Source organism: Pongo abelii, chromosome 17, assembly GCF_028885655.2.
Source record: "Pongo abelii isolate AG06213 chromosome 17, NHGRI_mPonAbe1-v2.0_pri, whole genome shotgun sequence".
In the NCBI taxonomy this organism is placed as follows: domain Eukaryota; kingdom Metazoa; phylum Chordata; class Mammalia; order Primates; family Hominidae; genus Pongo; species Pongo abelii.
Window position 1 is genome coordinate 89583364 of NC_072002.2, and position 144179 is coordinate 89727542.

Consider the following 144179-nt stretch of genomic DNA (forward strand, 5'->3'; position numbering starts at 1 on the left):
AGCACAGATGGCCGCACTGTGTGCTGTGCGGTTCTGCCAGGCGGGCACCAGACCCAAAGGCAGCCATCAGCACGTGGGATTGGGCCAGTGGCTCTGGTGGCCTGGAGAGAGCCTGGAGTGAGCATCCTGCCCAGGTGGGGAAGTTTAGTTCTAATGATAACTTGCTAAATGAATCACACGCTATCTTTTGAGAAATTTCAACCTGAGATGTGGAAAACAAAGTATCCAAGTAGAAACTGGAAGCAGAATGACAGACAGCAGGGAACAAAGGCCGGGTGGTGTGGACGCCTCGGCAGCTGCCGGTCATCAGAGTGGGGCTAGCCATCCCGTGGTGTGGGCACCTCGGCAGCTGCCGGTCATCAGAGTGGGGCTGGCCATCCCGTGATGTGGGCACCTCGGCAGCTGCCGGTCATCAGAGGGGGGCTGGCCATTCCGTGGTGTGGGCACCTCGACAGCTGCCAGTCATCAGAGGGGGCTGACCATCCCATGGTGTGGACGCCTCTGCAGCTGTAGGTCATCAGAGGGGAGCTGGCCATCCCGTGGTGTGGATGCCTCTGCAGCTGCAGGTCATCAGAGGGGGGCTGGCCATCCTACGCAGTGTGCTCTCCCAGTTCACCGTGAGAAGCTCTTCCCTGGTAAGCCCCGGTAGCCTTAGCAACCTGTGTGCTACTCTGTTCCTGGCTGCTTGAAAGTCTAACCCAGGGAGGTTCAGGAAATACGTTAGGCCTGGTCCCGACCCTAAAGGAGCCTGTCCTGCAGTAAAGGCTGGGTGGGTGAGTGGGGTGGGGGACAAGACTAAAGATCAACAGAGAGCAAGGAAGAAGCTGCCTTACCCTCCCCAACCTGCTTTCAATCTCATTCTCAAAGCATCTTCCTGGGCTAGGAATTGGAAAACACACGGTTATTTGTTAGGTATAAAAGTTACTACCTGCGGGGTGTTGTACTGTCCCACATGTACAAGCCATTATTCTAGAGAAACAGATTCTGGGCAGAGAGCACATTCCCACTTTCTGTGCTCATAAATGCTCTCTGCAGGGACACACAACTTACTAGGTGGGGGACTGTGGCAGGATGAAGTGAAGCAGGAATCCAGGGGTCACTTGGTCCCTGCAGTCCTTCGTCTATCCTGTTGCTGTCACTTAGGCCAGAACTCGTACCCCCTGCAGCTGGGGACACACAAACTGAAAAGACACCAGCTGTCCATAGACAGCAGCACTGGCATCAGCCATGAGCTTCACATCAATCTGGGGCAGAGGGGAAAGCAGGAGGTGAGGAGAGGGACATGAATTCTAACTACGACTAAGGTCCCATGGGAACTAAGAAAATTCACTGGAGTGGGTGCCTCCATCTGGAAAGGATTCTATTAGTTTTTACGTCAGATAGACCTGGGTCTTTGAGATAACAATCAAGTATAGTTATAAAAAAATTAAATAGTGTTTTGCAGATAAAGCATTGGGGCTTAAATTCTCTAATACACATAAGGCGCTTCTGCAGCACCCCGCATGCAGCAGGAGCATAGCCAGGCAAGTGGGTATTCTGTCTCCCACCCATACAGTAGGATGGACTGGTGGTGAGTGACGGGAGGGACGCACTGGACTAGCACACTGGGTGCCGCAGCTGAAACACAAGGAGAGAAAGGCCCAGAGGATGGCAGCTGTGCAAATAAGAGAAGTGTTTGAATGTGGAAGCCATTTCAGATGAAAATCATGTAAGTCATATTTAAATAAGTATAGATCTGTCCTGGGTTGAATAGTGTCTCCACAAAAGTCATGCCCACCTGGAATACATGAATGTGGCTTATTTGGAAATAGGGTTGTCGCAGATGCCTTACAGTTAAGAGAGGTCAGGCCAGGCGCGGTGGCTCACGCCTGCAGTCTGGCACTTTAGGAAGCTGAGGTGGGAGGATCACTTGAGCCCAGGAGTTTGAGACCAGCCTGAGCAACATAGGCAGACCCTGTCTCTACCAAAAAAAAAAAAAAAAAAAAAAATTATTTTAAAAAGTTAAAAGGGGTTGGGCGCGGTGACTCACGCCTATAATCCCAACACTTTGGGAGGCTGAGGTGGGCAGATCACTTGAGGTCAGGAGTTCCAGACCAGCCTGGGCAACATGGTGAAACCACTCGGCTAAAAATACAAAAACCAGCCAGGCATGGTGGTGGGTGCCTGTAGTCCCAGCTACTCAGGAGGCCAAGGCAGGAGAATCACTTGAACTCGGGAGACGGAGGTTGCAGTGAACTGAGATCATACCATTGCCCTCCAGCCTGGGTGACGGAGCGAGACTTGTCTCAAAAGAAAAAAGTGAAAGGAGGTCCCCCGGATTAGGATGGGCCCTATCCAATGACTGGTGTCCTTCTTACTAGGCCATAGACACAGACATACACAGAGGGAAGATGGCTGATATGGTTTGAGCCTGTGTCCCCACACAAATCTCATCTGGAACTGCAATCCCCATGTATCAGGCGAGCGGCCTGGTGTGAGGTGATTGGATCACGGGGGCGGACATCCCTGTTGCTGTTCTGGTAACGTTGAGTGTGTTCTCACGAGATGTGGTGGTGTGAAAGTGTGTGGCACTCCCCTTTTCTCTCTCTCTCTCCTGCTCCACCATGGTAAGATGTGCTTGCTTCCCCTTCACCTTCCACCATGTTTCCTGAGGCCTCCCCAGTCTTGTGGAACTTGAGTCAATTAAACCTCTTTTCTTTGTAAATTACTCAGTCTCAGGTAGTTCTTTACAGCAGTGTGAGAACAGACTTACACAATGGCCATGTCCAGATGGAGGCAGAGACTGGAGTGAGGCAGCTACAAGCCAGCAGACACCAAGGATTGCTGGCACAGCCCAGAAAGGAGAGAAAACAATGAAACAGGCCCTCCCTCAGAGCCCTCAAGCCCCAGAAGGAGCCAACTGAGGACAGACACTTTGATTCTAGACTTCCGGCCTCCTGAACTGTGAGAGGATAAGCGGCTGTCGTTTGGGGCCACCTGACTTATGGCACCTTGTATGGCAGCTCTAAGTTAATGAGCAGAATCCACAATGAGAAAGCCGACCGTTCCTCAGGTGACGTGAGTTCTGGGTCAGACCTGTTAAATTCGAAAGGAAGTGATGTCCTGAAAGCCTATGGACCTGGGTAACTAAAGGACCTCGAAGGTGGAGGGGAGGAGGCAAATGCTGGCCTCTCAGAGGAGGACTGGGGACCCTTCGGAGAAATTAGATGGACCAGAATTAGATCCACTGGTGAAAGTGGCAAGGCACAGGACGACCTGGTGGAGGTTTGGGAGTTTGCTCTTTAACAGCTGGGCACATTCAGAAGTGACAAATCCACTGGAGAACTGGAGACAGGAGAGGGTCTGGAGAAAATGCAAAGACAATCAGTATGTCTGTGATATTGCCCTCCCAGGAAGGTTGGCTCTTCCTAGAATAATCTATATGTTCTTGAAGAATATATGAGAATCCAACCATACAGCTTTTAAATTCTTATTGAGAACTTTGCCAGATCAAAACCCCAGCTGATCTATGAGGTGTTCAGAGGACATTCCTGACTGCTTGGTCTTAGACTAGACAACTGCAACTGCCAGTCATCCTTTGATATTTAAGGGTTAATATGAGAACTAAGTGTTTAGCCAAGAAGCTGAAATTATAAACTGAGGTGTTTTTGTCAACCCAGGCTGCTATAACCGAACACCACAGCCATGGAGGGCTTAAACCACAGGCATTTTTTTCTCATAGTTCTGGAATCTGGGAAGTCTGATATCAAGGTGCTGACAAATCTGATGTTTGATGAGGGTCCACTTCTGGTTAACAGATGGCTGTTTTCTTACTGTGTCGTTAGAGGGGAGAGAGACCGAGAGACCGGGAGGGAGGGAACAAGGGAGGAGGGAGGGGAAAGAGAAAGAGGGAGGAAGGGATGTAGGGAGGGAGGGAGGAAGGGAGAGAGAAAGGTCTCTTCCTCTTCTTATAAGAACACTAATCCCGTTATGAGGATTCCACCCTGGTGAACTCATCTAAACCTAATTACTTCCCAAAGTCCCAACCTCCAAATACCATCAGATAGGATATTAGGGGTTCAACATATGACTTTTAGGGATACACAAATATTTAGTCCATGGCATGAAGCAATAAAATTTACTAAGAAAGTTAGTTCTGGAGGCATAGTCGGGACTAAGATTTATTGGCCTGGTAGCTTTTTAAAAATCAGCTTGTTAACAACAACAAAAAATCAGAAAACACACACATAACCTTCTAGACCAAGCCATTAAATGTCCTGTACTTTTATAAAAGCATAAAATAACAATATCTTTCCCTGAAAATGTAACTACTAAAAAAAACATGTTAAATAATCCATGCTACTTTTAAAAGAGGAAACGTTCTTCTACTTTATTAGTAAAATCAAAGCTTTCTTTTCTTTTTCTTTTTTTTTTTCGAGATGGAGTCTCACTTTGTCATCCAGGCTGGAGTGCAATGGTGCGATCTCGGCTCAATGCAACCTCCTCCTCCTGGGTTCAAGCAATTCTCCTCCCTCAGCCTCCTGAGTAGCTGGGATTACAGGCATGCACCACCATGCCTGGCTAATTTTTGTATTTTCAGTAGAGACAGGGTTTCACCATGTTGGTCAGGCTGGTCTCGAACTCCTGACCTCGTGATCTCCCCACCTCGGCCTCCCAAAGTGCTGGGATTACAGGCGTGAGCCACCAGCCTGGCCATCTTTTATTTCCTTTTTTGCATTTTCTGTTACAGTGGCACATTCAGAGTGTGTGCAGTGACAGTCTCTGGTGTTCTTTCTGATGACAGACTCACATATGGGAAAAGTCTCTAAATTATAAGACTAGCAATATGGTGGTTATTGTTTCTTTAAGAGTTTGCTGTCTGCATATTACAATTGCTACACAAGACATAAGAGTTCCAACTATACAGGTTAATCAGCTCACAAACCATGATGTGAAAATTAGATTTGGCATGCAACCAAAGAAATAGCAAAACAAAGGGAAGTGCACATGGGGCTTAATAATACGTATGCAAAAAAAAAAAAAAAAAAAGGCTGGGCATTGTGGCTTATGCCTGTAATCCCAGCACTTTGGGAGGCCGAGGTGGGTGGATCACCTGAGGTCAGGAGTTCGAGATCAGCCTGGCCAATATGGTGAAACCCTGTCTCTACTAAAAATACAAAACTTAGCTGGGTGTGGTGGCACGTGCCTGTAATCCCAGCTACTCAGGAGGCCAAGGCAGGAGAATTGCTTGAACTTAGGAGGCAGAGGCTGCAGTGAGCTGAGATCATAATATGCTCCAGCCTGGGTGAGACAGAGTGAGACTCTGTCTCAAAATAATAATAAATATGCACTGATATAAGACTTACAGTGGGTAACAGTCTCCTTTCCTGATCATCTGAATGAGATAACCTTAAAAATTACAAGTTTTACTGGCCTCAGAACCATGTTAAAGGTTATAGATCAGAGATTTCCAATTCTTGAATTTCTCAATTTCAAAAATTCTGAATTCAATATGTTTAAGGTGAGGTATGTTTATCATAAGAATTGTAGCAAGTTTGATCACATGGGTGGTACTTTGATGAGAAAGGATATGTGAAATGTGAAATACATTGAGATTGATTCATGATTCCCTTAGGTACTGAATAATTCCTGATATTTAAGTTTAAAATTGTATCTGTGCATGAAACATATTCAAAGATATGGGACAAGCAAAATCCACTAAGAAAACATGTATTTTCCTACTCCTGGTAGGTTTCTCAGGCTCTGCTTGCAGAATAAAGAGGGAAATTTCCAGAAAATGTAGATGGAAGTGGGTCTAGATGGATCAAGATGTGCTTAGATGCCATGTGAGGATGTCTGCATTTTATTCTGGGGCCATGGCAGCCACTGACAAGCAGAGGTCCAGTTGGGCAAAGAGAGAGGCCCAAATCTGAGCAATGGCCAAGAGGATGGAGAGAGGGAGCAAATGAAGACATCTCAGAAGTAAAGTCCAAAAGGTCCCTAACTGATTGGAAGGTTGCCAATTAAATGAAGAGCCATCGTGGGTTTGTATTGGTTTTCTATTGCTGTGTAACAAATCACCACACACTTTGCAGCTTCAAACAGCATCTGCTTCTTGTCTCTGTTTCTGTGGCTCAGAAATCTGAGCCACTCTTAGCTGGACCCTCTGTTCAGGGTCTCACAGGACTACTGAAAGTGTGGGCCAGGCTGTGTCCTCATCTGGAGGTTCGACTGGGGAAGAATCTGCTTTCAAGCTCATTTGGGTTGATGGCAGAATTCACATAACTGAGGCCCTTGCCCCCAGAGGCTGCCCATCGTACCCTGCCATGTGACCCCCTCCACAATGTGGCATTCACTCTTCAAGGCCAGAGGGAGAATATCTGCTGCAGCTGCAAATCTCTCTGACTTCTCTCATCTATGACTTCTGCACCCTCTTCCAAAGAGCTCACCTGATTGAGTCAGCCCCACCAGGGCCCAAGGGGAGGGCCGGGAATCTTAGAATTCTGCCTACCATAGGGGTGGCAGGAGGTGAGAAAAATCAAGTTTGGCTTTGGACATACTGATATTTGAAGGGCCTGGGGGATATGCCAGTCAGAGAAAATATGATCATTTGGAGCTGGAGAATTAGATTGGGTCATGCCATGGGAACGAACACAGGGCCAGAGAGACTCCTGGAGACCAACTACTGAGTGGACCAGAACTGACCAACTGCTTACAGCTAACGAAATGTGACATCTACGTGTAGTTGTTCCTTCCTAATCTCTTTGTACTCTGCTTTCTTCTTTATGCCTTCCTACTTGGCAGGGATTCTCTAACATAATTACCAACTCCTTCCCTGAATATGGGTTTCTGGAGAAGCATTATACTCTCCAAAGTGGTCTCTGTTCCCAGGAAAGTTCTCTGTTTTCCAGGGGAATGCATGCTTCCATTGTCTGTATGTTAAGTTTGGTTAAACAGGTCAGGTGTTGTGGCTCATGCCTCTAATCCCAGCATTTTGGGAGGCCAAGGTGGGCAAATACTTGAGGTCAGGAGTTTGAGACCAGTCTGGCCAACATGGTGAAACCCAGTCTCTAATAAAAATACAAAAATTAGCTGGACGTGGGAGTGCACGCCTGTAATCTTAGCTACTCAGGAGGCTGAGGCAGGAGAATCACTTGAACTTGGGAAGCAGAAGTTGCAGTGAGCTGAGATCGTGCCACTGCACTCCAGCCCTGGGCAACAGAGAGAGACTCCATCTCAAAAAAAAAAAAAAGGTTTGGTTAAACAGACATGACAGATTCTGAAGACTAAACTCCGTCTCATGCTGAGAACTACAAATTTTGGCAATTGGAAGCATGATCTAATGTTTTGTTGTTGTACCATAGCATTTTTATTAGAATAACCACATAATATTAAATTAATTTTTTATTTTGAAATAATTTTGTTTTTTGAGTGGGTCTGTTATCAACAGTGACTTTTACAATGTTTGCATTCCCTAAGTTCTGAGAACAGTCACAGCCTTTCTCTTTCTGAAGTACTTAACCTGTGGTCACTCATCCGCATACTTCTTTCTTTGTTTTCCCTCATAATGTCCCTGTTGTCCTCAAAATCAGCAGAGAGGAATAGGAACACATTTATGTAGCTCTTTAAGCTCAGATTTGTTGCCACTGATCCACCTGCAATGCACCCTTTAAGCAGCAATGGACTTGCAGGGCCACCTGCTAGAATATCAGAACTGAGCACACAGGCTCCAATACAGCTGCTTGCATTACCAGCTGTGTAAGGCAGTGGTCTTGAGACAGATGACTAAGAGCGCAAGGAGACTTAAGGACTCAGAGAGTTCTAAAGGGCATCAACCTCCAGCTGCTCAAATTTTCCAGAGGCTCTCTCCTAGAGCATGTAGGCGGTGCAACTGACCTGCTGACCTCAGCCAGGGTCTCTTGTTCCTAGGAGTCCTGGTCCCTGCACAAGGATGAGTAATTAACACTCATGAGGCACCTTCTCAGTGAGGGATTGTTCCTGATGCTGTATGTCATCAACTCTTGAAGCCTGGAATGCTCCAGACAAAGGGACAATTTGAAATGCCACATGGTATCACTGGAGGACGACTCCTTAATCAAGGACACTGATCAGGTACTGACTTAACATTGTTCCCAGGGGAATAATGACAACATATTTCCAAGTAACAGGGTTCTATATTAAGGGTAAATTTTGTGTTTTGTATTTTCTTAACACTTATTCAGATTCATAGAAGAAACATGTTCACCAACTTCTTCAACACTGAGTATTGCAAATGCATTTTCATGTTTTCACTTGGACTGAAGCATCTGATTGCTCTAAAGTTCTCAACTACTTCTTTGCTCATTATTTATTCTTACCTTTAGCCTATTAAATTTTGGTAACAGTAGTGTGTTACGGCTTCTACTCTAAATCACTTCTTTTTGCTATATATATGTGTGTGTGTGTGTTTTACCAAACCCTCTTTTCAGAAATAATCTCATTTATGGATACCTGAACGAATTTATTTAAAAGCCCAGTAAATATGATTAAAGGATGTGTCTTCCACCAATGTTTACTTTTTGCAATGTTTGCAAAATATGTAATATAGTTTTTTCTTTTTATCATTCATGTACAATAATTATTATGAGAATTTAATCCAGAAGAAAAAATTTTAATACTTAAAGCTTTTTGGTGATAGCAAAGTGTCTATGGCCATACCACCCTGAACATGCCTAATCTCATCTGGTTATAGCAAAGTAAATATTACTTTAAATTTTTATCATATTCTGTTGTAGAGAAATATGATTGGGATATGAGTAAGACTTAAGTATAAAAATGTTACATTTAACAAAATTCTATGAGGGACGTGTAATAGAAATAGAAAATAAAAGAGGAGGCGGGGGTAAGGGGGGACGGGGTGGCTCACGCCTGTAATCCCAGCACTTTAGGAGGCTCAGGCGGGTGGATCAGTAAGTCAAGAAATCGAGACCATCTTGGCCAACATGGTGAAACCCCGTCTCTACTAAAAATACAAAAATTAGCTGGGCGTGGTGGTGCTCGCCTGTAGTCCCAGCTACTCGGGAGGCTGAGGCAGAATGGCTTCAACCTGGGAGGCGGAGCTTGCAGTGAGCTGAGATTGGGCTACCGCACTCCAGCATGGCGACAGAGCAAGACTCTGTCTCAAAATAAATAAATGAATAAATAAATAAATAAATATAAAAATAAGAGGAAACGAACCATGTAAATTTTAAGGGGGGAGGCAATTTTAACATTTTACGTTATGTGGGAACGTATACATCTCTTACAACTATTAAATTCATTTAAAAAAAATAATAACCCCCGAGCCATCACTCCTTAAATAATGTGGTAGTGGTATAAGTTTAAACAAATTCTTTTGAGAACACTCTATTGGAAAAGTGAGCAGACCAGGGAATAACAATTTTACCCCCAAGAATTGTTGTAAAGATTAAAAACGAAAACGCTGTCGCAGACGCTCAAACACGGTGCTGGCTCTGCTTCCTTCATCAGTTCCTAGGGTCATGGGACACAAATACTAAAATACTTCCACTACTGGTAACGATGCTGGCGAACGCTTTGCTAATCCAGTTCAGATCGACCTCTCATTGGAGCTTGTGTGACCCGCAGGAGTCCGTGCCCGGACTCCGCCGGGACTGAAACGCAACGGGAAGTGCAGTGCTGGATGCGCAAGGGAATGGGAGCGTCGTGGGACCTCCAGAGCCTGGGAGATCAGAGGGTGGAGTCAGGGCCCCTTAGTTTTGGACTCCATTGCCGCACTGCAGGCGACTTCTCGGACCCCACCGTTGAAGCACCAGGCCCCCCGCCCACCCAGGAGCAACCAGGAAGCACAGCACAAGCCCGCAGCTCCGGACACGCGCTCCCGGGTGTCCTGCCTCCCCTGAATCCCAACCCACGAAATCTCCGCCCCTCGCCACGCCCACATCCCCGTCCACCATCGGGGAGGGGCGAGGTGACGTAAGCCCTGTGGACCAGGCCGGGATTGGTGGGCGGGGCGGAAATGGAGCTGGGAGAGGTGACGTCAGCCTTCCGCACCTGGCGCAGGGCGGAAATGGGGCGGGGAGTGAGTGACACCACCCCTCTGCCTCTGGCCAGGTTGGTGGGCGTGGCAGGGGCGTGGCGTGGCGGGGCGGGGGCGGGGAGGGGAGGGGCGTGGCGGGGGCGGGGCGATGCCTGCCCCCCGGACAAGGCGGGATTGGTGGCCAGGGGGACAGCGGGGCGGGCCCGCGCCGCGGGTCGTGGCCGGGACACGTGGTACGGAACCGGCGCCGCGCTTGCTGCTGGTAAGAGGGCCTTGCCTAGTGGGCCTTCCTTCCCAGGTGGGTCTTCCTGATGGACCTTCCTTCCCGGGTGGGCGCCCTGAGAGGGGAACGGGCTGGGCAGGGAGGACCCGGGTCAGCGGCGAGAGTCACGCCTCATTCGTGGGGGATCGTGGGGCGCCCGGCCGCAGTCAGGCGGGAACAATGGTGTTCGGGCTGTTCCGGAGCGCGCGGTCGGGGGCGGAGGCCCGTGACGGCCATGGCCCCGGGGCCTCTGGCACCTCCGGGGGCCCGGGGCCCCGCTCAACCGGGCCATTCGTGTCCCAGCAGCGCCGAGCGCGTCCCCGGTCCGCAGGGACAAGCTGGGCGGCGCACTTGGCCTGAGCCTGCGTGGCCCTCCCTGGTGGAGTCGAGTGGAACGACCCTGGTTGCAGATGGGGTTGCGGGGAGCCCAGCGCTGGTCAGGCCACACCCCTCCCCAGGGGCCTGCTGAGAACTCCAGCCTTTCTCCAACGGATCCCTTTCCTGGAGACCTGGGGTGGGGGATGTGGCGGGACAGACGCCTCCCATGTTCAAAGGGCCCCGGACAGGGTCCCTAGCTCCCGCCAGCATTTGAGGCAACGTTTAAGGCTATAGGAGGAAGCATCTGAGGGGAGACAAAATTCCCATGCCAGCTTGATGGTCTGGGGCAGGTGTCTCATTTAATTGGCTTCAGTGTCCTCATCTGTGAAATAGAGACAATATTTGGTCCGCCTGGACCAATGTCCTTGAGACCTTGGTCCTCACAGACAGGGCCACCAGACTACCCCTCCCCACCGCCTGCCAAGGTCAGATTCCGTAGATCATCCAAGCGTAGGCTACAGGAAGAGGTGGAGAACCCGGGGCCTGCTACCAATACCTTCATTGTCCCTAATGTTTGCAGGCAGGAGTGGAGAAAGAGACGTTCACATTATGTTTAGGGATCAAGTTCTAGCTTGGGCAGATTGGAGATTCTTTTATTGGTTCTTATGCAGACATGAAGGTGTGATTCTGTTATTTGTGTTATATATGCCTTCAATTATCAAGGGACAGAGACTGAGATTCTCAGAACTAGAAGACTCCTTTGTGTGTACTACTGATGGTTCCAGGTGCCACAGCAATTTCTCCTTCCCTCCACTAGTCTCAACATTTAAATCATGTTACTCCCTTGCCAGGCACGGTAGCTCATGTCTGTAACCTCGGCACTTTGGGAGACCAAGGCGGACAGATCGCTTGAGCCCAGGAGTTCGAGACCAGCCTGAGTAACACGAGGAAACCCCGTCTCTACAAAAAAATACAAAAATTAGCTGGGTGTGGTGGTGCATGCCTGTGGTCCCAGCTACTTGGGAAGCTGAGGCAGGAGGATCATTTGAGCCTGGGAGACGGAGGTTGCAGTGAGCCAAGATCGCACCAGTGCACTCTAGCCTGGGTGACAGAATGACATCCTGTCTCTAAATAAATAAATAAAGTTACTCCTTATGAACTTTAGATTTTTAGAGGGAAGTGAGGTGTCATTTAAAAGGATAATGCTTGCTTTTGCTCAATCCAGCATACTGCTTTTACCTTAGTTAGTGGTGTTCTCCAGAGCATATAAAAATGGTTCCATTTAATGGCTTTGTAACAGGGGGAGGTGAAACAGGAGTTACCCAGAAGTGTGAGTGGGAGGAGAAACTGGAAGCTGGCCCAATCTGGTTTGACTTGATGAGTGATTAACATGAGTTGCTTTTTAGCCCATCTCTGATGGTGGAACAATCTGATCCCTGTTTCCTCTCTTTTAGTGAAAGTTGTAACTTAGATAATTACAGTCATATGTTGCTTAAGGATGGGGATACATTCCGAGAAAATGCGTCGTTAGGCGATTCGCTGTTGTGTGCACATCCTGAGCTGCGCTCACACAAACCTGGATGGTACAGCCTCCTACATACCTAGGCTATATGGTGTAGCTTATTGCTCCTCGGCTACAAATCCATACATGTTCCTTTACTGGATACTGTAGGCAGTTGTAACACAGTGGTAGGTATTTGTGTTTCTAAACATATCTAGACAGAAAATGAATTTTTTAGCTCCATTATAATCTTTTGGGACCACCGCTGTTGTTGATGGAAATGTTATGTGGCATGTGACTATATTTTTGAGTGACTTTAGCTATAATGCCATTGGTTAATTTGACTACAAGAGAATGATATTAATGAGAATGTACCACAGTGAGCTTGGGATTTGTGGCATTTAATAACCAGGAACCCAAATGAAAATCACCACATGTAGCATATTGTCCTGCTAAATAGGATTTCCTTTAATGTGAACAGGTAGCTTCCCTGTGTACATTTTTGGCAACAGGTGGACGACAATTTTATTTATTAACACTGATAAACGCCTCTCCAGGGTGCTCATGGGCTCCATCTTACTCGAGGCTGCTCCAAATGAGTGCCTCAGCAGAGAGATCCGAGCTGGCTGGGAGGTATGTAACTATTCCATGCTCTGTGGCTGGTGTTTGAAGAGGAGGAAGAGGGCACTTGAGAAGGCAGCAGCTGGATCTTCCACCCATATAGAAATCACATTTGCAACTTGCAGTGCCCTGCGATTTCATCACCCTGCACAGCAACAGCCACTTTTGAACAATTGCCACGCTTGGTGTCATGGTGGATAAAGTCACCTCTCTGTTGAGAAATCACTTTGAAAGCCTATACCAAGAAACCAATGCTCTTTACCTGCAGCAGGTCAACGCACAGGCATTTGTCTGGCGTGTAGACACGAGGCTGTAGTAGGGTCCTGTCACTCCACAGCTGTGATTCTAAGGCACTTCCTGTCCCCGCAGTTTTGAATTTGCTCAGTACAGCTGTGTGCTTTCTGCTGCGGAAAGCCAATTATAAAAGTCCCAATACCAGAATCATTTTTACATTGTATTCATTCTGACTAATAAAAAGAGTCCGAGGATGTGTTTTCTCCTGTATCTGTGAGTGGGGCAGAAGTTGCTGGGTGTCACGCATGGAAGCGGGGTGAGAGCATGCGCCCTGGAGCCTGCGTGGCCTCTTGGTCAGGTGCTTGTGGAGGTTCAGCTGTTGCCCTTTGGCTGTTTCTGGACTAAGATCATCAACTTTCTTAAACTGAATCTGGTTTTCCTTGGGCTCTGTCGTCTGTGTTGTGGGTTTGTGGTGGTGGACACAGGATGTGACATTCTGGCTGGGATCCCGGAAGTGACTGTATCCTCTGGGATAACAGAAAGTGGAACTTATCTTTGTGCTTTAAGAGTGTAAAAATTTTTATTAAAGTACCAGTAAAACTAAAAGTGCCTACTTTTAGTTCCCAAAACTGGTTCCCAAAGCTTTTGCCTCTGAAGCCGCAGTCACTTCCTGGAGCGTCTCTGGCTGAGGGTGTTGCAGTGCTGGCTGGGAGGGTGGGGCAACACTTTACAATTCTGAACAAGTGCTTTCTGGGCAGGTCGCCCGTCAGTCCCCACTAGAGACAGGACTGACCATTTGCTCTTCCTTACAAGAACCTTCGAGATCTGCAGTCTGGGGTCTGGTTGAAAGATGGCAGCCCTCACTACCCTGTTTAAGTACATTGATGAAAATCAGGATCGCTACATTAAGGTAAGGGAATGTTCATTTTAGGAAACATTAAAATCTGATTTAATCCCATGTGGCCCAGAGAAGCTGTCAAGAGCTAGTATGAATTATGCCATTTAAATCCAGGGTTAGAAGATCTGCCTAGAGATCTGTTCCATTAGCTTCTTATTATGGTATAGGTTACACTTTTGGTTTTTGACAAAGTGTTAATGTACGTTTCTAAGAATAGCACATCTAATTGAAATTTTTGTTTCATCTCCATCAACAATTTCTTGTGATAGTTACAGATTAAATAGTTTGCATTAAGTATGTTCCAAGTAATTCAATAATGTTATGTATTAATCCGTTTCTTGATGTTAACTTAGAGCATTATGTTTTAAAGTTACTCTTCATACACACATTACAGATGAAATCTTTAGAATTCTCATTCTAAAATTATACTTTAGAAAATTTGGCCATTGTCAGGATGATAAATAAGCTAATTTGGACTGTGGCAACATTGGGTATTTTCTGTATCTTTCAGTTGTAATTTAGTTACATTCAGATAAAAACTTATTTATGGAACCTGGTACATTTTACATTTACTTCCTCCTTAATCTTTAAAAATAAACCATCTGACATTTTTCTTTTGTACTCTAGTTCTTGGTACAGAGTTAGTACCGTAGCAGGACGAGCCACAGACAAAACCTCTCAGACACCGAGTTGTAGAAGGAAGGGCTTTATTCAGCTGGGAGCATCGGCAAGCTACTGCCTTAAAATCCGAGCTCTCTGAGTGCACAATTTCTGTCCCTTTTAAGGGCTCACAACACTAAAGATTTCACATGAAAGGGTCGTGATTGATTTGAGTAAGCAGTGGGTATGTGACAGGGGCTGCATGCACCGGTGGTCAGAGAGAAACAGAACAGGGCAGGGAATTTCACAATGTTCTTTTATACAATGTCTGGAATCTATGAATAACGTCGGTTTTTAAGTCATGAGTTGATTTTTAACTACTAGGTTTAGGCCAGGCAGGCCCAGGTCCGGTTTTGGGCCTGGTGCCGGGCTGCCTGTCTTTGATTTCACTTCCTTGTTTTTGTTTGTTTGTTTTTAAACAGGTACTGAGTATAAAACAATATGAGAGGGTCTCTCTCTTCCCTCAGTACGAACAGTTTTTAAAATCTTAAACCCAAAGCGCACGTGATGGGTCTGTCCTATTTCCAATCAGCCTGTTCAATGCAGCAGCCACAGAGGGTGAGCCAACCATGTGTGCCTGGAACATGGCAACGTTACGGGAGCCTTTTCTCCTTCAAGGACACCTTTTCAGAATCCCTTGTTGCTTCTTGTCCACAAACAGAAACTCGCAAAATGGGTGGCTATCCAGAGTGTGTCCGCGTGGCCGGAGAAGAGAGGCGAAATCAGGAGGATGATGGAGGTTGCTGCTGCAGATGTTAAGCAGTTGGGCGGCTCTGTGGAACTGGTGGATATCGGAAAACAAAAGGTAGGAGGCAACATTCTTTGCATTGCAGGACCACAGACAGATTCTGCCTGAGGGGTTGACAAGACTCCACAAGTTCTTAAAAGATCTTTTGCTTCAAACACCCCACTCACCTTTAAAACAAAAAAGGAAGGGCCCGATTTGGATGGTAAGTTCTGTACGTGACTGCTTCAGTTGGACTGGGGCAAAGGTTTTGTGGCACTCAGCATTTTTCTCCAGGAAGGAGAACTGCTGACAGTTACTCAGGACTAAGTTAATGTAACAGTCATTCTGAGAGAATGGCTGAGATTCCCCTCCCAGCAATCCATAAGCTTTCAAACTAGGAAGTTACACTTTATTCATGTCCATTTAAAAATTATAAAGACTCCCCCCAACCCCCGGCTCCCCCCTACACACAGTGCTGCGTCCCTGAGCCTTATTTTTGTTATTTTTATTTTTTTGAGACAGAGTCTCCCTCTGTCGCCCAGGCTGGAGTGCAGTGGTGTGATCTCGGCCCACTGCAACCTCCGCCTCCCAGGTTCAAGCGATTCTCCTGCTTCAGCCTCCTGAGTAGCTGGGATTACAGGCGTGCACCACCACACCCAGCTAATTTTTATATTTTTTATAGAGACGGGGTTTTGCCATGTTGGCCAGGCTGGTCTCGAACTCCTGACCTCAGGTGATCCGCCTGCCTCGGCCTCCCAAAATGCTAGGATTACAGGTGTGAGCCACTTTTTCATAAGAGATATTTTGTGTGGGGGTCTGTTGCTTTTCAGTGCAGGATTCTGACAGGTGAGAATGGTTTGTTTTCTTCGTAAATGAACAGTCTCACTTTGTGGTACAGTAAGTACTCACGTCATCCATAGGTTCTTAGAAACTGCAACTTTAAGCAAGACAACATACAACAACAGGTCCTTGAATAAGGTAGTTTTGTTCACTTAAAGTGATAGTTTCTAAAAGCCTATCCATGAAGTTGAGTGAGGACTTACTGTGCGTGTGTATATATATATGTGTTTTTTTTGTTTTTTGTTTTTTTGTCGGGACGGGGTCTCACCATGTTTCCAGGCTGGTCTCAAACTTCTAGTCTCAAGCGATTTACCTGCCTTGGCATCCCAAATTGTCACGCCACCACGCCCGGCCTCTTGCTGTATGTTATTTCACTAGTTTATTTCAGATGATTTCAGCCTTATGTTAATTGCGTGTTTCATGGCATATATTTTCAAAGTTTGTAATATTCTTTTATATTCTTTGATCTAATGATAAGCTTTGGCTTATCTCGGTTCTCTGGTCTGATGATTTGGGTGTCAATCTGAAATCACAGCGCTGGAAGCTTGAGTGTGGCCGTTCAGTTCAGCGTGTTCATTTCATCAGAGGGAGAGAGTGGAGGCCAGGCAGCTCTGTCCACTGGGAGCCCACAGGAGGCTCATGCAGAGCAGGTTCATGCCCAGGCCTCCCGATTCCCCAGGCAGTGCTGTTCATTTGAAGTTTTCTTCTGAAAACAAATTTAATAATTGACTTAGGGTATATTATAGCTACCCACCAATTTTCCCCCCATCTTTGGGAGAATAAACCAAGTTTCTTCATGTTGTTTCTTTTTAGGGTCAGACTCACCTTGCTCCCTTTCCTTTTTTTTTTTTTTCCTAATACATTAAAAAATCTAGGTGAGGTAAATCATTTTTAGGAGTTGTTTCATTACAATAGTTATATTTACTTCATTGATCACTGACATTGCTGTGCAATTCTTAAGAAAGGGCCTTTCATAAAAAATTAAATTACTGTTATACTATTTTGAATTACATAACACTGATTTTTATCAAGGAATTGAAAGATTTCATCACTGGTGGAATCTTCTGCAGAGATGCTTGTGGTGTGGGGTGACCACACATCTCCTGTTCTCTTCCCACATGTCCGTGTGGCAGTGGTGTTCTATTTTTCAGAGTGACGATGACTTGATGCAGGGGTGAAGGTGGAGGTGGGTGTTTTCCTGCGTCAGTGCAGACGTCGGAGTATTTTCAGGCTGATGAAGGAAAGGTGATGTTGGGCGTTTCAGAACAATTTTACCTATGGGCCCAAGCAGTTTCTCAGAAAATGCTGAAGTATTTCAGAGGAGCCCTATTGAACAGGAATTTATTTAGAGAAAATCTGTGGTCATTTGAAAATCATTTTTCTGCTCAGGCAAGCTGAGGGTCAGCTGGGACTGCCAAGGCCATGGGTCCCCTGGGACCAGAGCAGGGAGATTTCAGCAACAATTTTTTGTCCCTGGTGGCTACAGGCCATCCTGATGAGAACTGAGGCACAGATACAGCCACACTGCCGCTGGGACAAGTGAGGGGCATCAGGCCACACGCCGCACACGCAGCCACACTGCCGCTGGGACAAATGAGGGGCGTCAGGCCACATGCCGTACACTGGCAGCCATCAGGTTGGGTTGCAGGAGTTACTTAAATTACTGGGAACACAAATCCTGGATCCCACAAGAATCCCAGCCACCTGCCCAGTTTCCTAAAGTGCTTGTACACTTAGAGCTGGAGGCCCTGCAGTTTGGAAGGGACACTTTTCTCAGCCCATCACCAGCACTGTCCTGATCCAGTTGTCATTTCAGTGACTGCTCATTTTACCTCTTAATTGCAAACTGTTAATTTAACTTCATTATCGATTTTGTGTGTTGTGTCTGTTAATACCTATTTTCATGAACAGTATTTTCTAGTAACTAGACTAATATATATGTATGTCATGTTTTAGTAAGAATAGTCTCTTCCTTCTACAGCTAAAACCATCTCCTGCCACTTGCTTGTGACACATTGTGATGATCGTGGGGTATTTTCCTGTTGGAATATAGGCACTGGTAGAGGAGCTACGTGGCCACAGGAGTTTTGCACAGCCTGAGTAGGCCATGGTCTAAAGTAAAAGGTGGAGACCATTGACCTGATGTGAAAATTGGAAAAGACCTAAGATTGATTTGCCTCCATTTAGATGCAGGGGCGGGCTGGGATGCCTGTCCCGTCCTCCAGTCCTGTGGGATTGTGGAACACCGGTAGTGCCTTTGGGACAAAGCTCAGAAGGCGTACCTGCTATCACTAACTTTTTAGGATGGCTAAATGTGAATTTAGGTATAAAGATTTATATATATATATATATCTTGGTTTATGGCCTTTTCCATGCATAATTGTAATCAATGTATAGAATTTCAAAAATATCTCTTCTAAGATTATAGTTGATTTTAACCATCATTTCAGAAAATAATAAACTAAGTTGCATCCCGAACTCAGCCTGCGTGTTTTGTTATATAAAAGTCAAAGAAAAATCAGCCTTTAAGAATTTACTGAATTCAGCCAGGTGCAGTGGCTCATGCTTGTAATTCTAGCACTTTGGGAAGCCGAGGCGGGTGGTTTGCCTGAGCTCAGGAATTCGAGACCACCGTGGGGGCAACAGTGAAACCCTGTCTCTACTAAAATACAAAAAATTAACCAGGCATGGTGCCTGGCACCTGTAATCCCAGCTACTTGGGCGGTTGAGACCTAAGAATTGCTTGAGCCTGGGAGGCAGAGGTTGCAGTGAGCTGGGATCACGCCACTGCACTCCAGCCTGGGTGACAGAGCAAGATTCTGTCTCAAAAAACAACAAAAAAAATTTACCAAACTGCCTGCAATTGGCAAACATGTACATGTGCTCTGGAGTACAAGAAAGTAAGAAAGTAAATCTTAATTAGTGACTCCACTGAACAGTGTGCTCTTAAACTCTACAATAGAGGTTGATTGATAAGGACAGATAAGGAAGCTCAAGGTCTTTTAATAATATCCACCTTAAGCACTGAATTTCTTAAACAAAGGCTGTCCTTGGTTCCTTTCCTCTCCATGCTCAGCTCCCTGATGGCTCGGAGATCCCGCTCCCTCCTATTCTGCTCGGCAGGCTGGGCTCTGACCCACAGAAGAAGACCGTGTGCATTTACGGGCACCTGGATGTGCAGCCTGCAGCCCTGGAGGACGGCTGGGACAGCGAGCCCTTCACCCTGGTGGAGCGAGACGGTGAGCGCCGCGTGCCTGTGTGTGCCCAGAGGAAGGGCACTGACTTTTGGAAAGTCATTGCTAGTCCGTTTTTCGGTTTCCAGTACAGACTGTTTTTATTTTATTTATTTTACTACTTTTTAAAAATCTTTTTTTGAGACAGAGTCTCACTCTGTAGCTCAGGCTGGAGTGCAATGGCAAGATCTCAATTCACTGCAACCTCCACCTCCCGGGGTTCAAGCGATTCTCCTGCCTCAGTCTCCCCAGTAGCTGGGATTACGGGTGCCCATCACCACACCCAGCTAGTTTTTTTATTTTTAGTAGAGACGGGGTTTCACCATGCTGGCCAGGCTGGTCTCAATCTCCTGACCTCGAGTGATCCCCCCACCTCAGCCTCCCAAAGTGCTGAGATTACAGGCTTGAGCCACCACGCCGGGCACAGACTGTTTTTAACGTAAGCTAGAAATGGAGGTTTCTCACAGGTGCCTCTGTCGCTGAACTTCCAGAAAGCCTGCCTTTTCGTGTGCAAATGAGTCCCCCGTGGCTGGTGTCTGCCGGGCTTCCTCTACTGCTGATGCTTTTTCTCAGAATGTACATTCAGAATCGAGGCAGGGCCATCCTGAAAAGCCTGTCCCCTCGTCCCCCTCCCCCACCCTTACCGGCAGCTGCTTCTGCTGTATATGTTAGTGGCCTCCTTCACCCGGCTGCCCCAGTGGGGGTGGCGATGTCCCTGTTATTCACCAAGTGCTTCCGTGGGCCAGGCACCTGCAGGCCTTTTGAGGCCCGTGCTGTGAGGGACCCCGCAGGCCGGCCTCTTTTCTTCCTGTTCCTTCTGGTGTAAAGGCCTTCTGCTTTCATTTCTGAATTTCCACATGTGCCTGCACGGGAGTCTTTGACCAGATGAGGAAACCTCCCACCCTCGTGCTGGGCCCCTCTGGGCTAAGTTCCAGGTTCTTCTCATTGAAGCCCTTCCAACTGGATCATTGCATCTGTGTTCAAACCTTTCCTGGCCCAGTGTCAGTTGTGTTCATTACTGTGCAAAATTGAAAATGACTTTACTTAAAGCAACATTTTTTATGAGATGTAATTCCATGTCATTGTCCTTGTCACGGTGGAATTACTAACTTGCGGTGGATTGTAGGATTAACCCTCTCTGTGCATTTGGGCGCCCCTCGAGTATCAGACCCACATGTCTGCTTGGCCATGCCCTTGAGCCTCAGACCCACGTGTCTGCTTGGCTGTGCCCTCAAGCGTCAGACTCGAATGTCTGCTTGACTGTGCCCTCACTCCTGGAACTCGCTGTCTCTGTACAGAAGTATTTGTCTTTGCTCCTTGTCCGCTACCTTACAGTCTCCGTGGATGGCACCATCTCTCTGCCACCTGCACTGGGAACTGGGTCCCCATCCCTGCCAGGCTCTCCTCTGGGACCACTGCCCTTCCCACATTGCAAGCTCCCTGTCCCCTCCCTGTCCCCTCACCCACTCCGTGGCTCCACTTCTGGGCCTTCACGGTGCCACTCCTTTTCTGGGCTGCTCCCAGAGTGACCTCAACGTGCCACTTCTCTTCTTGACTCCTCTTGGGGGACTCAGGATGGCACAGAGGGTCCCTCCCCTCGCCTGCCTTCTGCCTGCCGCTTCTCCCACCTGTACCCAGCCACACGGGACCACGTGCAGCCCGCAGGAGACTGTGCTGCTCAAAACTGCACCTGGGCACCTGCACGGGCGTCAGCCCCGTCACCGCTGCCTCGTCCCCTGTGAGGCCTGCCTCCAGCCATCCTCTTAGCCCTCCCTGTCCCAGCCTCAGTAGGCTCCTGACTGTCGAGGAACCTAGAAGAGCACCTGTACTGTGGGGAAGTTTCACTGCCAGCCGCCCGGCCTCCCTCTCCTTATCAGGGAGCCCTGGAGGGTGGGGGCAGGTCACATTTGTCGGCAGCTCTGAGCTAGCACCGTGCCAGCCACTGTAGTTGTTCAGTGTTTGTCATAGGGATGAGGATTTTTCTTAGAAAAGCTTATATTTGATCTTCAGTTTTTGTGAAAAGTTGGGTTTCATTCGTCAAAGGAAATTCCCCAGGTGGTGATGACTTTCAGCCTCATACCACCCTGGGCTGGGTCATGCTGAGACTGCGGGACCTGGGAAGCAGGCTGAGCCCCAGGAGGTCAGGAGACCGGCCAGGCAGACCCAGGCCCACGAGAAGGCCACGCCTTGAGGACGGCTCCCTCCTCTGGTTCCATGAGGCCGGGACTGCGTGGCAGAGGATGGAGGAGGGGTGGGGCCTTGTCTTCAAGTTGTCTCTTGTGTTGTCAGCTTCCCCAGAAGCCATTGTGGTGAGGGGCCACTGTGACTAATGACGCCGATTAGAAGCAGCGTCTTGTCTGCAGTTTTCAGAGTGGTAACTACAGAAAGAAAGAAGCAGAGGTTAAATAATAAACATGTTAGTTCTCTGTTTTTTATCAAATTAGGTGTCACAATTGGGTGGGGGTGAGATTATGGTTCTTTTTTGACAACGGTGCCTTGAGATTCCTAAGTGACTGGGCTTCCTGTCCCCATTGCTCCCCGCTGCTTCTGGTAAATGGGTTTTAATGAACTAAGCAGCTGGCTGAGACTTCCTGGAGTTAGACTGGAGGTCTCCACCCTGACGCAGCAGGAAGCCGTGCCCCCACCTGACCACCGTGCCACGGTGGGAGAGGAAAGGGGTTCTTGGGAGCATCCACATGGCTTTTCTCTTTGATGATGGCAAATTCTCTGACAAATTTAACGATAGTGTTGGGTGGAGACTGGGGGCTCCTGATTGGAGGGGGAAGCCTCTCTCGTGTTTGCTTGGCTAAGGGGTTATCAGATGTGCACCTGAGACACGCTGCTTCTGGGTTCCTTGTAATCATCACTTTATGAATTTGTGGATTGCTGTTCTAGGCAAGCTGTATGGGAGAGGTTCGACTGATGATAAGGGCCCGGTGGCCGGCTGGATAAACGCCCTGGAAGCGTATCAGAAAACAGACCAGGTATGCCCCCCACGCTGACTTCTGCCTGAGTCCTGGGTTCATCTGAGCCATACAAAGGCTCTCTGTTCACACAACAGCTTGTAAAGCTCACAGGAAAAGACAAGACAAGCGTCCCCCAGCCCTTATCAGCACAGATGACTTGGATGTAAAGTACAGGTTTGTTTTCCAGCTTTAGGAAACATTAAAAGTTTAATTGTTTTACAGCTGCTTAAAGGTCACAATATTGGCGGCTCAGCATGATTTTTGCCACCGCATGAAATGTGACTTTTCAGTCCCTGACTGTCTCTGTGAGTGTGGTCCCTTGCCAGAACGTAGTGCAGCTTTGTGACATCACACAGGCCCCTCACTGTCTCTGTGTGGTTTACGTCCTCCTAAAAATAAATTCTGATTTTTAAAATGTATTCTCTGGCTGGGAGTGGTGGCTCACCCCTGTAATTCCTTTGGGAGGAATTAATTTGGGAGGCTGAGGTGGGTGGATCACTTGAGGTCAGGAGTTCGAGACCAGCCTGGCCAACATGGTGAAACCCCGTCTCTACTCAAAATACAAAATTAGCCGGGCATGGTGGTGGGCACCTGTAATCCCAGCTCCTGGGAGGCTGAGGCAAGAAAATTGCTTGACCCAGGGAGGTAGAGGTTGCAGTGAGCCGAGATCATGCCACTGCACTCCAGCCTGGGTGACAGAGCGAGACTCTGTCTCAAAAAAAAAAAAAAAAAGCATTCTTCTACCTGTGAAATATCTGCTCGTTGTTCAAAGTTTGCTAAAAAACGGACAAGTAGAGAGAAAAATACTTGCCTAGAATCCAAAGACAGTTAGTATTTTGAAATTTACCAAGATTTTCTGTTGCTTTTTGCCTAGTTGTGATCATGCTGTATAGACATCTTTGCATCTTGCTTTTATCTTGTATCATGATGACATAAGAATAAGATAAGCATTTTTGTCAAAGCATGGAATGTTAGGTCTGAAAAGGGTCTCAGCCCTGCTGGTCTGGGGGATTACTTTACATGGTGGGGAGGTGACACCCAGAACCACCTGGCCTGGTGCGGCCGAGCCTGCATGCTGGGCGGGATCTAGGAAGCCTCCCCAATCTCTGGCCCCGTGGAGCCCTCAGCCTCAGCTGCTGTGGAGGCACCTCAGGCTCTGGGGCAACCGAGGGTGACAGGTGGCTGTGCCCGGGCAGAGGTCCTGTGGAAGATCTCATGTGAAGGGCAGAAGAGGAGGAGGAGGCGGGGGAGGAAGTGCAGCCATGAACAGGGCTGTCTGGGGGCAGCCTGGGTGGTCGTGAACCAGGACTCAGTAGCCTTGAGTCCTCATTTAGGCCCTGCTGTTCTTTAGCCTGCCTGGCCTTTGGCAAATCGCCAGCTTCATGCACAACCTCATCTTTCACCTTTGGGTGTGGGGGTCAGAGTCGGGAGAGCACCTGTGAAGCCACAGTGATCCAGACACACGGCAAGGTGGGCACGTTCCCATCGGGCTCCTCGGGGAGAGCAGCGCTTCTGTGCCCGGGAGCAGTGAAGGTCACACAGGAGGACCCATACCTCCTCGTGTTGGTGGCTCCGCTGGTATAATCGGGACTCGTGTGGTGTTCTAAGTGTCGTGGCCCTTATTACAGAGGGAGCAGCACAGGCTTTTCTGGAAGTTCCCCTCGGTCATGTGGGGTGGCCCCAGAGAGCCCCACCTTGCGAAACTGGACCGGTCCAAGTGGCCCGGAGCCACAGTGGCCTGGCAGCGCCTGGGGAGGGAGTGACGACAGATGCACACAGAGGCCTGTGTGGTCGGTCTGGAGAATGCCAGAGATGTGAAATATGTAATCCTGAGTGTGGTTTCTAGAAGGAAGGTTTGCAAAGCTGAACATCCACTTGTGCTGTTCCCTTCTCACAGGAGATTCCTGTCAACGTCCGATTCTGCCTCGAAGGCATGGAGGAGTCAGGCTCTGAGGGCCTAGACGAGCTGATTTTCGCCCAGAAAGACACATTCTTTAAGGATGTGGACTATGTCTGCATTTCTGACAATTACTGGCTGGGAAAGAAGAAGCCCTGCATCACCTACGGCCTCAGGGGCATTTGCTACTTTTTCATCGAGGTACAGTGCCAAGCTGTACAGTTCACTTTTTTCTAACCCCTGAGTCTCCTGGTTCTTCCAAACCCAAAGTAGGCAAGGACCCAGAAGTCAGGTGCGCAGGAAGGAGAAACACAGGGCTCACTTAGTGCCCCAATTCCCAGCTTCCATAAACCACCGTCATATACCAGGTTGGACAGCAACACTTCCGATGATCAGAAGTTAATCTCACAGCAGCATCAAGCTAGGACAGTGTGATTTGTAATGTTGCCTTGGAGTGGCTGAGAGGAGATTAAATGCTAGTTCATTTCAGAAGATGCGAACACATACAAAGCATTTTAGAAACACTTCCTCTTGAGGGTGGCAATGTTTATATGTTAGCACTTAGGCTCCTTATCCCATGAGCAAGTGACTGACTGCACGGGAAAAAGAGAAACTGAGGCCGGGCGCGGTGGCTCAGGCCTGTAATCCCAGCACTTTGGGAGGCCGAGCCAGACAGATCACTTGAGGTCAGGAGTTTGAAACCAGCCTCGCCAACATGGTGAAACCCCGTCTCCACTAAAAATACAAAAAGTTAGCCAGGTGTGGTGGCGGGTGCCTGTAATCCCAGCTACTCGGGAGGCTGAGGGAGGAGAATCGCTTGAACCCGGGAGGTGGAGGTTGCAGTGAGTGGAGATTGCACCATTGCACTCCAGCCTGAGCTACAGAGTGAGACTCCATTTCAAAAAAAAAGAGAGAAACCGAGGCAGCACCAAGAGTGAGAAGGGCCAGGCCTCCCTAGATTCTGCTGCTCACTGGCTGGTGGTCATCTCCCAATACCCCACAGGATGACTGTGGTGATTAAATTAGGTCCTGTCTGCAGACGTCATTTATAACCTGAACAGTGCTAGAAATCACTGCAGTTGCTGCCCTGAGCCCTCACTCTGAGCAAGGTACTGTTCTGGTTTTAAAAGTGGCTGCCTGTCACCCCCGGTGCTGGGAGGGGCACTGCGCCTCTTCCCATTTGCAGGCGAGGAGGCCGGGCACTCAGCAGGCAGCTGCCCTACGCTGGGTATGCAGCTGCTCAGTGCAAGGGCGAGGTCCGACCCCAGGTCTCGGGCTCCAGGCCTGTGGTGGGTCTTATTCATGTTAGGCTGCCCTCTCAGCAGAGGTGCAGGGTCTTTGTTAAACTTCTAGCAAAGGCTTTGAGTGGTAGGCAGATTGCCCTGTGGAATGCTTGTACCTGTGGCTAGTGTTACCATCTTATCTGTGGTTGGCATATGCCACAGATAAGCTGGTATTTTTTTGTTCCTGCCTAAGTCTTTAATTTGGGAAATGCTTTGCTCCCTGAGGGAGCAAATTTTGATTTGGAAAATTGTCAGGCCTTGTAAATGCTCTTTGTTGAATTCACTGTCACATGATAAAAATAAGCTCCCACTAGGCAGCCAGATACAGCAGCCTTTGTTTCCGTGCAGGTGGAGTGCAGCAACAAAGACCTCCATTCTGGGGTGTACGGGGGCTCGGTGCATGAGGCCATGACTGATCTCATTTTGCTGATGGGTAAGTGCGGGATGGGCGTTCAGTCCGCAGTTTAGGGGAAGTGGATGGGCGTGACTTCCAGGCTGTCTGTCATCAGCATTGGGTGCATTTCAGCATTCCACATGAACCAACTTCTGTCTCAGTTTCCAACTGTGCCTCTCCCTCCTTCCACTCACTTGTCCCTCTGAGAGGCCCCCTTGTTTTATTTTTGCCCCTGAAACCCTCCTGTGCCTGTCACCACCTGGTGAAACCTTGCCCTGCCTCCAGCACCCAACTCAGTCGCCCCCAGGTCCTGTCTGGCCAAGCCCCTCGAGTGCGTGGTGCTGTCCTTCCTCTGGTATGGTCATTTTCCATCTCTCACAGGGCGCGTGTTTTGGCCTCTCTTATGTATAACTGGCCCCATCCAGGTCCCTCCGCCTGATCAGCTCTTTGAGCGCAGGCATCCCATCTTGCTGTTCCCGGCGTCCTCCTGCTCTGAGGCCAAGCACAGCCCTCCCTTCCTGCACCATCCACAAGCTCTCCATTCCTCCCCGCCGATGCCAGCTGCCCGCATGACGTCCACTCTGTTATACCCACAGTTTACCCCCCTCAGCTCGGGAGCAGCTTGTTTCTTGTGGAATGCGCATTAAAAAGGCACACGGGGCAGTGCGGTGGTTGTTAGAGTGGGGCTGCGTGAAGCCAGTCTGCTGGTTTGCATCATGGTCTATGACCAAGGACAATTTCCTGTCCCCACTTGTTCCTCGGTCTCCTTACCTGAGAAATGGGAATGCCCAAGCTGCTCCCTCATTGGCTGTTTGGCTGATTACATCACTGGCTGAGCCTGAGGCCCCGGATGGTGCCTGACAGGCGATAGGTGCATGGGATGCATCTGCGCGCATCATTCTGTGGACCCTTGTGGCTGCTCTTGGCCCCTCCTCAGCCACGTGGCTGTGGGGCCTGAGCCACCTCTCTCCTGAGCCCGGCTCCCTGGGGTCAGTGCAGGAAAGAGCAGCTCGCCTTGGTGCGGCCTTCCCTGAGTGCTATAACCCTCTCCCGCTTCCCTCAGGCTCTTTGGTGGACAAGAGGGGGAACATCCTGATCCCCGGCATTAACGAGGCTGTGGCTGCCGTCACGGAAGAGGAGCACAAGCTGTACGACGACATCGACTTTGACATAGAGGAGTTTGCCAAGGACGTGGGGGCGCAGATCCTCCTGCACAGCAACAAGGTGCTGGTTCAGGGCTCGACTCTGCCACCTGCCCGGGCCACGCTGTGACACAGGTGTCCCCCGGGCCCTGTCACCTTCCCTAGGTCCAGGGGGTCTCTGAGGGAAGAGCTGGAATGTCCAGTGCACATGAGTCACTCAGAAAGCAGACTGTGACCAGGTTGCTGGTCGTTGGAATTCTTTAGTATCAAAATCCACTTTTGATTCCATCAGACCTGGAGAAGCATGCAGAGGGGACATGGGCTGGCTCCTGCTGGCAGCGGCTCTGCCGTGTTTGTGTTTATAGAGTAACCTCCTTACCGCTGGGCCCAGGGCTCATTTAAGCCGCATTAGAGCCAAGTGCTAGGTGGAAACTGTGCCGAATGTTTACCTAACCATTAGGGGAAAAGTGGGTCATGACTTTTCTCTTAATAGGCTGTAGGTTTATGCCGTACAGATCTAAGTTCCACACGCTGTAGGGTTATGCGGTATAGATGTAAGTTCTGCGGGCTATAGATTTATGTGGTATGGATGTAAGTTCTGCAGGCTGTAGGTTTATGCGGTACAGATGTAAGTTCTGCAGGCTGTAGGGTTATGCGGTATAGATGGAAGTTCTGCAGGCTGTGGGCTTCTGTGGTACAGATGTAAGTTCTGCAGGCTGTAGGGTTATGTGGTATGGATGTAAGTTCTGCAGGCTGTAGGTTTATGTGGTATGGATGTAAGTTCTGCAGGCTATAGGTTTATGTGGTATGGATGTAACTTCCGCAGGCTGTGGGTTTATGCGGTATAGATGTAAGTTCTGCAGGCTATAGGGTTATGCAGTATAGATGGAAGTTCTGTGCCATTGATTCAGCCAGCATCAGTTGAATTAAGCAACTCAGCCCCTGGGACACAAGGGAAATAAGGCCCGGCTGGGCTCTTGAGTTTTGTCTCCCAGAGACAGACAGGCAAGAACTCTGGAAGGATGTGCTGAGGGCCACGCTGGGTAGTACCAAAGGCTGTGGGCCTGCAGAAGGGGAGGGTCATGGTGCTGGGAGCGGCTGAGGCTCATCAGAGGGTCCTGTCAGCCAGCAGAGGTGCAGGGCAAGGCTGGCGTGCCCGGTCAGCAGGAGCACAGACATATCAGCTGCTTAGGGACAGATGGGCAGCGGGGTGAGGCCTGGGACTGAGACCGAAATGCAGGCCTGATGGCCTGGGCGCTGCTGTGGAGCTCCAGGTCTTCCAGGAGACGGTGAGCCCCAGCCAGGATTTGAGTTCATCGGATCTCACATTGGGAAAGATCATGGGTTGGGGTGTTGGAGCTGAGTCGGTGGAGCTAGGAGACCCATGAGGCTGTTGCAGGCACGGGAGCCTTGGCTGGCATCGGGGAGGAGCCTCTGGAATAGGAAGAGAAGGTCCCCACTGGCAGTGACTGGACAGTGATGTCATGGACCGAGGGGTTGGGCACAGGGAGCAGCGGGCCTGGGAGAAGGTGGGTCTGTTTCTCCTGCCCTGTCCCTCAGGCTCGTGTTTGCTTCTGTGTACGGTGTTTTAGGGCCTTGTCTATTCCTCCCAGATAACATTGAGCTGTTTGGTTCACAAACAGAAATCTACACATTCAGTGGCTAAGTCACTGAGGAACCTTCTGGAAGCCCCTTTGGGGGCACACCTACTCTCTTGACCCACCTTCTGCTGCTGCAGGGACGCGGGGGGCGGGGGCAGGCAGGAAGGTCATGGTGTTGATGACACACTTGGGAAACAGGAGATGAAGTCTCTCCTGGTCTGAGGAGGTGGGATCATCGGTATTCAGGGGGCCGTACCGGATGTGCTGGTCAGCCTGGCTGTCCTCTCTCAGTAGGAACGGGCTGCACGCCTATGTCCTGTGGGCCTGGGAGAGGCCTGTACACAGCCTGGGCTGCATCCCCTCTTCCTCTGGTGCCTCTGGCTCATCAAGAGCTCCAATGTCTGTGGGACCTTGACACCCCCAGTTCTACAGGTGCTCAGTGGCCAGCATGGCTCTCCTAGTTCTGCCAGGTGGATCTGAGCCACCCACGCTGCAGCAACGGGCAGTGAAATGCCTCACCTGAGGGTGTGCAGCCTGTCAGGGGCCTCCTTTGTGCTGAGTCACTTACTGCAGTCGCACCTGCACCTGGACCTCCTGCCTGTGGTTGTCAGGGTCCTGAGCCAGGCCCTGTCTCATACCACTGATTTCCCAGACAACATTCCCAGCTCCTCGGTGAGCAGACATGGCTGGCACCGAGTGCCTGAGGTGTCCCTGACCCTCTGATTTTTCTGCAGAAAGACATCCTCATGCACCGATGGCGGTACCCGTCTCTCTCCCTCCACGGCATCGAAGGTGCCTTCTCTGGGTCAGGGGCCAAGACCGTGATTCCCAGGAAGGTGGTTGGCAAGTTCTCCATCAGGCTCGTGCCGAACATGACTCCTGAAGTCGTCAGCGAGCAGGCATGTGGGGCTGGGACACGGGGTGGGGGCCAAGAGCTGCTGTGTCTGGGCAGAGACTTGGGTAATAAAGGCTCTTACTCAGCAGACACCCAGGCCATGCATGCCCCCGCTTCCTGGCTCTGGCGAAGTCAGTAATTATGACAGTCACGGTTCAGAAGCTAATCAAAGATAATGCATCACATGTAAGTGACCTTTGTTACTGATGAGGCAGGCCAAAATCTGGCCTTTGACCTCACCTCAAGGCTCCAGGCCAAACACCAATGTTGGGCCAAGCGTGTTCTGGTCAGAGTCCCGGAGCCGCCCCTTACCACGGTGCCGTGTGGAGGGGACTCTGCTGGCTGGAGGTCAGCCCAGCTTCTGACTGTCCACCTCAGCTGGGATTCATGGGGAGATGGAGTCTTCCCACTGGGAACGGGAGCCTGGGGCTCACCCTTCGTGTTGAATACTGAGGTCTTGTCACGAGGAGGTGTCCCTGGGTCAGCTCCTGGCTCTATCCTGGGTCTGGATGCAATGTAGCCTGTGGACATGTATTTTATGAAGTACCTCGGTCTGCTCAGGCTGCCACAGTAAAGACTACAGATGCGGTGGCTTACGTGGCAGAAACAATTCCTCACTGTTTCGGAGGCGGATGAGTCCAGGACCAAGGTGCCGGCAGCTGTGGCATCTGACGACGGTTCCTCCTGGCCATGGCCACTTCCCTCGCTTGTCCTCACATGGCAGAGGGCAGGCTCTCGGTATCTTCTCACCCAGGCCCACCCTTCTGGCCTCATTTAACCTTTGTCTAAATAAGGTTTAGGAAGAGAAAAAAAAATCTACTAAAGAATAAAAGCTAGACTTTTAAAGAATTCAAGTTAGTTTCATTCAGGCGTCTCACTGAGGACTGCAGACTGCGGCCTGGGGCCCAGGAGCAGCCTTCGAGAGGTTTGGCCGGGCTGCTCCGAGAGAGCGGCTCAGCCCGCAGCTCATCTGCAGGTGGAGGAGCTTTGGTGCATGCAGAATCACATCACACCTGCTCAGATGTTACATTCCAGCCGAGCCACACTGAGCCTCGGTGTAAGAGCACGTGTGGTCATAGGTCACAGAGGCGCAACCACTAATGCGGTCAGGTGCTATCTTATGTGTGGGAAAAGGTAAGGACAGGGTCATTTATCTCCTAAGGAATGCAGTGACTCGGGCAAGAGGCAGGGGTGGTGTGTGCTCCCCCGTTTTGTCTTCAAAGCATCTTTCCCGAGAGCTACAGGTAGTGGCAGGGTGGAGCCTGTGAAATAGGCCGGCAAGCAGAACGGCGCAAACACAGCTTCTCACATTTGTGACTTTGTCTTACACCTTAGTTACTTCTGTTAAGTCCCCAAATGTAGTCACAGTGGAGTTTCGGGCTTAAATATGTGAATTCTGGGGGCACGCAAACATTGTCCGTAATATAAAGCAGGTCAGGGAAGATTGTTTTTAAACTTAATTTATATAGTATCATCATTTAGAAGATCTTTGGAAAGAGTGAATTGCTTGATATTAAAACTTTGTCTTTGACTTTGAAATAACTGGGTTTTATTTTTTGATAAGAAGTCCCCTCTTTCTGGCCGGGCACAGTGGCTCACGCTTGTAATCCCAGCACTTTGGGAGGCCAAGGCGGGCGGATCACGAGGTCAGGAGATCGAGACCACGGTGAAACTCCGTCTCTACTAAAAATACAAAAATTAGCTGGGCGTGGTGGCGGGCGTCTGTAGTCCCAGCTGCTCAGAGAGGCTGAGGCAGGAGAATGGCGTGAACCCGGGAGGCGGAGCTTGCAGTGAGCCGAGAACGTGCCACTGCACTACAGCCTGGGCGACAGAGCGAGACTCCGTCTCAAAAAATAAATAAATAAATAAATAAAGAAGTCTCCTCTTTCCTTACTCTAGTTATGTAGCTCAGTATTAAGCAACAGAAAATGAGACTCATCGTAGACTCAGCATAGACCCATCACAGACCTGTCAGAGGCCGATTGTAAGCTCGCTAGACCCGTGATAGCAGACCCGTAGGTCACTAGCACTGGATCAAATGCCAAGCTTATAAAGCATTGTAGATCTCTATTCTATCTGTGGTTTAGGTCACAAGCTACCTAACTAAGAAGTTTGCTGAACTGCGCAGCCCCAACGAGTTCAAAGTGTACATGGGCCACGGCGGGAAGCCCTGGGTCTCCGACTTCAGTCACCCTCATTACGTGGCTGGGAGAAGAGCCATGAGGACAGGTTGGACACTCTCCTTGGGGATGATGCCGGGCAGGGCCCGTTGCACGTCTGATAGGACTCTGTTATATCGTGTGGGCGCATAGCTATGTCGGCGGCACTGCTGTATCACGGGGGCGCGTACTTAAGTCAGCATGAGGACAGCCAGTGTGTGCGATGAGCCTGGACCCCTGGCGGACCTCGAACACGGGTTTGCTGTCCCAGGGCCTTGCACAGGGTCTGACTGAGTGCTACTGAGTAGTGGTCTGAGACAGATCCCCAGCCTTGGGGCCCCAAAGCTCATCGTTTATTTCATTTCCCCCCAGTTTTTGGTGTTGAGCCAGACTTGACCAGGGAAGGCGGCAGCATTCCCGTGACCTTGACCTTTCAGGAGGCCACGGGCAAGAACGTCATGCTGCTGCCTGTGGGGTCGGCGGATGACGGAGCCCACTCCCAGAATGAAAAGCTCAACAGGTGAGAGTCCAGGGTGCGGCCCAGGTTGGCGTCTCCTGCACAGCGTCCCTCTTGCCCCTTCCCCTTCCCGCCATGTGCAGCTGCCAAGAGAAGCAGGTAGGGGTGATGGCCCGGTGACCTGCCCTCCTGTATTTGTGTGAAGTGGGAACTTAGATGGGAGGCAGGATGAGGCCTTGCAGGAGAGGGGTGCTAAAAACAAGGTTCATGCAGTGTTTATCTCTGCACTTCATCTACCCCTCTCTCCATTTCCTTTTTTTTCTGTTCATTTTTCTGTTTCCTTCTTGAGGAATTGCAGTGTCATTGCTAACTGCACACGTTGCTGCTTTGACACATCCCTGACTTGGGCGGACGTGTTGGGAATTCTTCCCACAACAGGGCAGATGCAGCCTCTGAGCCAGCCTTGGGAGCAGGAGGGGCCCAGCAGGCAGGGGTCTCGGGCAGTTCCGGGGGAGGCCTCTGGCCCCTAAAATTGCTGAGGAGGGCAGAAGGCAAGAATGCATCCTGGGGTAACCAAGGCAGACGATCAGGGACTAAGACAGAGGCAAAGACCCTGCAGGAAGGAGGGAGGGGGAGACAGAGACCTGGCTGCAAGGACCGGTGGGGAGGCCTGGTCTTTAGAAACAAATGGATAATGGGAGGAGCCCACGATCCAAGCTTGATGTTTACTACCGGGGCACTAGGGGACCAGGATTGGTCTCTGGGCTGGGCAGTCAGACTGCAGCTGCACTTGAGAACCGGGGTGCTGAATTCTGAAGGCAAGCAGGGCTCAGAGCCCCCAAGCTGGGATGGGGGATGCTCCCCAGGAAGAAGGCAGAGTGTGTCTGGGTTCGGGAGGAGTCACCCACACCTGGGTGTTGGCTCATGACACCAGCCAACACAATGATGTGTTCCTCTCTACTAGGCATAACTACATAGAGGGAACCAAGATGCTGGCTGCGTACCTGTATGAGGTCTCCCAGCTGAAGGACTAGGCCCAGCCGTCTGTGTGCCAACTCCGACGAGAAGGAATCCTGCCCTCACCTCACCCTTTTCCAACTTGCCCAGGGAAGTGGAGGTTCCCTCTTTCCTTTCCCTCTTGTCAGGTCATCCACGACTTTAGAGAACAGACACAAGTGTATCCAGCTGTCCACGGGTGGAGTTACCCGATGGGCTTAAGAGTGACCTGGAGTGACAGCTGAGTCACCCTGGGTAAGTTCTCAGAGTGGTCAGGATGGCTTGACCTGCAGAAGATACCCAAGGTCCAAAAGCAGAAGGTCTGCGGAAAGTTCTGGTTGTTGGCCGGGCATCACGGCTCACACCTATAATCCAGCACTTTGGGAGGCCAAGACAGGAGGATCACTTGAAGCCAGGAGTCTGAGACCAGCCTAGGCAACAAAACAAGACTCTGTCTCTACAAAAAGTTTAAGAAATGAGCCAGACATGGTGGTGTATGCCTGTAGTCCCAGCCACTCAGAAGGCTGAGGCAGGAGGATCGCTTGAGACCAAGAGTTTGAGCCTGCAGTGAGCTATGATTGCACCACGGCACTCAAGCCTGGGCAATGTAGCAAGATCCTGTCTCTACAAGAAGTTTTTTAAAAATAAGCCAAGTGTGATGGTGCATGCCTGTAGTTCCAGCTACTCAGGACACTGATGTAGGAGGGTTGCTTGAGGCTGAGAGTTGGAGGCTGCGATGAGCCATGACTGCCCCACTGCACTCCAGCCTGGGCAACAGAATGAGACCGCATATCAAAAAAATAAGTTCTGGTTGTCATTGAATTGGGATAAACAGAGAGCTTGATGCTTTCTGCCTTCTGTCTCAGATGATGCATTGCACATTTGGGATATTTGGAAAGGAAATGAGGAAAGAAATCAGGGCCTCCTCTGATCTCTCGCTATCTGCGGGTCCTGTCCTTTTCTCAAGACCTTCACCATTACTGGTGTTTTCCTGTCTTCTCTTTAGTATGATCCCTCAAAACCTCACTAACTGGTAGGATGATTTTGTCTCAGTTTGTACTCCTAAATAAAAAGTAAACATGACACCTCTAAAAGAATCGCTCCGTCTGAGTTGCTCGTGGTGTGCACACCATGCTTATTGAGTGGTGTCTGGTTGATGGTGTCAGCTCAGCAGTCAGGACCCGGAAAACAGAACCCAGGTCTTCCCAGGCGAGCACTCCCTCCCTCTTCCACACAAGTGGAGGCTTACTCATGGCCCCCTGCATGTTCCGAGAAGTGTCCCTGTCCCTGTTCCTTAATGGCTGTGGGGCCACAGGAAATCCAACTGGCTTAAACAAAGAATTGATTGGCCCACTTGACATAAAAGAACAGAGTAAACTCAATGAAAGGAAGAGGCTCCTTGAAGTGGTTGGTTCCAGGGCTGGGCAGGGAAAATGCAAGATGAGTCTGGACCCTCTCACATCGGAACGTAAGGATGCGCTCCTGAGGGCATGGGGCTGCGTCCAAGGACACAGGAGCCAGCCTGGAAGAGCTTGCAGGGGCCCAGGGGAGCAATTGGAGTGAGAAAATAGCAGTAGTGTTGGATTTTTACCATGGAATAAATAACAATCCATGAGTCCGTACTAATATAAATAAATAAAGTAACAAAGTGGGTGAGAAGGACCAGTGCCCCTTGATGAAGAATCTCCGCTCATGTGGGAGGGAGGTGGGAGATCAAAGCTGGAGCACCTGCTACTGCAGGTGAGACCCCTGACACACTCTCAAATTGGTAGGCAAAGGTTTAAAGAACGGGATATTTGCATAGCTTGAAAGCACCTCCCAAGGGGAAAACAGTAACTTCATAGTGGAGAGACCTGGCAGGTGCCAACCTCAGATCAAAATGAACCTCAGCAGTAATGACACATCCACATCAGACACCCCCGACACCACTCCCTGAGGAGGACATGCCAGTTCTGGGAACATCACACTCATTGTGAAAAAACATCAGACAAACCCAAACAGATGAAACGTGAGGAAAATCTGTAGTTGGTTTTACGCGGATGTCAATCTCTTAGTTTTGATCATTATGCTGTGGCTGCGTAAGAGGTTAGCTGGGTGAAGTGTATGTGGGGACCCTCTATGGCTTTTGCATCTTTTCTCTAAGTCTCCTGTCATTTCAAAGTAAAAACAAAAAAAGAAGACAAGGGTAGCGGCTTCAGGTACAGCTGGACCCAGCACTCAGTGCTATCTGGGCTTGTGGCCCCAACTCTCAACTCCTCCATCAGAACTGTGAGAAATGCCTTCTTTCAGCTTCTAATCCTGCAAAAGGAACTGCATGGTCTTCCCCCAGAAATCCTAAGAGTAGCTGCTGGTGTCTCATGCATGCGAGCTGCATATGGGCCCCCGTTGGTCAGGAACCCATGCTGAGAAGTGCTATGGTTTGAATGTTTGGCTCCCCGCAAACTCCTGTTGAAACTTAATAGCCATTGTAATAGTATTAAGAGGCAGGGCCTTCAAGAGCTGGTCAGGCCATGAGGGCCCTGTCCTCCTGACTGAGTGAATGCTGTTATTGTAGGAGTGGGCTCCTTACAACAGGGCTTGTTTGGCCTCCTCTTGCTCTCTCTACCCCTCTCTGAGCCCTTGTGTTGTGGGATGACACAGCCAGAAGGCCCTCGCAAGGTTCCGGCCCCTCCACCTTGGACCTCCCAGCCTCCCGAACCTTGAGCCAATACATCTCTGCTCATTGTAAATTACCTAGTCTTGGGCATTGTGTTACAGCAGCAAAAAGCAGCCTGCGGCAGTCACCCTGCTAACACCTGCAGCAGCCTGAGGCAGTCACCGTGCTAACACCTGCAGCAGCCTGAGGCAGTCACCGTGCTAACACCTGCAGCAGCCTCCGGGGCTCAGGCCAGTCAGGTCCCTCTGGAAGCAAGTGTGAGGTTGTCGCTTCTGGAAGTGCTAGGGGAGGGTGATCTCCCGGAGGAAATCAGAGTGGTGTTCTACTAGAAGGCCGATGACTCCTGGGTAAAGAGCCAGTGCTCACCTCCGTATCTGCAAGCTCAGTCCCTCGTGGAATCTCCAGGAGCACAAGGGCCATCTCGACAGCTCCATATTCCCAGCACCCGACCCAAGCCTGGCCCGTGATCAGATAAATGCCTAAGTGGGGTGGCATGGACATTTGCACACGTCCAGACTGCTTTATGTTAGAAGATGAGCTGGCATGCCACTAGCTGGTTTTGATGTAAACAACAATTTTGTAAAACCCTGGACTGAATGGGTCTGACTAACGGCTGGTTCTGTGAACTTGAGCCTCAGCGTCCTCCTGTGTCAGAAGAGCACAAACCACTTTCCCAGAGAGGTTATGAAGACAGGAATGACCCTGTGACCCCTTTGCAAAGTATGAAGAACTGTTCCCACTCATGCATGGAGCTGGATCTTCTCAAGTGGGAAACAGGCATGGTAAATAGATACTGTTGTTTCAGCCTGTGTAATCTGGGACCAGTTTATTTTTAAAGCAAGTCTAAAGTTTTTTTCACACTACTGCAATATGGTACATGATAGGAATATTGAAATTTATTAAAAACAAAAGACTTTCTCTAAGTGTCACTTCTAATTTTTATTCAAAAAGCAGATATATCTTAGGTCCTTTAGAGACAGGTGTTTCATACATCAAGAGGCATTGAAAACTGCAGTCACTTGGCCCTTTAAACATTATATTATCAAACTCTTTTATTTACTGAAAAGACAAAATGCTTTGAAAAGTGTCCATGAATCCAACGGTGGTCTGGAGATTCACAAGTGAATTATTTGAATATTTCTAGGAGAGCAACCATAGATTTATGTCCATACTATCTACTGGCCTAACAGTTGCAAGAAATTGTATTAAATGGAAAAATGTGAGAAAGTAAATATCTGCTGCCTGATACTGAAGAGGAAAATTGCTGCTATCTCACCCAAGTAAGGAGCTGCCAATTTTATGGATCATTTCCCTTTCAAAAATGATTGACAGTACCTTTAGGGGGAGTTAGAGGTCTTCCCAAAGGATTCGTTCATTACTATTTATAGAATTCATGTTACAAAGGGCTTTAAAGATGTTTGTCTAATGTTTCATTGCATCCCGGTGAAATAGGAGGCTTTGTCCCTGCGCTATAGAGGGGATAGCCCTGAGAGACCTTGTGGTGGCCCACCATCACTCAGCTCCTGGGAGGCAGCCTTGGGACCCAGGTCTTCCCCTCTTCCCCTCCCCTTGCTGGGGGACACTCATGCCCTCCCCTCCATGGCAGGAGGCCAGTTGTTCCTGGCATGCACTTGGCCGCCCGCCTTTCCCACTGAGGTCTCAGCATTTCTCCTTTCAGTTTCCCCCATGGTGATTTATCGTTGACAGCTTTGGTAAGTTACAATTCATAGACCAAACAATCCGCCTGTTTAGTGTGAACAATTCAGTGGCTTCTCGTATAGTCACAGAGTTGCACAACCATCACCAGTTGATTTCAGGACATTTTCATTGCCTCCAAAAGAAAGCCAGTTCCTGTAACCTATCACCTCCCCCACACAATCACCCTATCTCCCTCAGGCCCAAACATCCACTAATCTACTTTCTGTATCTATTGACTTTCTTTTTTCTTTTTTTTTTTTTTTTTTTGAGATGGAATCTGGCTCTGTCACCCAGGCTGGCATGCAATGGCGCAATTTCAGCTCACTGCAACTTCTGCCTCCCAGGTTCAAACGATTATCCTGCGTCAGCCTTCTGAGTAGCTGGGATTATAGGCATGCGCCACCACACCCGGCTAATTTTTGTGTTTTTTAGTAGAGGTGGGGTTTCACCATGTTGGTCACGCTAGTCTCGAACTCCCGACCTCAGGTGATCCGCCCACCTCGGCCTCCCAAAGTGCTAGGATTACAGGTGTAAGCCACTGCACCCGGCCTGGACTTTCATATAAATGGAATTATGCAATATATGGCCTTTGGTTTTTGTTTGTTTGTTTAAGAAAGAGTGTCTTGCTCTGTCACCCAGGCTGGAATGCAGTGGCACCATCTTGGCTCACTGCAGCCTCAACCTCTTGGGTTCAAGTGATCCTCCAGCCTCAGCCTCTCAAGTAGCTAGGACTACAGGGTGTGTGACCATGCCCAGCTAATTTTTAAATTTTTTGTAGAGACGGGGTCTTGCTATATTACCCAGGCTGGTCTCGAACTCCTGGCCTCAAGCAGTTCTCCCACCTCAGCCTCCCAAAGGCATGAAGCCACCATGCCTGGCCTAATACGTGGCCTTTGTGTCTGACTTCCTTCACTCAGAATAACGTTTTCAAAGTTCATCCGTGGTGTCCCGTGCGTCAGTACTTCATTCCTTCTTAGAGCTGAGTAGTGTTGATTTTAAGTGTAGACCACAGTTTGCTTATCCATCCATAAGTTGGTGGACACTTGGACTGTCTCCACTCTGGCTATTATCAATAATTCTGCTGTGAACATTCGTGTCCCAGTTTTTGTGTGGACACATCTCCTCATTTCTCTTGGGTATATGCCTAGGAGGGGAATTGCTGGGCAATATGGGAATTCCATCTTTAGCTGTTTGGGGAACTGCTAGACTGTTGTCCAAAGCGGCTGTGCCATTTTACATTCCCGCCAGCAGTGTACCAGGATTCTGATTTCTCCACACCCTCAACAACACCTATAATCTTTCTGATCGTGCCATTCTAGTGGGTGTCACATGGTATCTCAGCATTTCTCCCTAGACCCAATCAATACAAAAATGATCTCACTTCCAGATCCTGAAGGTTAGAGATAAGACTTATAGTCAAACACCTGTAGAATCCGAGAGTTGGGAGGGCAAACGTAGGGAGCAGCCATGACTCCTGGGACAGAGAGCCCGAGGAAGAGCCCCTCCTCAGGGCTAAGTCCAGACCTTGCTGGAGATAGCATGGCCCTGGCCCGGCAGAGAAGTCCCTGTGGAGAACTTGCTGGAATGTGACCCCCAGGGATGCCAGGGAAGTTGTGCACAGGGAGGTGTCTTGCTGAAGGCACTGCATGATGAGACTTCCCCAGGAGGGTGTCAAGGGAAATGTTGGCTTCCAGATGCTGCTGGCCACCATGTTTCCAAGAGCACGGGTGGCTACAGGAGCTCCTCTGCAGGAAGCTGTCCACGAGGGGCATGTTCTGCTTTGTCCCTCCAGGGCTGCAGTGCGAGGCTGCCTCATTCTGGGAATCGTCATAGGATTACCTACACATACAATCCGTGCTTTAAAATATCAGCTTAATTAATTACAGTCTGCTTTGCTGACTATTTTGACTCGTAGGTCGGAACTTGGATGGAAAAAAAAGGCGCCATTGCCCAGACCTCTCATGCCCAGCACTGACTAGAAAGGAGGGAAGAAATTGGAATACCTCTGCTCCCTGGTGCCTGTCCTGGGGTCATCCCTCAGGGTCTTCAGCAGCAGATGTTCCCCCCCTCTCCTAAGTCCTCCCTAAGCCTTGCAGCTAGTCCTCTCAGGGAGGTTTTTTTGTCCTAAAAAAAAATTTGATAGCAATCGTTTCACATGCTTGTGTAACCCAGATCTCCCTCAGGGGTCTTTGCATTCATCAACAAACAGTTCCAGGAGATGCTGCTTTGGGAGCCTTTTCCCTGTGGCCAAAAGCAAAAGCCTGTCCTGTATCAAGTTCAGGCCACAGCACGAAGTTGGCCAGTGAGAAAAACATCATAATCTTGTCTGATGTAGAAAAAGACAGAACTTGTTGTGCCACATTCTTAACCTAGAAGAGAGTCAGCTCAGTGAGCCCTTCTGACCTGAAGGAACAGTTAACTCCCCCATGTGACTTAGAGAAAGTCAAGTTCATCCTTTGCTTGTTATTTTTTGGTGTCTGGGCCAGATAAGTCATGCTAGAAATGTTCAGGATCCTTAACCAACAGTGTATTAATCAGTGAGTATAAGTCTAAGCTACTGTGACCAAACTGATCAAGGCTTCTATGGGGTGAAGGTTTACGCATTTGCTCTTCACACAGAAGTCTGAGCAGCAAGTTCAGGGCTGCTTTGGGGGATCCTCTATCATTTGGGACCTGGATTCCTTCCATTATGAGCCTCTTCCTTCCTCAGTTTTATCTCACAGGCCAAGATCTCCGCACCAGCTCCTGCTGGAGCCTCCAGTGGGAAGGAGGAAAAGAGAGGACAAGACATGATCCCCCCATTTAAAGGCACAAGCCACAATTGAAAGTTTCGACCCCTTGCCTCTACTCTCCAGAAAACAGTCAGACAGCCACATCCAACTGTATGAGAGGATGAAAATATGCCTAGCTAAAAATTCTACGTAGGAGAGAGAGAACAGATGTTGGAAAACAATAATTGGTTTTTTGCAAATTGGATGTCAACCTTTAAGTTCCTCTATTACATCAATTATACCATGACACCTGCCCCAAGGAAAACAAATAGAAAAAAAAAAAAAAAAAAAGAAAAGTCATCCAATTTGGAAAGGAAAAAGCAAAATTTTCTGTTTGCAAATGCTATGATCTTACTTATAGAAAACCCCAGAACAACTCCACCAAAATACTCTTGGAACTAATGAATAGTTCACTTACTAAATGAACTCAGTAAAGATTTTGAATACAAAATCAATACATAAAAATTAGTTGCACTCCTATACACCAAAAATAAATTACTCAAAAAGAAATTAAGAAAATGATTTTATTTACAATAGCATCAAAAAGAATAAAATACTTAGGAATAAATTTAACCAAGGAGATGAAAGATCTGTATACCAAAAACTGTAAGACATTGATGAAAAGGAAGATACAAATGTAAAGGTATCCCACGTTCATGGATTGGAAGAATTAATATTTTTACAGTATCCATAGTACCCGAGGTGATCTACAGAGTCAGTGTAATTCCTGTCAAAATATCAGTGGCATTTTTCACAGATAGAAAAAAAAATCCTAAAATTTATATAGAATCACGGAAGACCACAAATAGCAAAAGAAACCTTGAAAAAGAGAACAAAGCTGGCAGCATCACACTACCTGACTTCAAAGTGTACTATAAAACTGTAGTAACCAAAATAGGGTACTGGCATAAAAACAGACATTTACACCAATGAAACAGAATGGAAAGCCCAGAAATCAATTCAAACACTTACAGCCAGCTGATTTTCAACAAAGGTGCCAAGAACATACGGGAAAGGACAGTCTCTTCAATAAATAACAATGGGAAAACTAGATATCCATATACAGAAGAATGAAATTGGACCTTTATCGCACACCATATACAAAAATCAACTCAAAATGGATTGAAGACTTAAATATAAGATTTGAAACCATAAGACTCTTAGAACACAGAAGAAAAGTTTCATGACATTGGTCCTGGCAATGATTTTTTGGCAATGATCCCAAATGCATAGGTAACAAAAGAAAAAATAAACAATTGGGACTTCATTAAACTAAAAATTTTCTGCTCAGCAAAAGAAACAACAAAATGAGAAGGCAACCTATGGAATAGGAGAAAATATTTGCAAACCACATATCTGATAAGGGGGTTAACCTGCAAAATATATAAGGAACTCACACAACTCAGTAGCAAAAAAAACAAAACAAAACAAAACAAAAAAACAGAAACAAACAAAAGTAACTCAATTTTGAAAATGGACAAAAGACCTGAATAGACATTTTTCCAAAGAAGATATACAAATGACTAACAAGTATATTAAAAAAATACTCAATATCACTAATCATCAGAGAAATGCAAATCCAAACCACAATGAGGTATCACCTCACACCTGTTAGTATGGCAAAGACAAGAGATAATAAGTGTTGGAGATGACGTAGAGAAAAAGGAACCCTTGCACACTGTTGGTGGGAATGTAAATTAGTGCAGCCATTATAAAGATTTCTCAAAACACTAAAACTAGAACTACCATATGATCCAGCCTTGTTGCTTCTGTGTATTTATCCAAAGGAAATGAAATCAGTATGTCAAAGAAATGTCTGCACCCCCATGTTCATTGCAGCATTAGTCACAATAGCCAAGATAGGGAAACAACTAAACGTCCATCGGCAGATGAATGGATAAAGAAAATGTAGTCTATATACACAATGGACCACTATGCAGCCAGATAGAAACAAGGGAATCCTGTTATTTGTGACAACATAGATGATCTTGGAGACTTTAGGCTAAGTTAAATTAAGCCAGACACAGAAATACAATGCTGTTAAATCTCACTTCTATGTGGAATCGAAAGTCAAACTCATAGAAACAGACTAGGATGGTGGTTGTCAGAGGCTGGAGGGTGGGGGAATGAGATGGTGAGCATAAGGTACAGACTTTCAGTTACAAGATAAACAAGTGCTGGGGATTTACTGTACAGGAGCGGTGGTGATGGTGTGTTCATTCATTTGATTGGGATAATCATTACACAATGTATACATATATCAAATGATTACATTTGACACCTTGAATATATACAATCTTTATCTGTCAACTAAATTTTTTAAAGTATATATAACAGATAGAGGAAAGACTCATGGAACACACTTTGTTATCAATTTTTCAAAGCAAACTCACCATGTGCATCAGCCCCGAAGCTGTGGGAAGCATGCGGCATGGGGCGAGAAAGCAGTCCTGGTAAATGGTGCTCACGGCCCTCCTGTTCCTTTCACAATTGCACAATCAGGAGGCAACTGTGGACCCTCTCCGGCTCGCAGGGCCCCCTGGGCAGGTGGTTCCTCGTTGATGACTCTTCAGTATCATAAGACACCTGCGTGTAGTAGAATCTGTTACTACTCTACATGGTAAGGGAGTGGAGTTTTCACTCACGCAGAATTCTGTCAGTCTGAGTTTCCTCAAATGGCCTTTGATAGGAGGCTGGTTCGACAGACAGGTGCCAACTCAAAAGAAACAGTGGTTTAGTCACAGTAGAAGTTCCTCAGAACAACAGATGGTTATGACCAAACCCCACCCAAAAGGGCGCAGAGTGGGCTTTGAGTGAGATGTTCGCATGAGATGGTCCTGTGGCCTGAACCCCTGGGGTCTGGGAGACCAGCCAGGGTGAGGCTGCTGGAGCCACGCAGGAGGAGGTCAGGGCCTGGACGCCCTATGGAGTGGAAAAGACCGGGAGATCCGAAGCCCCATCCAATCCTCGGATCTTGCATCTTGCTTTCTGCTAATGGGCACCCCTTCTGAGAAGACGGGTTTCCTACTTGCCCTTGTTGCAGCCCCATCCCCACCCAGAAGCCTCCACTTCCTCTGCCTATCCCTGTTTCTCATCTGCCCATCTGAAATCGGGTGATTTCTCTGGGAGTGGGCCTCGCCGCAGGCCTTTTTTTAAGCTCCCAGGTGATTCTAGCATGCTTCCCGCTGGAGGGCCCGCCCTCTCCAGTCCCACCTGCCCTCCAGGAAGGCTCACCTCCTCCAGCTCCCCACGTCTGCCCCAGGATCTGCCCCAGCATCTGCCCAAAGCGTCCTCTTCCATGTTCAAACCCAGGACTTCTGTCCACGTGAGTGACTTAACCGTTAGCTGCATGCTGCTGGGCCATTTCATACATGTCTTGTCTCCTTGAAGGCAGGGCTTGGGCACTTGATCAACCATTGTACCCAACGCAGGGCAGCACCCAAGATGCACTCGTGAAATCTCACTGAGGTGGACAAGGCCTGGGGGAGTCTGGGGTGAGCTGGAATCATGTCAGCTCCTGTTCATTGTGCACCTACTGTGTACAGTACTGTGTACTCGGCCCTGCGACGAGTGTGATACACACTGTTGCCACTGCCCGGACAGGGCTCCCAGAGGGCAAGGTCACAGGGTGCAGCCCACACCTGGGTTTGCCACTTCTGGGAAAGCTTCCAAGAGAGAAGGAAAAGCTGGATTTCTGTGAGGTTACAGAGAGTTGAAGGGACAGACAGGAGAGTGTGTGTGGAGATTTATTTTCCCAGAACTTGAATGGAAGCTGTTACTGTCAACTGCATCTCTTAAGAGCCCTCTTGGACATGTTTTAATGTCCCAAGACAGGGCAAAAGGTCTGTTTTCATCTCTAATCATAACAATAAACAGCTTTGCCTCATTGAACCCAGAGAAGGTAGGTAACTTTCTCCTCTTTCCAGGGAAGTAAATGGGAGACTTGGAGAGGTGGTTCCCATCGGCTCTGTTTGAGTCCTGGAGTCAGGGAGGACTCTTTGCAGACCAAAGCATGGAGTTTCCAGTGCTGCAGGATTCACAGACTGATCGGCATCGTGTTGCATCATTACACAGATCCTTGGTGGCAGTAGCTTGGTCTAGATGGTTGAGGAAGAGGAGAAAATGGAAGCTGGTGAATACCGCTGAGGGAGCAGATCTTTCCCTCCCTCCTGGGAGTACAGGCTGCCTGAGGTCCATTTCTCTCTCCACAGGGTGTGACTGGAGGGCGCCACATGCTTGTGCTACACCAGATACAGAAAGATGCCACACTGCAGGGAAAAGGGCCCCAGGCATGCTCAGGAAGACTTCATGAGCCCCAACTAGCTGGGATAACGAGTTCCAACTCTGCCACTCCAGAGGTTTCTTCATTGGTAAAAAGTATTTGTCCTTTCTTTCAACAGTTACAGAGTAACTCCAGTGTGTGAATCCCTGCAACAGTTATCAAGAGAGAAATGATGCAAAAGAAGACTGCTTGTAAGTGAGTAAAGTGCCACCTGGGGAGTGATGATGCCTTATGAAAGGTATGGAAGGTGCTAGCAGATCTGGCTGAAGAATCGTGATAGGATTTTGACCAAGCGAGGTCTGTAAATGGGGCATGTCATTGGCACAGAGCTTATTTACCAGGCACAGACCTAGGATGTATTTCTCTCTGCCAACGTGGTGTACATCATACTCCGCCGACAGACGCAGGTGGTGGCCTCTGACACAGCAAAGTTAGAGGAAAAACTAGCTCCAGGCATTGCCCCTCATACTCTTCAATGGAAACCTGGGAAGCTGAAAAGCACAGCCTAGCTTAGGTTCACCTGTGTTATGAGTAGGGAACCCAGAGTAGCTTCTTGGTCTGTCTCTCTCCCTCTCTGTCTTTCCCCGTCTCTCTCTCCACCACCATCTCTCTCTCCTCTCTCCCCTCTCTTCTCTCCACTGTCTCCCAGATTTAACTGGCATTGAGATGAAGATCTGTGAAGATGAAAGACTGAGAAGGCAAAATAATTGGAATTCTTGTAGGAGCACTTTCCCCTGGACCTGTGTTTGGCTTCCGTTCTTGTTAATATCCGTTGGAGTCTTTCCTTCCTTCCTTCCAAACTATATTAGTAATAGAATCAAATGTCTTCTTTTGTAATCAACTAACAAAACATTTTTTAAACTTGTATTTATTTATTTTTAATTTTTATAAAGATGGGGACTCACTCTGTTGCCCAGGCTGGTCTCCAACTCCTGACAAGGAATCCTCCTGCCTCAGCTTCCCAAAGTGCTGGGATTCTAACAAAATATTTGAGCCAGCTCTGTTTTCCTCTTTCCTCTTTTCTAGAAAAAAAATTATTGTGAGGAACACTCATATCTCACGTATTTTCTGCAAGGAAAGAGTAAAGTGCATTTGACAGAGGCTGGGAAAGAGGAATTCTCTAATCTGAATTAGAGGCTGGGAAAGAGGAATTCTCTGATCTGAATTATGTGGGCTTTTGAAGCCCTGGGCTCGCCCCTGCGCTATGCTCTTGCCAGAGGTGACCTCGGCTGGGTAGGGGCAAGGTTTTCCACTGATGACTGCAGGCAGCAGGGCCCCCACCCTCCTAGGATCACAGCCCACACCTGGGCCCAGCCTCACCCTCTCCTTCCTTTCCAGCCCTCGGAATTCTGAGTATGATCCCAGCAACTTGGCCTTTGGGAGAAGGGCCAGGCCCACTTCCTGGGAGCCGCTGTGCTGGTCCTGGAGCTCAAGGAGCCTGGCCCGGCAAGTGTCAGGGAAAGGGTGTCAGGATGGGGAGGGGGTGCAGAGACGCAGCTGGTGGAGATGCTGCCCCTCTGCAAGGGAGAGGGGCCCGGCCCTGATAGCCACAGCTAGCCTCAACTAGCTGGGATAATGAGTTCCAACTCTGCCTTTCCAGAGGTTTCTTTGTTGGTAACAATTATTTGATTATTTGTCCTTTCATTCAGCAAACAGTTACAGAGTAACTCTCCAGTGTGCCAATCCCTGCAAGAGTTATTCAGAGAGAAATGATGTAAAAGAATCCCAGTCCCCCAGAAAAGCCCCGGGACCCCTTAACCCAAGGCTCTGGCCTGTGCCCTGCTGCCTCCTTTTCTCTACTATCCCCTGACCTTCCCACCAAAATTTATATCTTGACATCCTAACCCCCAAGACCTCAGAATGTGACCTTCTATGGAGATAGGGTCACTGCAGATCAGATTACTTATCTTTAGATAAGGTCACATGGGCATAGGGTGGACCCCTGATTACACACAACTGTGTCCTTATGAGAAGGGAAAATCTGGACACACACATACACACACAGGGAGAACGTCATAAGAAGATGAGGGCAGAGATCGGGTGATGCTTCTACAAGACAAGGGACGCCAAGGACAGCCAGCAGCCACGTGTGTTGAGGCCTGGAACATGCCCTTCCTGCTCAGCCTCAGGAGAAGCCTGCCCTGCCCACACCTTCATCTCAGACTTCTAGTCTCCAGAATTGAGACCAATTTCTGTTGCTTAAGCCACCCAGTGTAGGGTACTTTGTTAGAGCAGATGTTGGGGCTCAGAAGCCAATACCCCAAAATATGGTGCTTTGTTCAAGCTGAACTGAAGAGGAGCTTCAAGACCTCTCGGCTCCACCACCCCCACCATCTCTCCTGGAGTTCCTTAAGTGTCCTTAACTCCTTCAAGTCTGACCCACCAAAGAAGAAAGGAATGACCTCTAGTCCCTTCCCTGAGTTTTCGTTAACTGAACCTATATCTCAGGAAGGAAGGCTGACACCAAACACGCCGGACAGACTTGTCAAGACCATTGTCTGCTCTGGGGTCCAGCAGACTTGACCGAAGACCGTGGCGTGCTCTTCAAACCCACCTAATCCTCCCTCGTGAGCACTGATTGCCCTCAGCTGAAGTCCTCTTTTCTCCTCGCATAACCTGTTGCCCCAGGATCTAAGCCGCTACTCCTCGTGGAACCTCAAGAGGGTGTCTCAGCTTCCCAACCCCACTGGGGATTGGTCCTTCATTCTGAAGGCTCCCATGTCACATAAAACTAGGATCAAATCAATCTGTATGCCTTTTCTCCAATTCAACTGCCTTTTGCAAGTTGATTTTGCAGCGAACCTTCAGAGAGCGGGGAAAACTCTCCCCTCGGCCCCTACACAGCCCTAGGAAGCTAATCCTCGGCCTAACATTCCATCACAAGGACCCACAGCCACAGCGTGTGGGGGCCCGTCACGTGAGGGGGCTGTGCCACTGGCTCAGATCTGCCTGCTGGCCAGGGCCCTACTCCCTCTCAGAGATGACACACACGTGCCCCCAAAGAAGAACCCGGGGAGTCACAGGCCGGGCCAGGCTTCTGGCTTCCAGTGACATCACATGACTTTGGGGCCACTGCCTCATCCCGTATCTGCGCATATGAGATGCATTGTCTCTTCCTCTGCAGTTGAGCTGAATGAATACCTCCGAAGCTGCTTTGTTCTCCAGATGTGAATAGCTCCACTATACCAGCCTTGTCTTCCTTCTGGGGGACAACGTGTGGGTCAGGGCACAGAGAGATATTTAATGTCACCGTCTCGGGGCTTTGATGGGACTCCCTCTGCCACATTTTTTGGAGGTTATGAAAGTTGCTAGAGGCTTCAGAACTCCAGCCTAATGGATCCCAAACTCGGGAGAATGGTGAGTAGGACCTCCACCATCAGAGTCCGTGCATTGGGCGCCAGACGTCCATTTGTCCCGGGAGCACGTGTGTTAAGCCCAGGCGGGCAGGGCAGGCACCCAGTGTGGCCCCAGATGCTGCTCCTCATGGTGTTCTTAGGTGCTGTCTTGGCCGAGGAATGTGGTATTTGGAATTATATTTTATCAGTAATGCTTTTGGGTGGTTGTGTGTTCTTAACAATAATTAAATGGCATTATTGTCAAGTAGTTCATATTCAAATTGTTCATGAACTCAGTCTTCTTAAATCAATTTTTTTCTGTACTTTTTCTCTTTAAAAAAAACGAGTTTGCTTCCTGGAAGAATTTGCCTAAATAATGGTAACAGACAGTGTGCTGTTTGTCCTGGTTCCAGGTTCCTGGCTTAAGGGCTAGCTTGCAAGAACTAAATCACCGGGCTAAATCACCCCAGGCCTTTCTCAGCGAGGTTTCCATGGCTCAGGTGCAAACCTGAGTGTGGGTGTGGCAGGAAGGATTCTTTCTAGGAAAACAAGCAGGCAGGTACCTTTGGCTGTGAGGTTTTGTGGGGTTGTGTCCCAGACTACTTGGAAAGATAAAATTCATGGATCCTTTTTATTTCTATTGCAAACACACACATACACACACACAGAAATTTTCAGAATTTTGTGGAAGGTTGATACGTAGAAGACTCTCAAAAGACCCTCAAAGGACATACTGATACAAATGCATGCAAACACAAAGCTACAGACACAGTGAGAAGGCAGGCGGCGACCTGACCACAGCCGGATTCTAGAAGTGGGCTTTGCCCACCTGCAAGACCATGAGATTCCCAGACCATGCTGCAAAATCACTGCTCTGAGAGAAAGAACCTCACCCTGTGGTCTGGCTATGCTTTCCATTGCTGACTTTTTTTTTTTTTAAGCACCCATGACTGGCCAGGGCACTGGGATGGGGGTTAGAAGAGGACATTTCACTGAATACTGTCTTACTTTAAAAAATTTTAAAACTGTGTCATGATAGTATCTACTCAAAACATTAAAGTTAAAAGCAATATGAAAGAAAATAATTTCCCTGGCTGGGCATGGTGGCTTATGCCTGCAATCCTAACACTTTAGGAGGCCAAAGCAAGAGGATCACCTGAGCCCAGGAGTTCAAGACTGGCCTGGGCAACATAGTGAGACCCTGACTCTACAAACAGTTTTAAAAGTAGCCAGGCAGGGTGGAGCATGCCTGTGGTCTCAGCTACTCAGGAGACCAAGGTGGGAGGATGGCTTGAACCTGGGAGGTCGAGGCTACAGTGAGCCATGATTGCGCCACTGCACTCCAGCCTGGGAGGCAGAGTAAGACCCTGTCTCAAACAAAAAAGAAAGGAAATATTTTGTTTTGGACTCAGTAGAATACCCTTTGATACGAAAGAGAGGAAGAGATTGTAATATATATTTTCCCCTTTGCTATTCTTTTACTTTTTTTTTAACTTTTATTTTAGGTTTAGCGGTACATGTGCAGGTTTGTTACATAGGTAAATTTGTGCCATGGTGATTTGTTGCACAGATTATTTAATCACCCGGGTATTAAGCCTAGTACTCATTAGTTATTTTTGCTGATCCTCTCCCTCCTCCCATCCTCCACCCTCCAATAGGCCCCAGTGTGTGTTGTTCTCCTCTATGTGTCCATGTGTTCTCATTATTTAGCTCCCACTTACAAATGAGAACATGCAGTATCTGGTTTTCTGTTCCTGCGTTAGTTTGCTAAGGATGATGGCCTCCAGCTCCATTCATATTCCTGCAAAGGACATGATCTCATTCTTTTTTATGGCTGCATAGTATTCCCCATGGTGCAGATGTACCACATTTTCTTTACCCAGTCTGTCATTGATGGACATTTAGGCTGATTCCATGTCTTTGCTATTGTGAATAGTGCTGCAGTGAACATTCACATGCATGTGTCTTCATAGTAGAATGATTTATATTCCTCTGAGTATATAACCTAGTAATGGGATTACTGGGTCAAATGGTAGTTCTGTTTTTAGCTGTTTGAGGAATTGCCACACTGCTTTCCACAATAATTGAACTAATTTACACTCCTACCAACAACGTATAAGTTTTCCCTTTTCTCTGCAACCTCACTTGCATCTGTTATTTTTTGACTTTTTAATACAGTTGTTTGACTGATGTGAGATGGTATCTCATTGTGGTTTTGATTTGCATTTCTCTAATGATCAGTGATATTGAGCTTTTTTTCATATGCTTGTTGGCTACATGTATGTCTTCTTTTGAAAAGTGTCTGTTCATGTCCTTTGCCCAGTTTTTAATGGGATTGTTTGTTTTTTCTTGTAAATTTGTTGAAGTTCCTCGATACTGGATATTAGACCTTTGTCTGATGCATAGTTTGCAAATATTTTCTCCTATTCTGTAGGTTGTCCATTTACTCTGTTGATAGTTTCTTTTACTGTGCAGAAGCTCTTAAGTTTAATTAGATTCTATTTGTCAATTTTTGCTTTTGTTGCAATTGCTTTTGGGTCTCTGTCATGAAATCTTTGCCTGTTCCTATGTCCAGGATGGTATTGCCTAGGTTGTCTTCCAGGGTTTTTAGAATCTGGGGTTTACGTTTAAGTCCTTAATCCATCTTGAGTTGATTTTTGTATATGATGTAAGGAAGAGGTCCAGTTTCAATCTTCTGTATATGGCTAATGGCTAGCCAGTTATCCGAGCATCATTTATTGAATAGGGAGTCCTTTTCCATTGCTTGTTTTGGTCGCTATTGCTGACTTATTACCATCACTTTTTCTAATACTGAGAGAGAAAAGAAAGTCATCAATTCTATTCTTGGGATCTTGAGCCCAAGATTGGGCAAACTCTTTCTTTTACTGTGACACAGATCAAATGCCCACGAACAGCCAGGGTGGATCCCTGGCTGTGGCCCAGGGGGACTGGATAAGGTCTGGGGAGCTGGACCACAAGATGCAGTGGGGGCTCTGTGCTGCGGGCACTCACCCTTTGGATGGGGCACGTGCAATCAGCATGTGTGATGTGCCTCCTGTGTGCTCTAGTGCCCAGGCGCAGTCACTCTGGGCAAACAGTGATACCTGGGATGTGGACTCTGGGACCAGGAAGCTCCTCTTGGGAGAATGAACCAGGTCATACATCACTACACTTTGTCCACACTCCTTGTTTCTTCCACAAAAAGCGGCATTCTTGTTAAAACCATAGAGTAGAACTTCTAGCTGCTGAAGACAAAAGGCAAAGTACAATTTAGACGAAGGTGAGAAGTTACCCATCCATTACAATTTATTGCCTTTTTCACTAAATCCCAAACTCAGGTTTTTGTTTTTTTTTTCTCTCAAACTTTAGTGTGAGCAGTTTTAGGGTAGAGGCCCAGGAATCTGCACTTTAAAGCCATCGTTCAGTGGCTTTTAGTATATTCACTGACATGTGCAACCATCACCACTATCAATTTTAGAACATTTTCCTCACCTCAGAAAGAAACCCATACCCTTTAGCTATGACCCTCCTATTCGCCCCTCCCTCACCTTATCCTTAAACAACTACTAACCTGTTTTCTGTCTCTATAGATGTCCCTATTCTGGACTTTCATATGAATGGTATCATACAATATGTGGCCTCTTGTGACTGGCTTCTTTCACTTAATGTAATGTTTTCAAGGTCCATTCATGTCATAGCATATATCAGGACTGCATTCCTTTTCATGGCCAAATAATACTCCATTGTGTGATATGCCACATTTTGTATTTATCCATTTGTTTGTTGGTGGACATGTGGGTTGTATCCACCATTTGGCTGTTATGAATAATGCTGTTATAAACATTTGTGTCCCAGTTTTTGTGTGGACATGTATTTTCATTCCTCCAGGGTGTGTACCTGGGAGTGGAATTGCTGGTCGATATGGTAGCTCCGTGGATCGGTGTCTGAGGAACTGCTAGACTGCTTTCCATGCTGGCTGCACCATTTTGCATCCTCACTAGCAGTGTATGAGAGCTCCAATTTTTCCACATCCTCAAAACACTTGTTATCTGACTTTGTGATTCCCAGCATCCTCTGGGTGGGAAGTGGTGTCTGGTTGTGGTTTGATCTGCATTTCCCAATGCCTAATGATACTGAACATTTTTTCATTCAATTCTTGGCCAAAAGATCTACCACTTTAACCATGATCCTCCACCTCACCCCAGTCAAGGGATTCTGACAGAGAACCTATCGCCTTTGAGAACATTTTCAACTTCGAGTATAAAAAGTCTCACTAGATTTTCTTGGCTTTTCCAGGGTGTATCTCTTGCTCCAAGGTTCTGAACCTAAGCCCAGTTCTTATTTAATCTAGGGTTCAGCTTATTTCTAAGTAATCAATTCTGCTGTTGATTTGCACAAGGTAGGAGCTGGCATTCTCTGTCAAGCAGCCTGTTAAAGCTAAGCAGGGAGAGATTATGGCCAGAAAATACATGGGCATTCACTGCAAACACTGTCTTCCTGCAACAAGGTTTCTCTCGCCTCTCAAAAAAAAAAAAAAAAAAAAAAAAAAAAAAAAAAAAAAAGCCTTCCCTATCAGCAGGGATTTGACTAAGGAGATCTACACCTGTTTGTTCCCACCAGCTTTTAGTTCTTTATATTAATAGGCTCCCAACTTACGACGGAAGGATGCAGGCTTTTCCCAGAGCCTGGATTTCTAAGTAGGTGCGTGCTAATTTTCCGCCATCCGCTTCTCCTGCACACGGTCTCACGAAGGGTCTGAGGATGCAGGACTGCCAGGTGGGCTCTTTCCCAGCTCCCAGAGGCTTCCTCATCTCTCATCCCCAGTGCCAGCAAGTGCTGGAGGGAGCTCTCCTGAGCATGAGGCATTTGGATCCTTCCTTGGCCAGCACTGCTCATCCGCAGCCAGGGAGTTTCCCCACCTGCAGGATTCCTCCAACCAAACGCCTTGTTAGTGTTGTTGGTGCAGATGGGCCCCCAAGCACCACCACGTGCTCCTGAGCAGCAAGTGGTTCCTGGGATTAGTGGCGTGACCCCAAGTGCGGAGGCCATGAGCTCAGGTTGGCCCAGGATACTGCCTGCTTGCCAAGGCTCAGCCTGCCCCTAACCCTGCTCTCTCATTTTAATGGAAAGTTTCAAACATGCACAAACATAGACAGATGAGGATAGTGAGTCCCCATGTGCCTATCAGCCAGTTCCAACAATTACCAACACGTGGCCCATCTTGTTTCAGGAGAGCCCCTCCCAGGACCCCCACTCTCAGCATCCAGATAATCCTACAGCAAATTCCAGACATTGCATTATTGCATCTGTAGATTGTTCAGCAGATATCTTGAAGGTGAGCACATGTGTGTATATCAACAATACCATTAACACACTATAAAATAGCAATAATTCCTTTAGATCAACAAATATACAACCTACAACCTGTGGTCAACTTTATCATATTGTCCCATAAAAATATTTTTACCATTGGTCTTTCAAATCAGAATCTAAATAGGATCTACACTTTACATTTGTTTGGTATAAATCTTTTTTTTTTTTTTTTTTTTTGAGATGGAGTCTGGCTCTGTTGCCCAGGCTGGAGTGCAATGGCGTGATCTCAGCTCACTGCAACCTCCGCCTCCTGGGTTCAAGCGATTCTTCTGCCTCAGCCTCCCTTTTAGCTGGGATTACAGGTGCCCACTGCCACACTCGACTAATTTTTGTATGTTTTAATAGAGGCAGAGGTTTCACCATGTTGGCCAGGCTGGTCTCAAACTCCTGACCTCAGGTGATCCACCCGCCTCATCCTCCCAAAGTGTTGGGATTACAGGTGTGAGCCACCACATCTGGCTTCTGCCCTGAATTTCTGATCTGACCTTGAGTGCCTGGAATGGGCACCCTGCCTCAGCCTGGCCCCCTGTACATGACATAAGAGGGAATGGCAGCAGCTGTCTTGGGGAACCTCAGTGAGGATTGGAGGGCAAGTCGAGAAAGGACAGCTGTGTTTAGATGTGTGGGGGTGTAACCTACTCATCCTGGCTATGTGATCCCAGGCAGTCTCTTGACTGTGGGAGGTGTAACCTACTCATCCTGGCTGTGTGATCCCAGGCAGTCTCTTGACCCCTCTAGTGCTTCAGGTCACTTGTCTGTGAAATGGAGCCACAGTGGCTCTGCCTCACTGGATTTTCAGAGTGATTGGTGACGTCGTGGCTGTGAAGTGCTGGGCTCAGTGCCTGCCCTCCATGCGTGTGAAGACGCAATAAAGATGTAAGTGTGACCTTACTGAAAATGGACACGACTTCTGTTAATCAACCAATCACATGATGTGTGGAATCCCTAACTCACTCCAGCACTAGAGTCTGAGGAACGCTGCAAACATCAAATTTCAGATCTGGCTTCTAATGAAGTGATGCCGATTTTCTTGTATCGTGGGTGGTTTAGCACAGACTGCTACAGACATGAAATGCTAGTTCCAGACACCCACTAGCAGCGTTCTGGGAGAGCCCTGCGAGTTGTTGGGCACTGGAACACGCTTTTCTGTGGTTCACAACGGAAACTTGTAGATTCTGAAAGTGGAGGGGGAATGGGGCTGCAGTTGGGAGCCATCACCCGCTGGGGGCGCACAGTGAGTGCAGCCCCCGTCATGGGCTCTGCCGACGCACCTGGGGAAGGAGATGGGAGGCGTGCAGAGGCACCGTTTAGCTGCCACAGGAGCTGCCAGGAAAGGCGCAGCGATCAGATCCTCCCCTGAGCGTGCACTGTCTAGGGCGGCTGTCCTAGCTTCTCAGCAGGTTGTCATCTGCGGCTCACCAGAGAGAGATGCTGCCCTGGTGACTGCCACTCTGCTGGCTCGGGACCCTGGCAGGTTCAGGAGCTGATGGCATCTGGAGGGTGGGTGGCATTTGGTGGCTGGAGTTGGGAGCCAGCTCCTGGAGGAGTCACAGAAGGAGAAGGGGTGGGTGGGTCCAGCCACCATCCTGCTGGTCGCAGCACAGAGCTCCTGCCCAGGAGGAAATATGCACACGTGGTTGGTTTATGGGAGGGAGGCTGGGCGGGCTGTTACATGGTTGGTCTCACCGTCACAGGGAAGGCAGCAGCAAGGCTGGAGCAGGGGACCTGAGCCCTGAAGTCCTCCCCAGCCCCATCATCCCAGCCCTAATCAGGAGGTAGGAGCTTTCTGTCCCCAGAGCACCTCTCCGCAGGCCCCACAATGCCCCAGTGTTCCAAGTCTCAATTGCTCTTTCAAGCTGTTACAATCCCCCACTTCTTCAGAAGCACTGTGGCTGGGACAAAGGTACCTTTCATGGTACACGTGGCTCAGCTTCCGGTGCCACAGGACATAAAGTTGGGGTGCTGTCCCCTGCCGACCCCAGAAGGAATGGGGCGCATTGTGAAAGGGAGAGAAACAGTGCTAAGACAAGGCATGCACAGATGGAACTCCCCAAAGACTGCAGATGAGGAGGGGTCCCCCGCGCCTTCTAGGACCAGCTCCGGTGCCCTGGGATCCCAGAGTGCATGGTGCTCAAGGAGAAACGCGTTTGCATGTTTCAGCTTCACAGTTTGCCTGGGGCAGTCTTGTTACCCAACTCTGCACCTTGTACTGCAGGCCAGAGGTGTGCGCAGGAGCACTGCCCTGGGGCCGTCCCAGAAGCCTTGTCCCTGCTGACAGGGTGAGGTTTGCTTGTTGAGCTTCTGGTGTCAAGGCCTAAGTTATTAGTTATTATTAGCCAATTCCTGGAGGCTGAGGTTATCCAGGATACAAACATTTATGCCTTTTAAGGTGTACTGAACAGAGCTTGTGGGCTTTTAAGTGGACCCTTTTTATCTTCACCCGAATCTTGCTCTCCTCCAGTTTGGGAAAGTTTGCGCCAGGTAGTGTTCCCAGCACTGAGCCTGGCACTGGGCCAGGCTGTAGGGACATTGCGTCCCAGGAAGTGAAATCATTGTAGGGCAGTCCCAATCAAGACACAGTATGAGTTCACCCTTAAAACTCCCCATCCACTTCAAGCAAAGCAATTGCATATACTTCAGGATTTTTTTTGTTTTGTTTTGTTTTGTTTTTGAGACAAGGTCTCACTCTGTGATCCTCTCATCTCAAGCCTCCTGAGTTGCTGGGACTATAGGTATGCACCACCTTGCCTGGCTAAGTTTTAAAATCTGATTTAATTTATGTAGAGACAGAGTTTCTGTGTTGCCCAGGCTGGTTTTGAACTCCTGGGCTCAAGTGGGCCTCCTACCTTGGCTTCCCAAAATGCTGGGATTACAGGTGTGTGCCACTGGAACACTGTTTGAGAACTGTAAGCCACCAGTTTAAGACCTGGACCTGGAATGGGCATCTTAAAGCACCAGGTGGAGGCAACCATTGCATTTTAGGCAGAACTCATAACAGAGAAGGAGAATAAAATGACTATCATTCAAGTTGAGGCTGCAAGCCAAAGTTCTGAAGTGTGTAAGAAAGACATGCCTTAAGAAAAATAGCTTTTGCAATGTGTTAGGAAATGGGTTTACCAAGACTGACATACAAAGAGTAGAACATGTTTAAAATGGATGCAAACGAAGTATGTTTAAATTCTTCAAGAGACAAATGAAAGACTAACACCCATATTAAAGAATGAGAAAATACAAAACGTAAGCAGGCACCTATGAATCAGGAGCAGACAGGGGCCAGGCGTGGTGGCTCATGCCTGTAATCCCATCACTTTGGGAGGACAAGGCAGGCAGATCACTTGAACCCAGGAGTTCGAGACCAGCCTGGGCAATATGATGAGACCCCCCCCCCCCCGTTTCTACAAAAAATACAAAAATTAGCTGGATGTGGTGGCATGCACCTGTAGTCCCAGCTACTTAGGAGGCTGAGGTGGGACAATTACTTGAACCCAGGAGGTTGAGGCTGCAGTGAACCATGATCACACCACTGTACTCCAGCCTGGGCAACAGAGTGAGATCCTGTCTCAAAAAATAAAACAAAATAAATTAAAAACAGATGGGTATGAAAATCAACCAATTAGACATCCTGAAAATGTAACTAGTCATTGAAATAACTGAACAGTAAAAATTCTAGACTGGGCACAGTCAAAGTGAGAATTAATGAACTGAAAAATATTACAGAGAATATGCCCAGGAATCAGAACAGAGAGATAACAAGAAAAAAAGAGAAAAACTAAGAGATCTGGAGGATATATGATAGAAAGACTCCAATGTAGTAGGAGTTCTAGAAGAAAGCAGAGGAAATGAGGCTAGGCACTGTGGCTCACACCTGTAATACTAGCATTTTGGGAGGCCAAAGAATGAGGATCAATTGCACTCAGGAGTTCTAGACCAGCCTGGGCAACATAGTGGGACCCCATCTCTAAAAAAAATTTAAAAAATCAGTCCAGGTATGGTGGCTTGTACCTTTAGTCCCAGCTTCTCAGGAGGCTGAGGCAGGAGGGTGGCTTGAGCCTGGGAGATCCAGGCCGCAGTGAGCTATGATCACACCACTGCACTCTAGCCTGGGCAACATAGCAAGACTCTGTCTCTACAAAAAGCTTAAAAAATAAGCCGGCTTGGTGGTGCACACCTGTAGTCCCAGCCACTCAGGAGGCACAGACAGAAGAATCACTTGACACTAAGAGTTTGAGTTTGCAGTGAGCAGTGATTATGCCACTACACTCCAGCCTGGGCAACAGAGGGAGACTGTCTCAAAAAATAAATATGTAAAAATAAATGTGCATTGGCATCTTATTCTATGATAGACAGTACATAGGCACTTGGGGCTATTGAAAGAAGAGAAACAAAGTCCTAGACCTCATGGAGCTTATGTCATGAGAGCCAGACAGGTAATTATTAAGTAAACAAATAATAGAATGTTATATAGTGATAAGAAGGCTGGGCATGGTGACTCACGCCTGTAATCCCAGCACTTTGGGAGGCTGAAGCAGGTGGATCACCTGAGGTCAGAAGTTCGAGACCAGCCTGGCCAACATGGTGAAACCCCATCTCTACTAAAAATGCAAAAAATTAGCTGGGCGTGGTGGCAGATGCCTGTAATCCCAGCTACTTGGGAGGCTGAGGCAAGAAAATCATTTGAACCTGGGAGGTGGAGGTTGCAGTGAACCAAGATCACGTCACTGCACTCCAGCCTGGCAGCAGAGCGAGGTTCTGTCTCAAAAAAAAAAAAAGGGTATTATATAGTGGTAAGAAAATAATAACCAGGGTGTACTGGGTTAAATCCAAAAATGCCTGTCCACCTGGAGCCTCAGAACATGGCCTTATTTGGAAACAGGGTTTTTACAGATGTAATTAGTTAAAAAGAGGTCACTCTGGAGTAGAGTGGGCCCTAAATCCAAAACCCAGTGCCCTCCTAAGATGAGAGTACACAGAGAGACACAGAAAGAGGCCGGCTGTGCACACACGGAGGCAGAGACTGGAAGGACACAGTCACAGCAAGGAGTGCCAGGGACTGCCGCCAACACCAGAAGCTGGAGGGGCAGGAAGGACCCTCCCCTAGAGCCTGCAGAGGGAGCCCGGCCCTGCCAACACGTGATTTAGGTTTCTGGCCTCTAGAACTATGGGAGAATAAAGTCCTGGTGTTTGGCCCCCGGTTTGGGATGCTTTGTTCCAGCAGCCTGAGGAAGCTAGTGGAGACGGATGGGAAAGCCCCGCCCTCTCCTCCAATCTGCCTTGTTCTCGACTTTACATTTGTTGAACTTTTGTTCAAAGCCAAAAGGTGGCCTGAGATGCCATCGCCAGAGGTGGCCAAGCCCTGGAGTCCACCCCCGCCTTTAACCGGGGACCTTGGTTCACAGGCACCAAGGACGCCTAAAGCCTGGCACTTTGAAGTCAAAGTAATTTTGCTGTGAGCTGAATGTGTAAGATGACACTTTAAAGGGTGTGTACGTAATTACAGGTTTCTAGAAAAGAAACGTGTTATTTGGTGCTGGATTTTGGTGTCTCCGCCTCGGCCCATGGTCCCACGAAAACCCTGCCAGGCTCTCCTCTCCTGACTCCATGAGATATCTCTGCTGTCTTCCTCACCATCCCTCCTCTGTCCCCAGTCTGCGTCTCTCTCAGCTCCCCACTCCCTCCGACTCTCCTCCTCCTTTCTGTTGTTCTGCGGCTGGAACATCTTAATTTCACATGCTGCCCCCTGAGATTGTACAGTCTCCCCTGCAGGTGTTCTGTAAATATCCTATCGACACTTTTACACAAAAATCACTCAAATGAGATTTAAAGGAAGAAAAGCCAGTGGCTCTGGTGTGGACATAGCTACGAGATCTCCAAAGGGGAATGTTCGCCTTGGGTTTTGGCTCCAGCATCAGGCACAGCCTCATGGATCCCTTAGGATTTACACCTCTCACCCCTCAAAACCAAGAGCCATGCCCTGTTCCCCCATTGGAAACATGCTTTTGCCTCTGAGGAACTCAAAGCCCAGCCTTATCTGATGATGCCACTGTCCCTGGTAGGGTATACTTCAATGTATTGATTTAACTGTCATGAGATTCTGGCCTGTTGGAGAAATAACTGAAATCACTTGTTATTTCATTCACTCTTTTTTGTCATTGTTGTTTGACTGGCTCTGTCATTATGCTACAAGCCGCCGTTACGTTTCTAGATGACGGAAGTTTCCGAAAGTAGTGCAAAGTGGTGCTGTGCTGTCTGTCTGGCTGATGTCTTGCGAGGCTCAGATCCCTGTCCAGACTGTGGGGAATAAAAGTGTCTAAAGGCGCATTGTTCCCGTTAGCATCACACCAGCCTCATACCCTGACAATGCGAGCTTTCTCTTCCCCACCGCCTACCCACGAGGACCCCAGACACAGGTGGGAGCACCGGGGGCCCACCCTGGCGGCTTGGTTGCTGGACTAGCCGTCTTCTGCCCAGGAGAGAAGACGCTGTACAGTGCCTTGGGCTGTGACGTGCCAGATGTGGTATTGTCTCGTGCCACCCCCCCTTAAGGCGCTTGGTAGGTGCCACATGCCGTATTCTCTCGTGCCACCCCCCTGAGGGCACATAGTAGGTCCCACTGTCCCTGCTTCAGAGCCTGTGTCCTGAGCCAGCCAGTTCCTAAGTGCTAGCACCTGAGCTCTAGGCCAGCTCTCCCTGCAAACCACAAAAACACCCACCCCGTGACTGGCACTCAATTCCTCAATTCCTCGTCCATCCCCTGGCTTCGGTGGTCTCTGACTTCTTGCAGCTCTGCTCAGTGTTCAAGGAGCAGCTCTTTTAGGATCCTAGCGAACTGGATAAACTTTGTTAGTATTTCCAGCCATTTCACATGGTATGTGGCCTCACATTCTGGGAATTAGTCTAAGCTGCACTTGGCCTCAGCCAATGTTCTTCTCCGGGGTCAAACTCACAGTTTAGGCTGGACTAGAGGATGATGGAGGGGCTCACAGTTCTTGGGACTTTCTGAGGAATTTTGCTCCCTGGAGTTTCTCCAGTGGCTGAAGGAAACCACGCCCTCACTGACTCCTCCATGGGGACTTGCCGCCAGAGTGAGTTAATCAATCTGCAGGAGCCATGTTGGCTCAGCTCCATGCCTACAGGAAATCAACAGAATCCCAAAAAACCCGTTTTTGTTGTTTTTTAAAAATCCCGTGATGGTGAGATAAGCTAGGCTAATAAAACATTCTTTTCTGTGTTATAACAAATTCATCAGAGCAGACCCAGGACAGAGCAACCTCTATAAAACAATCCCACAAGGACTCTAGACTAGGAGGGCAATAGAATTCTCAGCATCCAGGATGACTGACTGGCATTGAGATTTCTTCCCCTGAATAGGAGTCTGGCTGATTGGCCATTGTGGGGACACCAAGGACCCATCCTTGGCCTGAGGCTTTGTGGGGGATGGAGGCAAGAGTGCTTTCTTTCATTTTCTATTCTTTCTTCTGTTCAATGCCCAAAATAAACAAAAACAACCAGTGCAGAAGTGGGGTTTTCCCACAGCACCCCTACTCCGTCCTCCTTTAGGGATGCCTGCTCCTTTCCTGGCAGGAGACAGAAGTGTCCTTCTTTAAAGTGTCCTGGGCCACTGTCAAGGCCTCCATCAGCTAAGCCTACAGGGCATGCAACTCTCCAGTAGTTAGTGAGAGCTAGGAGGGAGATGGAGGCGAAGCCAGTGCCAGTGTCCGCTGGAAGCTTGGATAGCTGTGGGAGGAAAAAGAGGAGAACGAGATATCAAGACGCTAAGAAGACTCAGGAAGTTTCCCAGGACCTCTCACTTCGGGGGAAGGACAGGTTGTGATGGTAACACAGCAGAGGATGTAAACCTCCCCCTAAGAGTTACAGTATTTAGAGAAAAGGCTCAGCACAGGGGCACTTGGAACTTTTGTTCCAAATCTAAATATCCAAGAATAACCACCTGGAATAAACACAAGCCTATGCAGCAAGTGGGGTTCCCCTCAGGGTCCCATAGCCAGTGGGAGCTTACCACCCTCAGCTGGGCAACTGCCCATCCCCGCCGAAAAGACTCTCTCAGTCCAGGACTCACCCTGCACATCCCTAACCCCAGCCCCCTCAAATGCAACTTCCTGTTCTCCAGCTCCTCTTTCTTCTTTTTGCAAGGTCAAAAGCCAGGAGTAACCTTTCTACGTCCCTAGATTTTCACTGGGTGATGAGTTTGGATCTGAGTCCCTGCCAAATCTCATGTTGAGATGTGATCACCAGTGTTGGAGTTGGGGCTTGGTGGGAGGTGTTTGGGTCATGGGAGTGGGTCCCTCCTGGCTTGGTGCTGTCTTCACAATAGTGAGTGAATTCTTGCAAGATCTGGTTGTTTAAAAGTGTATGGTGCTTCCTGCTCTTGCTCACATTCTTGCCATGTGAGGAGCCTGCTCTCTCTTCACCTTACACCATGGGTAAAATCTCCTTGAGGCCTCCCCAGAAGCTGAGCAGGTGCCGGCACCATGCTTATACAGCCTTCAGAACCATGAGCCAATTACACCTCTTTTCTTTATAAACTACTCAGCCTCAGGTATTCCTTTATAGCACTGCAAGAACAGCCTGACACAGAAAAGTGGTACTGAGGAGTGGGGAATTGCTATAAAGATACCTGAAAATGTGGAGACAACTTCGGAACTGGGTAATGGACAGAGGTTGGAAGAGTTTGGAGAGCTCAGAAGAAAACAGGAAGATGAGGGAAAGTTTGCAACTTCTTAGAGACTGGTTAATGGTTGTGACCAAACTGCTGACAGTGATGTGTGCAGTGAAGTCCAGGCTGATGTGGTCTCAGATGGAAAGGAAAAACTGATTGGGAACTGGAGCAAAGCTCACCCATGTTATGCCTTAGCAAAGAGCTTGGCTGCATTGTATTCATGCCCTAAGGATCTGTGGAATTTGAACTTAAGAGTGATGCCTTAGGGTATCTGGCAGAAGAAATTTCTAAGTAGCAAAGTGTTCAAGATGTGACCTGGCTGCTTCTAACAACTTATGTTCAGATGTGGAAGTAAAGAAATAACTTAAAGTTGGAATTTATATTTAATCCTTTTCCTGGTTGCCTCAAGAATACTCACCAGTGGCACTTGTGGCTGCAGCATTTACCCTGAGATAACTTTGCCATGAACTATCTTGCTTTTATTATTATTTTCACATCACTCTAGTATATTGACTTTGGAAACAACAGACATCATTCTATTTACGGCATTCTGGTTTTAGTTAGTGGTATTTCCATTTACAAAATGTAGTAATTTTCAACTGCTGAAAATGTCAAATCCTAGAAAACATAGCATTCTTACACGTGATGTTAACATTGTTCTTGAATAATTGTGGGTGAAAAACTCATTTAATGAATCTGAAACAGATGATTCTGATGATTCTGATGTTAGTTCTGTTTAGAAAGAATTCCCTGAACGTTTTTATATTTTATTTTCACATTGAAAATCAGTCAGATTTGCTTCAGCCTCAAAGAGTGAGTTTATATAAAATTAAATGAGCACTGGCTGTGAGCTGCACTTTTTTTTTTTCTAAATGGGAAAAAGATTAAAAGGAAAGCAGAGCATAAAGTTTGGGAAATTTTCAGCCTGGCCATATGGCAGAGAAAGAAAAATCATTACCAGAAGAGGAATTTGAACAGGTTGCAGAGCAACCACTTGCTAGAGAAACTTGCATGACTAAAAGGTAGCCAAGTGTTAAAAGCCAAAAAAAATGAGAACAAGGTCTTGATGGCATTTCAGAGACCTTCGAGGCAGCCCCTCGCACCACAGGCCCAGAGGCCTAGGAGGACTAAATGGTTCCATGGGCCAGACCTGGGACAGCACTGCTCTGTACAGCCTCAGAAGGCTCCAGCTGTGGCTCAAAGGGCCCCAGATACAGCTCAGGCCACTGCTTCAGCACATGCAAGCTGTAAGCCTTGGCAGCTTCCACATGGTGTTAAGTCTACAGACACACAGAGTGCAAGAGTGAGGGAGGCTTGCCAGCCTCTACCTAGATTTCACAGAATGTATGAGAAAGCCTCAGTGCCTAGAAAGAACCTAGGGGTGGAGGGGTGGAGCCCTCACAGAGAACCTCTACTAGGACAGGTCAAAAGGAAACTATGGGGTTGGAGTCCCCACATAGAGTCCCCACTGGGGCACTACCTAATAAAGCTGTGAGAAGGAGGCCATCATTCTCCAGACCCCAGAATGGTAGATCCACTGGCAGCTTGCATCCTAACCTTGGAAAAGCCATAGCGGTGGAGCTTCCCAAGGCCTTGGGAGCCCACCCCTTGCAGCAATGTGCCCTGGATGTGGGACATGGAGTCAAAGGAGATTATTTTGGAGCTTTAAGATTTAATGACACTCTGCTGAGTTTTAGACTTGCATGGGGACTGGAGCCCCTTTCTTTTGACTGATTTCTCCCTTTTGGAGGGGGAACATTTACCCACTGCCTCTACCCTGATTGTGTCTTGGAGGTAAGTAACTTGTTTTGATTTTACAGGCTCATAGATAAGAGGAACTCATCTCAAGATGAGATTTTGGACTTGGGAGTTTGGAGTTAATGCTGGAATGAGTGAAGACTGGGGGACTATTGGAAAGGCATTATTGTATTTTTTTTTTTTTTTTGAGACAGTCTTGCTCTGTTGCCCAGGCTGGAGTGCAGTGGTGTGATCTCGGCTCACTGCAAGCTTCGCCTCCCGGGTTCATGCCATTCTCCTGCCTCAGCCTCTCAAGTGGCTGGGACTACAGGCACCCGCCACCACGCCCGACTAGTTTTTTTGGTTTTTTTTTTTTTTTGCATTTTTAGTAGAGATGGGGTTTCACCATGTTAGCCAGGAAGGTCTCAATCTCCTGACCTCATGATCCTCCCACTTCAGCCTCCCAAAGTGCTGGGATTACAGACATGAGCCACCATGCCTGGCCCATTATTGTATTTTGCAATGTGAGAAAGACTTGAGATTTGAGGGGCCAGTGGCAGAATGATACAGTTTGGATACGTGTCCCTGCCCAACTCTCATGTCGAAATGTAATCCTCAATGTTGGAGGTGGAGTCTGGTGGGAGGTATTTGGGTGCTGTCCTTGCAATAGTGAGTTTATGCAAGACTGGTTGTTTAAAGTGTGTGGCACCTCCCCGATCCCTCTTGCGCCTGCTCTGGCCACATGATCTGCCTGTTCCTGCTTCACCTTCTGCCATGAGTAGAAGTTACTTGAGACCTCCTCACAAGGTGAGCTGATGCTGGCACCATGCTTCCTGTATAGCCTGCAGAACTGTGAGCCAATTAACCCTATTTTTTTGTTTAAATAAATTATCCCGCCACAGGTATTTCTTTATAGCAATACAAGAACAGCCTAATACAGGTAACTAGTTCAAGGTCAAGCACAACTGTAACACACACACACACACACACACAAACAAAAACAAAAACAGAGGCATAGAGGAACAGGAGAAAAATGGATGGAGTCTCAGATCCCACTCAGATGGTGAAGGGGGGATTCATGTCCAAAGTCAAGGTCCATGAACCTGGACAGCAAATGGACTACAGCAGGCTGCCCTGCTCTGTGGGGAAAAGGGAGGGAGAGGAGGAAATTCATTAAGGGAGGGAGGATAAAGTCATGCACTTCCTCTTGTCAGACCCCTGCTGTCAGGGCCACTCTGTGAGGTCAGGGCATCAGGTCAGTCTTTTATTTGAGACCAGGGCTAAGCTGCTCTCCCCAGGCCAGAGGAGGAGGAGGCTCCTGCTGAATCTGAACTATTCTGTCCTTACAACAATCACTGTTTTCATATTTTTTTCCTGCAGCTTATTTCCTTCTTCCAACTGTCCTTTTTTATTTTTCACTGTAGAGGAACACCAAATAATTTTTTTAAAGGAACTTGTCTGAAGGAAAAATAAAAGTTCAAATGTTAATGTAGAGGGATCGATTGGATCAATTGCAAAAAAAAAAAAAAAAAAAACCGTAGCCACTGTTGTCTCCAAGAGCCTTTATTGAAGCCTTCCTCCTGCCTGAGCTCCCTCTCTGGCTACTGGAGGGCCAGAGGAGTCTCTCCCACTGGCTTCATCTGCTGCCCCTGGCTCCTGGCTAAGTCCCACAGAGCTGGGCTGGATCCCGCTTCAGCCTTCTGAGTGCAGGGCAGCCAGGGAGATCATGAGCGACTCATCAGCACCACCTACTGGACGCAGTTCTTACCTTGACCTTGCTTTTAACCACTGCATAACTTCCTCTATCTACAGTTCTAATATTCAATAATATATTTGTATTGTCAAATGAGTGGTTATAGCTATGATTATTTTTATAATGACTGTATTGTGATATAATTCTTATACCTTACAATTGGCCCATTTAAACTGTAATTTTAATGGCTTTTAGTATATTGAGAATTGTACAACCATTGCCACAATTGGATTTTATAACATTTTCATCACCCCAAATTCATTAGCACTCCCCTCCTATTTTCCCACTGGGTAACCACCAATCTACTTTCTGTCTCTATGAAGTTACCTACTCTAGACTGTTACATAAATGGAATCACAATACATGGCCGCTGTGTCTGGCTTATTTCACTTAGCACAATGTGTTCAAACTTTGTCTACACTGTAGCATGTACCAGTACTTCATTCCTTTTTATGTAAGATGAAAATCATTTTGTATAGCCAAATAATATTTCAGTGAAATATACCACGTTTTATTTATCCATTCATTCATTAATGAACATTTGTCTTGTTTCTGCCTTTTGGCTACTATGAATAATGCCGCTATAAACATCCACATACCAGTTTTTGTGTGGACATATGTTTTCACTTGTCTTGGATATGTACTCAGGAGTAGAACTGCTGGGTCATATGGTGACTCTATGTTTAATTGATCAAGGAACTTTCAGACTGTTTTCCACAGTGGCTGTAGGCTTTTGCATTCCCATCAGCAGTACATGAAGTTTCCAATTTCTCTACATCTTTGTCAAAACTCATTAGTGTCTGGCTTTTTAGTTCTAGCCATCCTAGCGGGTAGGAAGTGGTGTCTCATGTAGATTGATTTGTGTTTTCCTGATGGCTAATCATGCTAAGCCTAAACTTTCCATGTGTTTATTGGCCATTTGCATATTTTCTTTGAGGAAATGTTTATTCAAATCCTTTGCACATTTTTAATTGGGCTGTCTTTTATTATTGAACTATAATTATTATTTATATTCTCAACATAAGTCCTTTATCAGATATATGATTTGCAATCCCTCCCCCCACATTCTACGTGTTGTCTTTTCATTTTCTTGATGGTGTTCTTTGGTGCACAAATGTTTTTATTTTTAATGAAGTCCAATTTATCGATTTTTTGGTGTCATATCTTAAGAAACCATCACCTCATCCAAAGGTAGGAAGATTTACAGCTATTTTTTTTTTTAAGAGTTGTATGGTTTTAGTACTTTCATTTAGGTCTTTGATCATTTTGGGTTAGTTCTTATATATGGTGTGAGGAAGGGGGTGAAACTTTATCATTTGCATGTGGATATCCATTCTCCCAGCACTATTTATTGAAAAGACTATTTTTCTCCCATTGAATGATCTCTGCACCCTTGATGAAAATCAGTTGATCATAAATGTGAGGATTTATTTCTGGATTTTCGGTTCTATCTGATTGATATGTATGTGTGTCCTTAAGCCAGTTCACTCTCCAGAATATTTATAACTATTCTTAAACTTTACAATTTCCTCTTGATTATTCTCCAGCAAAATTCAGACTCTCTTACTAGAACGTTTTGATACATTCTCCTACTTCAAAATGAGGAAACTTCCAGAGGTTCAAACTTCTGCCCTGAATGCCTGCCCTTCTCCAAGCTTACCCTTCCTTCCTTCCCAGTGTTCAGCACCAGTTTCTTCCAAGATGCTGCTGTTGACCATCCCCACCCCATGATTGGACACGGTCTGCATTTCATGGCACATCTGACTGCTTTCCTGACAGCTGGTGAGCTCTCTGTCCTCTCAGAGCCACACATTTTCTGTAGCTCTTTGGTTGGGTCCTCGGCCACTGTGAGGCTCCCAGTCCCTGATTACAGCTGAGGAAATTCAGGCTCAGAGAGGTACCCGAAGGAGTACAGCTGGGATCTGGCAGGGCTGACTTGGTGCTGGCCCTCCTGACTGTTAGGCCTGTGGTCTCCCCGTGATGCCACCCCGACTGCACTGCTTTATCCACATGCCCTCATCCAGCATTGACTCTCACTCTGCCACCTTGTTTTGTGAACACAGGTTCTCTGTGGTCACTCAGATTTTATGCCAGCTGAATCCTAGCTGAAAAGTTCTTGAAGCCTGAACATCCCTGTAGCATTTCAGTGCTGATCTGACAGAAGGTAGAACAGCCAGGGAGTGGCTCTCCTTTTGGGCATGGGATGGATTGACCCCAGGTGCTGAGTGACACTCTGGTTAGAGAGATGCACTCTTTCTTGCCGTCTGGGACATTTTCAGTAGGACCAGATGTTTTGTTGGAAGTGAATTCCTAGAAGAGACAGAACACAGCTCCCCGTGCACAAATTCATTTCAGATGCACTGTGCAATGTGTTGTGGGGCTCATCAGTTTGGATGCTCCCCAGCTCACCTTCACTCTATGGGGGCTTGAGGCCAAGGGATGGGCAGGGGCATGGACGAAGATTCAGCAATGCATTTGGGAACACATGGCAAGTGATGGAGGGGCCCTGCATGGTACCCCAACAAGGGGGGAGGTCTGGTGGGAGAAGCAGGTGGGCTCCACCATGTAAGACCTGGGAGCCATGGGGATATTTGCTTTACCCCAAGGGCAGTGGGACCTCTTGGAAGAGTTAAAACAGGGAGTCTTGCGATCTGCCCCACCTTTAAAAAGATCACCCAGGCTGCTTCGTGGAGAGTGGATTAGAGGACGCCATGAAAATGACAGAATGAAAAGTAAAATATTCAACCAACTGCTTTTCAAACAGCCTTGCAGATGCTCCATTGTAAAATAAGCAACATCGGCGGGGCCACACCCTTGATGAGCATCCTCTCAAGGACGCTCTTGAGCACATCTGTCTCTCAAGGTCTCGGGGATGGCACTGAGACTTCACCAGCCTAGTTCCCCTTGTTCTCCCTGCAACCCCTGCTCACCTCCACCTATGGAAAGGTGGCCATTTAAAGAATCATAGATTAAACAACTCATAATTTTATAATGTAAAACATCTCAAACATTTAAAACAATATAAGATGGGATTCCAGAGACAAAAATAACAGAGACAGGCTGGGTTAAACTCTCCCCTCCTTCCTTCTGCTGCAGGAGGGTGGATTTGGCTTCTAAAGTGGAGCCCAGCTGGTCTCCTGGGGATAGCTGGTGGCTTTCCTAGCCAAAAATCTGACGTAGGGGGTCTGACCAAGGGCTGCAGCCCCCTTGGCCTTTCCCACCCCTCGCTCCCTCCCTCCTCTTCTCCAGCCCGCCTCTGATGGCTCGGGCTGCACTGGGGGAGACGTTGCTGACGGCCCCCTCCAGATGTGCAGGTGGCCCCTGGGTCTGATGCCAGCAGCTCCCACTCCAGACAGGGCTCTGGGGGGCCTCTGTGAAGGGGTGACCCTTGCCCACTTTGCCACAGGACCTTCCTGTCATGGGTCAAGGAGGAATGCTGGCTCTTAGGCTCCCAAGGACACCCAGGTGGAGCCATCCCAGATGTGGACGGGCTGGGGAGACTGAGAAGGGGTCAGGGAGGGGAAAGGAGGGGGGAGACAGGGTTGTGGATGGGTCTCTCAGAGATGGGGTTTCACCATGTTGGCCAGGCTGGTCTTCAACTCCTGACCTCAAGTGATCTGCCCACCTCGACCTCCCAAAGTACTGGGATTACAGGCATGAACCACCACCTCAGACCTTTTTCTTCCTTTCCTGTGAAAGTACTGTGATTTCAGGAGCCAGTGGGAAGAAACCCCACAACACTGGATTTTAGGCATTGCTCAGAAATTCTTTTTTTTTTTTTTTCTTTTGAGACAGAGTCTCGCTCTGTAGCCCAGGCTGGAGTGCAGTGGCAAGATCTCGGCTCACTGCAGGCTCCGCCTCCCGGATTCACGCCATTCTCCTGCCTCAGCCTCCCAAGTAGCTGGGACTACAGGCGCCTCCAGCACGCCCGGCTTATTTTTTGTATTTTTAGTAGAGATGGGGTTTCACCGTGTTAGCCAGGATGGTCTCAATCTCCTGACCTTGTGATCCGCCCGCCTCGGCCTCCCAAAGTGCTGGGATTACAGGCGTGAGCCACCGCACCTGGCCAGAAATTCTTTTGTCTACTACAGTAGTTCATCACACATGGAAGATTTTTGCGTGTTTGTTTTTGGTTCTACCTTGCTCTTTTCTCTCTTGTAAAGATCGCCCTTCACTCCTGGGCGGCAGAAGTGGCCTCCCCGAGGGGCCAGGAGGAAACACCTTATCCTAGGAATAAACGGAATGATGTTATTTAAAGACGAGCTTGTTAACTCAGTTTTTGTTTTATTAAAATTCTTTAGCATTGGAAATAAAGTGTTTGGGGAAAGACGTAGCAAAAAATACATGTTTGGTTCTACCGCCTTGTGTTATTTTATTCCGACTGACTGGAGGCAGCTGTGTGAGGTAACAGACCTTCTTGAGGAATTTGGAAGGTCCGAAGTCCAGCAACTGGCGTTGATTTTCATTCGTTCCTGCCGTGTCAAATCCTTCCAGGCTGCATCCCTGCTGGCCGTGCTGCTGCTGCTGGAGGGCGGCATGTTCTCCTCACCCTCCCCTCCCCCAGTGCTGTTAGAGAAAGTCTTCCAGTACATTGACCTCCATCAGGATGACTTTGTGCAGGTAGGAGAAAGAAACTACACACAGAATGCTTGGATTATATCCTTTGGTATTTGGGTGAGACAATTATTTGCTTGGAGATGTGGATTTTTTTGCCTAATTCCATTTAAAATGCCTATGACTGGTCATTGGGTTAAAAATCTTCAGTATTCATTAGATAGATAGAAGAGATCCCTCCTAGCCATTCCTCCTGTAAAGGGCACTGGGTCTTCATAGCCAGCACACTTGGTCCAGGGATGTCCACGCAGAGATGACCAGCACCTCTGCTGAGCTCGAGTCTGCCCTGATCCATCAGGTCGCCCATTCCTAATGCCACCTGACATTATTGTAAGGCCTGGGCAGAGCTGGGGAGCCAGGGAGCTCTGCAAAGTTCAGCAGCAATGTTGTTTGTTTTGTAGCATGTGTGCAATAGGCACTTTATCTCATTCATTCATTCATTCATTCTTTCATTTAATTTATTTATTTGTTTTGAGACAGAGTCTTGCTCTGTCGCCCAGGCTTTAGTGCAGTGGTGAGACCTCGGCTCACCTCAACTTCCCAGATTCAGGTGATTCTCCTGCGTCAGCCTCAGCCTCTCAAGTAGCTGGGATTACAGGCACCTGCCAACACGCCTGGCTAATTTTTGTATTTTTTAGTAGAGACGGGATTTCCCCATGTTGGGCAGGCTGATTTTGAACTCCTGACCTCAAGTGATCTGCCCACCTCGGCCTCCCAAAGTGCTGGGATTGCAGGTGTGAGCCACCATGCCTGGCCCTCTTTTTTTTTATTTTTTGAGATAGGGTCTTGCTCTGTCACCCAGGCTGGAGTGCAGTGGCACAAACACAGCTCACTGCAGCCTCGACCTCCTGGGTTCAAGTGATCCTTCTGCCTCAGCCTCCCAAGTTTATAATCCTTTGCTTCATCCCTAATTCACTATACAGGGTCTGTACATATACAGGGTGGGAGTGGGGCTAAAGTGGAGGGAGGGTGAGGAGGAATGGCAGAAAGAGGGAGGCCTGGGGAGCAGGAGGAGACAGGAGAAGGCATGGGAGAGCAGGAGCTTGCCTGAGCTCACAGACTCACCAGCTCCTCCCTACCCCCGCTCTCCTAGACTCTCTTGTCCCCTCTGTGGCCATCTGGTCCCATCCCTATACACCCCCACACATGTATCCTCACACACCCCCACACACGTATCCCCACACACCCCCACACACGTATCCCCACACACCCCCACACACGTATCCCCACACACCCCCACACACGTATCCCCACACACCCCCACACACGTATCCCCACACACCCCCACACGTGTATCCCCACACACCCCCACACGTGTATCCCCACACACCCCCACACGTGTATCCCCACACACCCCCACACGTGTATCCCCACACCCCCCCACACGTGTATCCCCACACCCCCCCACACGTGTATCCCCACACCCCCCCACACGTGTATCCCCACACCCCCCCACACGTGTATCCCCACACCCCCCCACACGTGTATCCCCACACACCCCCACACGTGTATCCCCACACACCCCCACACGTGTATCCCCACACACCCCCACACGTGTATCCTCACACACCCCCACACATATCCCCACACACCCCCACACATGTGCACACTGATGTGTTGTTGTCTGTGCTCACCAGACTGGGAGCTCCTTGAAGTCTCCCTGGACTTTGTACCCCAAGCCCCCCACATCATGTCTGGCACAGGACAGGCATTCAGTATACATTTATTGGATCAATCAACCAATTTTGGGAATATTATGCAATTAGGCTAAAGGCATGAGGCTGAATGCCCAGCCTACTGTTCCTAAATCTGACCTTCATGTAATCCTTCTTCTTACTGAAATATTAACTAGGCATCAATGCCTCTTGGATTTTTGAAACCTGAGTGGGGTTTCCAGAATCAGTGTGTGGTGGGGATTTAATCCTGGTTTAGGCCTTTCAGCCAAAACATCTCTTCCTAAGTCCATCAAACATACCCAGATCCACTGAACTTAGGGAGAAGCCAGCAGTCTCTGCTCTGTAAATTCCAGTTTAAAAATGTCAAACACAATATTCCTTAGGGTTAGATAAATGCCTTCATAATAAAAATAAAAGCGCTACAACCAGGATGCGGAGATCAAACTGAAATAAGTCAGGAAGAGAAGTCCAAGATCAGCAAATCTGTGTAGTTTTTCATAAAAATGCTGATTGTCTCAGTATGAGCCACTCAGGTTCCAACACAGGCATATGAATGGTTCTTATCAGTCGTTCATATCAGCCAGTGCTGCTGGAGTGGTTGCCAGGTGCTGGGCACTGTGCTGACTCTTGTGCGCCCGTTACCTCAGTGGTCCTCACCATCACCCTATAGTTAGGGAACATTACTTTTTTTTTTTTTTTTTTGAGATGGAGTCTTGCTCCGTCGCCCAGGCTGGAGTGCAGTGGCACGATCTCGGACCACTGCAAGCTCCACCTCCCAGGTTCACGCCATTCTCCTGCCTCAGCCTCCCGAGTAGCTGGGACTACAGGCGCCCACCACCACACCTGGCTAATTTTTTGTGTTTTTAGTAGAGACGGAGTTTCACCGTGTTAGCCAGGATGGTCTGGATCTGCTGACCTAGTGATCTGCTCACCTGTGCCTCCCAAAGTGCTGGGATTACAGGTGTGAGCCACCGGGCCCGGCTGGGAGCATTACTTTCTCATGCAGATAAGAAAACTCAGGCTAAGGGAGGTTAAGGAATACACCCAAAGTCACATAGCGATGACAGGCTGAGTTTAAGCCCGAGGTCACAGTGCCTGTGGGATCCTAGAGGCACAGGGAGGGGCAGGCCAGGGAATCTAAATGCAGAGCATGTCAGGAGGGACCTGCAGCCCAGTGGAGGCCCCTGTGGGGTTCAGTCATGGCTCGGAGGCTTCCAGGACCAGGTGTGGGAAGCCAGGAGTCCTGGAGAAAGCTGAGAACCCACCAGCTCCTCAGTTCTTAATAATTAGAAACAGTGGGTGGGGACTTGCCCTTCTTTACAGCCCTGGTGAACCCAGTGAGGACCCAGACCATCACCTTTCTCCCAGCCCGTCCTGCCTGACCTTCTATACTAACCAGGCGTCTCTGGCTTCCGGGTTCCTGATTAAACCCCCAGCTCTTCTGTCTGTTACTCTTAAATGTCACAGTGTTCACTGGCACTGTCATAGGTCCTCAGGTCCTCGATCAACAGAAGAGCACCTGGGGACTCGCTGTCTCCTGCCCTCCCCTCACTCCCCCCGCAGAGCAGATGTGGGACCCCCATGCTAATGGCCTGCTTGCTCTTCCTCCTAGATGCTGAAGGAGTGGGTGGCCATCGAGAGCGACTCTGTGCAGCCTGTGCCTCGCTTCAGACAAGAGCTCTTCAGAATGATGGCCATGGCTGCGGACACGCTGCAGCGCCTGGGGGCCCGTGTGGCCTCGGTGGACATGGGTCCTCAGCAGGTGCTGTGGGGCTCCCTCCCACCGAGGGAGGTGCTACTTCTAGACGTCAGTCGTGCCTTCCCGGGGGTCGCAAGGGAGAGGCTCACCCTGATCCTCAACCAAAACCCCCCATAACGCCAATTCCCAATGAAGATGAAACATTCCCCTGGTCTCAAATGAAGCCGTGTTATTGCTTTCCAGTCACATCAGGACTCCAGAGCAGGTTGGCTCTTAGAAGCCAGTGCAGATGACAAGTGAAGGTCACCTTATCATGGAAAGGACCCCCTTGTACTTTTCACTTCCTGGACACAAAGTTCAAATTTGTCCTTTAAGGAAAAGGAAATTGTCCTTTTCTTTAAATTCATATGCATCTTTCTCAAAGCAGTTGTATCTGGAGCAGCATTTTTTTCATCAGAACCATCTCTTAGAACTCTACTCCATCATGAATGTCTTAAATCTAAGCACCCACTGTGCTTACTTTAGCACTGAGGAACCTCAGAATCATCCATGTTTTCTAGGATTTGTCCACCTAATTTAAGCCAGTTGTCATCTGCATTCTTTTCTTTTTTTTTTTTTTTTTTGAGACAGAGTCTTGCTCTGTAGCCCAGGCTGGAGTGCAGTGGTGCAATCTCAGCTCACTGCAACCTCCGCCTCCCAGGTCCCAGTTCAAGCAATTCTCCTGCCTCAGCCTCCCGAGTAGCTGGGATTTCAGGTGTGCACCACCACACCCAGCTAATTTTTGTATTTTTATTAGAGACAGGGTTTCACCATGTTGGTCAGGCTGGTCTTCAACTCCTGACCTTGTGATCCACCCTCCTTGGCCTCCCAAAGTACTGGGATTACAGGCATGAGCCACCGTGCCGGCCCATCTGCATTCTTGCTGAAGAGCACATTCAGTTAATGATGCTAATTGTCAATGTGGATCTAAAGAAGCACTTTACTTTTAATTAGGTTTTATATCTTAATTAAAAGTGTCTTGGCTGGGTGTGGCATCTCACACTTGAAATCCTAGCACTTTGGGAGGCTAAGGCGGGCGGATTACTTGAGCCTGAGAGTTTGAGACCAGCCTGGGCAACATGGCAAAACCTGTCTCTACTAAAACTACAAAAAGGTAGCCAGACATGGTGGTGTACGTCTGTAGTCTCAGCTACTTATGAGGAGGCTGAGGTGGGAGAATCACTTGAGCCTGGGAGTGTGCCACTGCGCTCCAGCCTGGGCAATAGGAGTGAGACCTGTCTCCAGAAAGAAAAAAAAAGAAGAAAAAAGTGTTTCATGGGACTCATTTTAGAGATGGAGAAACTGATGCTTAGTTTCTCCCAATGTCAAATAAGACTCCCAATGTCATGTCTTTGAATTTTCTGGAAGAATAACACAGCATTTTTGAAAATGTGATTCCTGATCATTCTGCAGCTGCCCAATGGTCAGAGTCTTCCAATACCTCCCGTCATCCTGGCTGAACTGGGGAGCGATCCCACGAAAGGCACCGTGTGCTTCTACGGCCACTTGGACGTGCAGCCTGCTGACCGGGGTGATGGGTGGCTCACAGACCCCTACGTGCTGACGGAGGTGGAGGGTCAGTGAGGTGCCCGGGCTACAGTGCGGTGCTGCTGTGCTTGCAAGATTGAAGGGGTGAAGATGCGGCTCTGTCCCTGGGTTTTGGGTCTCTCCCTGTCATTAAGAATGCATAGGCCGGGTGCGGTGGCTCACGCTTGTAATCCCAGCACTTTGGGAAACCAAGGCGGGTGGATCACTTGAGGTCAGGAGTTCAAGACCAGCCTGGCCAACATGGAAAAACCCCATCTCTACTAAAAATACAAAAAAATAGCTGGGTGTGGTGGTGGGCGCCTGTGATCCCCACTACTTGGGAGACCAAGGCTGAATTGCTTGAGCCTGGGAGGCAGAGGTTGCAGTGAGCTGAGATCACACCATTGCACTCCATTCTGCCTGGGTGATGGAGTGAGACTTCATCCAAAAAAAAAAAAAAAAAAAAGAATGCATAGAGAGGCAGCTCTCAAAGTCTACCGATCGGTTCACTGAGGCTGGTTTTCTTTCATTTGTGAAAACAACGGTAGACTTTTGTGTCCCTGGATGGAGGTTCTTGAGTTGTGAGGAAAACAGTTGTCTAGGCCACACACTTTCGTTTTGAACAGTATCAAATGTAATTCACCTTTTATAAAGAAAAAGAAGAAAGGTTAATAGAGATATATACACATCTTTTTTTCATTCTTCTACTAACTGTAAAATCCCAAAATGAGAGGCTATGCCACGTGGCACTCTGCAACAAATCCCCGGTGGGTGTCTCCGGTGAACTTGGATAAAATAGCTAATTATTATTGACAATGGGATCTGTCTATTGCAAATTAGCTTAGCTTATCTGACTAGCTGATGACTGTACTATTTGTCAGGGAAGAGATCCAAGGATCTCTTATGTACAGTCTTATTTGTACATAAGAAATCATACTTTGCAATTTCATAGCAAGATTTGAGCCTGGAATATTATTATAGAAAGCACTGTTAACATTAGTATCCATGAAACAACATTGGTTTTTAACTCACGTGGCAGAGGTGTCCTCACTTCTCTGAACGTTCTTCTCCCCTTTTTAAAGGGAAACTTTATGGACGAGGAGCGACCGACAACAAAGGCCCTGTCTTGGCTTGGATCAATGCTGTGAGCGCCTTCAGAGCCCTGGAGCAAGTAGGTGGCAGCTGTGTTTGGGAGAGAGGAGGAGGAGGATGGTAACTACAACTTTCTTTGAGTTGTTTGCTGTGTTCTGAGCAAACTGCCTTAGGTCACTTACTCGCCCCAACAATCTTTGGAGGTGTGTGCGACAATCGTATCCATTTTACAGATAAGGACAGTAAGTCTTGGGAAGGTCAGAGAACTTACCCAGAGCAGTGCAGCTGGTGGCAAGGCTGATACTTCAAGGATGGATTCCAGCCTGCACTGTTAACCACGTTAAAAAAAAAGACACAGCCAAAGACACAACAAGCCTGTGGCCAAGCTGCTATCTGATGGGACTTGTCTTTTTTTCTTTAATCCTTATTTTATCTTATCTTGTCTTTTTAAATCTTCTTTTTCTTCTTATCACAAAGTATGATTTGTTAGTAGAGACACACACATTTTTAAAATGTATCAGCTACTTTGCAAATGATCAAGATAGGAATCTCCATGACATTCCGCAGGAACCCTTGGATCTTTTCCCTGAGAGCACAGTGGTTCTCTTTAGATGTCCAAATAAGGGCTCTGGAGCAGAGGCAGGGGTACAGATTTGAGGAGGTGGGTCCCCTCTTTCCAGCCTGCAGAGGACATTGTTGGTGGACCCAGGTTTGCACCTTTAACTCTCTCATGTTTTAACACAAGGATGGTTTTATCTCAAGCCACTTTTCTCCCCTCTCCTAATAAATGTGCTTAGACACCAGCAGAGGACTGGATCTAGCTGTGTGGCTTTGGGCAAGCGACTTGACCTCTCTGGGCCTAAGAATCTGTTCTGTGAAAATGTGTGCACTCCTCCAGGTCAGACTTGGGGTCTGGTTCCATCTCCCCTGTCCTGGGCGCCGCCTCAGCCCTGTCCAAGGCTGCAAGGCTCTGAGGGCTGAGGGGCCTCCCTGGCACCCTGTCCTGCAGAGCAGACCTGGGCTTCTGGGGTGTCTTTTCCTGAAGGTTATTTCGTCAGGTGCCGGGGGCTTCCCTCTCAGAAGTTTATTTTCTCCTGAGACATAAGCAGACGGGAGGGGACTTAAGTACTCTGACTCCACTCCTGAGTCTCACAGAAGACACGCTCAGGAAATCAGCACAGGTCTCAGCGGGGTCTTGCTGGCCACTGCAAAGGTGTCTTCTTATCCACGAAGCTCGCATCACATATGCCCTGAGCATTCGATGTGGCCTTGGTTTCTATCTCTGTCTCCCTCTCTCTTTTTCCCTCTCTCCTTTCTTTCTCTTTCCCTCTCCTTCTCTTTCTTCCTCTCTCTCCTTCTAAGGGATAGCAATATTTATAAGATTGTTCTGATAAAAAGGCCAAAATCTGTTTTGCCTTTTAAATTTCAACTCTGAAAATTACATAATCACAAAGAAAACAGAAGAAATATTCACTGCCCTGGACAAGTCAGTTAGTCTCTGAGCCTGACTTTCCTCATGTGTGAAGTAGGAATGATAGTTTCTACCTCACAAGCTCACAGAGATTCAGTGAAGAAACATCTCCACGGGGGATGATGCACGAGGTCCTTCGAGAGTGTCCCTTTCTTCCTCCCTCCCTCCCTTCTTCTTCTCTGCCCGCCTTGCCTACAGATCTCTTAGGACACATTCCCTCCCTGGGTTATTTTCTGGGAGACAGAGTGAGCACTAATATCCATATTTCACAGGTAGAGCAGTAAACTGCCAAGGGGAGGCTTGGCAGACCCAGCTGCTAATGCATGCAGCCTGCATGCTGAGTGCTATGGGTTTGTATTTTATTAAACGGGACTTACCAGAAAATTCTTAGGATTTCCAACTACTCCTCAGCAATTGTTTGCTAGTTCAATGTTCACACAGAACCTTCAGATATTAAGATTTCGGAACTTCAGATGGACTTCCTAAGACACACAGAAACACAAGGGATACATATGAACAAATCACTATCCCCCAAAAGCTCTTATCCAACTGAATGACCGATTTTCTAATTTTCTCATTTTAATTACTACATAACTTATTATTCTCTCATACATAATCCCGTGCTCATGTTGCATTTGTTAATCTGTGGTGAGTCAAGCCCACTTATTAGAACTGATTACAGTGTGTGCCGTGTCGTTTTTCTGCTTGTAATCACTTTTAGAGTTCTGCACACATCCTGTGCTCTAGGAAAAGACTTTGACCTCTCCTCTTAATGTGGTTCTCAAAGATATGAAGTTATAAATTGTAAAGACATAAAAAGATCAAAACCAAATGGGGGAAGAAGCATGTTGTAAAAATTTTAAAGGAGCTATTCCATGCCCTAATATTAACTAGAAAAAAACTCAAGTTCCATTTTGCTGCAAGATCAAAGCCTTTGAATAAGTTAAAAGGCAGATTGAAATCATAGCTGAAAAATAACAGATACTTGAAGTAAAAATTATCCTGAGGCTTAACAATCTTTCAAAGGAAAAAGTTCTTCTTTTTCATGCTTAGAATTATGAGGACAGAAAAGCGATTTGTAATTGCCTAACCTTTCTTGAAAAATTCCTTTTGGGGAGAAGGAGAAAAATGCCTCCCTCTGTAGCCACACAGGCAAGCTCTGTAGTATAGAATTTGCTTTTCTGTAGATGCTCCTTTCCCCAATTCTTGATCATAGCATTAAATTGGCAGGACATGTTGGAAGGCACACACCGGGCATTACCTTGAATTCTCCTTCGCAGTCGTAGTTACAACTTCATTGCTGTAACAGACTGTGGGGAATGCAAATTCATACATTGAATGTAAATAATAATTTCATGTGTTTATGTCATATGCAAACAAATAGTGGATCTTCAGAGGTGAATGGGCAATGTATTAGTCCGTTTTCATGCTGCTGATAAAGGCATACCTGAGACTGGGAAGAAAAAGAGGTTTAATCGGACTTACGGTTCCACATGGCTGGGGAGGCCTCAGAATCATGGCAGGAGGCAAATGCCACTTCTTACATGGCGGCAGCAAGAGAAAATGAGGAAGAAGCAAAAGCTGAAACCCCTGATAAACCCATTAGATCTCATAAGACTTATTCACTATCATGAGAATAGCATGGGAAAGACCTGCCCCCATGATTCAATTACCTCCCCGTGGGTCCCTCCCACAACATGTAGGAATTCTGGGAGCTACAGTTCAAGTTGAGATTTGGTGGGGATACAGCCAAACCATACCACCCCTGGCCCCTCCAAGTCTCATGTCCTCACCTTTCAAAACCAGCCATAATTTCTCAATAGTCCCCCAAAGTCTTAACTCATTTCAGCATTAACCTGAAAGTCCACAGTCCAAAGTCTCATCTGAGACAAGGCAAGTCCCTTCCACCTATGAGCCTGTAAAATCAAAAGCAAGCTAGTTACTTCCTAGATACAATGTGAGTCCAGGTGTTGGGTAAATATAGCTGTTCCAAATGGGAGAAATTGGCCAAAACAAAGGGGTTACAGAGTCCATGCAAGTCTGAAATCTGGGGGTCAAACTTTAAAGCTCCAAAATTATCTCCTTTGAATCCAGATCTCATGTCCAGGTTACACTGATGCTAGAGGTGGGTTCCCATGGTCTTGAGTGGCTCTGCCCCTGTGGCTTTGCAGGGTACAGCCTCCCTCCTGGCTGCTTTCATGGGCTGGCATTGAGTGTCTGTGGCTTTTCCAGGTGCACGGTTCAAGCTGTCAGTGGATCTACCATTCTGGGGTCTGGAGGACAGTGGCCCTCTTCTCACAGCTCCACTAGGGAGTGCCCCACTAGGGACTTCATGTGGGGGTTCCAATGCCACATTTCCCTTCCACACTGCCCTAGCAGAGGCTCTCCATGAGGGCCCCACCTCTGCAGCAAACTTTTGCCTCCGCATCCAGGCATTTCCATACATTTTCTGAAATCTGGTTAGAGGTTCCCACACCTCAATTCTTGACTTCTGTGCACCTGCAGTCTCAACACCACATGGAAGCTGCCAGGGCTTGGGGCTTCCACCCTCTGAAGCCACAGCCCGAGCTGTACATTGGCCCCTTTTAGCTACAGTTGGGGAAGCTGGCACACAGGGCACCAAGTCTCTAGGCTGTACACAATACAGGGACCCTGGGCCTGGCCCATGAAACCATTTTCTCCTCCTGGGCCTCCAGGCCTGTGATGGGTGGGGCTGCCATGAAGGTCTCTGACATGACCTGGAGACATTTTCCCAATGGCCTTGGGGATTAACATTAGGCTCCTTACTACTTATGCAAATTTCTGCAGCTGGCTTGAATTTCTTCCCAGAAAATGGGTTTTTCTTTTCTATCACATAGTCAGGCTGCAAATTTTCTGAACTTTTAAGGTCTGTTTCCCTTTAAAAACTGAATCCCTTTAACAGTACCCAAGTCACCTCTTGAATGCTTTGCTGCTTTGAAATTTCTTCTACCAGATACCCTAAATCATCTCTCTCAAGTTCAAAGTTCCACAAATCTCTGGGGCAGGGGCAAAATGCCATGAGTCTCTTTGCTAAAACAAAACAAGAGTCACCTTTTCTCCAGTTCCAAAAAAGTTCCACATCTCTACCTGAGGCCACCTCAGCCTGGATTTTATTGTCCATGTTGCTATCAGCATTTTGGGCAAAGCCATTCAATAAGTCTCAAGGAAGTTCCAAACTTTCCACATTTTTGTGTCTTCTTCTGAGCCCTTCAGACTGTTCCAATCTCTGCCTGTTACCCAGGTCCAAAGTCGCTTCCAAATTTTTGGGTATCTTTTCAGCAACAACCCACTCTACTGGTACCAATTTACTGTATTAGTCCATTTTCATGCTGTTGATAAAGACATACCCAAGACTGGGAAGAAAAAGAGGTTTAATTGGACTTACAGTTCCACATGGCTGGGGAGGCCTCAGAATCATGACAGCAGGCAAAAGGCACTTCTTAGATGGTGGCGGCAAGAGAAAATGAGGAAGAAGCAAACCCCTGATAAACCCATCAGATCTCGTGAGACTTACTCACTATCACGAGAATAGCACAGGCAAGACTGGCCCCCATGATTCAATTACCTCCCCCTGGGTCCCTCCACAACACGTGGGAATTCTGGGAGATACAATTCAAGTTGAGATTTGGTGAGGACACAGCCAAACCACATCAGGCAACTTGTGCAATTTTTTTCTTCTGTTGTTACTTAGGATCTTCCTGTGAATATCAAATTCATCATTGAGGGGATGGAAGAGGCTGGCTCTGTTGCCCTGGAGGAACTTGTGGAAAAAGAAAAGGACCGATTCTTCTCTGGTGTGGACTACATTGTAATTTCAGATAACATGTGGATCAGCCAAAGGAAGCCAGCAATCACTTATGGAACCCGGGGGAACAGCTACTTCACGGTGGAGGTATTCACAGAGAGCAGTTCATGGATGGAGGCCTGTGGGGGTTGTGAATGGGAGCGCCAATCCATTCTGGGATCTTGGAGAGGAAGAAAGCAAGCTTTCCTGAGGGCAGGGGCCTTACCTGGGACACACGGCCTCAGGGGAGGTGGGGTAGGTGCAGAGGTCTTGGGGTTTGGGGAGGTCATGAACCCCCAACACTTGGAGTGGATGTGGCTATGTACCTTGTTCTGGAGAGGGGATTCACAGGGGTTTGTGACTTACAAAGCAAAGCTTGGAAACTCTGGCCATGGGATTTGCAGGCAGGTATGGCAGCCACAGGGAGGTAAGCAGACTGCGCGATCCATGCAGGGGCAACTGTGCTGTGTCCTGCTCCTGGCGTGGGCCTGCTGGCCACAGTGGCAGGAGACACAAGTGCCGTGGTCACAGGGAAAGAGAAGGAGCATTGGTGTCGCCCGAGGCCAGCATCTGAATCCTAGCTTCTACCATGGCCAGCCTTGTGCAGGTGGTTTCACCTTGAGCCTTGGTTTCCCACCTTGAAAGATGGTACAATAATGCCCCCTCCCAGGATGACTGTGTCATTACATGCAGCCTTTAGTTGAGGTTTGATGCATAGTCAGTTTCCTTCCCCTTTTCTCTTTTTCTAGTAATACAGGCAATCTGTGATAGTGCATAAGACATAGAAAGTCCCTCCTGGGTAAATAGCTAATTATTTCATTATTTCAATCTGTTTTCTCATATAACAATGTGTAGGCTGATAATCCATGCTCTATCCAATCCCTAGGCAGTTTTGAGATTCAGATGTCAGCACATACACGGAAACACACATGGCTATGCATTTGAAAAACAGTGAGTGCCTTCTATTTGTCAGATAGGAGGATGCTAAGTCCCGGGGGTATAGGACTGAATAAAATAGTCTCTGCCCTCAGGAAGTTTACTTCTAGTGAGATACAGATACTAAAGAGATGTGGGAGTGACAGAGAAAACAGGAAGCAGGGACTGTCCTCTAGAACCCGCTTTCAAGAAACATGGCTGTGAAAAGTGGGAGAGAGCTGGGATGATGGCTAGAGGAAGCCCTTGGGAGGCAATAGACAGAGGGAGCAGTTGGAGACCTGGGAGGGAGGGGGAGAATTTTTGAGAACAAAGGCACTGAGGAGGTGGGAGGGGGTGAGCTCCAGACCCAGTGGAAGAAAGTAACCTCTTCTGTGAGGGCCTTGGGTAGGTAGAGAGCTCCAAGTCCTAGAGCTTCTTCCCTCTTAGCCTCCATTTTTTTCTGTTTAGTAGGAAGTGAGTGTATCTGCAGAGAAGTGATGGCTTGAAGTGGTCACTTTGGGAGAGGGGGAAGAGAAGGGATGGGAGGATGAAGAAGGGCCAGGCAGTGGTAAGGTCTGGAGTCATCTGTCCATGCAAATTGCTGGCTTTCTGCAGCATGCTCAGTGGCCAGGGACAGAGAAGCCTGGCCCGGGGGTTGAGGTTACTCTAGAGGGTTGTGGTGGAGAAAATAGGGAAGAGCTCTTCAAGGTGTTGAGCACAGAGGGGCTGAGGTGATCAAGGGTGGTATTCAGGTTGAACAGGGCAAAAAACAAAGGCAGGAGGGCAATGTGGGACATCTTGGAAGGGTCAAGGGACTGACGTCTTAATGAAGACTGAGAACAGGTGGTACAGCAAAGTTACAAGAGAGGACAAGGGGAGCTGTCATCAGGATGTGAGACAGCCAACTCAAGGTTTCGAAGTGAGACTGTCCACACTCCAGAGTAATTTAGCTAGCATTATTGCCTAGTGAACAGAAAGTCTTAATGCTAAAGTGACCAAACCGAAGATTGCTCTGGTGCCACATTGAAGATGAAGGGGAACAGAGAAAGACCAGCTGGGCAGGAAGGATGGGAGGAAATGAACTGAAGAATCAACTTCAAAAAAGCCCAACCTGTAGAAATTGGTAATTGATTGGATATGGCATATATAGGAGAAATCGTGCTGGTAGGAAGTAATTGCAGAAGAGATTGAGTTTGGGTCTAGATCTCCTGAGTTTTGGAAACTGGAAGCATGCTCAAGTGGAATGCACCGTAAGCACCCCAGAGTTTTAAGTCTGGTGTTTAAGTAGAAAGTCAGACCTCCAGGGATGAACATTTAAGGGCATGGATGTATTAATAGTAACCCTGCCCTTAAATTATCGTGAGCACCGCATGGTCAGAGATAACCAGGTCCACACATGTTTGTGTCGTTCCACAATGTCAGGCTTTTACTGATGCTATCTCAGTAATAAAAGCCATGGGCTCCATGGAGCTCCCAAGGAGGCAATTCTCCTTAGTGCCTCCCGTTCATTCAGGAGTCAGAGCACAGGCACACAGGCTCAAGCTACTCCACAAGGCAGTCAATATTGTAAAGCATACATCGTGGTATACCTAGCCAATATGTGAATGTTATAGACTGAACATTCCACAACAAACAAAGTAACATTTACCATCAAGAGAGAAGGAGCTGGGCACAGTGGCTCATGCCTGTAATCCTAGCACTTTGCGAGGCTGAGGCGGGTGGATCACCTGAGGTCAGGAGTTCAAGACCAGCCTGCCCAACATGGTGAAACCCTGTCTTTATGAAAAAAATACAAAAAAAAAAAAATAGCTGGGCATGGTGGCGTGCACCTGTAGTCCCAGCTACTTGGGAGGCTGAGGCAGAAGAATTACTTGAAGCTGGGAGGCGGAGGTTGCAGTGAACTGAGATCATGTCACTGCACTCCTGCCTGGGTGACAGAGCAAGACTCTGTCTCAAAATAATAATAATAATAATAATAATAAATAAAAAAGAAAAGCGATAGGAAAACAGGTTAATGAATCAGTCCAGGGAGAGTGACATAGACAAAAAGAAATCCTGGCTGGGCCTGGGTGGTCCAGTGGTCTTGTAAGGAAGAGCCTTTGATCTTGGTGGCAAATGCTGGGTGCTTAGCACAAGTGACAGCAGGACAGTGTCTGTTAAGTTTTGAGCTGCTGACATCCTGGTTGTTTTATGACTGCCAAGTCTTCTGATAAGAACTGATAGTGAAAGAATGTGTTTGGCTATGTCCTTATCCAGCTGGAGGCAGTCTTTATTGATCAGGCAGAACATCTAGTCCCTGTTGGCAAAGTGCCTTAGGAAAAGTAAGATGGAGTCTTTTTCTAAGATGGAGTCACTTATGTCAAGGGTGCCATATACATAAACACTATCCTGTGAGCTCTTGAAGCTCATGTAGAGGAAGGATGAGCCAAGTATTAATCTTTAGAGGTGGGAGGAAGAAAAGATGTTATTACAGGAGATATCAATAGAATTGTCCTGCAGGTAAGAAAAGAAGAAAGAGAAGAAAGCTTCTCAGAAACCAAGGGAAGAGAATTTTTCCAGAAAGAGGAGTGATCAACAATATGGGATGAAACCAAAAGGAAGACAGCTGTGTAAACGTCAATCATTTGGCCAAGGAGAGCCTGGTGATCTTGGCTAGAATAGAGTGGGTGGAAGAGCTTGGGAATGAGTCAGTTTCAGGGGATTCAAGAGATGGTGGGAATGAAGCAATCGACAGGGGTAGGAAATCCAGTCCCCATGACTGAGAAACACGGAAAGTGAAGTCAGGTCTGGATGTCGCCTACCTGAGTTCTGAGGGACACACGCAGATATGTATTTCACCACGTGAAATACTTACACTAAAGGAACCAAGGCAGGAAGTATATCTCTTACCTTTTATCTACTCTGCAGGTGAAATGCAGAGACCAGGATTTTCACTCAGGAACCTTTGGTGGCATCCTTCATGAACCAATGGCTGATCTGGTTGCTCTTCTAGGTAATGCCTTATTTTGTTTCACTTTTTAAGCATCAGGGATCAACTAAAAGACAGTTCTACTTGATTCTATGTACCTCTCCTTGCTTTCTGAACTAGCTCTGAACAAGGGTGTAGATGCTTAGATTTTCCTCCCCTTGGCAAACTGTTCCCTCCACTTATAAGTAAGTCTGCATTATTTCTTTTCATGGACTGAAACTCTTCTTCAGTTCATCCATTTTCTTTTACTGGACATTGTGACACATCCAGCCATACTTAAGGACAAGAGGGCAGAGACTCAAAGGATACAAAAGACTGACAGGCCACCCTGACTCCCTTACTGGTGCTCCTAGAATGCCGGGCCGGGTGGAGGTGTGGTATTCCCAAGAAGCTGAACCACAAGTTCAACTTCAGTAGACCTGGCATGACTTTTTGACTGAAGATATATCAACAAAGGGAAGATCAAAAGGGAAAGGAACTAAGCGACACACCAGGTGAGGCCCTTCATCCACTTTCTCAAGAGCATCTTGTTTTTCATGACAGACTGGCCCTTCCGCAGACCAGCCTGCACCTTGTAACATGTGGGTTCTGGGTGCGGGTGACCAGGTATGTCCTTGCTCTGCCACAGACCACCTGTACGACGTTGGTAAGTTACTTGAGTTCTCTAGTCTTCAGTTTCTCATTTGTAAAGGGGCACAATCATCTGTTCACCTAGTATTGCTTTTAGGATGCAAAAAGGTGATGTGTGCAGAACACTTGTCACGGTGGCTGGAATGCAGCTTGTCCATCAGTGAGTAATGGCCTGCCCTGGCCTGACTCCAGAGATGGTGTCAAATACGTCAGCACCACTTGGCTTCATTTTTCAAGGTTGCTGTGGCCCCAAGTGGCACAGCGATGCTGACGAGTTCCCCAATTGTCCCAGTGCTGTCCTTGATTTCCCATGGATTGCTGGTGTGTGCAAGAGGGAGTTGTATGTTTTTCTCGGGGAGCCTGTTTGCCCAGGCTCAATTCACCTACAGCTCTTCTAGGCATCAGGGCTGCCCATGGTGGGTTCCCAGGGAAGCTAAGGAAGTTTAAACTCCAGGGGCCTCACTTACAGGAGCTCCTTCCACAGTCCTGGAAGGGACACTCATCATTTTATATTCATAATTCGGTGTTCTTTTAAAAAAGAGGTTCACACATTACCTATGCTTTAGACCCTGCAAAACCTTGCTGTGCTCCACTTGGCAAGTATAGCTCCTTTATGCAAATTTCACAACATGGCCAGGCATGGTCACTCACGCCTGCAATCCCAGCACTTTGGGAGGCCAAGGTGGGTGGATCAGTTGAGCTCAAGACTTTGAGACCAGCCTGGGCAACATGGTGAAACCCTGTCTGTACAAAAAATACAAAAGTTAGCCAGGCATGATGGTGTAGGCCTGTAGTCCCAGCTACTTAAGGGGCTGAGGCAGGAGGATCGCTTGAGCCCGGAAGGCAGAGGTTGCAGTGAGCTGAGATGATTGTGACACTGTACTGCAGCCTGGGCGACAGAACGAGACCCTGTATCAAAAAAATAATAATAATAATAGAAAAAGCAAAAAAAAAATGTTTAATAATGTGCCCCTTTTGGGCAGACAAATTGCCAGAAAGCATTTACTCCCTTGGCCTCAGTAGTCCGGGCCATGGTACAATCAGCCCAGATGGGCCAGGTGTTGGGAGGATCTTCTCAAGGTCTTCAGCATCATTTTTAGTTGCACAGGTTTCTCCTTCATTCTCCCAAACTGAATAATGAAATTTACCTATATTTCTACCATCTATCTAGCTATCCATCTATTATCTATCCATCTATCTTTCTATTCATCCATCCAACTGTCCATCCATCCACCCATCTATTATCTATCCATCTATCATCTTTCTATCCATCTATCCATCCATTATCTATCTATCCATCTACCTATCATCTATCCATCCATCCATCCAACTATCTGTCCATCCATCCATCTATTATCTATCCATCTATCATCTTTCTATCCATCCATCCATATATCCATTCATCCATTATCTATCCATCTATCATCTTTCTATCCATTCATCCGTCTATCTATCCATCCATCCATCTATTATCTATCATCTATCCATCCATCCATTCATCCATCCAACTATCTATCTATCTATCTATCTATCTATCTATTCTTCTATGGCCTTCTAGTTTTCCTGAAATATAGCTGTTGGATGATATTTCCCATGCTTGACAATTCAGACAGAATACACCCAGCCATTTTCCTTTAAAGAGTTTAAATGGTTTCCAGAAGAATCAGATGGTATGCAACTCATGATTTTGGGGAGTGGAGGTTAATTTTCTGTTTTACCAGAATGAATGTTTTCTTCCCTAGGAACTGCATCTGAAATCTTTAGCAGCACATTTTGCTTTTCCCACAAGCATGATTGCTGCATGGCATCTTTTTAGGCCGTGTGGCTTCAGCCAGGCATAGGATTCCGTGCAGCCCCACAAATGCACATTGCTCTGCTAAGGAAGAGTCGGCTCAGGGTCATGAATGAAATAAAAAACGTGGTTTGACTTTCTTTAGTTTTTGATACAAATCAAATAATCAATCCACAGCACAGTAATTTCTGGATTATGTCCTCTATGTGGTTTTCATATGTTTTGTACAAAAACATAAGGACACAGTGTTGAGCTTTAGTGTTTATCAGATGACAAGCGGGAATTTTGCTTGCCGACAGGCTGGGCTGTAGTGGAGATGCCTGGACTTCCAGGGCCCCCTGATGTCAGGTGAGAGTCGGCTCTGCTGTGTCCACTCCTGCAGGCATACACACTAGTCAGGATGCGGGAATCCATGGGCAGCCCTTGCCTTGTGCAAGCCTCCTCACCTCTCTGTCTCTGCTGTGATCATGAACAGACAATAAACACTAGTGAGCACCAGCTCTGTGAAATGCGTGATAACCTCCACTAAGGTACAAAGCAAAACCAAGTTAGTTCCCTGTCTGAAAAGGGGCTTAGTGTGCAAGGGAGGCAGGAGCTGCTAAGAAGATACTTGTGTTTACAAACTGAGCTCTAACCTTCTGTAGTTTCCCTTTGCAGACACTTTCCTACTCTTTGCATTTCCCTAAAAGCCATAAAACAGAAAAGGCCATTGCACCAAGGGCATTTTTATAAGCACCAAATATGCGATGTTATTTAAAATGTTCAAATCCAGGATGGCTGCTAGGCATGCAGGATTCTGTTTCCTGTGGGCAGTTTTCTTTTTTTTTTTTTTTTTTTTCTTTTTTCTTTTTTCTTTTATTTTTTTTTTTGCTAATTTTTTTTCTTTTTATTATTATTATTATTATTATTATACTTTAGGCTCTATGGTACATGTGTGCAACATGCAGGTAAGTTACATATGTATACATGTGCCATGCTGGTGCGCTGCACCCACCAACTCGTCATCTAGCATTAGGTATATCTCCCAATGCTATCCCTCCCCCCTCCCCCCACCCCACAACAGTCCCCGAAGTGTGATGTTCCCTTTCCTGTGTCCATGTGTTCTCATTGTTCAGTTCCCACCTATGAGTGAGAATATGCGGTGTTTGGTTTTTTGTTCTTGCGATAGTTTACTGAGAATGATGATTTCCAATTTCATCCATGTCCCTACAAAGGACGTGAACTCATCATTTTTTATGGCTGCATAGTATTCCATGGTGTATATGTGCCACATTTTCTTAATCCAGTCTATCATTGTTGGACATTTGGGTTGGTTCCAAGTCTTTGCTATTGTGAATAATGCCGCAGTAAACATACGTGTGCATGTGTCTTTATAGCAGCATGATTTGTAGTCCTTTGGGTATATACCCAGTAATGGGATGGCTGGGTCAAATGGAATTTCTAGTTCTAGATCCCTGAGGAATCGCCACATTGACTTCCACAAGGGTTGAACTAGTTTACAGTCCCACCAACAGTGTAAAAGTGTTCCTATTTCTCCACATCCTCTCCAGCACCTGTTGTTTCCTGACTTTTTAATGATTGCCATTCTAACTGGTGTGAGATGGTATCTCATTGTGGTTTTGATTTGCATTTCTCTGATGGCCAGTGATGGTGAGCAGTTTTTCATGTGTTTTTTGGCTGCATAAATGTCTTCTTTTGAGAAGTGTCTGTTCATGTCCTTCGCCCACTTTTTGATGGGGTTGTTTGTTTTTTTCTTGTAAATTTGTTGGAGTTCACTGTAGATTCTGGATATTAGCCCTTTGTCAGATGAGTAGGTTGAGAAAATTTTCTCCCATTTTGTAGGCTGCCTGTTCACTCTGATGGTAGTTTCCTTTGCTGTGCAGAAGCTCTTGAGTTTAATTAGATCCCATTTGTCAATTTTGGCTTTTGTTGCCATTGCTTTTGGTGTTTTAGACATGAAGTCCTTGCCCATGCCTATGTCCTGAATGGTATTGCCTAGGTTTTCTTCTAGGGTTTTTATGGTTTTAGGTCTAACATTTAAGTCTTTAATCCATCTTGAATTGATTTTTGTATAAGGTGTAAGGAAGGGATCCAGTTTCAGCTTTCTACATATGGCTAGCCAGTTTTCCCAGCACCATTTATTAAATAGGGAATCCTTTCCCCATTTCTTGTTTTTGTCAGGTTTGTCAAAGATCAGATAGTTGTAGATATGTGGCATTATTTCTGAGGGCTCTGTTCTGTTCCATTGATCTATATCTCTGTTTTGGTACCAGTACCATGCTGTTTTGGTTACTGTAGCCTTGTAGTATAGTTTGAAGTCAGGTAGCGTGATGCCTCCAGCTTTGTTCTTTTGGCTTAGGACTGACTTGGCGATGCGGGCTCTTTTTTGGTTCCATATGAACTTTAAAGTAGTTTTTTCCAATTCTGTGAAGAAAGTCATTGGTAACTTGATGGGGATGGCATTGAATCTGTAAATTACCTTGGGAAGGATGGCCATTTTCATGACATTGATTCTTCCTACCCATGAGCATGGAATGTTCTTCCATTTGTTTGTATCCTCTTTTATTTCCTTGAGCAGTGGTTTGTAGTTCTCCTTGAAGAGGTCCTTCACATCCCTTGTAAGTTGGATTCCTAGGTATTTTATTCTCTTTGAAGCAATTGTGAATGGGAGTTCACTCATGATTTGGCTCTCTGTTTGTCTGTTATTGATGTATAAGAATGCTTGTGATTTTTGTACATTGATTTTGTATCCTGAGACTTTGCTGAAGTTGCTTATCAGCTTAAGGAGATTTTGGGCTGAGACAATGGGGTTTTCTAGATATACTATCATGTCATCTGCAAACAGGGACAATTTGACTTCCTCTTTTCCTAATTGAATACCCTTGATTTCCTTCTCTTGCCTAATTGCCCTGGCCAGAACTTCCAACACTATGTTGAATAGAAGTGGTGAGAGAGGGCATCCCTGTCTTGTGCCAGTTTTCAAAGGGAATGCTTCCAGTTTTTGCCCATTCAGTATGATATTGGCTGTGGGTTTGTCATAGATAGCTCTTATTATTTTGAGATACGACCCATCAATACCTAATTTATTGAGAGTTTTTAGCATGAAGGGTTGTTGAATTTTGTCAAAGGCCTTTTCTGCATCTATTGCGATAATCATGTGGTTTTTGACTTTGGTTCTGTTTATATGCTGGATTACATTTATTGATTTGCGTATATTGAACCAGCCTTGCATCCCAGGGATGAAGCCCCCTGTGGGCAGTTTTCAAAGGCACCTTCTGCCCTCCCCGCGCTTCCCAAGAAGGCTGTGGTAACTGAAGAAATGACATCAACGTCATGATTGCAAGAGGAAGATGAACAGGAGGGGAGGGGACGAACTCTTAAGCATACTATTTTCATTCAAATGCTTTCAATATTAAAGAACTAGGGCAAAGAAATATGGAAAATGGGATCTGTGAAGCAGCATTATTTCTGAATAGCACAGACATCAATGGCTCCCCTTTCCCCGTGATGGCATTCCAGGCAGGGCGGAAGTGACTGAGCCGCACTCCACAGCTCTCTCATCAGATTTTTCTGCAAGCAAATTAAAAGAGAAAGGAAGGCCAGGTGCAATGGCCACAATTGTGCCTTTGCACTCCAGCCTGGGTGGCAGAGCAAGCTCTGTCTCAAAAAAAGGAAAGAAAGAAACACAGAAAAGGAAGAAAGGACGGAAAGGAGGGGAAGGAAGGGAAGGGAGGGAGGGAGGGAGGGAAGGAAGGAGAGAAAGGAAAGAAGAAAGGAAGGAAAGGAAGGAAGGAAGGAAAGAAAGGAGAAAGAAAGAAAGAAAGAAAAAGAAAGAAAGAAAAGAAAGAAAGAGAAGGAAGGAAGGAAGGAAAAGGTAAATGAGGAAATCCTCTTTCTCTTCCTTCTCCCAGTCCAGCAATAGGGGAGGCTGCTTTGTATACTGAGAGAATAAAGTTGTAATTTAAAATGATGCCGAGAACAGAGGCCTGGATCATTTTACTAGTGAGGTACAGTGTGTGCTTAGAAGGCACGCACTCTGCAACTTTGTCCTTACACAGAAGACTGTCAGCAGAAGTTTAGGGACATATGCTCAAGAGAAGATCTTGTGATTGCATTATCAGTGGGGACTCATTAAGCTGCCCCGGAGACATTTTTGTGTCATTTATATCAGTCTACGTCCTGGCTGCATTTTGCCTTTGATACCCATTTTCTCCAGAGAGTGGGCAGTATTTACTAAATCTCAACATCTGCTGCTTTCATGGATATTTACTGATGATTTTTTCCGTTTGTATTGATCTCCAAACTCTTTCATGAAGAGCATACTAGTGTATACAGGGGATTTTGTAGTCATGATGGTATCTCATAGAGTAGACCTGAAGGGTATAATGCTTTTAATTAAAAATGAGTCTTTATTATAATATACTGTGTGTGTGTGTGTGTGTGTGTGTGAAGGGGAAGAGAAGTTGAGAAGGGATGACAAAAATGTTTGGTTTCTCAGGTATATACGTACGTAGGTGTGTATACATGTGCGTGTGTGTGTGTGTGTGTGTGTACATATATATACATCAATTTTTTTTTTTTTTGAGACAGAGTCTTGCTTTGTCACCCAGGTGGGAGTAGAGTGGCGTGATCTGGGCTCACTGCAACCTCTGCCTCCTGGGTTCAAGCGATTCTCCTGCCTCAGCCTCCCCAGTAGCTGGGACTACAGACACGTGCCACCATGCCCTGCTAATTTTTTGTATTTTTAGTAGAAACAGGGTTTCATCATGTTAGACAGGAGGTCTCGATCTCCTGACCTCGTGATCTACCCGCCTCGGCCTCCCGGACTGCTGGGATTACAGGCGTGAGCCACCGCGCCCGGCCATATAGTTTTTTTTTTTGAGACAGGGTCTGACTTTATCACCCAGGTGGGAGTGCAGTGATGTGATCCTGACTCACTGCAGCCTCAACTTCCTGGGCTCAAGTGATCCTCCCACCTCAGCTTCCCAAGTAGCTGGGACCACAGGCATGTGCCACCATGCCCCACTAATTTTCATATTTTTTGTAGAGACACAGTCTCGCCACGTTGCCCAGGCTGGTTGGGAACTCCTGGGCTCAAGCAATCCACTTGCTTTGACCTCCCAAAGTGCTGGGAGTACAGATGTGAGCCAATGCACCCAGCATGTATTTTAAATGTTTTATAATGAACATGTATTACTTTTTAAATCAGGATAAGATAAAACTAAAAAACAAACCTTGTTTATGTATAAAAGGCATAGCTGAGAACGCGAACGTGATGCAGGTAACTCACTCTGACCTCATTTGTTGCAAGCCCAGGTGTTTTCAGCCACACCTTTGACAAGGTGAACCCTAAAGCAGGGCTGACTCCAGCTGCGTGAGCCTGGTGAGCAACTCCTTTCTCTGACAGTCACTTCTTGGATGGAGTTGCTGCCAATGGCTTTGGCCACGGGAACCCAGATAGTCAAGAGGCCTGCTGCAACCCTGAAGAGTCCTCCCACGGTCTGGCTCCAGGACCACAACATTGGCACACTCCTTTCTACCTGGCTTTGTTTTCTGTGTATGTTTTGTAGGTAGCCTGGTAGACTCGTCTGGTCATATCCTGGTCCCTGGAATCTATGATGAAGTGGCTCCTCTTACAGAAGAGGAAATAAATACATACAAAGCCATCCATCTAGACCTAGAAGAATACCGGAATAGCAGCCGGGTTGAGAAATTTCTGTTCGATACTAAGGTATGGCCACAGACTGATGGATAAGCTGGAAGAGGCATGAGGCTAGTATATCATATTTGCCCTCTGTCTAAGTCATTGTCTGGTGCTAATCTCCGTATCTTAGAATCCAAAGCAGATGTGAATTCTCAGGCATATTTTTGACATTCACAGCCACTTCCCCATGGGCTGGGTCAACCAGTCCTTTTTCAATGGGGTCTAATTGGCACTGGCTTCTGGCACTTAACCACAAGCAGTTACCCATTTCCCAGCCATGTTTTCCAAAGCTGTTCATTAACCTAAATCCCATGCCAGCCTTCAGCCAGTGAGCTGGACTTCTTACCTTTTCAAAGACCAGAAAAGTCTGAGATGATTCCAGCTCCAAGACCTCTAACTGTTCATTTTTCCAGACAAAACCAAGAGCCTTAGGGGCTAATCTGTAAGTGAATACATCATTGCCTCAGTGGACTAAGTAAACACAAAGCCGAAAACATTCCTTACAGGCAAATTTAGAATTGTTTTGCTTTTCTCCTCCTCCTCTTTCTGGGCAGCATGCTTGCCTGACAAGGTGTTTGGTAGCTAGGGCTGGTTCCTGGGGAAGGGGCCGAGAGGGGGAAAAGCAAGCTGAAAAGAAGCAGTAGAGTGAATTATTATGAAGCAAGCGTCTTCTTGCAGACCAGTTCCAGGATGGCCAGAAGAAAGAAAACTGGCTCAAACATCTGAAGAGTTATTTGATGTCTTCTGAATAAGAAAATGCTTTCATTACATAAGTTATTATTGTAATTTGGGGTTAGAAATTTATAATCGAACTCACATTTCTGAAACGGCCCGCCCCTTTATCTATGGCCATACCATGCTGAACGTGCCCGATCTCGTTTGAAAGGGCCCCTTTGCCATTTGTTAACTGAAAACTGCAGATCTTGGGCAAAGAGGGGCACTCATCAATGGGGAGCTGCTTGGGTAGTGAAGGCATCTGAGGACAGCAGAGAGTTTGTGTCCTGAGGGAAAAGTCCTTGCGTGAGGCACAGCTGAGTAAGGTGACAGTTAACGTGTCCTGAATGGTGTCTCAGAGAGGCAGAGGGTGGTAACACAAGCAACCCAGCTCCACTGGGTTCTAATTAAGCATCCTTTGGATACTTTTATTTTAATATAGGAGGAGATTCTAATGCACCTCTGGAGGTACCCATCTCTTTCTATTCATGGGATCGAGGGCGCGTTTGATGAGCCTGGAGCTAAAACAGTCATACCTGGCCGAGTTATAGGAAAATTTTCAATCCGTCTAGTCCCTCACATGAATGTATCCGTGGTGGAAAAACAGGTAACAAATGCTTATGATTATTATTCTGCCTAGTAAGTGGTTTCTGAATCCCACACATCACGGCTTAGTGAGCAGTGAGGTTGCTACCATTGGAGTATCATTTTTTTCCAATACAAGAGGAGTGGAACAAACGTCAAGAAACCAATATTGCCCAGTGCAGTGACTTGTGCCTGTAATCCCGGCACTTTGAGAGGCCAAGGCTAGAGGATCCCTTGAGCCCAGGAGTTTAAGGCTGCAGTGAGCTATGATAGCACCACTGCACTCCAGCCTGGGTGACAGAGCAAGACACTGTCTCTTAAAAAAACAAACAAAAATAACCCAATCTTTTCCCTCAAGTATATGCAATTGCAGCAGTCAGATAAATAACCATTTGAAGCTAGTGTGCTAGGAAAATTTGAAAGTTAGATGGTAGATACAAAAGCAAGATTGGTTTACACATAGATGGAGTAGGGGCCTGCCTATGCTTGGACAGAAGCAGAAAGTCTTAGGCCTCAATCATTCAATCTTCATGATGTCTGAAATTAACACTTTGGAAGCAGCCATTTTAAGGAAAATATTTTCTAGAAGGAGTTATGTGTCCAAATTACCAACCAATCATCAATTTGCCTCAAGTTAGTTTAACAGAAAGTAGACTCTTGAATGAATGAGCTAAAGAAATATTTCATCCCAACAGTCATTCTCTCTCCATCCCATTATCCCCCTTTATTGTCTTGTTAGCACTAATTACATTCTGAAGTAGTCTCTCTTTCTCCCTCTCGGCCTCCTCCCCTCCTCTCTTCCCTCCCTCCCTCCTTCCTTCCTTCCCTGCCTCTCCCTTCTCCCTTTCCTTCCCTTCCCTTGCCTTCCCTTCCCTTCCCTTCCTTTCCCTTCCCTTCCCTCCCCTCCCATTCCCTCCCCTCCCCTTTCCTTTTTCTTCCCTCCTGTTCCTTCCTCCCGCCCTCCTTCCATCCTTCCTTCTCCTCTCCCCACTCCCCTCCCTTCTCCATCCCCTCCCCCTCCCTTCCCTTTCCTTTTATCTTTCCCTCCTTCCCTCCCTTCCCTTCCTTCCCTTCCTTCTTTTTGGAGGTGCTACCCCCTTTTCTCATGACATATAAACTCCATGAGGGCAGGGCCTTCCTTGTCTTGTTCACAGCTGTATTCGCAGCACCTAGAACAGTCTCTGGGACATGACACGTGTTCTATAAATGTGTGTTGAAGTAACTAACAGAAGAAATTTGAGTATGGCACCTCCCCGGGAGGCTCTCCACAGTAACAATGAAAAAAGAGCAGGAGGGGAAAGAAGGAGGCTGAAATGAGGCTCCTCCATAGTTGAGCCTGGAGTTGCTCCCACGTCTTGGAAATTTCCCAAATGCTTAATGCTCCCAAATCATTCAGAGGGTACTGAGGAGTCCAAAAAGAGGACAATTCAAAAGAGAAGTCCTGCTGTGTTAGGCTTCATCACTTTCAACAAGCAGTGCTCCAGCACCTCTATGTGTGTGAGACGCTGTGGTTGGAATGGGGTGGGCTGAGGCCAGGACTGCAGGGTAAAGGATAGAGGGGAATCTCCCTCTGGGTGCAGCCCAGGGTTTCCTGCTCTCAGCACTGAAGAAGGATCTCACTCTCACCCTCTGGCAGAGTGAAGGGAAAATCACAACACTTGCATGTGTCAGGCTGGGGCTTCAGTTTCTTGATGGAAGAGGCTATATTAACTGTATTAATCAGTTTCTTGATGGAAGACTATATTAACTGTATGAGAGAATAACTTGACACTTTCTCTTATCATTGAAAACGTCACCTTTTAGGTGACACGGCATCTTGAAGATGTGTTCTCCAAAAGAAATAGTTCCAACAAGATGGTTGTTTCCATGACTCTAGGACTACACCCGTGGATTGCAAATATTAACGACACCCAGTATCTCGCAGCAAAAAGAGCGATCAGAACAGGTGGGACCTTAAGATCTTCTGACTGACCAATCTGCATTGGGACTCAGGGGTGGTACCCGTGGGACCGTGGGTAAAGCAGACACTTTTAAAACTCAGAAATCAACTCTCCTTTTAATATAGAGCACATTGTTGAATGCATGCCATATGCAGGGCACGCTACACACGCCATCTCAAGTCATCCTCCCAATGGCCTTCCCCATCTAACAGAGGAATAAATGCAGGCTTACAGACATGAAGTATTTTGCCAAAGGGTGCCCAGCTCACAAGGGGCAAAGCCTGTGTTAAAATTTCAGTCTGGAGACCTGAATTTTGGGGAAAATGATGGACTAGAAAACCTTCAACCCCCGCTGACACAAAACTCATAGAAATGTTGGCCAACATGTAAAGACATCCTTTCAAAAACAGATTAGCCCGGGTGTGATGGCTCAAGCTTATAATCCCAACAGTTTGGGAGGCAGAGGCAGGAGGATCGCTTAAGCTCAGGAGTTCAAGACCAGCCTGGGCAATATGGTGAGACCCCCATCTCTATAAAAAATATAAAAATTAGCTGGGCGTGGTGGCACACGCCTGTAGTGCCAGCTACTCAGGAGGCTGAGGCAAAAGGATGGCTTGAGCCCAGGAGGTTGAGGCTGCAGCAAGCTGTGATCATGCCACTGCACTCCAGCCTGGGGGACAGAGTGAGACCCTGTCTCAAAAAATGAAAAACAAAAAATACAGCTTAGCTTGTATGACATCAAAGGAAATCCTTCAGGGTTGAAAATGAAGGAGAAGCTGAACTCTAGGGGAGTGAATAAGCAGACCCTGGGCTGGCCTGCAGGGATCTGCTCTTCTTGGTCACAAAGAGGCTGGGGCTTTAATGGCCTTAGGCCAGAGTGAGGCAGGAAGTTGAAAATGAGACCCATTATATACAGGCAGGGCATCCCCGGAGAGCCACACCTATCCCGTGTGTGTGTGTGTGTGTGTGTGTGTGTGTAAGCTTGACTGCCTTTGCTTGGACGTTGGACAGACACAAGCTCTCCCCTGAGAATTTTTAACCATGGACCCTTGCTCCTGTGGGTTTTGGTGTTTAATTTTTACCTAGTGTGTGGTCTGGTTCTCACTAGTGCCATAGCTGGACTGCCTGCTGATACAAGCACAGCATTACCCAGGAGGACACAGCCCCCAGGCAGGCCAAGGAGATTCCACAGGAGCTTCCTGGAGATGAGCTCACTGTATACAATCGCAAAACACACGAGAAACCCAGTTCCAGTGTGTCTGACCCTCAAGCCAGTGGTCTCTTCACAGTGCCACGTTGCTTCCCCAGAAGGCAGCACAGCTCTATTTGGAACTTCTTTGGTGGTGCCTGTTTTAATTCCATGCACTTCAAGGTCCTGGGTAGAGCCATGTGCTGGGCTGAGCAAAGGGCGTGTACTTGGGTGCTGGCTGTGGCGTCAGGGAGCAGGGACACTCAGTCTCTTTGGCTTCTGCACCAGGAGGGGGACCCTGCCAACAATAGCAGAATGGGGGCTCTTCCCAAAGCAGGGGGTTCTAGGTCTCTCCCAAAGCTAGGTGGAAAAGCAGTGGCATGCATTTAGGTAGACCTGTGGCATCCTATTACAGATGAGGCCTGAGGCCACATTGGCTAATGGTGGCAAAACTGGAAAGGGAAGCCCAGATCTCCTTGAAGCACTAACTCTCTCTCGGGGTTATCAGTACAAGGGACACAGACACGGAAAACTAGAGAACAAGTCCAAGACAGGGAGCCATGCTTCTTTCCATCACCATTCCTGCTGCCCCCAACCTTAGCGGGTATTTCGCCAGTAAACTTTAGGACTGAAGAAATGTAATGGCAGCTGAAGAGAGGTGTGTGTTTGAAATACCCAGGTTGACAACAATAAATAGGTCTGAAATAGCCTTTCAGGAATGCATAAGACACCTTTTGGGCTATTTGTGTGCTAAACTGGTTCTGCTAACAAGGTACCTCACTTCGATTCACATCCACATCTTTCTCTGTGAATAAAGAGGAGGTGGCATGTTCTCTCTGGTTTGTTTCATTTTTCATCCCACTCCATCTCTGGCAGCATGTCCTCTAAGCTAGAAGGTTTGAGCTCATCTTTTTCTAAAACCCACGATAGCAGTTAAAACCATTTTGTGCAATACTTTGAAAATTGCCAGAAACATTGTGACATTTGAGTGATAGTACAGCTATTGGCATATCTGTCACCAAAAAACCCAAAGAAGTCCCACTTCCATAATATTTAATTCATGAAGAAACAATAAAGGTAGGGACATTGTCTTGTGTCATGCCAAAAATGCACGACCTCTTGCAATCACAAGATAACATCAGACAAACCCAGAATGAGGGATATTTTACAAAACTACCAACTGATGAGCTTCAAGATGGTCAAGGTCATGAAAGACAAGGAAATACTGAGAAACGTCTGCAGCATACAAGAAACTAAGAAGCAATAATAAAACTGCAGTGTGGATTCTGGATCAGATCCTGGAATGGAAAAGGGAAAGACCGGTGAAATTGAAAGTCTGGAGTGTAGTTAACAACATTGCACCATTGTCCGTTTCCTTGTTTTGATCATTTTGCAATCGTTACATAAGAGGTTCACATTAGGGAAAGCAGAGTAAGAGATAGATGGGAGCTCTCTCTGTACAATTTTTGCAACTTTTCTAAATTCTAAACTTTTCTAAAATTAGTTCAAAATAAAATTTTTATTTACAATTGTTTTTATTTATTTATTTATTTAGAGACAGAGTCTCGCTCTGTTACCTGGGCCTGAGTGCAGTTGCAAGATCTCGGCTCACTGCAACCTCCATCTCCCATGTTCAAGCGATTCTCCTGCCTCAGCCTCCCGAGTAGCTGGGATTACAGGCATGTGCCACCATGCCCGGCTAATTTTTGTATTTTTAGTAGAGATGGGGTTTCACCATGTTGGCCAGGCTGGTCTCAAACTCCTGACCTCAAGTGATCCGCACACCTCGGCCTCCCAAAGTGCTGGGGTTACAGGCATGAGCCACCGCACCTGGTTCTAAAATCTTTTTTAAAGTAGGTAATTGTGAAGAAGACATCCATAGTTTTCTTCTTGACTCTAGTGTCTATCTTAGAATATAATTGCATGAAATCAACGGGCTTCCTTACCCCAAAGCACCAAATCTAATGGTAAAAAAAGAAAGATTAACAAGGAAAAAGAGAGAGGAAGGTAAAGCTCCTTGAGGAGCTTACTGGGGCTGTTCTTGTCCTTACCCTATTCAAATGCCTTCTTTTCCGGTTTCAGTGTTTGGAACAGAACCAGATATGATCCGGGATGGATCCACCATTCCAATTGCCGAAATGTTCCAGGAGATCGTCCACAAGAGCGTGCTGCTAATTCCGCTGGGAGCTGTTGATGATGGAGAACACTCGCAGAATGAGAAAATCAACAGGTCAGCTGATGCCTGCGCAATGTGCCTCTGTCTTCTTCCTTTACTGCACACACCTGGGTCTACACGTGGGTGAGCTCCTGTTCAATTTATGCGAGAATGGAAAATCGTACAGACTGGGGGCTTAAAGAACAGACATTGATTCCTCACAGTTCTGGAGCCTGGATGCCCTAGATCAGGTGCCAGCCCATTTGGTTCCTGGTGGGTGTAGGCTGTCTTCCTGGCTGGCCCTGTGATGGCGGGATTAGGTGGTTCTGGTGTCTCTTTCTCTTTTTATAAGATCACCAGCCCCATTGGATTAGGACCCCCCATTTTAACCTCATTAAACCTTTATTATCTCCTCCAGGCCCTGTCTCCAAATACAAACACACTGGGGGGTTAGGGGTTCAACATAGGACTTTGAGGAAACACAAATGTTCAGTGCATAACAAAAAAGGCTATTAGGAATGTTTGCTTTATGCGCTGCTGGCAGATACTACAAGATCTAAGCCTCCCAGACTAGTGAGAAACAAGAAATTGTTGACCCTGATATCCATATCAGTGATAAGAAATCAAGGAAAATTGACTTTTGGATTTAAGTCTAAGACTGATTCTCATCTTCTTAATAATAATAATGCAATTTTCACATGGAACTTACTAAGTGCTTTTCATACTGGGATCTCAGAAGTATGTTAAATAATTTAGATGGAATTTATAACATCAAATCTTCCTGTCTAAATGACAGAATATTTTTCCTCCTTTATTTGAATGGAAATTGTAACAAAATTTCTCTTTGTTTTTCCTCTTCTTAGGTGGAACTACATAGAGGGAACCAAATTATTTGCTGCCTTTTTCTTAGAGATGGCCCAGCTGCATTAATCACAAGAACCTTCTAGTCTGATCTGATCCACTGACAGATTCATCTCCCCCACATCCCTAGACAGGGACGGAATCTAAATATCCAGAGAATTTGGGTCTAGTATAGTACATTTTCCCTTCCATTTAAAATGTCTTGGGATATCTGGATCAATAATAGAATATTTCAAAGGCACAGATGTTGGAAATGGTTTAAGGTCTCCCACTGCACACCTTCCTCAAGTCATAGCTACTTGCAGCAACTTGATTTCCCCAAGTCCTGTGCAATAGCCCCAGGATTAGATTCCTTCTAACCTTTTAGCATGTCTCTGACCTTGCAATTTGATTGGCATAATCTCTAAGGTTTGCTTTCTAGGTCCTCAAGTGCTCGTGACACATAATCATTCCATCCAATGATCGCCTTTGCTTTACACTCTTTCCTTTTATCTTATTAATAAAAATGTTGGTCTCCACCACTGACTACAATGATTTCCCCGTGGATTCATTTTCAGAGGAGTTACTAAAGCATGGTACTATATTAACCTCTTGCCTCCCCTTCATTTATTTTTTCCCACTTCTTGAAAAGTTCCAAAGCTGAAATGATCAATATTCATACCCGTATGCCATTTGGGAGTCCTTGTGCAAAGATGAGTATTTTTTTTTTTTATTCCAAGCTTCTTTACCTTTCCTGAGATTGATGCCACCTTGTCAGCTTCTCTGCCTCCCGTTCCTTCTTCCTGTCCCATCAGAAAAGGCCCACTGTCTCTCTATCCAACATCTGTGCACATGTTACACCATAGCAGAATTAATCCTGATAGAACTTCTCTCACCCCATTGAAATTTTACTCAATGACAACATCTAAATTGCTCAAAGCTTTTAATAGCATCAGTTTTAGATAGAGAACTAATCAACTCTGACATCAGTAACACATGCTAAATTTAAAGCCATCAGCTAATGCTGCATTCATTAATCATTTTAGTTAACCATCTTGTTTGGCTTGATTGGATTTGATGGTATAAACAACAAAAAAAAGACAGTCATTTTTCTACAGTTGAGTGTATATAAACAAATTCAATCTTTATGAATTTATTATTTAAATCACATTAATGGAGAATAATTTAGGGGCTTATTAAAATTTTTTCTATTATGACTCCAAATAAAAACAAAGCAGAAGGCCAGGCGCGGTGGCTCATGCCTGTAATCCCAGCACTTTGGGAGGCGGAGGTGGGTGGATCACCTGAGGTCGGGAGTTCGAGATCAGCCTGGCTAACATGGTGAAACCCTGTCTCTACTAAATATACAAAATTAACTGGGCATGGTGGCCCATGCCTGTAGTCCCAGCTACTCGGGAGGCTGAGGCAGGAGAATCGCTTGAACCCAGGAGGCAGAGGTTGCAGTGAACTGGGATCATGCCACTGCACTCCATCCTGGGTGACAGAGTGAGACTCTGTCTCCAAAAAAAAAAAAAAAAAAAAAAAAACAGAACACATTTGCGTTCAACTTTTTTCCATCACTCTGTCGGTTCTTGAGATGTCAGTTTAAAAACGTGCTGTACCACCTTTAAAAGGACTGGAGCAGGCAGTCAGTGATTCAGTTCACCTTGACTCTGGTCATAGAAGTGGACCCAACTGAGGGCTCAACCTAGTTGTGGGCATTTGTGAAGGATTCCAGTTAGTGTTTTCTTTGGAAGCAGGAGGCTTCAAGCCATCACATCTCCAATTCTATAGAATATCAAGTCATCTTTAAAGAATAGCGGCAGGTGTTTGATATTTTGTGCTATTAAGTGTAGTTTGTGCTCATCTAATTATGCAGGGTTTCGTGGTGTTTCTCGATTTTGTTGAACCTACCTGATGCATTTGGCATTGTAGCTAAGGCCTAACAGTGTGAGAGATTTAGAGTCTTCATGTTAGTCCATTAACATAAGTTTATTATAAAATACACTGTAAGCATTTCTGACTAATGTACCATCAGATTTAAGAAGTTACCAAACAATATGTATTCGCTGATCTTCATTCCTGCTGAATCTGAGACCAGCAGTGTCTCAGTTAATTATTACGCTGCCGCCAGGAGAGAAGGAGGAGAATGAATAGTTATGGAAGTTGTAGAATCTAGGATATTCCAACCCTGGATTGCCAGAGTTCAGAGTCCATGTTTTTCTGTCACCCAGGGTCACGACGGGTCTCCCCAGCTCTTCCCTCCTGTTTTTCCACCCAGTTCTAAGCCCGGTGGTGACCCAGACCGTACCCTGATGTGGGAGTCAGAAAGGAGTATCTTCCAAGCTCCTTGTACTCAAAGGAATAAGAGAAAGCTACTCAGTTGTTAGTTATGCAGATATATTAACCAGCTATATGGAGGAAAAAAAGTTAAGGGAGAGAGAAATTTAAATATTTGTTTTTTAACATTTTAATGACGAAATATATGCACTTGGACAAAAATGATCACCCAGTATGTTGGGCATACATTGTGTCATGCCCATCGGGGGGACTTTATTGTATTGGAGGAGGGCAATGTATCCGGCTTTGTTAGTAGATGTAGTGTATTAAAGCATAACTATTGTGATAAGGTTTAGGGGTTAGGAATATCATTTGGGTTTGGTAGATGCTTTTCTGGAAAACAATGAGGCTGGGAATGTTTCTGGCTTTATGTTGTATTCATAAAAATAAAATGTACTGGCTTGAAAACTTTGGTGATTGTGCGCCAGACAGCGCGAGAGCCCTGGTCAGCGACACTGTTCCTTTGCACTTGCTGCTGGGAGAAGGGAGTGAGCGAGGGCTCCCCCGAGGGCTTGCTCCCGGCCACTTCTCACTGTTCACACTCATGCTGGGAACTCCGTGGCCTTTGTACTTGCCAGATGCCCATGACTCCCAACCCAGTCCCCTCTTCCGAGAACCAGGCCCACCCATCTTCCTGCCCATTTCACATCTGAAACTCTACTCACCTAGTATGAAAACTTCCATCCATTCCCCGAGCCTGTTACCCCTCTGGTGCTCCCTACCTTGGTAAGTGGACCATCGGCTAGTTGATAGCAGAGCCCTGCATCATCTTCCACACTTCCCTCTCTTTCCAATCCAATTCAATATCAAGGCCAGTCCAGCCCGTTTCTCAAAAGCCACCACTTCCTTCTAGTTCCACTGTCACCTCGCATAGCTCATAAGCCAACACTCAAGTTTTGCTGGGTTATTGCAGAGGCCCCTAACCAGCCTTTGCTTACACGACAGCCCCTCTCACTGTACATGCCATACAGCAGCTGGCTTGTCCCTCTCACCCTGCTTAAATCTCTCAACTGGTGACATAGTCTGAGGATGAAGTCAGACATCCCAAGAAGGTCTCCAAGTCCTGCACAACCTGCTCTCTGCTTACTCTTCTGGCTTGCTCTGCCCTCACTAGATATACCCTGACAACACCATCCTTCAAATCCTCCAAGTTTCGCAAACATCCAAGAGCTTCCCTGCCTCAGAGCCTTCTCAGAGTCTCTCCCTCCTCTGGCAACACCCTTACAACCCCCTTGGTCTCGCTAATACCCCTCCCACCCACCCTCCACATTAGTCTTCAAATCTCAGCTTAGTCGTAATTTTTCAGGGAAGCTTTTTCTTATTCCTCATGAGTAAGTGAGGTGTCCCTATTATGCTACCATAGTCTGCATAGTAGCATTTATCATCATTGCCATTAAATACATAGTCAAGTACCACATACTGACAATTTGGCCAACAACAAACATATATGACAGTGGTCCCATAAGATTACAATACCATGTTATTACTGTACCTTCTTCTATGTTTACATACATAGATACTACTGTGTTGCAACTGCCTACAGTATTCAGTACAGTAACACACTGCACAGGTTTATAGCCTAGGAAAAATAGGCCACACCATGCTGCCTAGGCGTGTAGTAGGCTATGCCATCTAGGCTTGTGTGGGTACACTCTAGGGTGGTTGAAGATGTCCAGGGACGCATTTCTCAGTATCCCTGTTAAGTGATGCATGATTGTATTTCTACAATTTGAAAACTGCCAGCTCTCCTGCTAGACTGTAACATCTTTACAGGCAGAGATTATGTCTGTTTTGTCTATCCTGATGTCTTGAAGGTTCCAGGCATGCTGTATGTCGTCAGGAAACATTTAAGTGCTGAAATGAATGATTTCAACATTTGTATCATCCATTCTCATGCTGCAATGCACACTCATGATTTCTGTGCATCTCTCTCCCTCCTATTAAATTTCACGCTCTATAATATTAGTGACCATGTCCTACTAATCTCTGTACTTCAGGCATCCAGTGGGGTGTGCTGCACACATTAGATAATCAGTATGATTGCTAAAATCTTCCTCTTGACTTTGCAGCTGCGATTTTTGGGGTCTTCCCTACCAGGTGTGCTATACCTTTCCTGGACTTCTCTCGTCTTCATACTCTCCACTTCACATTGTTCCTAGTTTGAAACCTTCTTGGGAGCAGCTAGTACTGGGGAGAAGCACAGAAAACAAGCCATGCAGAGGTGTCAATGGCTAATAACTATTCAATGTGTTAGGCTTCCCAGCAGTGCTTGTATCTTACCAGGGGCCACATCTTCATTCAGAGGCCACAAACCAGAAGCCTGGGAGCTCTGCACTGGCTCCCTCACCCCCGCTGATGTGGCTTTCACGATGTCCTAAGCACTTTTGAATGGGAAGCTGACATCCCAAAACTGGAAGATTTCACACACACACACCACACACACACACACACACACACACACACACACACACACACACACACACACACACACACACACACACACACACACACACACACACACACACACACACACACACAGATTCCTCTTGAGCAATCAGAAGACGGAGTGAGATGACACTGCTCTGCCATTCCTGCAAGTGACAAGAAGCTAAGCTGAGGAGAGCACGAAGCCCAGCATCTGACCCTTAAGACATGCTCAACAAAGTTCTTAGAAGAAGCAGAGTAAGGAGAAAGCTCACAAAAGAAAACAAATGCTATTTTATCTGGCTTCTCACTTCTATGGGTAGTTGTTTTCACTTAAAAACAAATCCCCAAACTGTTTCATGATAGGGCCAAGTGACTTTTAAACACAATCTAGTTTAGTAGATAGTATACTATACTATTTTAAGGGCCAGGCGTGGTGGATCCTGCCTGTAATCCTAGCACTTCGGGAGGCAGAGGCAGGATGATCCCAGGAGTTTTGAGACCAGCCTGGGCAACATAGGGAGATCCTGTCTCTTAAAAAAAAAAGTGTACTATACTATTTTAAATGTCTACTTTTAAATGAATTCAGTGTTATCTGTTATTTTTAATGTTATTTTTCAGATCAAGTTTGAATATTAATTGTACATGTAATGGCTAAAAATTAAATCATGATTTGAGATCTTGATTATACAAAACAAAATACTTGTTTCTATCTTAATGTATGATGGTTAGATTTAGCATAACTATGTTAACAATCTGTAATACTACTGCCTTTCATAACGAAGAAAAACTTAAACCAAGTCCTAACATTAGCACATATTCCTTCTGCTCTTCCACTGACCAACTATGTAACATCTACATTCTATATTGCAGAGCACTTAACAAGAAAGCTCATCTTCCTCTTTACCATGTTGAGAAAACTTTCTTCTTTAGGAAGTAAGTTCTTGTAAGGCAGAGGTTGGGTTGGATATGTTCTATACTTTGCTCAGCTCCCCAAAGCCCTAATCAATTGATAAAATACAAAGACAAGAATGCAGGAGATTTTCTGAAGCAACAAAATGATGCATTCTTTTTAATTCCTAGCATGATGTAGAAGAGAAGTGATGGCAGGTGCAATAAGTATAATTTCTTTTCTTTTTCTTTTCTTTTTTTTTTTTTTGAGACGGAGTTTCACTCTTGTTGCCCAGGCTGGAGTGCAATGGCGTGATCTTGCTTCACTTCAGCCTCCGCCTCCCAGGTTCAAGCGATTCTCCTGGCTCAGCCTCCCAAGTAGCTGAGATTACAGGCGCCTGCCACCACACTCAGCTAATTTTTATGTATTTTTAGTAGAGATGGGGTTTTACCATGTTGGCCAGGCTGGTCTCGAACTCCTGACCTCAAGTGGAGGTCACCCATCTCGGCCTCCCAAAGTGCTGGAATTACAGGCTTGAGCTACTATGCCTGGCAAGTATGATTTCTTAACAGCAATGATAAGTAAATGCTTTGGAGCTATTTTAGTTTGGATAGAATTGAAAAAAATGTCATTATGTGGACAAATTTTATTTAAAAACATTATTCTAGTGTAATTCCTTAGGCAGAATGAAAAAAGATGTCAGATAAATTATGCCTTTGACTATAACAGAAAATCTGAAGCTTTAAATCATCTCACCTCCCACACTGAAATTCACCAAAACAGCATTCGAAAAGAACTTAGATTTAAAATTCTAGTGTGGGTGGTTAAGTGTTCATAGCATATTCTTATTGCCATTGTAAGTAGGCATTTGAATGGAATGACAAAAAATGTTACTTTAAAGGAAATGAAACTTTAAATGACACTTAAATTAGTCATCAAAAATGACTAGTCACCAAAAATGACCAATGCTTCCTGCAAATTTTAAGTAATTATAACCAAATAAAGGAAGCCATCTATAGTTTATTTAAAATCCCACTTTCAACCCCAGAAGGCAGAGTTCAGGGATACTTTAGCAGGTAAAGTAAAAGTAAGGGGAGGCGGCTCTGAAAAGGAGAGATCAACAGAGAAAAAGCAACAAATTCAGCATACTCTGCCTAAATCACTGGTTGATCTCTGAACTATGCATGTACGAGGCAGATTCAATTCTTTCAGTGAAGGCTAAAGAACTACATGAGATTTTAGTTGTTCCCCATGAAAGGAGAGACAATGTATGGAGTGTGAATACAGCCAAAGGAACTACCTGCTAAAACAAAACAAAGAAACAAAAAACTCTCTAATGCTTGTCAGAGGAACATAATAGAATCAGGAATCTCTGCACTGTATTTCTCAAATGTCTAGAATACAACCATAAGATTACTAGACATTTAAGAAATAAGAAAACATGAGTAATAATAAAAATAAATGGGAAAAATTAATGAGAATTAACCTCAAGATACACCAGATACTTGAATCAGCAGACAAAATTTCAAAGTAGCTATTATAACTGTGCTTAAAGACATAAACGAAAATGTATCTGTAATAAATAAGCAAATAGGAAATCTCATCAGAAAGAGAAATTGTAAGAAAAAAATAAAATTTGAGAACTTAAAAATATAATATCTGAAATAAATCACAAGATGATTTTAACAGAAGGTTGGAGGTGACAGAAGAAGGAATCAGGGAACATGGGAGACAGATCAATAGAACTTATCAACCTGAAGGTCAGAGAAAAAATAATGGAAAAAGAGGACAGAGGTTTGGTGAGCTGTGTATAATATCAAAAGGTGTGACATATTTAATTGGAAACCAAGAGAAACAGTGTAAAAGAAAATTACTTGGAGAAATAATGGTCCCAAACTTTCCAAATCTGGTGAAAGACATATATTTACAGATTTCTAAAGGTCAGAAAGTGCTGGGCAGGAAAAATCTGATGAAAATCATGTCATATCACAAATTATGGAAAACCAAAAATAACGAGAAATTCTTTAAAGCAGACAGCAAAAATGACAAATGACATATAGGGAAACATAAAGGCAAGCAAAGATCTGAATGGCCTCTGATTGCTTATCAGAAGCAAATGGAGGCTGGAAGACTTTAAATATATCTTTTAATTTAACAAACATCTCTTACGGATGGCAGATGGCTAAGATTTGCCTCTTAATCCATTCTGGCAATCTCTTCCTTTTAAATAGAATGTTTGATCACTAACATTTTATGTAATTAATAACAGTTGAATTAAGGCTTCTCATTTTACTATTCATTTTCTCTATGCTTTATAACTTTCAGCTACAAACCCTTTTGGAGATTATATGTAAAAAATATAGGGGAACAAGACAAAAAAATGAGTGCAAAAATATGAGTAAGGTCTGACTATTAGAGGGAAGTATTATAACCTGATTTCGATAATTGCATTATGGTGGTTCAGAAAAAATATGCATAAAACCATAAAATATGGTAAAATGTGGATAATTATAGAATCTGGGTAGGGGTATATGGAAGTTCTTTGTCCTTTTAATAAATTTTATGGTAAGTCCAAAATTATATTAAAATAAAAATTATAAAGCAAAAAAAATGAGGCCAGAAATTAAATGCTGTCTAAATTCCAGGTGAGTCTGAATGATTAACTTGTAAGACGAAAATTAAACTTAATATTTTTTCTTGCTTTTTTATCCTAATTAGGGAAAACACACCATTGATCATGAATTCAAAAGTTCTTCTAAGATGGTCCAGGTGTCCATTCTCCCTGTTGACAAATGTCTCCTGCAATATTTTTAGCTTCACATGGGTGAGAAATGTAGTGAAAGGGAAACTTGAAATTAGTTACCCTAAAGCAGAACTCCTGAGGAAGAGGATCACTTGGGAATGAGAGTATATACCATAAGCTATCATTCACTGCTCTTGGCCTTGGAAGAAAAGATTCTGGTTTAAATTCCTGGCTGAAGAGGCAACATAATATAGCACAGTGGTTCCCAAACTTTCCTCCACATTGGAATTACCTGGGGACTTTAAAAAGTACTGATGCCAGGGTTCCTCTTCCCCTGCCCAATTTTCTAATTTACTTGCTATGGGGTATCACCTGGGAATTTTTTTTAAGTTCCTGAGGTGATTCTAATGTGCAGCAAACTCAGAAAGCACTGGTGTAGAGGTGAAAGTGTGTTGAATGGACTCTGGTTCAAATTTGGATTCCAGATTTTACCAGTTGGATAATCTTGGGCAAAATACGTTATTTCTCAGATCCTTGGTTTCCTTAGCTGTAAAGTAGGAATGGGAACATCTTTATTGCAGAGTCGTTGGCAGCACAATGACAATATATGCAGAACACTTAGCACAGTGCCTACCACGCAGAAGACACTCAATACATAGTGTTACTTATTTTTGTTATTTTAATTTTCTATTTTTCCATTTATAAATAGATAAATATTCCACAAACAATTTCTTAAAGAGGAATAATTAGAAATCAACTTATGTGTGCTGCTGGGGTGTGTATAATGCAGTTACAAGTTGGGATTCTCTTTGTTCTGAAGTTGAAGTCTCTTGCTACAAGTGTCCAGGCACATGAAGACAGTAGCAGTGAGGACCCAGGTCACCACATGTTCTTGGTATTATTATCTCTCAAATCTCAACAGAGAACGACAGATGTCATATTGTCCTTGCACTTTTTTTTACTTCACTGATTGAATGTATTAAATTAGGTCATCACATTCATAAAGATGAAATCAATCATATTTGTTGAGGTAACTAAACTATTGGCTTCGTACCCTGGATCCATTTCTCCTTTTACTTCCTAGTTCTTACTTTATTCATGTTTCCATCCCTTTCCCACTCAGCCAAGTGCCACAGGTACAGCTGACACCTTCCCAAGATCCAGGTGGTCTCTGAGGCCTACAGGCGATCCCATTCCTGTTTGCAGTGCTTAGCTCAGGGTACACACGTGAGCCACTTCTGGCCATGGGATGTGAAGGCATGCTTGCTGGGGGCTTTTGGGAAGTTCCTTTTCTCTTAAGAGAAAAATCATAAGAAAAGGAGTTCTCTTTTTTCTCTCTAGATGTTACCCTGGAATCACTCTAGCCACCTTACTACAGCCTGATGTTCAATCGGGCATTGAGAACTGAAGTGCAGAGTGATGAGAAAAATCTAGGTCCTTGATACCAACATTCAACTCCTGAGTCAATAAATTCTGAAGCCTCCTTTATGTCTGGATGACAAATTTGTGAGCTGATACACTTTTTTATTGATTAAAGTAGTGGAGGTTCATTTCTATTATCTGCAGCTAAAAGCCTCCTGGTATAAGTGCTTTGTGTTATCCTTTCAATTATTCTACATTTCACCATCACTTTCAAAGCAGTAATAGTATACATTTCTAATTTGCATAACTTACTACAGTTTTCAATTTTTTTTTTTACCCTAGCTAACACAAAGTCCTTTAAGTGAATATCATTTTTATCATTATTGTGTTTTAGTAATAAGGAACTGAGGCTCAGAAAGTTTAGGTAACACAGTAGGAAATGATGAAACTGAAACAAGAAATCATGTCTATTTGTTTTTTTCCTGTAAAGACAATCATTAATGCTCTTCACCAAATGTTTTCATTTCTTCTGACACATGCCAAGAGCGCACTTCCCCATCCTTTTGAAGTCACTTGCGGCCATGATAATTGCCCTGGCCCAATGCAATGTGTACAGATAAGACATATTTTACTTCTGGGCCAAAGCTTCAAGAACCAGTGCATATTTTGTTGTCTTCTCTCTCTCTAATGCAGGTAACGGAAGTCCCATGAGCCTGGGTCCCACAGAGACATGGAGTGTAGCATCCAGCAATGTCGTGATAAATTTGTAGTGGGAATTAACAATACACACTTGTTGTTATAAACTACTAAGATTTGGTTATAAACCACTAAGCATAACCTAGCCATTGCTGACTGATTAATTCATAAAGTGGCTATATCACTTTCTGTGTTTTTAAGTGGCAATAATTTAACTCAGTTCTCTATTAGATACCTCAATTCTAAATATTTTTTTTTTCTGAGAAATGTATGTAAATTTTATCCAGAAATAGTAAAGTTTTAAAAATATTATTTCTATAGTTTTTGTGGAACAGGTGGTTTTTGGTTACATGGGGAAGTTCTTCAGTGGTGAGTTCTGAGATTTTGGTGCACTCATCACCCAAGCAGTGCACACTGTACCCAATGTGTAGTCTTATCCTTCACCCCTCGAGTCCCCAAAGTCCACTATATCATTCTTATGCCTTTGCATCCTCGCAGCTTAGCTCCCACTTATGAGTGAGAACATACAATATTTGGTTTTCCATTCTTGAGTTACTTCACTTAGAATAATGGTCTCCAACTCCATCCAGGTTGCTGCAAATGCCATTATTTCATTCCTTCTTATGGCTGAGTAGTATTCCAGAGTGCATATATATCACATTTTCTTTATCCACTCGTTGGCTGATGGGCAGAAATAATAAATTAATTAGCTAAAAATACATTTACATAGTCATCATCAAACCAGGTGTACATTTAGGTTAATAAAACTGTAGTTCCTGATAGCTTTCTTTGAGACAAACAGACTTACATCAATTTTTCTCAACAACTGAATCCTAGGCATTCTCTGTGTATTTAAATATGTTGCCTCAGTATGGAGAAGTTGTTAGGATGAAGTGCTAGTGCCTTAGCTGAAAAGTATCTCCCTCCTCCCAGCAAGCCACTCTGTTGGGACTACATCCAGCACAGAGGTCCAGAACAAAAGCAGCATGCAGGTGAACGTATGTTTAGGGTATTAGACAGAGGGAAATCGTCACCAGGTATCCAATATAGACAGAATCAGAGAACATGACGTCACTTCTTTGAACTTCATTTTTCTCATCTGTAAAATGGAAATAATGTGTCTATTCAGAGTAGTTATAATAATTATTTGAAATAATGCATATAAGGTTTGTAGCATAATGCCTGGCATTTATTTAATAGTTGATATATTTTAATTTCTTTTATACATTCTCATTTTGTCAACTTGCTATTGTAAGTGTTTACTATTCATTATCCAATGGAAAAATATCACATGTACTCAGAAACTAAGATGTGAATATATTGATTGCTTTCTTTTCTCAGACATGATAAAAGTATACATTTTGAACTTATGAAGACTGAAAATCTTTGTTCTGAGTTTTTCTTTTGCAACTTTCTTAAGACTGTAACTGGTATATTTGGCAATAAAACTTCTGTTACCATTTAGGTTGCTTCATGATGCAAGTAAAAGAAAACCGGACTTAAATAAGAAAAGGATTTTTTTTTTTTTTTTGGTTAACAGGTCTCAAGTGGGGCTGGCTTAGAGCAAGTCTTGATCCCAGGGGTTCCTTGTGTCATTGTAACCACCCAACGGGTTCATCTTGCCCGCTGCCCAGACACAGAGGATTTACCAAGACAAACGAACTGCAATAAAGAGTTTAATTCACCCAGAGCTGGCTAAACAGGAGACCAGAGTTTTATTATTACTTAAAGCAGTCTGCTGAAAATTCAGAGACTGGGATTTTTAAAGGATAATTTGGGGAGTAGGATACCAGGGAGTGGGGAGAATTGATGGCTCTGGTGTGACATGAAATCATAGGGAGTTGAAACTGTCCTCTTGCACTGAGTCAGTTCTTGGGTGGGGGCTACAGGACTAGATGAGCCAGTTTATCCATCTGAGTGGTGTCAGCTGATCCATGAGTGCGGGGTCTGAAAAACATCTTAAGCACCAATCTTGGGTTTTACAATAGTGATGTTATCCTTAGGAACAACTGGGGAGGTTTAGAATCTTGTGGCCTCTAGCTGCATGACTCCTAAACCGTAATTTCTAATCTTGCGGCTAATTTGTTAGCCCTAAAAATTCAGTCTGGTCCCCAGGCCAGAAAGGGGTTTGTTTTCAGAATAAGCTGTTATCATCTTTGTTTCAAAGTTACACTATAAACTAAGTTCCTCCCAGAGTTAGTTCTGCCTATGCCCAGGAATGAACAAGGACAGCTTGGAGTTTAGAAGCAAGATGGAGTTGGTTACGTCAGGTCTCTTTTCACTGTCATAATTTTCTCAGTTGTAATTTTTGCAAAGGTGGTTTCATCACTAGGACTTGTGTCTTCACTAAAAGTCTGTGTTGTCCATGTCAAGCATTATTCATCCAAAAATAAAGAGAGGAAGAAAAAAAAAAGACTTCCCTTTTTCCTTAGAATCAGAAAATTAGTCTTGAATGAGATCCACGGAATCTCTCAGTTGGAAATGAGGTCAAACTGAGTTCCTTAAGGTCTTGTCTTAGTAACTCAAAATACTCAAAATAGAACTGAAACATAAACTTAGATTTAACTTCACTGCTCAGGGGAGGAACATGTTAACTAAGCCCCCAAGGTAAGAAAGGTAGCAAGATAAATCACCCAAAGACCACAGAATGCCCAATCCATATACAGAATTGTGCTATTGTCATTGTCAAGAAATTTATCACCTTGTCATACAAGACCAACACTGTTGAAATAGCTATTAAAAGACTGTAGGAAGTACTAAATTTTCAAATAAATTTTACATTTCAAGTGAACTCTTTGAAGGCAGAACCCAGTTTTATCTTTTATATAACAGGCACCCAATAAATGTTGGTTAATGGAATAAAAATAACATTTGCAGCTGGTCACTTATTGTGAGGAAATTGTTTTCCATATTTTTCTCTAGAATTTTTAATTAACTATTACTATTAAACTGAGTCTACATGATAGATGGAAAAGCTTGACTCTGGAGTTTAAGGTTGAGTTCCACTTTTACTAGCTGTGTGATCTTGGAACAGTTTATTAGAGTCTTCTAAATTACTGTTCCTTACTGTGGATAAGAGAATTCATGTGGATTACAATCAGAATTAAACCAGATAATGTCTACGAAAAATTTTCTATGAACTATTTAAAAAGGTAAGGAATTATCACTCGAATGTATTCTGATTTAAACTGAATTGTGTTGGAATTGGCCTTGAGTGATGATTTGGTCTAGAAAGCCTATCTTCAGAACATTACAAAAAAAAAAAAAAAAATCCAATTACTTACAATGATTTTTTTGAGATGGAATCTCGCTCTGTCGCCCAGGCTGGAGTGCAGTGGCGCAATCTCGGCTCACTGCAGCCTCCGCCACTGGGTTCAAGCTATTCTCCCGCCTCAGCCTCCAAGTAGCTGGAATTACAGGATCGCACCACCATGCCCCGCTAATTTAAATTTTTAGTAGAGACGGGGTTTCACCATGTTGGCCAGGCTGGTCTCAAAATCCTAGCCTCAAGCAATCCACCGACTCGGCCTCCCAAAGTATTGGGATTACAGGCGTGAGCCACCCCGCCTGGCCAATGATCTTCCTAAATAGAAATCTGATCACATAACTTCCCATTACAGAGTCTAACCCTAACCCTGTGCCTACAACATGGTCAAAACTCTTTAGCAAGGCAGATGACCTCAAGCAGGATTTCACTGCGTCTTTGTCACAACACTTAACAAGCTGTGATGTATTTATTCGTCTACACAGGTCTTCACTACTAAATTCTGAGTTTCAGAAGGCCTTTAACTCGAGGTTTATGAGTGGACCTGCACAAGGTGGCGGACGGGCTGTTCACCACCACATCCTGAACTCCTGCCTCTTTTTTCCAAAAAAAGCCCGTGTGCTGTGCCGTTAACGTTCATAAAAAAGTCCTTGTCGAACGTTTCAAACAGCCAAAGTGTTTCAGCTTTAATAAAAGCTGAAAGTTTGGCAACACCAAACAGGTCACCAAGCCACATTCCGCTTCTTGGCCTCCTCTTTGGTATCAGAGTTCGGCTGGCGGCTTCCTGTGGCCTCTGAAACAAGGACCTCATTTTGGGAGCCATTCGAGAGATTTTTCTCATCATCTAAAGTAGCATTCTCGCCTTGCACAGCTGAAAGTCATTTCTCGAAATCGGAGCGCCAGAAGCGACAGGAGCCACTCCAGGCCCGGGGGAAGAGAGCAGAGGGGCAGCGGGCTGCGTTTGCCAACGTAGGCCTCTCGGGTCCCGCGCCGTTCTGGGCCTTCTCTGTGTTTCCGGCGCCGCCCTCGGGGTCCCTTACAGAGGGCGGGAGGCGGGTGGAGAGACGGGGCAGGGAGCAGGCGGGATTGGCCCGGGAAGAACCCGTTCTGGGACCCTCTAGAAATCCCAGACGCCCCTCCTGGGCTGACAGCGCCTGCTTTAAAGCCCGAGGCGCTCATCGAATTTAGATTGACTCCTTCGGCTCTCCGTTTTCCTTCTTTAAGGGAAGGGTGGGACTTCCTATTTTATCTCTGAGCGGCTTCCGGCAAGAGCTGATGTGTTAAAAACAAGACAGCACATGGGCCTGCCGGCCACTCGGATAAAAAACAAGGAACTCGACCTGGATTGTACTAAACCAGTTCCAAGATTCTGTTTTTCGGTTGTGGCGTCCGGCGCTGCATCCACTACGGAGTCGCCCTGGAAGCCACCGGAAGTCCTTAAACGGAGAAACAGGATGTCCCGCCTCTTCCTCCCAAAGGGAAGACGGTGAGCCGGAGGAGTCAGTCAGAGGGGCGAGCAGGAGCGATTCCGTCGCCAAACAGGTAAGTTATTCTCTAGCCGGGGCGGGGGGTTTGGAGGCGGGGACCGTCCAGCGTCAGCGCGGGGCCTGGGGGCGGTGGCTTGAGGGCTCGAAGCCGGGCGGCTGGGCGCTCAGAGCCCCGTCTGGGCCCTTCGCTCTTTCTCCTCCCCCCTCCCCCCGCCTCCGCCCCTCCCTGTCGCCTTCCTTCCCGACACCCGCCCAGACTCACGCCCGGACACACACCCTCGCTCGTTCGCTCACGCTGCCTCGCCGCCCTCCTCCCCTCGGCCCCCGTTGCCGCCCTGCCCTCTCACCCGCTCGCTCCGCAGGCCGGTCCCGCAGGCATCCTCGCGCCGCGCCCTTGCGCGAGCGGAGCTATTGTAGACACCTCGGGGCTGCGGACCTAGCATGGCCTCGGTTTCTCCTGCCCGGTCCGCCTGTCCGCGCAGAAACAGTCCCCCGTCCTCTCGGGACGCACCCCTGCACCGAAATCGGGCCATTCTCGCTTGCCCGGGTTGCTCTCGAGTGGAAAACAGATGCTCCCCTAGCTGCACAGTTGCAGGGTTTAGCGTCTGGTTTCCAGCAGGGGCTCCCTGGACCGCCCGCCCACTCTCGTGTCACCCCCAGGTGCCCTGGGTGCGCCGCTGTTACTCGCGCCTTCTTCCGTTAAGCGACGCTGGTGTGGGCGGGCGGAGGGGGCACATAAGCGCGGTGGCCGAAAGCACCGTGGTGGCAGCGAAGGGTCCTAGCCACTCGTGACTTCAGCCCGCTTTGCGTCACTGCGGGGAGACCCCCGGCTGCCTGACACCGCTGCGGGCAGCAGTAGGTTTCTCAGTAGATGCTTACCTCTTCCCAGCCAGCTAGCACGCCCTGGGTGCGTGGCCTCCTTCTGGAGTTTAAGCTGGTGGAGGCGGGGTGCAGTGGCCGCTGACCTCTGTCGGTTGCGCTGGGTTTTGAGTAGCCATTTATTTCATTGGGGAGTTTTGGAATAGGACATCCCACATCCGTGGACACACATGTAGAATACTTTTATAGGTAATTATAGTCTTAATATTGATTTGAGTTACAGCTTTGCAGTCTATGCCTGGTGACATCCTAGTTGTAGTATGTATCTCTTGTGGTGAAGTGCTAGTCCATTTAGAACACTGTAGACAGGGGCCCAAACATATACTCATCAGAACCCTATTAAGAAGAGCTCATATGTCATTTGGCATACTCACTGTACTTCATGTAGTAGAGCAATCTTGTGTAGTAGGAATTATTCCCTTTTTACAAACAGACTCACTTTGCTATATACAAAATTACTGCTACTGGTACAAGGTAAAGCTCTCTTCTTGCATGACATGTAAGGCAGGTGTGATAATTGCTCATAACACAGTTGCTACTGGTGCGTTTTTTTTTAAACTTTATTTCGGAATAAATTAAGATTTACAGAAAAGTTGCAAACAATAGGACAGTTCCATTGGTACCTTTTAAGCAGAGCAAAGTGGCTCCGCTTCAAAAACACTGGTTCTTGCTTTATGCCAAACACCCTTCTAGGTGTTGGAAATAGTAATATACTTCCCTAGAGGATTTTGAGATCTGGTTGAATAGACACATATAAGTAAATATAATACCTTTTTCTACGTATTAAAATAGAGATGTGGGAGCACAGTGGAAGTTACGGCTAATTGATGGTAGGGAGTGGTGAAAGCTTCTTGCAGGATATATTATTTGAGATAGGTCTCAAGGACTAGTGGGTATTCACCTGGTTGAAGGGACATTTTCCCCAACATTCATTCCAATTAGGTTTGTTTTATTAGAGTAGAACTCGCTAATCTTAATAAAATAGACTCTCCTAGTTTGATTCTTCTCTTTCTCATCTCCTTTAAGAAGGTGGTTTGTATCCCAGACAGTGAGAAGAATCCTAGTTTCTGAATCTATGAATAGGCTAATAAATTAAGCTGTATGTTTCTAATTGGTAGTTGTGACTCTTTCGACGTAGTTGAGATTGGTTTTTTAGGAATGCACTGTGGTCCTCCACTGAGCGTTTTCCTTGCTTTCCAACTCTGATTACTAGTGGAATTAAGTAATGCATTCAGGAAACATTTATCGCATGCTTGCTTTGTGACAGCCATTGCACTAGAGTAAAATGATGAACAAGATAGTGGGGAATATAGACAAGCAAATGCGCATTGGCAGTGCAGTCTGATGGCATGCACACAGTGTCACAGTGCCATTCATGATTCTTGGTTGTCAACCATGGCAATGGACTTGGCTGACTTAAGCAGAAAAGGAACTTATTGGAAGGCTATAGATGGCTTTCAGAATTGATGGGAAGGCTGGGGAACTGGATTCAGAAAATAGGCAGCAACCAAAAGAGGCTGGCTGGATGGGGCCACAGCCAAGGTAATATCACATAAATAGCCTGCCTAGAATTTTGTTGCTGGTAACATTGCCACTGGAGAAACTGCCACCTCTGTTGCTGGACTGTTGACTCTGTTCTACCACTGAAAAATCTCTTATTGCTCCTGCATCTTTGTGACCTTTTTTGCCAAGCCACTGTAGTTGTCAGGGAGCAGGGAGATGGAGAGAGATGGTCTTTATTTCTTGCAAAGACCCACACCTCAAAGGAGTCCTACTAAATAGAAGGAAGCTTGGGCTGTGGGTAGCCCTAAAAGCAAAAATGTCCAGCATAACCACTGAACCTGGCAAGCCTAAAGAGGTTAGGGAGGAATACCAAGAGGGAACGGCGACCAGAGAATGAACAGAAACTCACTGGGCAAAGAGATAAAGAGCGGTTAGGGAATCCAGTTTCAGATAGAAGACTTCCAAGCGTCAAAAGGTAATGTGGAACATTTCAAGAATTAAAAGGTGTTTAGGACATGTACACACTTTTGCTTGTTTTAAGCACTCTGATTGCGACTATGGAGACCAGTTGGCATGGTGTAAGGCTAGGGGACGGGGATCTTTCAGAGGCTGTTGCATTTATACTAGGTTAGACATCACAGAAGTCTGAACTAGGATAGTGGCCCAGAGGTAGGGAAGTGGGTGGATTGTACATGCTCAGTTAGTGGAGTGGATTCGGGGATGGAGTAGGTGAGATGGACGAGTCAAGGTGGACACTGACGTGTCTGCTTCGGGTGACTGGGTGGAGCCTGGTGTTCCCTGTGTGGCGATGGAAGGTGAGCAGGTGCCCCAGTAAGATACTTCAGTGTGGGCTCATTTCTGTGAACACGTTGAGTGGGCAGTTGTATGGATGAGTCTGCAATCCCAGAGGACCACCAGCATCTCACTGCAGCCTCGGTTCCTTCAGTTAGGGGTGTGTGTGTGTGTGTGTGTGTGTGTGTGTGTGTGTGTGTGTGTGTGTGTGTGTGTGTGTGTGTGTGTGTGTGTGTGTGTGTGTGTGTGTGTGTGTGTGTGTGTGTGTGTGTGTGTGTGTGTGTGTGTGTGTGTGTGTGTGTGTGTGTGTGTGTGTGTGTGTGTCCTTCACTAGATGATGGCAGGACCGGCTTTCATGTGTATGCATTCCAAGTCTCTTGGCATGATGTCTTACACATAGAAGGGGGTGTTAGGCCATTCTTGCATTGCCTAAAATGAAGAGATAGCCAAGGCTGGGTAACATACAAAGAAAAGAGGTTTCATGGGCTCACGGTTCTGCAGGCTCTGAGCCTGTGTGAGGTGTGGCACTGGCATCTGCTGGGCTTCTGGTGAAGCCTCAGGAAGCTCTCCATCATGGCTGAAGGCGAAGCGGGAGCCTGCACATCCCATGGCAGGAGCAGGAGCGAGAGAGTGGGGAGGTGCTATGCACTTCTAAACAGCCAGGTCACGCGAGAGCTCACTCACCATCTCAGGACAGCACCAAGACATTCAGGAGGGACACCCCCGCCATAATTCAATCACCACCCACCAGGCCCTACCTCCAACATTGGGGACTACATTTCAGCCTGAGATTTGGAGGGGATGCACATCCAAACTGCTTCAAGGGGAATCAGTAAATATTGTGGAATTTAATGGAGTATGAGTTGTTTGGAGCAGAAAGGAAGTACAAAACATGTCTCTGTACAATATATGCATACATATCTGTATATATAGCTACACCTACATATGTATCTTGCTTGCATCACTAGTGAGGGATCCACATCTGTATATTTTTTTTGTAGTGGAAAGGCTTTTTATTCTTATCAGTATTGTCTTGTGACTAGAACACCTCCTTATGGTAATTATATGGGTAGATCATAATTGTAGTAACTCCCTGCTTACTTGATTATCTTGCAATTCCAACTACCTGGAATAAAACCCAGAAATAGCCTTGCAAGAAGTTGGTGACAGTGTAGGAGTGTAAAGGAATTACAGCCTCCCTAAATAAAGTAAAATCTAGAACTTCTAGAATTGAGCACTGAAAGGAGAGCCTTTTGCGGGAGAAGGTGGAGAGAGATGATGGTCTCCAACGATGTCTTCTTTAAGTGTCATTTTTCCTTTAGAGGATTATTGCTTTTATTCATACAGTAGTTTCCAGATATAATAATCCTGGTTTAACAGTTTGGTTCTCGAGTATAGCTGAGAAAACTGGACGTTTTCAAAGTATTAAGTACTTAGGGACAGTAAAAGGCAAATAAACATAAAACTCAATGGTGGTAACAATAATGTTTTTGAGCTCTTTATGTAAACACTGTGCCAGGTGCCTCTGTACATAATCTCATTTAATGCCCCCAAATCTTTTGAGGTATATACTACATTTTGTTGATTTATGGGACACTCAAATTTAGGATAAATAGCTTGTGTAAGGCGACACAGCTATTAAATGGTAGAGCCAGGATTTGAACCAAGATGGTCTGACTTCCACACGCCTATTTTTAGTCACTGAGTTATATTACCTTCTACAGTATTTTAGCACTGATTCATTCAGCATTTTTTTTAGCTCCTCTTATGTCCAGTGTAGTCTGTGAGTTAGCAGAGATCCAGGAAAGGGTAGGGTAAACACATTGCCCTGGTCCTGCTGGGAAACACACATCCTGCACTGTGTCCTGCAGCCCAGGATGCGGTAGGCTGAGTGTGTGAGGGGAGTTGGAGCAGGGAAGATGCCTCAGGGGGACTCCTGCACTGACTCCTGAGCATGCCCAGGTGTGTGGGGACAGGGCATTCAGGAGAGAGCTGAGGCTCCCAGGCAGCCCGGAAGATGATCGGACAGTGTAGCATTTGGAAGCAGGGGCCAAACTGCGAAAGGTCTTGAAGGCTGAGGTGATACTTGAAGAGTTTATTGTAAGGGCGTTGGGGAGCCAGTAATAGGTTCATGCATTTGTTCCTGTCTTAGCATTTATTTAAAGTTTTGAGTCCTGCAGCACTCACTGTGCTGCACAGATGCTATGAGAGTTGATGATAAGGAATCTTGCTTTAATTTGGAAGAAGGTTTAGGGAGACTTCTCAGAGGAAAGGAAGTCCCCCTTGCCCTTCAGTTATTTATTTAGTTGTTTACATTTGAAAAACCAATGCATGCACACAATGAAAAATTGCAAATAGTACAGTGATGCCTCAGACTCTAGGGCTGCTCTCCAGACAATCACTATTAACAGTTTCTTGAGTTTGAAAGTGCACATTCTTTTAGTGTGAGCAAAGCAAATGACAACAGTATCTTCTCTCTATGAAGCAGTTCTGACAGTAAAGCCCAACCACGTAAGGCAGGCCAGGTAATCAGTACCTGAAAGGCACCTTTCATAAATTCTGTACCGAGGAAGTAGCTTAGGCTTGGGTCTCCTAGAACCTCAGTCTGTTGGTGAGAAACCATCGATGCCTGTGAAACAATAGATCCATTCCATATCTTTCTTTATTCTTAAGCATTTTTGTTTTTTTAGTAGTTGTTGGTTTTTGTTTTAACATTCAAGCACTGGAGAGAATAAGTGCTCCCTGATTTCAGGCACTTTTCCATAGGTAACCACTGTTAAGTAATTTCAGACTCAACAGGATGTCTTGGTGAGCTTCCAGTGTTACCTCATCTATGTAATATTTTCTATTATGGATATATTAGCTTATTTAAACATTATCTCATTAGTAGACATTAAGGATTTCTGGCTTGGATGATTTGATGGGTTGTAAAGCTATTTACTGCCATAAAGAACAAAGGAAAAAGGAGTAAGTTTGTGGGGGAAGTTGATGAGTGCATGTAACATCCAAATGGACTTAGGGGTCTGGAACCTACAGAGCTGTTGGCTAGAGATAAAAATTTAGGCGTCATGGTTAGTGGATGGGAATGAGAACCATGGAAGTTCACTTGGTCACTAAGGAAGAGGTGGATGAAGAGATAAGAGAGGTCACCTCCTCACAAAGTACAAGGTTTGATTCCATTGTAGCTCCTTTGCTTCCTGGGATTCAGGGAATTCCATGAAGTTCTTTAGATGGGTTCTTGCCTAGTTTTTCTCCTTGTTGGCTCTTGGTTTGCATCCTTGTGGCAAGTTCCCTTCTCCCTATCCCAGAAGCTTCCTCATGTGCATTTTGATCCTTTGCTTGTCTGCTATGTCCACCAGGGGTCTTAGGTTTAACTCACACTTCCAAGACCTCCATAGGCCACACTTGAACAGTCTGTGAAGAAGAGGAAGAAAGAGAGCCACAGCTTGCCAGCCCAGAGTGACAGATCTTCTCTCAGGGGTGGTCCTTGCAATTGTCTACACCGCTGTGCAGACACTGTCTTTCCAGGTGGCTGCTCCAGTGCAGGGACATGAGACCCACATCATGGATGTAGACACAGCCTTATCTTTGAAATCTCATGCCCCATAGGGAGCAAGTGTTTTTGAACGTTCCATAGGCATAGCTTCTAGGATCCTTGGCAGAGGATAATAAATAAACATATAATTCAATGGAAGTAACAATAATAATGTTTTTGAGTTCTTTATATAAACACTGTGCCAGATGCCTCTGTACATATATCATTTAATCTCCCCAAATCTTTTGAGGTGTATACTACATTTTATTCATTTATGGGACACTCACCATTTATAAGAGTCCTTGCATCCCAAGGGCACCCGAAGCATGGTGTCCCCATCAGATATTTATAGTTCATGCATAGTTCCTCAAAGTCTAGATGCAGTTTACCAGTTGGGCCATTCTTACAGTAAGCAATTTCGCTTAGTGGCATAGTTGACATTCTTACCCTTATTAGGTTACCAGAGGGAACAGAGCCAGATGGTTTAACTAACAGTCTAATTTTCATGTATCAGGGAAAGGGTTTTGTTAACCTTTTCACTCACCGTTTGCCACACCAAGAAAGAAATGGAGTGCATTCTCTTGATATTTGGGGTCTGCCTTCCCAGGGTCATTTCTAGGGTAAGAGACATTCCGGCAGTGACTTCAGTCTTGAAGAGCACCTCCTTCACCCCCAGCTACTTAGTGAGGTCTCCAGTCCATTTCCTAATCTTATAAGGACTGGGAAGCATGGGCCTTGGATCTGCTGTCTGCAGCTCCTAGCTGTGTGACTTCAGGTAAGTCTCTTCATCTCTCTGAGCCTCAGTAACTTCACTATGAAATGCATATTATCTTGTAGCTTTTGTGTGAGTGCTAATTGGTCGAATGTGGATAAGTCTTCATCCAGGAGCTGACAAAGCCAGCCCTCACTCTGTTATAACTGTTATCCAACAGCGGTCAGAACAGTACTACCCATGCCATGAATTAAGCACATAGCATAATACAGAGTTTGAAAAAAATAAAAAATTAAAAAATTAAAAAACCATAGGAAGCTTGTTTCCTCATACATAACAGTAAAGGTTTTTCTGCCCAGCACAGCAGTTGTTACCCTGAATCATCAAGAAAATATGAAATTATATTCTATATACATGTTAAGAAAGTAGGGAATTATATAACTTTTTATAGGATTTCTATGAAAACCACATTTTTTTAAACTTAAAAAATAAACTTTATTATGAACCCAGTAAGATATAATTGTAGGACACACATTGGTGTACTAGAAAGGTACGTCATTAACCAGCCAAACCAGCAAAAACCCAGCCCATGTCTGTGTATGTTACTGTTGGACTAGTGTGACAAGCAAGGAAATTCTAGTTCCTGGACCGTGGGTGGAGACTGCGGTCCTTGGGTTCTTCATCAGAGCTTTTCCTGACTTCGTAAGCCCGATGAAATTACCTGCAGAATAATATGTTTCTGTGAACTTTTGGAGAGGAAAGAGGCCATGGTTTCACGCTAAAGCACCCTAACCCTTCATATTGTCAGGGATCACTAGCGGCGGGCCTGGGCCTGGGCCTGGGCCTGATGTGGACATGAGGAGCTTTTCCAGAAAATAAATGGAGAGCAGTTTAAGGAAACAGATGAAAAACTTCTGGGAGATCATTTTTGTATTTAATAGCTAAATGGTGACCTTAAAAATGAAATTTGGAAATCTGCTATGTGAAAAAAATGCAGTAATTGATTTGTAATGAGTTTCAGGTTGAAGCTCATCGTGTGCGTAATGCTGAATTCTATCTGGAAAGGTGCTTTTTAGAACTATTATGAAGAAAACCTGGAAAGAACCAGTTTCTTATGACATAATGGAGATACCTACATTTATATATTTTTCAAAAAATATATTTTAAATATATTTTTCAAAAAATATATTTTAAATATATTTTGAGTAGATACGGGGTCTTACCCAGGGTGATCTCTAGCCCCTGGACTCAAGCAGTGTCTCCTGCCTCAGCCTCCCAAAGTGCTGGGATTACAAGTGTGAGCCACTGCACCCGGCCTAGATCTAAACATGTAAAAATTCTTTGTTTTTCATACTTGTTTTATTTCTTGTGATCTCATCACACATATTCTTTATGTGACGACACAGAGCACAGTCCTGAACCGTGGCGGGGTTTCTTATGTCGGCACACCTGAGGAGACATTTGAGTGTCAGTTTTCTTGGAATTTTTGGAATTATTTCAAAGTAGACTTGATATAGAATTAAATAGGAGAAATGGTTAAATTAGAGTTTAGATGGTGTTAGCTAAAGCAAAGTAAATGCAATTTTATTTAAAATAGAAGAAATAATTTCAGATATATCCGGTGTAATTCAGAGACTAGTTGATGAGGAAATTTTACTTATTTCACTTTGATGAAAGAGAGAGACATCTGGTGAAATGCTAGTGGTGGACTTTTCACTTTCAGGCATTAGAGGAATGACTGTTTCCATAGGGTTATCACCTTTTAGAGGGAATATGGATTGTGGCAACCCTATTCCTACTCCTCATCATCTACTAGGAAAGCTGTGCCCTACAGGAGGCAGGTGATTCGTCAGTCTCAGAGATTAGTTGTAGAACAAAGATTAGGAGTCAGGCCTCTTGATTTATGGCTGGTCTTTTTGCTCCTCCATTGGTGGTTCTCAATCCTAATGTGTATCAAAGTCACCTAGAGGGTTTGGGCATCAACCAGAAACTGACTCAGCAGGCCAGGGCTGGGGCTCAAGAATCTGCATTTCTGACAAGTTCCCGGGGTGACTTTGCAGCTGCCAGTCCTGAGACCACACTTCTCTAGCCTTAGCATCACATGATGTAGCTTTGATCTCTCAGGCCGCTTGTAAGAGGAGATTAAGTAAACCTTCCCAGGTTTATACCAGACTAACCTTTTCCCTAGTACTCAGATAATCTAGTTCTTTAATTTTATGTTAGAAAAAAGAAATGCACTTTGTGATTAGATGGGGGAAAAAAAAAGAAATGGAGTATTTCTCACAGAGTCACTGTGGCATTTTCAGTCGTAAATTTGGAGCTAATTCTGTTTGTCAGGACTACTGGCCATTGACGGGGCTGAGTTTGCGCTGTGAGGCCCAGTCTTAGCTACGTTTTCTGTGAAAGGGTGTCCAGATTGATTGCTAGAGTGTATAGGAGTGAAAAATTAGTTCTGGTTTTGTGACTCTGTACTTTTCTCTGTTATTTTGTGTACTTAAATATCCCTTCTTATATATAAAAATCTCATCAGGCCCTAGCACACTTACATGCCCATAGTAGATGACAAATAAATGAGTTGAAATGGATTAAAAGAGTAAGGGGGAAATAACATAGGTCGTTTATCTGCAGAGACTTCAGTGCCCTAGAGAGTTACTCTGTTCTCTAGAGTATCCCAATCACAGGCTCTTCCTAAACGATTGTAATTTATTTATTCCAGCTTAATCCTTATTTGTAGTTATTGAACATTTCTAGCACAAAAGTTAGAGATAGCATATTTTTATGTTAGAGTCAATGAATAATCCCTCCCTTTTGTCTTTTTATCTTTCATCTGAAATGAATTTTTAAAACTTTCTACTTTGAAATAATTTTAGAAAAAAGAATTGCAAAAATAGTCTAGAAAGTTCCTATGTATATACCTTTTGGCCAGCATCTCCTGTTGTTCTCATGTATCCATAATACAATCATTGAAACCAGGCAATTGGTAACAATTAATCTAAAACATTTATTTGAATTTAACCAATGGTTCCATTGATATCCTTTTTTTCTGGTCCAGAATCCAACCCAGTATCCCACATTGTATTTTGTTATGTCTCCTTGGTCTCTCCAGTCTGTGATAGTGTTAGTTCTTTTAGATTTCTTTTTTTTTTTTTTTTTTGGAAACAGAGTCTTGCTCTGTCACTCAGGCTGGAGTGCAGTGGCTCATCTCGGCTCACTGCAATTTCCGCCTCCTGGTTCAAGCGATTCTTCTGCCTCAGCCTCCTGAGTTGCTGGGATTACAGGAGTGCACCACCACATCCGGCTAATTTTTGTGTTTTTGGTAGATACGTGGTTTCTCCATGTTGGCCAGGTGGGTCTCGAACTCCTAACCTCAAGTGATCTGCCCGCCTTGGCCTCTCAAAGTGCTGGGATTACAGGTATAAGCCACCGCACCTGGCCAGTTCCTTTAGATTGCTTTGTCTTTCATGACTTTGATACTTTTGAAGAATACTGGCCAGTTATTTTGTAGAATGTCCCTCAGTTTGGATTTGTCTGATGCTCTTTCTTGTTAAATTGAGGTTTAGGCGTTTTTGGTGGGAATAGCACAGGGGTGAAGTCATGTCCTTTTCAGTGCATCATATGAGGAAGTATGTGATATAGATATGTCTTCTTCTGGTGAACGTGAACTTTGATCTCTTGATTGAGGTAATGATGTGTCAGGTTTTTGTACTGTGAGGTTAAACATTTTTTTCTTTGTAATTAATGACTCATTTTTTTTTTTATTTTGGTGCAAAAAGTTTGAAACAAATGAACATAATATCAGAATCTTTTGACTTTGACTTTAACTGTGAGGTATTTCGTATCTTGAGAAGGTTTGTTATTATTTGTTAGAACCAAACATAGCAGGGGAGTGGTAAAGGTTTAGGCTGTTGGAAGTACATGCATTTGCTGATCTCCGTCAATCAATCAGTATCGAATTGGCAGCCAAGGAAGCTGTCCAATTCTTTTGCTGTGGTTCTGCGCTCTGTCTTACATTTGTCTTCCAGTGAATGACTTTCCCTACCTGTGCAGGGGGGATACATTCTTGAGAAATGCCTCTAGGTGATTTCATTGTTGTGTGAACATCACAGAGTATACAAACCTAGATGGTGCAGCCTACTACACACCTGGGCTCTATGGTGTGGCCTACCGCTCCTAGGCAACAAACCCATATAGCATGTTACTGTACTGAATGCTATAGGCAATTGTAACTCAATGGTAAGTATTTTGTGTATCTAAATCTATCCAAACATAGAAAAGGTGCAGTAAAAATATGGTATAAAAGATAAAAAAATGGTATACTTGTTTAGAGCACTTACCATGATGGAGCTTGTGGGACTGGAAGTTGCTCTGGGTGAGTCAGTGAGTGAGTGGTGAGTGAATGCGAAGGCCTAGGAGATTACACTTTTATATAACTGGCAGTGTAGTAGGTTTGCTTACACCAGCATCACCACAAACATGTGAGAAATGTGTTGTACTAAGACATTACAACAGCTAAATGATACCACTAGGCAATAGGAATGTTTCAGCTCCATTGTAATGATATGGAACCATCCTCATGTATGTGGTCCATTGTTGACCAAAACATGATGAGGTAGTGCATGACTGTGTTTCAGTTCATCAGAGGGTAGTTACCCTAAGTGTCCTGTGGCTTATCCATTTGGTGGTTCCTAGAGCTGGGTAGGTATGTTTTATTTGTAGATCATGTGGATGACATTGCTGTATATATTATATATGCTATATATAATATAAATTGTCTCTATTCTCAAAACACATATGCCTTTATTGTCCCAACCGGAGCATATTGGAAGAAACATATTGGATGTATCCTTCACAGGCTTGTAAGCTTCTTGGAGGCAGGGAACAAGTCTCTTTTTGTTTTCCAGTGACTTGCTTGGGACCTGCAACACACAAGGCACTCATAAATATTTGATGAATAAATGAATACTATACGTGCATTTTGTTAGCTGCTTTTGCAAGTTACCAGAATTTTGTGAAATCTTTTCACATGAATGTGGAGCTGTGTAATCTAACAGTATTCAAGTAGATGGATTGCCACATTAGCTTTACTTTTAACCATCCCCCATTGTTGGATAGTAGGTTGTTTCCAGTTTTTCTCTACAGTTCATGGTGAACATCCTGAAACCCGCATTTCCCCTCTCCCTCTCGCTCTCTCTTGTGCATGCATGCGTGCAAGCAGCTTACCCTCCAGATAGGTAATTACCCATTTAGGTAATTACCATTTGAGGACGTTCGTTTTCCTGTACTTTCCCAATGCTTAACTCTTTAGTTTTTTAGAATAGGACTTAAATATTTTGGGACTTTTTTTTGTTTTATTTTGTTGAGAAGTCTTGTTCTTGTCCCCCAGGCTTGAGTGCAATGGCTCATCTCAGCTCACTGCAACCTCTGCCTCCCCGGCCCAAACAATTCTCCTGCCTCTGCCTCCCAAGCATCTGGGATTAAGGCACCCACCACCACACCCGGCTAATTTCTGCCTTTTTTTTTTTTAGTAGAGGTGGGGGTTTCACCATGTTGGCCAGGCTGGTCTTGAACCCCTGACCTCAGGTGATCCGCCCGCCTCAGCCTCCCAAAGTGCTGATATTACCGGCGTCAGCCACCATGCCCGGCCTATTTTGGGACATTCTTAAGGTTTCTTCCTGGGATGTAGTAAGTGGGGATCATAGTCTGACTACAGTTTGCAAATAACCTTCCAAATGTTCATGTGAAATTTTCCAATTTGTTGTCTCAGTGAGAGAGCAGAATAAACCTCAGTGAAGTAATGGTTAACACCTAATGAATATTCCATCACTTTTTATATCCTCTCTAAAGTTACATGTGGTCCTTACTAAACAGGAAACTTCCTGAGGGTGAGGTATGTTTTTAATTCACATTACTCACAAAAATCAACTGCAGGTCAATTAAAGGCTTAAATATAGAGGGCAAAACTATGAAACTTTCAGAAGGCAATCCAGGACAGTAGTTGTATGACTCTGGTATAGGAAAGGGGTCTTAAAAAGATCACAGAGGGTGCAGACCATAAAGGAAAAGATCAATATGTTTGACAACATTAATATTGATATAGCTTTTGTTTATTAAGAAAAACCATCAAGAAAGTGGACAGGTCATAGGGAGAATAGACATATTCAGCACATATTACTAATAAAAGGTTAGTATCCAGCAGGGTGACTACAAATCAGTAAGAACAACAGAAAAGGGGACAAATGACCTAAATAGGCATTTCGCAGAAGAGGAAACTTGAATGCAAAAATGCTCAACTTCATTAGTAATTAGGGAAATGCAAATTAGGACCAAAATGGTGTATAGTTTCTTATACATTAGGTTGGCAACAATGTAAAAAGTCTGACTATTGTTGGGAGGACAGGAAACAACTGGAATGTTTCTATACAGCTGGTGGAAGTGATAGGCTGCCTTTGAGAGTATCTAGTAAAGTTGAGATACATGTATCCTTTGACCAAGTAATTCCACTCAGTCTTTATCTTGGAGCAGTGGTTTCTGAATTGTTTCCCAGCATCATTTGGGAACTTGTTTGAAATGCAGATCTGGGGCTCTGCTGTGGATCTACTGAATCAGCAACTTTAAGGATGGGCCAGGTTTCTGACTGTCAAGCCCTGTAGGGAATGTGATGCTAAAATGTGAAAGCTATTACCCTAGAGAAACTCATGCACATGAGTGCCTGGAGACATGTGCAAGGATGCTCACAGTCACGCTCTTTGTAAGAGGAAAGACTGGGAGCAATGTCCATCAGAGGAGAACAGATGCCTGCATTGTATCATATTCCCATAGTGAAGTCCTGTACAGTAGTGAGATTGAGTGAATGTTAGCTGCATTCATCACCAAGGATAATACGCAGCTGGAACATCATCTCAAGGGGAAAAAAAGCTACTTGTAGAAGAATGCACAGTTTTTTCCCTTTTTTAAAGTTTAGAAACATGCAAAAACGAAATTGTAGATTGTTAGACATACGGATATGATAAAGTAATAAAGAAAGGCAGGCACTTTAGCTCTTCTAGTTTCAGTTACATTTTGCTAAATTTAGCAAATCCAAATTTTAATTCTCAGTGCTTTTTGGTGTGTTTGATGTTTATACTTCTCTTTAATTTTCCCTTTTATGCTGTGCTTTTCTCCCCCATTAAACAAATCCACATAGTTGTTTTAAAGAAAAACAAGGTAATAAGAAGCCTAATAGGGAAGAGGATTGTTTAACATAGTTGGAGTAATGCCAGTCTAACCATCAAATGTAACCAAAGCCCAGCATGCTTTACAGTTACTGAATATAATGGCAACTTCGTGTTTTAGACCTAGAACAAACAACAGACTTTTTCTTTGGAAGTGTGTAATTCACTTGTGATTTCTGCTGGTCGTGAATTATGGATCAGAATTTGATATGTGATTATTGGATCAATTATTATAAAATGAGGAATAGCAGTTATAGGAGTGCATGTTAATTTAAAATATAATTTTAAAACCATTATAATTCAATGGTTACTACTAAGGTAGTCATGTACTTTTAAAAATAGCTTAGAAAGAAAAGTAAGTAGAAATTACAGATTCTAAAAGGGATCAAATAATTTTTATTAAGAATCTTCAGGGTACAAAATCTGATTTTCAATATGGGTGGTGTTCTACTGTATTTCACTGTAACAACCTAGAATTTCAAGGTGGTAGGTCAGAGCTATGTTTGCTAAAAGTGGCATTCAGAATAATTTTATGTGGCAAATTATGATGGAGGTCAATGTGTTTGGAGTCCCTGTGTGACAGCCGTATTACGTACAGTGCATGTATGCTTTTTCCTGATTCACTTATCACTTCCCACGCTCTCCTTTTCTTCACCCCAGCACTGTGTCTGGTAAATTTGCATTCAGTGGATATTCATTTTTTTTGAAGAGTTAGGAGAGATTTTAGTCCAGTGGTTCCCAAATCTGGCTCATCAGAATCATCCAGGGAATTCTTTAAAAGTACAGATTTTTTGTCCCTATCCCAAACTTTCTTAATCAGAATCTTTCACGAGTAAGACCTAGAGATTTCGTATTTTTGATGATTAGCTAGATTTATAAATGATTGATATTGTCTGTAATTCTCTTGTTTTACAAATGTGGAAGTAATAGCACTAGGGATGCTTTTCCAGTTGCATTTCTGAGAAAAAGGTTTTCATAAGTCTTGTAAAGGCTAAAAGCCTTCATGAGTGGCAGAATGACAAGCAACATGATCATTTTTGGAATGATGTGTGGCAGAGATGGCTAGCTCTCCACCCACTTCATTTCTTCCCTTTGCACAATTCCAGGTTATGTTTTGCAGACTCCCTTGCAGCTAAGCAGATATGAGTGGAAGTGATAGATGCCACTTAAGCATCAAGGCTTTTAAGAAGCCACGAGCCAGCTGCCTCTTCCATGCTTACTTTCTTCTATCAGCTGGATGCAGGGAATGAGAAAGCTCAAAGACAGAGCTTCAAGGTAGAAGGAGCCAGGATCTCTAAATCACAGCCTGGAGCAGAATGTTGGCTGACCAGGAATACCTGCCTTTTCAAGAATGAGATAAAAACCTTTATCACAGGCCGGGCGCGGTGGCTTACGCCTGTAATCCCAGCACTTTGGGAGGCCGAGGTGGGCAGATCACGAGGTCAAGAGATCGAGACCATCCTGGCCAACATGATGAAACCCCATCTCTCCTAAAAATACAAAAATTAGCTGCGTGTGGTGGCACACGCCTGTAGTCCCAGCTACTCGGGAGGCTGAGACAGGAGAATTGCTGGAACCTGGGAGGCAGAGGTTGCAGTGAGCTGAGATTGCGCCACTGCACTCCAGCCTGGCGACAGAGTGAGACTCCGTCTTAAAAAAACTTTGAGCTGTTTTAAAGTTAACATAGCAGTTGTAAGTGAGGGCATTAAATTCTTGTTGGGTTGGTTCTAGCACTGTATCCAAATCTAAAAGGAATGGCAGATTATGGATTTGAAGAAAATTTATATTCTGCAGTTTTCCTTCTCCACATATAACATTTCTGTTATCTGTTCTTCATGATGTAGAAGAGTAATATTACAGTTAGGACATTTTGTTAGACTGCAATATTTGCTTAGTCCCGTAGTCTGAAGGGGGCCACTGTTCATGTGTGAAAATAAGTAATTGAAGACTTGTGATGCCATCTGTGAAAGGTTGCCAGCAATGGGGAAAGGACTTTTTTGTTTTGAGATGGAGTTTCATTCTTTTTGCCTAGGCTGGAGTGCAATGGCATGATCTTGGCTCACTGCAGCCTCTGCCTCCTGGGTTCAAGTGATTTTCCTGCCTCAGCCTCCCTAGTAGCTGGGATTACAGGCATGAGCCACCAAGCCCAGCCCCTATTATAGTTTTAATTGTTTACATTTTAATGGGACAGGAGGAACAGTTATCTTTTGTCAATGGGTGATTGTTGCTGGTGAATTCAGCATACATTAACCAGTTTTGCCAGTAATGGGAAAAAACCCCATGCAGGTCTTTTATACGTGACATTCTGTTTGTATTAGTGTCACCCAGGACTTTGTTTTAAGACTGGTGTGGGCACCACAGTGGACAGGAATTGACAGAAAGATTCAAGTGGCAAAGGAGTTGGAAACTTCTTAGTACAGAGACATAGCTGTACTAGGAAAGGTATAATTTTCAGTAAGCCTTCAGTTGAAGATAAACCTTTTTGGATTCTTGGAAGTCTTCATGGTGACTAAGAACTGTTAAGTGGAGTAAAGATTTTGTCAGGTCTGAGAAAACTTTTGCCATTTTTATGGAGTTTTATATTCTTTTGACCCTTCTGACAGTTTCTAGAGATGTTGTAGAGGTCTTTGTAAGTCGTATGTACAAAACCAGCCCACTCCCTCCACCCCTCTACCCTCATTCTGATTGTTGTTTTTTCACTTTTTATTTGGAAGTGATTTGAAATTTATTAAAAAAATGCACAAACAAAACTAGAAAATGTTTCTAGGACACCTGTGTAACCTTCATCCTGAGTCATCTCTTGCTATGTTTACCCATTTGCTTTGTTGTTTCCTCTCACTCTTGCTCATTCATGTCCACACTGTCTTGCCTACCACATACATCCATATCTACACACCACACACATCCATATCCACACAACACACACATCCATATCCATGCACCACACACATCCATATCCACTGCCACACACATCCATATCCACCGCCACACACATCCATATCCACACACCACACACATCCATATCCACGCACCACACACATCCATGTCCACACACCACACACATCCATATCCACACACATCCATATCCACACACCACACACATCCATATCCACACACCACACACATCCATATCCACCGCCACACACATCCATATCCACGCACCACACACATCCATATCCACCGCCACACACATCCATATCCACCGCCACACACATCCATATCCACGCACCACACACATCCATATCCACCGCCACACACATCCATATCCACCGCCACACACATCCATATCCACGCACCACACACATCCATATCCACCGCCACACACATCCATATCCACCGCCACATACATCCATATCCACGCACCACACACATCCATATCCACCGCCACACACATCCATATCCACGCACCACACACATCCATATCCACCGCCACACACATCCATATCCACCGCCACATACATCCATATCCACACACCACACACATCCATATCCACCGCCACACACATCCATATCCACACACCACACACATCCATATCCACGCACCACACACATCCATGTCCACATACCACACACATCCATATCCACACACATCCATATCCACACACCACACACATCCATATCCACACACCACACACATCCATATCCACCGCCACACACATCCATATCCACGCACCACACACATCCATATCCACGCACCACACACATCCATATCCACCGCCACACACATCCATATCCACCGCCACACACATCCATATCCACCGCCACATACATCCATATCCACACACCACACACATCCATATCCACCGCCACACACATCCATATCCACGCACCACACACATCCATATCCACACACATCGACACACTTTACTTTTTCTCCTGAACCACTGAGAGTCATTTAAATGCATTGTGACCCTTTACCCATAAACAGTCTGTATCATCTAAGAATAGGGATTTTTCTCTTGTGTGACTGTGGTGCTATTTTCAGTTTTATAAATTTACGTTGGTGCTTTTTATCAGTTGGCCTAAATGTCCTCAATAGCGTTTTCCTCCTGCCAGCACAGGGTCCAGTCTGAGAACAGGCACTGCAATTCATGTATCTTTAGCCTTCTTTAATCAGGAATATTTTTGTATGAAGCCTTTCTTTATATACTTTTATAAAGCCTTTCTCTGTCTTTTATGACATTTTTGAAGACTGCAGTCCCTTCCACCTTTTTTCTTCCCTCTTTAAACAATACATTCCTTTTTTTGTATTGTCCACTGTTTCCTCTTCATTAGCTGGAGGTTTTGTTGGCTGCAGTAATGACCAGGTGATGTCATGCCCTTCTCAGGGGGTCACGTCTGGAGACACACTGTGTCCATCTGCTCTTCATTGAGGATGTTGATTTTGATCATACAGGCAAGGTGTTGCCAGTTTATCCACTGGACAGTTATTGAGATTGTTTTTCCCTCGTAACTAATAAGCAGGTTATAGGGAGATGCTTTAACACCATGCAGACATTTGGCTGCAAATCTAAAATGTCCCCCCACGATTTGGTATCCCGTGATGATTCTTGCTGGATATGGTCTTTGCCAGTATGCTTTTCTATCTCTCGCACTCCCTCCATTTTTACCAGTTGCCCCTCAGCCTTCTGCTACAAACAGAGCCATCCTTTTGCTCCTCTCTCCCCACTCCTCTCTCCGTCCATCTCTCCATCTGCCTGTCTGTCATTCAGTCATTGAACTGGGCTTACTCGTTCCTACTTGTAATGGTTTGATGGGACCGCATTATTTGGGTGCTCCAATTGTCCCAGATTTGGTCAGGGGGAAGCCCCTTCAAGCTGGCTCCTGTGTCTTTGTGCTATCTTTTTTTTTCTTTAAAGCATTTCTGTACTTTCTGCCGTAAGATGCTCCAAGCTTACCTTGTGCCAACCTTGCCCCAGACCTGGAATCAGCCATTTCTTGAGACTCCCAGTGGGCTTTTAGTTGGGAATTGTACTAAAGACCAAGTTCTCCATGCTGGGTGTGCTCCTTGTTAACTGGCCATCCTTTCTGCAACTTCCCAGTCACCCATTCTTGAGTATTTAATGTGAGGTCCAGTGAACCACAGGTAACTTTCTTGATGCAGATGAGTGTTTGGCCAAATTTGGATCCCAAGCGTCTCTGACTGTTAAAACAAGTCACCTTCTGATGTTCATTTGTGGAGTTCTGATTCTGAGTTTAGTCTGAGGGCCTCAATCATAAATGTATTTCCGTCTAAGGGCTGGCTTTTTTAAAAAAACAGAAAATGAGGTAGTCATTATTCTCCATTGCTTCAATAACGTTTAGAGACGTTTTTTAAAGCTTCCCATTCAGTCACCTCTTCCCCGCAAAGTAATATATTTTGGAAAGTATAGAAAAGTGCCAAGAAGAGGATGAAAAGATTACCTACAATTTCACCATGCAGAGGAAGAAAACTATTAACTTTATTATACAAATGGACTTGGATAGAACTATATCCATTAAAAAATGTAATACTAAAGTTTTTCTCTTTTCTAAATATACTTAAAACTCAGATCCTTGATACCTAATAATTTATGTTCCATATGTCTTGAGGCTTGATAGTTTTATATCGTATGTTAGCTTATTGACATATAGAATTATGGTGTTTTTCAGATTTTGTCCAAAATTAGTAGTTTTTGTCTTTTATCCCCTGCAGTTCTTTGATTAGTCGTCGTATTTCATCTCTTCTCATGGACCCAGTGAATCTAAGCAAGAACAGTGGTTTATTTTCCCCAGATTTACATTTTGGAAATACTATTTTTTCCCTGTATTTCCTGGAACAAAACCCAAATCCATTATTAAGACACTTTTTTCTACTTTTTGAGTGTTCAACAACTCCTTAATATTGGAAAGATATTTTCTCATTGAATTGAGGAATCTTAGTCCCTCTTTCTAACTGTACAAACAAGGAAACCAAGGCTCAGCCAAGTTTTGTGAGTTGCCCTGTGTCCTACAGCTTGTTGGTCCAGTTGGAATGAAAAGCATGGCTTGCTTACTGAAGCTTAATGTTCTTTTTCAAAAATGTTAAACATTTTCACTGTAAATTTATTGTATGTTTCTTTAATTTTACTCTCCTAATTCTCTTTGCTTTCCTTGACATTCATATGTTATATGCTTTATCCTCTTGCCTTTTGAAAAAGATGAAAGGAAAATTTAAGGAACATATACTAACTTTTATCTTGGAATGCCTTTTTTATGGCTGCTTTATAAATTCTTGAAAATAAAGGGTCTAATGGAAACACTTAATGAGAAAGGAGGGGCTCTATCACATGTCACCTCCCCCCACCTTTTTTAGTGAATAGACCGTTTAAACTAAATTAAGTAAAGGATATAAATTCTGTTGTTTCAGTTTTAATATTTCATGACTGATTTTATAGATGAAATTATATTTTACAATAAATAGGAAGAAGAATTTATACAGCCTGTTCTATTTGATGTGAAACAGCAAATCCCATTTCTCTGTAGCTGTAAAGAAAATTCATTATAATGTCTTTAGTTGTACGAGATGGTTTCATCGTGATTAGTTACATTGATAATAAAACAACCTTTTTCAAATGGCATAAGATACAAACGATCCTAGGTGTCTGCTTTTAATGGCATTGAATTTTTTCACTTTCTACTTAACTCATAGAATTGCCATTCCTTTCCCTTGTCCCCTTTTTTCTATCCCCATAATTAAAAAAAAAAAAAAATTAGATGGAAATGTCAACAAAGCATTGGTTTTAAAAATATTTTTTGAATGGAGATATATTACATTTTAATTTTTTTGTGTAAATATCTCTGACTACAAAAGATATATTTGTCAGAGATGGTTGATTTAAGGTTGTCATACAATTAATTTTATTACTGGATCAATTTAATATATTTGGAAAATAGTACTTGAAGTATAGGAAGGTTTTGAAAAAAAGAAATTGCCAGGTGAGATGGCTGTGCTAATTTTGCAGGCCAAATCTGATTTGTTGTTTTTATAAAGCTGTTAGTACATCTGCATGAAGAGTGCTGGCTGGGTGGAAATCTTTGATAATGAAAGGAATGCTGGTCTCCCTGTTCTGTTTTGGCCACTATGGCTTGATCCCTGTCAGGATGGATTTTTAGTGATTGTTTAGCTCTCATTTTGAGCATTAAGGAGGTATTTTAATAACCCACAGGCAAAATTGAATTGGATGTTTGAAACGTAACATGTGCGTCCTCTGGAATAGAAACGATATTCTGTTCCGACTCTAGTGAGAATTTTACTATGCTCTGACCACCTGGGCATGGGAGCATGCAGTTCTAGCCTGTTTGCCTTCTAGGTACCCTTGCAGTCTGGCTGGAAAAAGTTCTTTGTAGGGTCAGGCTACATGTGCTATGCAGGAAACTTTGGAGGTGGGACTTACTCAGGTCCATGTCCCATGACCAGAGGCCCCTAAGCTTGAAGGCTTTCTGCCAGGTGAAGGTGCTAGACTTCTGTAGCATAAGTGGCCAGAGGACTGGGACTCATTCGGCTCCGATGACCTGTGGCTCTACATGTGTGTACTGTGTAGGTTTGGGGTTATGGCTGTGAGAATTGTAGGCTGCTAAAATGTCTGAGCCAAGCTGGCAAGGAACACATGATTAGTTACCTCCAAGGCAGGCCCCTTGCTAAGTAGATTCTAGGGGCCTGTTTGACGAATGCCTCCATCCAAAATGAGCAGATTTTTCAGGAAATGTTAAGATATTTCTCCATTTCCATACAAATCTAAATTTAAAACTCACTCTACTATATCTCTTTATTATTATTATTTTTTAATGTTTAATTTTGTGGGTACATAGCAGGTGTGTATATTTATGGGGTACATGAGATGTTTTGGTACAGGCAAGCAATGAGTAATAACTACATCATTTATAAAATGGGGTATTCATCCCCTCAAGCAATAGGCAATTCCTTTAGGAGTTACCTATTGCTACATAACAAATTTGGCCAAAACATAGTTGCTTAAAGCAATAAGCATTTATTATCTCTCAGTGTCTGTAGATGAGGAATTGGAGAGTGGGCTTGCCTGGGTGCTTCTGGCTCCAGGTCTGTCCTGTGGCTGCAGGTAGGATGTTGTGGGGGCTGCTGTCCTCTGAAGGCTTACCTCAAGCTGGAGGATCTGCTACCGAGACGACTCACTGCCCTCTGGCTGTGGGCAGGAGCCCCCAGTCCTCACTGGCTCTGAGTCGGAGGCCTCATTTCCTCCCCCCATGGGCCTCCCCACAGCTGCTTAAATGTCCTTGCTACATGGTACTGGCTTGCACTGGACACAGTGACCCTAGGGGAGGGCATACAGGAAGCACAGGGCCTCTTAGAACTTCGTCTCCAGCATGCAGCATCCTCACTTCCACTATTTTCTGTCCCTTACAAACAGCTCCACACTCAAGAGGAAGGGAATTGGGCTCCATCCTTTAAAGGGAATGTCAAAAGAACTCATTTTAAACCACCGAAGGCATTTTCCTGGATAGGGAATTAAACAACTTTACAAACATGTAAATTAGGAATGCAAGGTCGCTTGGTCTCAGGACTGTGAGGAGGTGGGTTTCCTGGACCCCAGTATTTATGTGCTGGTCCTCTTGTGAGGAAGCCAGACCCTATTACATCTACACGTAGTGAAATTGCCTCCGGTGTTATCTAGTGAATGGTTTTTTAAGGTGTTGTATACTCTCTTCTCGTGGATGAATTTGTACAACTTGCAATTGTAAACCTTTTCATGGAAGAGTGTTTTTTTTCCCTTCGTAGGATCAGATACTTGATTTTGTGGTCTTTGTTATAAATGGATGTTTCTGCTGGGAGGAGACTGGTGAGGAGAGGGTGGAGTGCAGCACCCTTTAGTTACCCTCAGATTGTGCACATGGGGTTTCGTAACTGCAACTAATACTAAGCTGACTTTATGCATGGACTTGGTGGCTCTTTATTAAATGAGGTAATGCTATAAGGGCAAGACACATTTTCAACAGCAAGTCAGCTGAAGTGATAGGTGAAGAAAGAGATGCGAGTGGCCCTCTAGTTTCCATTGACTCTTACCTTGCCCAGCCATTGCCCTTGCAGCTCGCAGGGGGCTTGTGGGCAGCCCTGCCTGTCCGGCCTTGCCCTGTGAGGAGCAGGGAATCCAGTTCTGCTGGAGGGCGGTCATCATTTCTGGGGTTCATCCTTTTTTTTGTACTCCCCAAAGAGAACAAAAGACGACTAGGTGTTTTCATACATGCGTGTGTATGCACACCTGCCCTGTCACACATACCCCTCAGTGAAGTTACTGTGGGCCTGGTGACAATGTCACACTGCCTGCATGACGAATTTGGGTGAATCTAGGAAGGGCGAAGGGTGTGATGGGGCTGGATGGGAGAGGATGAGTTCTTTATGGCATCATCATAGTGGTGTGTGTCTGTGAGTGTGTGTGTCTGTGAATGCATATTTGTGTGTGAGTGCGTGTGTCATTGTGTCTGTGTGTCTGTCTGAATTTGTGAATATGTCTGAATGTGTGTGAGTACATGTGGGAGCGTGTGTATCTGAATGTGTGGGTGTGCAAATGCATGTGTGTCAGCCTACAAGTGCGTGTCTGAGTGTTTTAGTGTCTGAATGGGTGAATGTCAGTATCTGTGAATGCGTGTGTGTATATATCTGTGTGTCAGTGTCTGTATCTGAGTGCGTGTGTCAGTGTGAATGTGAGTCCGTGTGTCTGTCTGAATGTGAGTTGGTGTGTGCATGTGTGTGTGTGAATGAGTGTATGTGAGTGCAGATGTGTATCTGTATCAGTGTGTGAGTGTGTGTATGAGTGCGTGTCAGTGTGTATGTGTCTGTGTGTGTCAGTGTGAATGTGAATGTGTGAGAGTGTGTGTGTGTGTGTGTGTACGTGTGAATGTGAGTCCGTGTGTGTCTGTATGTCTGAATATGTGAGTGCGTGCGGGTGTGAGTGCGGGTGTTAGTGTGTGTGCATGTGAGTGCGTGTGTGTGCATGAGTGTGAGACTGCGAGTGTGAGTGCGCGTGAGGGGGAGTGCGTGCGCGAAACTGCATGTGTGAGTGCGAGTATGAGTGCGTGTGTGCGTCTGTGACTTTGGGTGTGTGCACATGAGGGCCGCAGAGCGAGAGCTGCAGCTCGCTTCATGGATACTCCTTAGGAGGGAGAAAGGCAGAGAGAGAAATGAGAGATTGAAATGAGTGAAAAGTGGAACAAAAGGATGAAAGTGAAGGGAAAAATGTCATGCATGCCGCCCCAGCGTGTGAAATGGTTTCATTTGACTGAAATAATTGTTTCTCAAATTCTTCCCGAAATGCCTTCTTTGATATGCAGAAACAAATGTCCTGTGAGAAGCGGCCAGCAGGTGTCATCAGAAGGCAGCGCTTGATTTGTTTTATTATTGTTCTCAAAAAATATTTTAATTTCTTTCTTGAAACGTTTTTTTTTCTTTTAAATCATAGGCAGAGAACGATTTCAGTTTGAGCATGGACTTTGTTTTGTGACAGTTTCTGGGTGAATTAATAATTTATAGGTAGAAATGAAGATAATAAAGCTACATGGAACTTATGTTTACAGTCAAGGAACAACTGCTTGAGTGTTTGGGTAAGATGGATACTTGGGGAATCTTGGTGGCACAGTGAAGAGATGTGTGGAAAGGGAATTGATGATTTGAATAGGAAATGTAATGCTTTAAGAAGACTGGGTTTAATAACACATCCATTATTTTAGTCTAGATACTTGCCAGGTCTTCTCAATCTTGAAACCTTACTGTGGGAAGAAGTCTGAGGCTCATTCTACTTCTCCACTGGGTTACAAGCACTGGTACTTTGAGAGGGAAAGGAGATCACGCCTTCCTCTGAGAGCTGGCAGTGAGTCTTCTGCCTGTTTTCGCTTTGTTCCGGGGAGAACCAGAGGGGCTTTCTGGTTCATGATAAGCTTTCAGTTCATGTTTGTTGAGTGAATGACATGAAATCTGCCTCAGTAAAATGAGCCCTTAAACTGTCCCAATTGGATGATTTTTGAATTCTTCTTTAAAAAAGACCCGTTCCGGCTCTGTTGTTAATATGCTACTTGTTCTAGTAACCTTTCCCAGTTAACTAAAAACAACTTTTACATCAGCATAAACTTTCTCATCTGCTGAATCCCTTCTAGGTGGCTTTGAGATACCTATTAAACCACTCCGCATCCCTGCTTACTGACGTCATTCTAGTTCTGGACCGTATTACTTAAACTCTTAGACTGAGCTCTTTCTGCCTTTAGATTGTCTCTGCCTTCAGTATGTCTTGCATCTTGAAAAATTTATCTTCCTAAAGCAGGGCTGTGTCTCAGTGACTCCCCACTGGCACCAATGAATAAAATCCAGCTCTTAATATGGAGCCTTCTGTGATCTGGACCTGTTCGACCAGCTGCCAGTTTTCTAAGTCAGTCTGTGGTAGAAAGCCAGTGCCGTGGCCCTCTGGATGGCTGAGAGCTTTCTTACGTGCTCGTGGTTTGTGTTTTAGGGCTTTGCCAGATCGCTGCCTTCTCCTTGAGATACTGTTTAACTGTTTAACTGTTCCTACTTGCCCCTCAACAAAAGACAAACAGTTTTAATTTCCTCAAGGTTAGGCTCAAATGATATTTTTGCTATCTGAGTTAAATATTCCACCTGGAGTATGATTCCTTGCTCATGTATACTCTGTAGATCTTAGTTTACATCGTGCGCGCATGATCATGTATGGCCTTGTATTGAGGTCATTGGTGTGTACGTCATGTGGCCCCCACAGAATCTTACCCCAATGCATGAGTACATTTGTATCACTACAGTTCCTTTCATGTGGTAGGCATTCAATATTTATTTGTTGAATGTTTGTTGTTATTTCTTGATATAGTGAGATATTGGGTTATTTCATTAATTTAGAAATTCAGTTGTGTTGGGTTATTTCATTAATTTAAGAATTCAGTTGTGAAATAACAAATGTGGAAACTTTTTTCCTTTTGTTTTAGAATTCCTGGAGCCATTATTTAGAAGATTAAGGCTCTCATTATTTTGCTTCTGTGCGTTCATGTAGTTGTCATTCTTTTGTCTGTAAAAATATGAGTCAGATGCCCTCAACAGAGTGTTCGCTCTAAGCAAATGTGTGTGTGTGTGTGCGTGTGTGTGTGTGTACGTATGTATGTCTTCCCTAAGTAATGTGGTGTTGTGTGTTCCCTTTATGTATTTGGAAGGTGGAACTCCTGCTGGTGCCTAGTGAAAGGGACAGTCATGTGCTGCAGGAGTGTTTGCAGACGAAGACATGGTAGACTGGGCATGGAAAGGGAGTTCCTGCTGTTTTAGGCTAAGCATTAAAATGTTTTTAAGCAGAACTTCTGTTACAGATTTTTTAAACATTGTATCTATCTATCTGTATAGATATAGACATATACAAAAGTTGATAGAATAGTATAATGAATCCCCATGTGCTTGTTACTCAGCTTTAATCATTATCACATGACTTCATCACATCCCTCTCCTGGACTATTTTAAAGTGTATTGCAGGTATTTTTAATTTCATCTGTAAATGCTTAGATATTAGACATTTCTTATATCACAATGAGGCATTCATTCATTCTAGTACCTTACAAGTGCTTGGAACTGTTCTAGGCTTTTGGGATATATGGCTGGATAAAATAAATCATGTCTTTACAGTCTGGCATGTAGAGACAGAAAATAAACTAGACACATAAATAACCATAACAGAAAAAGCATTGATTTCATCAGAATTTAAAACTTCTGTTTATCAAAGACACCATTAATCAAATGAGAAGGGAGGAAATGTTTGTTAAACACATATCTAACAAAGGATTTATATCCAGAATACGTAAGCAGTTCAATAATAAAACAACCAAGTTAAGAAACAGCCAAAAGACTAACAAAGCACATTAAAAAGTATTCAGTGCCATCACTAGGCATCAGGGAAATGAAGATTAAAACCATGCACACTAGAGTGACTAAAATTTAAAAGACTGATATCAAATGTTGGTGAAGGTGTGGGTCAAACAGAATTCTCATACATAGCTGCTAGCAATGCAAAACAGTACAGGCACTTTGAAAATCAGTCAGGCAGTTTCTCATAAAGTTGGATGTCCATCTACCCTATAACCCAGCAGTATCACTCCTTGATATTTACACAAAAGAATGAAAAAATATGTTTGTAAAAACACATGGATGTTCTTGCTCAAGTATACTGCTGTAGATCTTAGTTTGTATTGTACACGTGATCATGTATGGCCTTGTATTGAGGTCACTGGTGTGTATGTCATGTGACTCCCACAGAATATTCTCTCAGTGCATGAGTGTGTTGGTATCACTACAGTTGCGTTCATTTGGTAGGTGCTCAGTACATATTTGTGGAACTAAGAATATTCATAGCAGCTTTCTTGTAATAGCAACAAAAGGAAACAGCCCTAATGTCTATCAGCAGAATTGTGGTGTATCTATTCAGCGTACTACAACCCAGCGATGCAATGGAACACGCTACTCACACATGCAGCAAAAGCGTCAGGCTGAGCCAAGGAGGCCAGACCTCCCTTTCTCCACAGAGCATATTGCATGGTTCCACTTTAATAGACCAGGCAAAACTAAACTATCGTGGAAGAATTCTGAACAGTGGT

At 45.5% G+C, this 144179-nt stretch overlaps 3 protein-coding genes and 1 long non-coding RNA gene across 6 annotated transcripts in view; 3 read left to right on the plus strand and 1 right to left on the minus strand.

Annotated features, from left to right (window-relative positions):
• Window positions 1-13383: 13383 nt before the first annotated feature.
• Window positions 13384-34193, plus strand: CNDP2 (carnosine dipeptidase 2; the record flags this gene model as incomplete). Its single annotated transcript, NM_001134143.1, is given in 11 exon segments — window positions 13384-13861; window positions 15171-15314; window positions 19153-19315; window positions 22205-22293; window positions 24173-24373; window positions 25804-25888; window positions 26913-27073; window positions 29327-29491; window positions 31575-31716; window positions 32019-32166; window positions 33068-34193. Coding segments are annotated over 11 exon segments (1428 nt in total). The 3' UTR covers window positions 33138-34193.
• A 12051-nt stretch (window positions 34194-46244) lies between these two features.
• Window positions 46245-103479, plus strand: CNDP1 (carnosine dipeptidase 1). 2 transcript variants are annotated; one of them, XM_024235714.3, is made up of 12 exons: window positions 46245-47863; window positions 69876-70001; window positions 73284-73433; window positions 74823-74985; window positions 76019-76107; window positions 81212-81412; window positions 85127-85211; window positions 93180-93340; window positions 94470-94634; window positions 96416-96557; window positions 99824-99971; window positions 100760-103479. In XM_024235714.3, the coding sequence occupies exons 1-12, from the start codon at window positions 47840-47842 to the stop codon at window positions 100824-100826; spliced, it is 1521 nt and encodes a 506-aa protein (XP_024091482.3). In that variant the 5' UTR covers window positions 46245-47839; the 3' UTR covers window positions 100827-103479.
• Window positions 103480-109796: 6317 nt separating this feature from the next.
• On the minus strand, window positions 109797-115807 carry LOC129051635 (uncharacterized). The gene is made up of 2 exons (XR_008516032.2): window positions 112002-115807; window positions 109797-111874 (listed from the first exon to the last, which is right to left on the minus strand). It is a non-coding gene; the product is annotated as an uncharacterized LOC129051635 (long non-coding RNA).
• A 103-nt stretch (window positions 115808-115910) lies between these two features.
• ZNF407 (zinc finger protein 407) overlaps window positions 115911-144179 on the plus strand; it is a 472287-nt gene continuing 444018 nt past the window's right edge. The window contains exon 1 of one of the 2 annotated variants that reach the window (XM_002828319.5): window positions 115911-116000. The gene's annotated coding sequence lies outside the window, so the exon portion shown is untranslated. Of the gene's footprint in view, window positions 116001-119432; window positions 123430-144179 lie in introns of those variants that run through there. The other variant, XM_054538097.2, reaches the window with a different exon arrangement.

Bases quoted from the DNA above. Each gene is read 5' to 3' on its own strand.
- CNDP1 (XM_024235714.3), top strand. From the start codon at position 47,840: ATGGATCCCAAACTCGGGAGAATG. The intron at 70,002-73,283 runs GTAGGAGAAAGA...TCTTCCTCCTAG, and splicing joins ATCAGGATGACTTTGTGCAG to ATGCTGAAGGAGTGGGTGGC. The intron at 99,972-100,759 runs GTCAGCTGATGC...TCCTCTTCTTAG, and splicing joins CAGAATGAGAAAATCAACAG to GTGGAACTACATAGAGGGAA.